Below are 133,097 nucleotides of genomic sequence, written 5' to 3' on the forward strand. Positions count from 1 at the left end.
GTTTGCTAAAAGGACGTGCAACTGTGACACACATAAACTGTGCAGTCACATTTGTTTATTTTGTATTGAGAATAGTTTATTTACACTTTATTACAAGTATTTCAGTTATAACAGAAAAATCATTCTAACAAACACGTATCTATTTGGTTGATCCTGAGGTGAATGCGGTTGTGGAGTGTGCCACATGAGGGCAGTGTAGTGCCAAGGCAGTAGGTCCGCCAGGCGGAAGTAACCTTCTTATGAGCTGTGTTTCAACTTTAACTCACACTATGAAGCGAGGCTGCGTTAAACCAGAACCCGGTGCTTCCCGTCCCATCATTTCTCCTGTTTGATCAGGTGATCTTGCATAAAATGCTTTCAAAATCATATATTGCAAACTTATGTGTGGTTTTATTAAAGTTAAACCATGCTAACAGTATGTTTAGGCTGTGCTTATTCCTAAACAGAGAGGCAAGTCTGTGTAATGGCGGCGCTCCATCCATAATTTAACTCTGATATTAGTAGATTATAAAACGGACGCTGTTATGAAGTTATTAATAGGAAAATGGTTTGGTACCGTTATTAGTTTCGTTTGTACATTTAATATAATTTAGTATTGCTTTGGAAAAATGTAACTAAATAAGTTTTGCGTTGTGTGGAAGGCTACAGATTCATCCAAGTGAAAGCATTATATTCTGGTAATATGTCAGTTACAGCAAAAAAAGTGCATATAGAAATAGATTGGATTTGTTGAGAAGGTAATTATAAAAATAATAGAAAGTTATTATAAACATGGACTTTGTTTTATGTGTAACATGCAAATGGACAGAAATGTGAATTGAAGTGTATTTTTGAATACAAATGTGAAATTAAAGACACTATGAAGCGAGGCAGCATCAAACCAGAACACTCTGCTGTCTTGTCATGTCTCCTATATTCAGGACCATTCTTCTGCTGCAGGTCTCCGTCCCCGTAGACTGGACCCGTAACACAAGACACAATCCGTCAATGCATCCATTATCTCAACCCACTGGTCTTTGCAAGGTCGCGAGAGGTGCTGGTGCTCGTGTTTAGCACTCACTGGGTGAGAGGCAGGGCACACCTTGGACAGGTTGCCAGTCCATTGCAGGGAAACATGGATGCACAGGTCAACAACCAGGCACTCACACTCACACATGCGTAAAGACAGTCTAGAGAAATCAGTTAACCTAACAGCCATGTTTTTTAGACTGTTTTTTGGGAGGGAGCCAGAGTACAAAGAGAGACTGCATGCATGCACAGGGAGAATATGCAAACTGAATTCAGAAATACCCCAGGCCAAAATTATTTAATGCCACAAAAAATACATTTAATCATTTGCTTAGTAATGAAACTGGGAAAATGCTATTGCTTTAAAATTGTTTAGAAAAAGAATAAGTTCTATATCATAATGCAATTTTACAAGGGATCTCTTATCAGTGGGTCCTTGCTGATATGTTTCATTTTGTAACTTTTCATTACTAAATGAACTCCTTGAAGAGAATGTCTGATGATATTAACATTTAATATTTATAAACAATTGACACCAGAATTAGTTTAGCCCATTCGATCTGTAAAATGTGAAGTTTGTGCATGGTCTACTAATTAATATTTTTACATTATAGTAAACAAACTTTGTTATAATACATAGAACAAGATAACATGACCAATTTTACCAGAAGGAGGCGCTAGTTAATCAATTTTCACTCTGTACTGCAGCTTTGAAAAATGCCATGCTGAGATGAGATAACGTTGACTGAAAAAATATATTGCTATGTAGCACAAATAAATGTTACAATAGTTGCTTTTTAGTTACAAGTAACGCAATTTTTTATAATTTTTTTCTGCGATGTCATAAGAATTTTTATAGTCCTCAATACCGGTTAGAGTAATTTTAAGAATAATGTTTCAAGACAATCAGTGTTAATTATGCAAAATAAATAGAAGCATTTTATCTGTGTTACAAGAATGAGATTTGTATTAATTTTGTCCCATTTAACATTTTCACTGATAATGTTCAGGACACTGTTGTCTCTTTTATTTGTTGCTTCTCTTAACAACAAATATCTAGTCCCAACCAGAATTTGAACAGATCAAATTCAATATGCAGTGTTAACACCAGATTAGCTGGGCTAAGAAAACTGCTAATGTTGCAAGTCCAAGTCGAGATGAAATAAAATCTGTCTTCATGTTAATATTCAGAAGGTCACAGATAAACCTGGAACAACATCTGAAGCACTGCAGGTCACTTGTCCCAGTTAAGGTCAGAATTCATGATTCAACAAGAAAAAAGAATCTGAGTTGGAATTGCATCTGGGGAAGAGTTCCAAAAGCATTGCTGCCCCAAAAATGTTTCTTGTAATTTACCTTGCAGACAAGAATGAACTTTTTATATATTGGTTGGAATTTAACCTCCTAAGACATATATCCAACACTTTAAATAGATAATTTCACTGTCTCACTGGATGGGACTAATTAATGGATGTAATTAGCAGCAGGCCATTAGCTGATCTTCAGCACCAACGGACACTGATCAGTATTACATTGATAATCCCATGAGATTCTTTTTTGGGAGTACTTTTTCTCTCGCTAAATGATTTTACAGTAGCTATAAAATGATTTCATTACTTTTACAGGATATATGACTGACCCAAGACCTCAAAGTTGTGCATAAAACCTAAGTAAAAAGTCATTAGGTATTTCCCTCCAACTTTAGTTATCAATGTTATTTTCTGACTTGTGTTCTGTCTTATCTAAAGATCCCCAAAGAGAGCCCAAAAAGGAGCCTTAACTTTTACAAAAAATTTATCCTTTAATTTCTAGGAAAGTAAAACCGTTCACTGCTCATTTTAAACATACTTTGCATCTTTCAGACGGTATTAGGTGCTTCTTATTGAACTCGACCTATTGAACCCTCTTAGGCTTGGTTAGGTGGTACCTTATTAACCCAGAGGAAATTGAGGGAGTGTGTTGTTCATATACATACATAACCATCCATACAAATACTACATTTAAAAGCCTTAAGTCACAATAAAATTAAAAAAAAGCTGTCACAAAGATAAACTGTTAAGACATTAATTTCCCCATTTCCCGCCCTTCCCCCTCCCACCCGTAGCAGCATTATAGAGTCTAATGGCCCGTGGTACAAAGGCGTTCCTGAGCCTCTCGGTTGAACAGCCCACCGACAGGAATCCGTCCGTGAGCGTGCGCTATTCTTCTGGGAGAAAACAGTGCACAAGGGGTGGCTGGTATTGTCCATAACTGCCCTCAGCTTGGACAGCGTCCTCTTTTCTATCACTGTTTCAACAGGCTCCAGGCTCATCCCAAAAATCTTTAATCGGTAGTACTTTTATTATGTTATTCATCTGTCTGGGAAGTATAACAGGTTTTTTTGCATTCTTTGCAAACACATGAGTGGAAATGTTTGATTCCTTGCAAGACTTTAGTCAGTTTAAGCTTATTTGTAATGTACTGTAGCATGCAGATCCTTGTGAAAAGCAGAGAAAACAAATTTATCGAGCAGCTCAATGATAGAAATCCTTTCTTGGCAACAGTTTCCAGCGTGACAGTTAAGTAAATTAATAACTTTACTCACTTGCATATAGTGGCAAGACAATTTTAAGCAAGTTAAAAAGGAATGTGGTTAGCTTGCTTTGACTGCAAAAGTTGATTAATGACGCAGAAAGAAAATATTTTATTATATTTCTCTAATGTGACTGCATGATTCACATAAGGAGCACGTTTTATATATTTGCCTCTTTAATCCACTTATAACTGAAAGAAAAAATGCAATTTATCATAAGCCTGCAGACATGAAAATGTGGGGCTAAAATATAAGTGAGCTCTTGAGACAATAGTGCATGTTGAATGAAGGAAGCCTGTTATAATGTATCTCACTATTAATTCCTACCTGTTCATCTGGCCAACAATCCTGAGGGGTTAGAAGATAATTATACCTTGCTCATGGACAAAATGAAATAGAGCTGGAGATCACACTGGGGCAGAAAAAAAAAATTAGAGAAAGGCATAGAAAGACAAATCTAACCCTTTGGGTATCAGGACAATAATGACTACTGTGGTCATCCTGTGCTAGATATCGTTGTGATATAATGTATTCTACCTGGACATGAACACACTAATCAGACAACGGTCTCATTATCAGTTGATGAGCCTTGTCAGTCTTAACTCTAGAGCTGACCTAGAAAAGAAACTTATGTAGGATATCATTATGACAGAATAAACAATGTTCAGATGTTCAAATTCATTTGCTGTTGCCCATTTCCTGCAGCTAATTGCAATTGGCTTTTTCTGTTCAAATTGAAATAATAATGTGAGCTTGTTTCCATTATGTTTGAATGTGATTTGTGATGCACTTAATGCTCAGTAGGCTTTTAAAAATCAACTTGAGGTGATTCTCAAATATCTTTCTTAATGAAGTCATTGATTGACTTATTTTTAAGGCTCCAGAAAGCTGTTCAGGTTTTAGATTTCATATTTTTCATTTAATTTGATTTATAATCAAAGGGATATTTAGAAATCTACATCTCCTTAAAATGAATCATTGCTTTTTGGAGTTTCTAAATTGATCATTACAAATACTGACGAAACCAAACCAACAAAAAGTAGCTCATAATTTGTAAGTGGAAGCAGTGATGATTGGGTTTTTCAATTTCTTTATTAAAAAAAAATCTAACATTGATCAAACCAATGTAAATCTAGAGGAGCTGCAAACACTGAAGGGAGAATCTGAGGACAACTAAGGACTGTTCACTCTACAAATCTGGCTTGGATATGGATAAGAGGCAACAAGAAAACCATTATTGAAAGGAACACAAAAGAAGTTATCAATTAAACAGAAGTCATATGTCGGACACAGCTAAAACATGGAAGACGGTGCTCTACTCAAATGAGACCAAATTTGAAAGTTTAGCCCTATTAGCCAAATGCTTTGTGTTGCAGAAAACATGCATTGCACGTCACGCAGAAATACATCATCACCAATATGGTGATGGCCACCCAGTGCCACAGTAATCTTATCACAAATTGTGATTGGAATAATCTAATCCCAAATTAACACATGCAAGGGCCAGCAAAACAGTAAATTAAAAAATCCCCAAAATTTGTTGGAGATTACCTCTAAGGACGACTACAACCCTAAAGATGAATTCAAAGTTATAATGGGAAAGCATATTTATGTATTAGAATTGCCCAGTCAAAGACAGCAGTCATGGGGCTGAATGTGGGTGACACAGTTCTTGGTCCACCATATAAAATCCCAAGAAAACAATGAAATACAGTGATTGTGAATGCAACATGAGGAAAGATGTTTAAAGGTTCAATAGTTCTTTGTGAGGTAGGTTCTGTTTTTATGCATAGATAACAGAAACATGAATCAGTTGTTTTATTTAAGACGAAATGCTAACCAAACATTTTTATTTTCCATTGATCATTGGAAATAGTTGATAGAATACATTTTTTATTGCTTAATTTGAAAATTCTGTACTTTGTAGTAATGACATGTAAAAACATGTTTTCTTAAAAATAATAAAGAAAAAAACAAACAGATGACAATTAACTACATATGTGACTTATTCAGGCCTCCAGACAGTTTCCTCAACAAGAAATACAAAAAAACATGGATTGCTACACAATGAATGAGCATCTGCCATGTTGGATATGGGCTTGTTTAATGAACACTGATTGGCGTCCAAAAGCAATTAACATGTTCCCTGAGAGAGAGGAGAGTGTTAACAAAGGACAGGAAAGGAAGAGCTCATTGGCTATTGCCAAGTACACTGACAGAGCCAGCTCTCACCTGAGACCCAGCACAACACCAAGAACAGAAAACTCACAGTTCACACACTTCAGAGATGCAGACAGAGACAGAGAGAAGAAAAGGATGAAACAAAGGGAGCCAAACGCATCCCCAGATGGTAGGGCATACGGTGAGATGTGTGCAAGACAACTCTGGCAAGCTGATGTGACTTGGAGAGAAATGAGGAGACAGGGGAATTTCTGTGGAGGTCTTTGATCACACCACACTCCTCTGTCTCTAATGAAGATATCCTCTGGAAAACAAAAGGTTATGCAAGACACGAATGAGTGCATATAAACTTACATGACATGTATCAAATTTATCTTGGAAATGAACAATAAACGTTACAGCAATGCGTTGTTTACATTGACCTGCAGGGGGCAACGGAAGCAAACACTTCAAGCTCAGTGATTTTTGCTCATTGATATGCAATTACATTTCTATGCAAGCATACATGTCTTAAAGACATATACTTTTATCTCATAAACCTTGATATATGTCTTGCCTTTGGAAAGTGGCTCAATATGTTTTCAGTATTTCTTTGAAGTATCACACCTGTTCCCTAATCTCTCTCAGGGGTATTTTTGCCAGTTGGTTTGGCCTGCTGCTGTGTAAATACAGAAAGTGTATCGATCTGGCTCTGATTGAGACACTGTCTAATGAATAATGCATCGGGTATGCTCATCTGCTGTGCTTGTAGTATGCCCCTGTATGTCTGATTAGGAACAGATCTCAAGACATGAGAAGAGAAGGGTATTTAATCACCTTATCTCCTGTTTTAATCTTACTCCTGCCACATTTTTACAACAGAGGTCAGGTGTGGGAGGATGGCATACATAAGTCATCAATCTAAATTGATCATGTGGGTCAAAAACTATTTATAATATACTTAAACACTGCTTGACAAAGACAAACGCAACATAGGTGCAATCAAAACGTCTTTATAGAGAATAGTGACTGTGTCACCATTGTTTTGCTATTACTTGTGAAAAAGGATGAGTTAACTGAGTGATGCATTTCTAATTTGTCTTAAACTCAGACTTTTAACAGTGATGATTTCAAGAATCATTGCAACCTCACTTTTCTCTCCTTTTTATATCATTCTTCCCTCATACCAACAAAACCTATTAATATTAATGTAAAAGTAGGAGGAAGCTCAGACAAAAGGTCAAGTGGTGTCATGGAGGTTGGGAGGTGTTGTAACCTAAGTCAATTATTGATTAGCTTTGGGTAATGGTATGAATACAGACTTTCCCAGACTGTCTAATTACTTAACTCATGAATAAAATGTAGTGAAGACCTTGCAATTTTGTTTTCTTTTTGTGTGTGTCTTGAATTGATTTCTATTTATGTACATGTTCATGTAATGAACATTACAATTTATGAATTGGAATTTAAATAATTTGTTTTTAAAGAAATGTTGTATGTTAAATACAATATTTTGCCTGAAGCTGGGTTCATGTGCTAGGGACAGGAGGTGGGTTTTTTTAATGCCAAACATTGGATCAAAAATTGGAATCCTGTGGTTTGGATTAGAGAAGAGATAAGAAGGATTGTCATCATTATTCACAGACAATAATTTTAAGCAAGTGGAAAACAACTTTCATGTATGGGATACAAATTGTTACTGGTTTTAGTTATTTATTGTTAAGCACTCATTGTCATGACCAAAATATTTCCATATTCACTGTAAACCACACTGCAGAATGCTTAAATTCTTCAGCTACGCAACCCTCATGTCATCTTACAGTTCAAACACCATTAACGCAGACAGAACACACTGCAGATTAAAAACCTGTCAAACTGTTAACAGCTGTCCTACTGACAAAGGATCACTGTCACCTGTCTTTGTGCTGGATATTATCACTTCCAAAACATCCACAGTCACCAGGATTTGTGTATGCTGCAGCACATCAGACACCAGAGTTGGTCTAACGTTATACCGGAAAAGGGAAGTGTCAGAAAGATAGTCTTGACTGCTGGTCTGGTGAAGAGGAACTGATGCAGTTGATGCACTTTCTGGGGAGGTCTCGGCTGCGTCCGAGCAGACAATCAGGCACAAGCGTTAATGGGACTTTTAAAGAGAAAGGCTTCCAAAGAGTACAGCACACACCAGAGAAGACAGAATTGGTTGAAAATGTAACGGAAGCAGTAAGGCTAAACACAACATCACCTATAGAAGCTGTTGGTTGAATCAGAGGCTCCAGTCACAAGTAACACTGGTGGTCTGTAACAGTAATGCAGCAGATACAACTCTGCAACGATCTCATTGTTGACTATGGGGTTATCAGTCCTCTCTTCACCTCCAGCTGAAATTGAAACAATCCATAAATTGTCTGTTCCATTTGTGGGCAAAAGATGTATTCAAGGACAAGTTGTGCAAAACAGAACGATGCATTGATTGAAGAGAATGTTGACTCATATCGCTCTAATCTATCAGCAAAATATAATTCTTAAAGGATAGATTTTCCTATTAAGATACAGTGGTGTCTTTATTTAATGTGGCTGTTAGATTTCAAATTTTGCTTTGCTCTCGCTACCTTTTCTTTTTATATCAAATGCTATAAGATGGGTGGGCCTGAGACCCATCTGCCCTCTGAGAAAAACATCAAGGTGCAAGATGCCAAACTGGGCAGCTGGGAACATCTTGGAAACCATGCAAAAACATTTAGGAGTCACATAGAAGAACAGTATGTGGACAAACATGTTGGGTAGAGTCCTTGAGGGTGGGCTTGTGTGTTTCTGATGAATTTATAAGACATCTGGCATCCCTGAGCCCACCCTTGTCCTATTTTCCAACACACACCAATGCGCTCACACACATGCACCAAGACCTGAATAATGAGGTGTCATGTCTCTCCCACACCCTGGGACCTCCATTCATGCCTCATCTATTCACGTCAGCATTCAAATCTATCTCTTGTGCTTCGGTTCTCCTGTGTTATGCACTCTTTCTCTTCCCTACATACACACATGCCGACACACACATCACCAGGAAGGTCAGGTCATAGTGATGAGGGATGTGACTTCTATATTGAGAATAATTACAGTTGAGGATTTGCTGCTTGCCAGTTTCTTTAGTATAACCTATTCTTATTGGTCGGGCTGACTTGTCTGGCCTACCAGCTGCCCTGTTTGTCTCGGGTGGTAAAGTGATTATTATGTCTAATGAAGACATTATTTATCATTGGAGATAATTTGACAGCAAAGCTGGCTCTCACTGCTTTACCACAATGGCCTCCATTGTCAAAATGGCAGAATTTCATTTTCTTTTCTTTCCACATTTTCCCACTCTTCTCAAGCTAATTGTTTTCCTCCAATATAATACTGAGCTCTAGAGCATCATTTAAGCAGTTTTTTGCAAGAAGAATTAACTAAGCTATTTTGTAGAAAATAGCTTAGTTTGAAAATGTTTGTACCTTTTAAGCAGTTATAAATATGCACCTGTGTGCCTCATCAAAATAATAAATTGTCTTGAACACCAGGCTATGATTCTTTTCTCACAGCTGCTATCGTTTAAAAATTGAGGCTTTTCCACATCAAAAATGTAAGGAGAAAGCACAAATAAATCAAAACTATTTCAACTCTCAGTCTAAAACAATAGATTATAATTGTCTTCTGAAAAGAAAAAAAAAATTATTTCCTTTGGTACATCAAACCCACTGTGCTTGTCTTTAAAACTAGTCAGCGCTGCTGCAAGGGAGGGCAACAATGTGTGTGTTATGTATCTTTGTAAAATGTTTCATTTTATTCTACAATGCAGATCAGGAGTTTGTATGCACTCATCAGCCACATGTCATTTATTGCAGTAAATGCAATAAATTATATTTATTGCTCTTTATTTCTGGGTGCAATACACTACAGTATATGCATCTGCACAAACTATACTGGATGCATAAATTTGTAATTTACTGTGGACTTTGTCAAATTTACACAAAATGAAAATTCTGCATGCAACCTTAAGTAAATACACACACCCCAATTGATATTTGGACAAAGTCGCGTGGGTTAAACCACAAACACGTTTATGTAGCCTTCAACAATTTTCTAAGATATGTTCTCCAGAGCCTTGCTAATGACCTAATTATTCTATTCAGGTGTGGTGCGGCACAGGCACATCTAAAAGTTGCAGGACAGCGGCCCTTTAGGACTGGAGTTTGACACCCCTGCTCTAAACTGTCAATTTTAAGCAGTGGCTTCTTTCTTTTGGTCAGCACACCCTCAGTCCATTGAGATTTGAAACTTGCTGCACACTGGACAGTGACACTGATGTTCCAGCCAATTTCAGGCCATGGTTGGCTTGATCTTTGCTAACTTTGCTAACTCATTTTTCTTCATGTGATGGTGAAAGTGTTGATCAGATGGTTGAAACCTGAATTTAATTTAGTGTGTTTACAAAAAACATCAAACCTAGGTTTGGAATATGTAAAAACGGAGTAACATCAAGGTATTAAATATACAGAAAATTTGTTAACTATAATTGAGTCAATACAACAAAATCAGACAGTTTAAAAAACTCTCCTCATTACTTCCACAAAGAGTTCTCAAATATCTAGAAAGAATTAGGCGAAAAGCATGTTGATGGTTAGTAGTAGTATTAATCAGGTGCATTATAATTTTGAGTGTTTATGTACATCCTTTATTATATAGGAGTTAAAGAATAATCATAACAATAATCATAATTAAAAGCTTGAATATCTAATTCTTGTTATTAACATTATTTGAAGAGGTAATTTAATCATTCCACGCTTTAAAAAATAAGTTAATAGGAGCTTTGTCCATTCAGACAACTTCTGCCTAACACTATACTGTGTGCCGGTGCAGTTTGTTTTCTTGCAGTGAGAACATCATGGGTTGTAATTCTGGAGTTTGCATGTTCTTCCTTTGCATACATGGGTTTTCTGCAGGTACTCCTAAATTCTCCCACTGTCCAAAAATATGCAAGTTAGGATAATTAGACTCTAATAGAGAGCGTTTGTGTGCAATATTACCTGTTTTGTTTCACATGGGGGTGCCCTGTTATGGACCCTAGACTTGTGCAGGTTCTAGCCCTGCTCACACCAAATGATGACTGTAGACAGGCACCTTCCAGGTCAGTACAGACAATGGACAGATGGGTCATTTTGAATAAGAATTAGTTCTGGTCATGCTCTGACTCTCCTTTGCTTGTGACAGTTTTACAGAACTGTAAGCAAAAGCAAATCTATTTTGGTTTATTTGTATGCATCTGTGCCTCATGGGCGAATACAAGCATGGCAGTAAACGCTAAGCGACTGATTTGATCCACCTCATGTATGTTTTCATCCATATTTTTTGGTTTAGCTGGGGCAATATTGGGTCCCAGACTAAATGATAAGCTAGTGATAAAGAAAGAAAGGAGGCGGGATGAGCAAAAGCAGATCTGAAGTTCAAATAAAGGGAAGCAGTGAGCAATTGCAGCTGTAGGAGGGATAGTAGATTGGATTGGAGCAAGATAATTTATTCTGCCAACATGTAAATAGTGTGAAGTATAATGCCATTAGCTGTGATTATATTAGGCAGCTATTTCAGAGAGACTCTGCACCCAGCTGCTCTCACAGATGTTACAATAGAGGTGAGGAAAGGAGAGGTTTGTGCAACTTCCCAACCGTGAAATCTAGGATTTATCAAAGGCAAATAAACCTCCCTCTGTATGTAAGAGCATGAAAGTTGTTTTTTTCTGTCTCCATGCTCATGCATTTTGATACCAGTATTATTTTCTCCCCAATGGGAACAAGTATGCATATCCTTGATTGCATTGTTTTATTTCTTTGTGGGAATGTGCTCTTCAAACACAGTTTTAATTCTATATTCATTCCATTTTAGTGATATGTATATAAAAAATGTCAAATATGTAAAAAAATATGTACATGACTTTCATAAGCAAAAATTGGAATCATGTTTGAACTTTTTGTGGGACTAATCTGCTATCAAAATTACCAATACACTTAAAAACATACAGACAAGACATAATTGATTACGTGTCTATTTCCACATTGCACTTTGATCAAACATTTTTTGTATCCATTAACAAGTCTCTTGATATTTCTCTTCTCTATTTGGCAGCAAGTAGAAAGCTGTGAGGTGTGTGGGATCATTATGTTTTGGAAATCCAAATAATCCCTAAGTATTAATTGTCTTACCATTGGCTTGAGGTAAATCTGCAGAATGTTGAGATAGACCGACTTTATCACTCTATCCACTTTGTGCAGACCCCAAAGAGCACTGGTAGTAAAACAATTTCACTATAGGATATTGCCACCACTTGCTAAATAATTGGTACAGTGAGTTTCAATATGATGTTAGTCCACCAAAGAGGATTTAAAATGTGGACAGTGCAATTACATTGTTTAAATATAGTGTAGTGTAACATTAAATGTGTATGTAATAATATGTAATCATAACTGTCCAATCATAAAGACTTATTTAAATTAAATCACACAAATAATATATTGTAACCAAATTAGTTTGTAGCCAAAGGGTCATTTTAAGTTAGGTCGCAAAAAATTCTAACGTTTGCTCCCAAACTATGTTTTTATTAAATTGTAAAAAAAAAAAAAAAAAATTGGTGTCTATCAAAACATGAGTTTAAAACATTACAGGCAGACATAGCCAGCAAACCTTCAGAACTCCTCCATCTGTGTGTTCATCCTTCACCACACGTTCCACGTTCTTCCACCACCAACCCCCACCTGACTGGTTCATGTGTTGACGTATCCTTCTTCTCTGTATTGTGATGTTTTTATCTGTGTGTGATTGCTACAGTTCCCCTCAGCCAAAACACGCAGCTCTCTGAAGGCACACACAGCGCCAGCTTTAGCTGCCCTCTGAGGACTTTACGTCAATAAAATATGAGCCTCGGCATGCACACGGTCTAATAAGCGCTCACGCCAGCCTCCGCATCAGCACACACCAAGGCCTGCCTCGGCCTCTGCATTTAAACCGCCGTGAACATCAACACTAAGTGGAAGTTTGCACGCAAACATGGCGGCAAACAGGAGTCGCCTCAGGCGAGCTGCTTTGTCATCCATCAAAGTGCATACCTGTGTCTCTCTGTCCATCTTCGCTGAATCTGATTCGCCTATAGATGATGTTTAAATCATGGGTACTGTTTGTCCTTTCACATCTCAGTCTGACATTTCCAGACATTCCCATTACTCCCAAGTTCAAGCAATGTGAGGTTCAAGCAAGAGTGACGTAAGTAGGGAAGAGAGGGAGCTTTGTCCTTGTGGGAATGTGGATTCAAGTGTAAACTGTTGGTGGAGCACGCTTGTTTGTTGGTGCATTCACTGATGACAACAAGCTTCATGTGAAAGCTGTACAGGCAGATATGTTTCACATGGGAATTTCAGGGAAAGAATCAGCGCACAAGGCGCACATGCCTATCTGGAGATATTTGACAAAAACTTACAACTCTCAATGAGGAGAATTTGCACATAATCCTTCTGAGCAACAAATTGCAAGTAATTAGTCTGAATTTAGCTACACAATTATCGGAAATGTTAAAAAACATGTATAAATTCTTGATTGTTTTTGTGGCTTTTTAAGCACTTTGGAAGTGACAGAAATGCTCAGAAAATATGAAAAGAAATTTTTTCACAGTCTCTGTACAGTTACCAATTCTAAAAAAAATCTGTCTTTTTGCGACACATCATTATCCTCTATGCAAAATCCTTCATAAAAAGTCAACGCAGTGACAAGAATTTTGGTACTTTAGCGGTTTTACAGGGAGTTAAAGTAATATCCCGAAAATACTGCTGCCAGAAAAATGAACATGCCTCTTGAACATTGAAATGAACATTCCTACAACTGTAGGAAATCCCCTCACAGTTGTAGTATATCAGACAGGCTCGACCCAATCACAGTAAGGATATATTTGGTCAGATATAAAGAAAATGCATTGTCATCTTATGTGTGCATTAGATCTGTTAACCGCATGTTATCATGCACAAAGAAACTGACATTGAATTATTGAAGCCCAGAAATGTTTTTACTCTTTCAACTTTAACAATCTGGGACTGCTACCTGCTCTCTCAAACTTTGCCAATTAGTATTGACAAAGAGAATTGGATTTATAATAATGAAGAGTGTTATCACTTTAGATCCAGACCATTGCAGTATTTCATGGTCTGGCTGTCTGGAAATCAAGCATGGATTGAGTTTTATAAGCAGTAATAGCGATGTTGTTTTGTGGTCATTTGCAACACTTAGTAACATGGTGATCTTATTATCTCCTATAGTTGAATATAGTTAGTCTTCACTCATTGACTATTCTTCCTGCTGCTTCTCCCCTTTCCTTTCATCCGTTCTTTTCTTTTTATTGCTCTCTTTCTTCTTTTACTTGTGACCCTCTGTGAATGGGCAGGGGTGCTCATTAATGGCATTCTTTATCATTTAATGAAGCCATCGGATTAAAAATGACGCTTTGACCAGCTGAAGGGAAGAAATAAGAAGTGCTGCGAATACCAGCGTGAGGGGGAATAAACTCATCTACCGATGACTGTAATGAGTAAACAAAATAGTTTGACAATACAACCTATGTTGTGAAATTACCTTATGATATTACATTTGCAATAGAGATTTTGTCAAGTTTCTGTGATGGGAACAAAATGGTATTTAATATAAAATGCGTAATGCTTCAATAATCTACACTGTTCAACATTTGTTTTTATTATAATCTGTTTTGTTTACACTAGGTCTCAGTGGATAAAATAAAGCTTTAGGTAATAATTCTCTAAATGGATTTATTAGGAACTAAACTGGAGTAAGATTCGAATGCAATGTATTTCAGTTCAATGATATAGTTGACAGCAAGCATGTCTTTATATCCATTTATATTGAATGGAGTTTATTTCAAATATCTCTGATTCATTCAGATTAAAATCCAAATAAACGACATTATATTGGAACACATTCAATATGATTTTTTAATGGTAAAACGTTTCATCTGTAAGGAAGCCCAGTCAATAATATGGAGTCATTGACTCTGTCTGTAATTCACTTTGTGAATTACGTTACTGAAATATAATAACTTTTTAATAATATTCTAATGTGTGGGGCAAAGCACGACCCACGTATTGAGGCCTTTGTCCTTGTGGTGGTGGTCGCAGGTTCGATTCCCGGCCTGGCGACATTTGCCGCATATCTTCAGCCTCTCTGACTCCACTGTTTCCTGTCGAACTACTTTCAAATAAAGGCCACTAGAGCCAACAAAACCTTAAAATATATATTCTAATGTGCTGAATATGACTGGAATTTGTCGTTTTGGAAAGTAGGACTGGGTCACAGCTATTTTTTTTAATGGTCAGAAAACAGATAGCACAAGTAACTCTGTGAATGTTAGTCATATGGCTAAACACTGAAGCAAGGAGTATTTCCTGTGAAAAATTAGAGAGAACCTGAGTTTGAAAGCAGCTGTATCACCATCAACAATTTTACAAGCAGCTGAACAGCTAATCACTGAACCGGACATACCTTCTAACAACAGAATAAACAAAGTGAACAACTCAAATGGTTGCAGTATTTGTAAATAATGCAGTGCAGGAGACAATGTCACTTTCCACTATTTGGTAGAACGTGTGTTCCTTTTCTACGGACATTGGTGTTGGTTCAAAAAGCAACTCATATTTCAACAAGTAAAATGTAAGCTTTAAAAAAAATGACACTCTTCCTTCCCCCTCTGTTTGATCTAACATTAGCATTCAGGCCATGCGAGAAAGAGTTCAAAGAGAAGAGAAATTTCAGGCTTTGTCCTGATGTCAGTTCTCGGGGGGATATAAACATCAGTTGAGGTGGTGAAGCTTTTAAGTGTGGATACAGGCTGTGCTATATCTTCCCGACTCCTGCCAACGAGCCTGTACTGTGTGCAGTGTCAACACTGTGATATCTCAGCTCATGGAAAAAAAAAAAAAAAAATAGAGCATCAGCTCTCTCGCTGCTCTGCTTCTCTGGGCTCTTGATTGCGTCTGCTGTGGCTTTATTTTTTTTTTCTATTTGATTTTATGTTTAGCACTTTCTCTCAATCACTTCTTGCTCTCTTGTTGAACTTTCCATCTATCTCATCTATTATTTTGCTTTTTTCTCTGCAACCCCTTCAAACTTCTTGTCGGTGTCTGACTCATTTGACTTTATCATGATGGAGGCACTGCTGGGAGTTTCTTTGTGGCTGGCATTTTTTTCTCTCTATTCTGTGCAAGGAGATGCAAAAGGTGAACACTTGTGCAACACAAATGTTTGTCAGCTAGAAAGAGTGTTGTTGAAACCTTTTGAGGATGATAGTCTGAACAAGGCAGTCAGCTGACAACAGCAGGTGTGTGAACCTGCTGTTGCTACAAAATCAGTGAGTAGCTGAAGGCACTGAAGAAGGGAATTTGTTTCGGAGGAAATTGTTATCCCTGATTACAAAGACATAAAAATAAATAAATAAATAAAAACATGTTTTGTGTAAATTATGAAAAAATCTAAATAAAAAAAACAATAAGCAATATGCAGTTTATATATATATATATATATATATATATCTTTTAAAATGAAATAAAACAGAAAAAAGGAGGGAGTAGGCTGAGCTCTGATTAACTTCTCATGCCGTACTGATGTAATATGCCAGCTACATATCATAACATTGAAAACAGTGTGATCTAATAGATTTCATCTGTCAGCAATGAGAGCTGAACATGTCAACATTTTCTGATCTTTTTGTTCTCCACAGTGTGGCACAGCTACTGAGTCACACATCAAAGGGCCGTGACAGAAAAAAGGCATGAAAGACTTTTAACCTTTTTTAATTTTTTTTTTGCCTATTAATGAGGATATGATATTTCTTTTTGGAAATCTATGGCTCCTGTGACCTACTGACCTTTAGAATGTGGATCTAAACATTTATGTGGAAGATGAAACATTACAACTGACTTTACAACCTTAAACTGAAAAGTATTTTAATGGGATTCAATGTGATACAACAAAACAAAGTAGTGTAATTTTTTCACGTGAAAGTAAAGATGCATGATTTTCAGTATTTTGCAGAATACCTTTTGTTGCAGTTATAGCTATATCTCTTCTGTTGTAAGTGGTTTTCACCCATACGTGGCTCTTTCTACATGTGTTTAGGGACGTTTCCTGCGGGGAAGTGAAGCTTCACACCAGTGTGAAGCATTTCAACAGCTTCTAACAAGTTTTCTTTCAGGATTTCTTTTGATTCACCATACCAAAACATCACTCCAGCATGATATTTCCACTGTGTATCAAGTTTTCTGATGACACCAAACCTTTTGGTCCCAATTAACCAAAGCACAGTCTTTTCTCCTCGCCTGCCACATTAGTTTTGGTGGACAACTATGTCATGGTGGTTGAATAGCCTGAAAAACACTCAATCTCTTGCTGTCCATTCTTTTCATTTTAGGACAAGTTATTGAACAGTACTATAATGAGAAGTTCAAACATTTGGATATTGATTTATGATTCAACCTGCTCTAAACTTCTGCTTGTCTATGTTCCTGAATTTTCTGGTGTGTTTTTCTTTTCTCTCTATGATGCTGTTTTACTTGCTAATGTTCAACTAGGAACATTTGAGGCCTTTCTCAAGATAAAAAGAGTATGCCACACTTTTCAAAGTTAAAAGAACATTTTGATTAGCATGGCGGACATTTACATCTACTTTGTATTCATGTGCTTCATTTTGTTGGTCTATCATATAAAATCCAAATACAAAAATAGTAAACCTTGTGGTTTCACCACAGCAAAATGCAAATAAATACAAAAATGAGGCAAAAGTCTGTGCATTTTTCTTTGTATTTATTTAGAAATATTAGAACTTAGGCAAACAGATTACAAGGCAATTATCATTCCTAAGTTTAATTAAGTGGTATGGTCTTTTAACATAGCCAATTGGTTACGTGCCTGAACCTAACCAAAGTGTTGAGAGATCTTTAAGTCAAATACCAGTAACTCTTGCTTTGTTGTAGGGAAACTGTACATTCAGACTTGCACTGCCTTCTAGTGGCAACCTAAACCAGTGCTATGACCTCACAAATTATGACCTACCTCAGAAAAAGCAGTGTATACTGAATCGCGTACTGAATAGATTTTGTTATAAGCCTCTCTGCATCACCCTTCTATTATATCTGGTCCATGTTTAAATCTTGCTTTTTATGTTGCTCTTCCACATCTGCCATCTCTCACTCGTTTCTGCAGTCTCTTCCCGTTTTACCCCCACCCCCATCCTATAGGGATAGAAACCCAGTAGAATTACCATCTTCTTGATCTATAATTACCACATAACTCTCTCTACCCTTGGCTCTCTTTTTCCTTGCTTACTTGCCAGTTAGTCTTAGATTGTGTGAAAGATGGATACATCCTTATTAAACTTCTTTTAAACTAAAACAACCTTGAGTTTGTGCAAATATGTATGAAAATCAAATCAAATTAAACAGTGTTTGGCATATGGGTTTCAAGCTCTTAATTTGACCTATATATTTGAAGTGCCATCAGGAAGCCATTAAAATTTGCAACGTAATTATTTTTTTTTACCTTTATTAAATGGCTGCAGAAAAAAACAAAAAACGAAATCTGAGCATGAACCTCAAACAAATGCCGCTCTTAAACGGAATACTAATTGCAAATGCAAATGTGCAAATTTAGCTGTCTCAAATGTATTTCCAGTCAGTCGTCTTCTCAGTTTTTGGTTATTAAGCTCTCTTTTATGTATGCTTATTTAATGCTACAGTCATCTAATGCATTTACATAAACTGAAATATTCCACAGTGAAAGCCATAATGATTTGGAATGAGTATGCCTTTTTTGCTTTAAGGGTGAGATGCTAATTTTCATCACTAAAATGTGATATTTAAATTGAAGAGTAACTCACACAGCTGTTAGGTCATCGATAATAGGCCTGTGGCATTTAAGCAGTCTGAAATAAAATTACCGATTAAAATGCTTTTAGTGCTAGGTTGCTATATAATGTGTTAATTAACAAAGATTTTAAATGGGTCAAAAATAAAAAATAACATCCTCTTTCTGTAATTAGTGCCTGAATCTGTCTATTTTAATCATGTGCATGTTTACAACTTTGGATCTTCGGTAGTCTTTGAGGTATAAAAATATTAACTCTGAAAAATAAGTCTTATTCCTTGACATAAAATGATAACCCTTGAGTTATAAAGGCATAAGAAACATAAAAGAAATCATGTTTAGGATGTACTTTACAAAATACGTTCAAATAAAAGATACTTTAAGAATAGAATAGAAGTACTTTATTCATCCCAGCAGGGAATTACTTCGCAGTTACAGCATAGAGACAAGACACAATAACAACTACCACTGAGTAGTAGTTGTAGATAAAATTAAATATAAAATGCTATAAATTGTAAAAATATAAAATGCTGTTATCACCACCTGTAAACCTATAAAATTGGGGTCTCATAACATGACAAGTAAATAGACACCAAGGCATTAAAACTTGGCCTGTGTTATTTTTGCAATGGAAAAAACAATCATTTTGTTTCTTCCCCTTATGCCTTGCAAAGTGTACTTCTTTACTAAATGTATAATCTTTTCTATTAGTGGATGTTAAAAAGAAGGAGCTGCTAGGGTTGGATAAGTTTAACCAAACATTACATCAATTATTACAGAAGAAAGTGCTAGAGGAAGTGACATTGTTCTTCAACATTTAACATTTTCTTTCAGCCTAATCAAACTCCACTGAACCTTTTTCTTAAAATGAAATTGTTGGATGATAAAATTAGCATGTATAATGCTAATCATATTGTACAATTTTCAGCTATTAAATGGCCACTCACTCTCCTACAACTTATTTGATGTTTATCCTCCTAAGGTCCAGAAATTGTTTAGGTGTAGCAACTGAACTTCTTCTCGTAGCCTGCGTTATTGTTTAGCTTTTCCAACATTAGTCTTGATTATGAATTAGTTAGCAGTTAGACATCTCAGTTATCTTCAAGTTGCTGCCTTAATTGCAACGAGCAAAGAAAACAGTAATCAAGATAAAAAAAAAAAGTGTTCTGATTTATATTCTCCATTATTTGTAATTCGTGTAATTTGAACATCTCAGGTGAATGGATACAGATTTGTCTGCCACAATATTTGACTTTACAGCTAAAACAGGGAAAGCTGCGCATGCAGCTTTAATGGGAACGTAACAAAATCAGACATTTGTGTGATGAAATCAATAGAGCAGTATGAAGCAGTGACCCAGAATCCTTGTTCTTTGCATCCACAGCAGATTTGTGGCCGCAGCGACGGACTGGTTTAAACTGTCTCCGTCTTTGATAAAGCGACTGGGTCAGATGTTTAACTACGATGAAATTAATAAGACGAGTAGATGAGGCAGTGAGGGTAAACATAGTTTGTAACCTACACTTCTGTTCTCCTCAGCATCCATTATTTATTGGCCAAGATTATTCTTTCATGAGGCAAGCTAGTTGCACATAATTCATAATGCAGTCTGTGGAAAGTAGGACAGAGTGAGATACAAGCAGTGAGGGGGTAGGGAAAAAGAGGAGGGGGATAGGGATGAGAGGGCTGAGTGAGAAAGAGGGTGACGAACAGGATGAAGACGTAGAGGGTGTCTGGATAAGGAGGTGAGAGCAAAAAAAAAATGAGCAGAGGGAACAGGATTTGGGTGCACAGAAGTAAAACTACACAAAGCGTTGCAGTTAACTGCATAGATGGAACTCAAAAGATAAAATTGTGGATAAAAAAAGAGCAAAACAGTTGGTGAGAAAAGAGAGAGCTTAAGACGAGGCAGGGGGTTGCGTCTAGCTGATTTGACAGACATCTCTATCAGGCGGGGGGGAGGAGCCTGAAGTAAAGTGTGACGTTTATCGCTGGTGCTTCATATTTTACCAAGCAAGTAAAACAAAATTAAAAATAACAAAATTAGCCTGGCTGCTTGATGGGGAAAAAATTGATTTTCCTGCTTCATTTTTTCATCTTAACATGAAGCAAGGAGAAAATATCAGTAACTTTTTCTCCCCCCTCTTAACTATTAAAGCAGCAAAAGCTTCATCCCCCCAAATTTCACTTGAGATTGCAGTGAAAGTTTTACTTATTGCTTAAAAAAATCTTTTGATTTGCTAATTTAGCATTAAATTTCTGCTTAACATTAAACAATTTCCAACCTTGAACTTGTTTTAATAGCCACTTGAACCAGATTAAAAAACTAAATTAATTGAACAAGACATGAGTGCAGCACTCCTGTTTAGCTTAGTTCACCTTTTGTATGTTTTAAGTGGTGATGAGAGCAAAATCAAGAGATTAGAATTCAAACTTCATTCAGCAGCTCTGTGTTTAGAGGAGAGATGGAAGATGGACAGGAAGAAAGAGAGAAAGAGATCATACAGAGTATGCACTTTCTCCCCTGCTTTATATCTCTGGGCCATGTACACAGCAGAAAGTCACGACCCCAAAGTTCACTACATGATCTGAATTACAATGAATTTTTGACTGAGATGGAGCATTTGCGACTGCAAGCATGTATGCGTGTGTGTGTGTGTGTCTTTGAAGGTGGGCAGGATTGCATGTGGTACAGAATTCTTGTGGGAGCTGAGAGCAGAAAAATAGAATGCTGAATGGTGACAATGACACACTGCCCACTTAGACGCACAAACATGTATATGCTGCACGCACATACAGAGGCAAACAAAGGAAGGGGTGAAGGTGTAGGTCGACACGAGGTGACCACAAACAAAGAACATGACTAACCACCTGGACTCCTGTTCTCATATATTCATGTCAGAATATTTAAAGAAAAAACTAAAGGTATCTGAAGAGGTTTAAAACCAGAAGATGGTGGACCACAGGTGGCTAGGGAACAAAGTCGTAAATGAATAATTAAGATCTGAAAATAACTGAGACTCCCTCTAAAAATGCTTTTATTTATGTTTGTCTTTAAAAGTCAAACAACAAATTTACCTTGATGTGCATCAATATGGACATTGGAAACCATCTTAGCGCTACCATGGAGACAAACGTTTACAGTCTTTGTTATCTCTGCTTTTGGGAGTATAGCCAACCAATGCCTTGGAAAATGGATAAATATAAATAATTTTAGTACTAATAATTGACTTAAAGATGAAAAATTCAATCTATATAATTGTAGACTGTAAGAAAACTTGACCTTGAAAAAACAAAATTCTAAACTTGACTTACAAAATCCTAAAATAGTGACACATTTTAGGATTTCATGTTTCGCTACGTTTTTATTTCTATTTTAGTGTTTATACTTTTCTGTTTTAGTGTTTATACTGATTTATTAGTTATTATTTTCTATGTTCCTTAATAGTTCCTTTCCTCAATGTCCCAGTTCTTTGCACTCCCTCAGCTTTTCCTTATCTCGTCATTAACTCACCCAGGTAACAATCCAGTTATTAAGATGGAAAGCGTAAATAGTTTTTAGCTTTCTCAGTCAGTGACAGATTCTGTGTTATCCCCAGCATGTTGCCTTTGTTCCTGAGTTGTCTGTCGTTAAATCTACATTATCCATGCACCTCCCATCCTAATCATTTGTTTTTTGCCCATTACCACCAGAAATCATGACTGTATGTAAATATCTGGTGTTCCCAACTTTGTTCTTTATTCCATCCATATACAGTATTTATTAGCTACAAATCTGCTCGTATGGAGCAAAACTGAGTGTAGATTTGATAGAAGTATGAAGAGCTTAGTGTCTCACTTTCTCTAATAAGAGAGTGAAGCTCTTAGAGAAAAATCGGTGCATTGCTTTCTCACCTTACAGGGAAGGAGAGAGGGAATTCTTCCAGAAAGGCATTAATTCAAGCATATTTACCAAAATCCAGCACAGACACAACACTGAAATGAAAAATAATTCTAATCAGCAAGTCTACTTGACAACTGAATAATTAAAAAAAGAGTCATCTAAGCACATTTTTCAAATTGTAATAACCACTATAAAAGAAACAACAATATTTGTCCTAATATTATAAATGAAAATATTCTATTAGGTCAGTGATAAATCTGGTGTGATAGCTACATAATTTTGAGTATAATGATACTGGCTATTTTTTAAAATTCCAACAAAGATATATTTTCCACTAAAAGCTTAAATGAATCTTGTTCAAGGATTAATAAAAGTAAAACCTTACAGATACTGTACGCTGCAAGACTTACATAATCACTGTTTAATTGACTAGAATGCTGAACATGTAACCTCTAAATTTATATCTGATCTTCGACTGGAAAACCTGACAAGGCGACTCCTATAGTTAGTGTATTATATTAAGTAAATCGGAAAACAAGAACTTTCTCTTAGGTTTTGGATAATTTGCAGACAATGTAACCCAAGGTCATGAGCAAAACTCTGTGTCAGTCTATTCATCTAGTGAAACTTTAGAACAGTGTTTCCTTCCATCCTTTACTTAAAACCCTCAGATTAGCACTTAGCTGAAACTTTAGTAGATCCTTTTGCTACCAAACCCATTTAGAATCAATACCAGTGCACCCTGTCCCCTTAAGAGATCAATAGTGGCATTCAATGAGCATTAAGACGTTGGAAAATAAATTTGTATTCATTTTGTTTTTTGTTTAATCAAAAATTACATAGCAATTAAAAAAGAACTTAAGACTTATTATCCAAAAAGATCCAAACAAACAAAGAAACACATTTATAATTTTCTCATACTTCATCACAAGTTTGACTTGCATGATAATTCTAAATACGACAGTTCATGTCATCCAGCTAGTTCATCTGGTTTCAGTCAGTGTTTTTCTGTTCACCTTTTGGAACCAGTGGGGGCATCCAAAGTATTTGTAATGCGCGAGAGGCTTATCGGCTTTAGCAGGACTGGATAAGAAAGAAGTTAAACTAACTGACTATCATCTGGTCATAAGTTACCTTGAGGTTGCAACCAAGGGTAAAAATTGGGCATGGGGCTCTGAAAACACAGAAGTACATGCATGTTGCTTAAATCCCATCCCAGGAGATTTTTAACTGTTACATCTAAAAAAAGTTTTCAAGCACCTCTAAGATGGTGAAGTAAAACAAATTGTCTGAGAGTTGCAATGAGATACAATTGGCGCAAGTTATAGGTTACATTCTTAAGGCAGAATTCTAATTTAAAAGGGGCTTGTATCTCCGTCATTATATTTCTTGAGTTGTGGTAAATTATTAGCTGTATGTCATGTATTTCAGGTGGGTGCTGGATTGTGCCATGACTGACATGACTGCAGGTATTTTCTAGGTGCAGCCAGCTTTGATCTACATCATTGCTCTGGTGGATAATGTGGTCCTCCAAGCCTCAGCGAGCAGACACCCCACAAGTCAATGTGCACAATGTCAGTTTTCAAGTGTCAACCTATGATCATTAGTTAAATAAGGATGGATTGTAAACACCATTATGGCAGTGACCTCAATGGATCAAGTGAAACGTCTTATGGATCTTTAGGTCTTAAACTACAAAATATGAAAAAAGAATAGATTAAAAGAGAGGAATTCTTGTTCCACATCATTGTTTTGTTTGGACATGATAAAGGGAAATCATCTGGACTGACGTCTAAGAAACGACTCACTGTTTTAGAAGATTTAGGGTTGAAAAAACAACTTGTTTACTAGTTAGTAAGGAATAGCTTTAAATAAAATTTTCAATTTAATATTTTGATGCTAAATTTTCACACAATTTGCACCCAACAGATCAAGCAGTTGACAAGCTTGAGTTTCTTATTTCTCCAGAGTGTTTTTTTTTCTTCTGCTTGCTTTTTTGATTCCTGTGCAGAAGCAGGTTGACTCCCTCTCTCAGGACACTTTATTTAAGATCTCAAAAGATGTCTTCAGGAATGCCTCTCAGTGTGTGTTTGAAGTCGTGTACACTGGAGCTTCACATGTGTACTGAGCATGTGCTAACTTAATGAATGTATGTGTCAAGGCAAAGTAATCACTAAGCGTAATTAGCTGTTTCCTGTCAAGCTGTTTACAATTTGAATCATTGACTCTGAAGTGGCCTTAGGGTTTTTGTATGGAAGAGTTTGTTTGTGTATGGCTTTGTAGCTCCTGGGGGTAAAGTGATATTACACATTTTGTCTGCCTAAGCCCCCTATCATGCAGGGTGAACCTGCATAAATATTTATGCCTGTAAATATTATTTTGTTCACATTACCACTGTCAGAGTCTCACAAGAGTTTGATGAAAGTTGTCACCCATCTACTAGCTGCAAGATTCTTAGTGTATTTCATTCCCTTGACCCGCATCACAAAAACGGCATGTATTTCTGCCACTCTTAGGTTTTTGTGCTCACCCGTGTTGTTAAACACATTTTTTCTAAATTGACATTTTCTTCCTCTCTCCCTTTCCTCCTTGTCAGGATAAAGGGATTACGCAGATGAGAGTTGTTGGAGATATACGGGTCTGTGATTCTCTAGTAATAAGTCAATGAACTCAGCTGGATAGAGCTGCATCACTAGGATAAACAGCAGGCAGCTATCAAATACATGTAAACAAACATTACTGCTGTTACTCTGTGAATCATATGCATACAATTTAAATGCAACAATACCTGCGCATGTTAAGGTAAACACCGTGTAATGGATGAAGATCCTAATAAACGTGCAGAAGCACAATCAACATGCATGCTGTGAAAAAAGAACACTGAAATCATTAAAAAAAAGTACCTACAAAGAACCAACAAAGCTGTCATTGCAGCAAAACTAACTCACTGAGACAACCACCGGGGGTTTGACTCTGCAGATGGGGGTCCGTGCTCTTAATCTTTTCTTTTTTATCTCAACCAGTTCTTTTACCTTTGAAGTATTAATTTCTCTCTCTGCATGTTTCCCACTTGGGCAAGTCGTATGTTGAAAGAGAGGGATACATTCACACTATGAGGGCTGCACAGCTCATGCTGTTTCGTATAAAAGCATTACAATGTTTCCAAATCCAGTTAAAGCTGATTAAGTGTGTGGGCTAAATTTTACTGGTTAATTAACATTAAATGTTACATGTGGTTCTATTGCGATTACAAAGTGAGCAGTCCTCCAAAATATACCTTTTGTATTGTTTATCTGTTTAGTTTCCTACCTATAAATATTATTATATTCAAAAAACAACAAAGTCTGAATTTATCGTTTTCTGTCAAATAAATTTATTGCAATTGGACAGAAAATAAAAAATCGAATCTTGAGAAGGATGGCACGGTGAAACTCCACATGTTCATGCTTCCCTTCATGCCCTGCTATCTCTTTGGAAATATTTTAAATATAATTTTAAAAACTCATGCTACGTTTCATTACTGTGCATCTTCCAAGTTCTTGTGCATTATTGCCAATAAAAACTAACTGTTGTTCCTCGTCTTTTTTTAAAGGAACATTTCACACTGAAAAGAAAAACCATCTTGCTGCTTGTTGTCCCTGATTTAATTTTTGTCCTCCTCTCTTTCCCATCCGTTTTTATTGCCAAGTTATGCTGCCGATTTCCTTACAAAAGACCTCAGATGTAGGTGAATGAGGTTTTCTAAAATGTGCGTCTCTGAATGAAATTAGCAGTTTCAGCATTTCTGGCTACAGCTTCTCCCAGCACATGAACTATAAAAGCCATCAAGTCTTTTTAATGTCTCTTTTTTTATTGCTGTCCTATATGTCTGGCGGCAAGCTGCTCTCCCTGTACTGCTGCAGTGCCACCAGCTGTGCCACTGCTCCCCTGGCACGAAAATGATGAGGCTTGATGAAGTGAGATGGCATTGCAATGTCAGTTTTTTGAGTAAAAAATTACTTTGCATCCCAAGTAGCTGCGCTTAACATAAAATATGAGTAATTTAATATATTATGGCATATGGCACATAGGCAACATGTGAAACATGAAGATAACAGCCATGCTGACTTTTAGAAATCCTTGGCCTGGACAGTGACACTATTTATGGTTGTGAGCGACACTGAATGTGGATTAATTATGCCTTTGAAAAAAAGGACAACATTTTGTTGCTACTTTTTAATCAGTTAGAAATGTTCATTCCCTCTAAAAAAGAAAGAAAGAAAAATAAATAAATAAACTCTTGAGTGCCCCGGTGTTAAATGGTGTATAATGAACAATCCATTGGGCACAACAAGGATATTTCTTCCAGTGATCAATTTTCAGTGAGCCCATCTACAAGCTGTTTTTAGAACGCCTCTACAGTGTCTACCAGCTGGGCCAGCTCCCTGTCCTGGCAGTCGGTATTGTCCTAAACCATCTGTGTCTGAAAGCATCAGGAACTGCAGTAGTACTTTATCTCTCTCTAGTTAAGCTTTATTTTTATTTCTTAAAAGTACAGAATTTATAGATGAAATAATAAGGGATGTAATTTGTTACTTTTTCTCACTATTTTTCCAAAACTGATTGATTATCAGTTTAATATTTTCAGCATTATTTTGTGCAAATTTAAAAAAAGACTGCCATACTTACCTGTGAATGGGGAAAACAAGACTTAATGTGTTATGATGGGCACAGGAAAATATCTCAACAGCAAGGGAAGAGGAAAATCCTGCTGAGGTAGGTGACCCCTGACCCGTTAGTTATTGGCAAGCTTTTGCTTGCCAATAACAATAACAGTATAACATTTCAGTTTTACAAAGTATGGAAAAATGAAAGCCCCTTTGAAAATGACACAAATTCCCAGGATTAACGGCATAATGAGATCCAAGACTGTTTTAAAAATGTCGACAAGATGCTTTTTCCTGTGACATAAACTATATATCTACGTACCTAGCTGCAAAGATTGCAGTTTCTATGAATAAGCTTAAATATCTGAGTATCTTCTCCTTTTTTTTGTTTATATTTATTGGGTGTGTTTATCTTTAAGGAGACAATCTTAGCATCCAATTATTTCAGAAGATTTCATCAGATTCTTCCATCTTTTCATGATTTTCTTTTTGGTCAAGACGTGTCTTAATGACACGTCACTTTATATTGTTTGTAAAATATTATTTCACACACATTACCACTGGGATGTTTGTAACATTACTTTCTTCAGTGTAATGTGAACCATCCAAATATACGAACAGAAAGACCTACCTGGAAAACTCCACAATCTAAATGTCAAGATATTTCCTACATGTGAGTTAAAGCAGGGGGACATCGCAGCTCCAGAGTCTTAAATTTCGCTACTTAAGATGGAAAAAGTACATTTTTATTTTAATCTTTTTAGTGATTTTATTGTAGTTTTCATGTTTTCTATTTTGCATTAGTATCACTATATATGATCCATTTTATGCCCATGCATATGCCACTTATTTTAAAATTGCTCTACTGGGACTCATTCATTTCTATGTGCCCTTTTCAATTATATGGGAGAAGAGTTGCCCGTTTTAGAGATATGCAGAGAAGCTGTAGGTTAATGCTGTCTAGGTAACACATTTTACATGTAAGGGCACTGGCTGCAAACCAAATCTAACTTTTTAACATTTGGGATTCTGCTTTGTTTTCTTTAACAGGAAAATTTAATTATTACATTCACAATTTAAATTTCCACTATGAGGCAGATTTCCAGACCAACTTCACAGCTTTTCTAAGAAGAGCTTATGCATTTTTCTACATCTGCTTTTCTCTCATCACCTTTAAAATAAAATGGCTATATGTGTTTGCATAGTCTCTACTAGATCATCCATTTTGTCATTTTGTGTGTCTAGTACAGAACACTTACAGATTCATAGGATGCGTCTAAAGCACGAAAACTTTAAAAACTAAACATGTCTTTTCATTTTAAACAATACATCACAAATTCCACCACGATATTTCATAATAAACAAAGATGAAAAATTTTATTTGAAAAAAAAGTAATAATTCAAATAAATCTCAGATACAGAAAAAGTCTCTAACTGAATATTTACCTGTTTGAATATATTGTTTCTTCCCTCCTAAACCTTCTCTAGATACGTTTTTATTAGTTTTTTTAAACTGTTTGGATTTTATTACAGTTTCTTTTTTACACAATGTTTGTGGGACACAGATGACCAACATGTATGTACTAAAGGTCTCACGTTTTGAAAATTAAGATGGATTTCTTTATTATTTCCATCATGATCTGATAACTATGCTTGCTGTGACCATTAGGATAGATGATTGGGGATGTTTTGTCTGCTGACTTTTCATTGGGTCTCACGGTTCACTGGTTCAATCAATGCTATTGATAATGTAATGGTGTCATGTAAATTGTCCCTCCTGCAGTGATGTCAGCACACGGAATTGCAGCCAGTTATTACAGGGGTGTGTTATTTATTTTCCTTGATGCTCTAAGAGTCCCAGAGTTGGTTGTTGTTTATGAAAATATAAAGAATGAAGATGGGAGGCAACATTATCAGCATCTTCTTTGTTATCTCTCCATGTGTCAATCACAATGTTCCATCCATTCAGTCCGAGAAGCGTTTTCTATCCTCTGTTTTTTGTAGTTTTTTTTTCTTTGATGAGATGGTGCTTACCATCCGGTGGGTGAGACGATAAAAAATCTATAATTAACAAAAAAAAAATTGGTAGTGCCAGAAGCACAGTGTAGAAGGCCCCAGAGAGAGCAGTTAACAAAAATAAACTCACTCAACGAGCAAAGCATTATTTATTTAAGCTTGCGTTTATTAATCAAAGCATTCAAAAATAATCACTGAAAAATTGCAGAGGCTGATTGCAGAGAAAACAATTTAGTGCTCAGACTATTTCAGGCTATTGTGACTTAGTCACTGAAACTCTCCTGTGAGCCAAGACCTGCTGATATACATTCAGCCTGGAGATAAAATAATTGTGTTAGCAGCAAAGCAAAACCAAAAGGTGTTGGCCTTGTAGTTGTCTATTATGCATGTTATTTGCACAAATTACCTAAAACATGCAAACAAATTAAGTTAAGATGTAAAAACAACTTAATTAAAAAAAGAACACAGACTCTAAAGAAAGTAATGCATTGCATTTATTATGGGTGTAATCAGGTTATGTCCATGGTGTGGAAAAACACGGCCTTCAATTGTTTTCTGCCCCCGGACATTTCTGGGCTTTGTGATACATCAAGCAAAAAACAGTTTATTTCAGGATTCAGTCTAAAAGAGAAAAAAAGCTGAGTGAAACACAAATAAACTGATGAAAAAGTGTAGGATTTTGTGTGGAAAACTGGCAGAGAGAAAAAGAAAGAAAAGCAGGGCAGATTGGAACAACAAGAAGGGATGAGGCTGATTAAAAACATAGGGGGGTGGGTCATGTTTGGAAAAAGTGGAGCCTATCTATGGGAAAAAATGCCAATTTGCTGCAAAAGACCGGGTTCTGTGTTATTTAACTCCAAGACAGCAGCCTTGTTTTTCAGAATAATCAGAATTCTGGAGCGTTCCTCTTCTCCCAGCCCCCCAGGAAGATTTCGGTGTAATCAAATCACAAACACTGTTGCCTGTGAATGTGCATGAATCTCAAAATAAGCTGAGGCATTGTCAGTGCATCCCCAAAATGCCAAAAGTCTGTAAGTTAAAATTTTAACACTGAGGGGAATTCTTCATTGTTTAAACAGTAAAGAGTCTGCAACATCTCTAATAGGATATAGCATGAAAGCATTTGTCGATCCGTTAGTTCAGGGGATTGAATGAAATGTTATTGTTCTTGTTGGATTTTAATGCTGTAGAATGTTATCAGTGTTGTGCAATTTCACCTATTAAAACAACTTGTTCAAAGTTTTGCTCACAGAGATTTATGGCCACAGCAAATTTTTGAGTTCACAAGTTTTTTTATTTGATTGGCTATTTTTGTTTAAAATACAATAAAGAAAACTGTAATATATGATTTGCATTTGTTAACATTGCAACCTTTGTAAGTCTGTGGCACCAACCATCCGAACATGAATGGTGACAATGATAATGTGCAGTGTTTTTTTATTTTTTTTATTTTTTATTTATTTATTTGTTTGTTTTTGCATTGTTGGCAAAGTTGTCAAATTTTAGTCTAAGCTGATCAGATCACACACTGTTGACCTGCCCAGGATGCACCTCACCTCTTGCCCAATTACTACTACAGATAGTCAGTTTCTAATTTTTTTTTTCAACTTTGTGCTTCTCTCTTAGTTAGTTACATATAATTTCAATAAAAGGGGATATGAGTATTTCTCCAAGGTATTTTGAGGGCACTCAAACTTCAAAAATGTCCCTTCCCAAATACTTTCTCTTTTTAAGGTCTTTTGATTTTCTTTTCTAAGCAAATGCATTAAATTGTGAAGAACACATAAAAGCTGTGCTTACACATTATGTATCTGTGATCTTCCACTTTTCTTCCCTGCAGTAAGCACTTAGTATCTATCCTTTACCCCTTACATTTTTATTTTTTTTGTGTGTGTGTGGAGTATTTTTTTTTATATATCCTGAGTTAGGAGATAAAATGTGTGAATCGAGAGCAGCAGGATTTGGAGCAGTATGCAGAGAGGAGCAGCCAAAATAAAGAGAGAATATAAGCGCCACTGCCTGCCAGGCTCACTGAGCTGCTAAGCAGGGCTTAACGATGCCCAAGGGGTTGTGTGTGTGTGTGCGCAGGCACATCAGTGCCACAACGGGTGCTCGTGTGTTTTTTTGTGCCTTCTTGCTTGATAAGCCCAAAACAAGGGCTCCATGTTTTGGGGGTCAAAGAGAGGCCAGCGAATTTGAAAAGCAGAACTTTTTTTTGGGTGCTGGTAACTTGCAAAGAGGTTAATAAGCTGTCAAAGTAAACACAACTTGGTTTCATTTAAGCAGGAAAGAGTAAGGAGGTACTGAATTGTTAATTCTTGCCTTTGTATCAAAATCCCTTTTTTTTTTGGAACTTGAGAATTGTGTTGAAATTTCTGATTTAAAAGCAACCAGTTCTTAAGTTTTTTGCTCCTGACTGGAACCGTTTCACCATTCGACTTTGAGCAGTCATTCTGATTCGTTGTCGTCTATTGCACAAACATTCATCTGGTAAGAGGTGCCTTTGCATGAGCCTGGACCAGTTTCTCACCCACTGTGAGTGCTGCAGTAGACCAGCAGTAGACCTGTCAACGAAAGCAGAGGCGTAGCTGATAAAATTGATGATGGCTTCTCTATATTTAAGTGCTCCAGTAAGCTATGACAGGGAGCCAGCAGGCACAAAAGCTGGGTCCTGGAACTGAAACATCTAAAAAGAACGCTGTCATGATTCATGTCGGCAATTAGAAACACTTTTTCTGATGTCAAAAGCAACAAGTCTAAGTGTCCATTACTGTCTTTGTTCCTACAATGTTAATCAAGACACACAATGCATAATGAGATGTCTGAAAAACCTCCAGTTCTTACATTAGAAATGTAGTCCAGCTATTCTGCTGAATATTTGTGGGTTTGGCTGCTGGTTGTTTTATCCTTTTGTATGGCAAAGTGTTGAAGTTTGTTGTTTTGCTCCATTTGCTCTATGTCATGGAAATGAAATGAAGCTGTGGGCAAGGGGATATTTTGAACCTGCCATGCATCAATTTGTACTTTTCTTTGAGGCATTACATGCCCTGATCTGCTGAAAGGGCAAAGTGGGTTTTTCCAAGGGAAACTGCTCAAATGGGACTTTCAATGTCCAACAGTCTGTCTGTACATTCATTCATTCTGTAGCCACTTATTCATCCAGGGTGCGGGTGAGCTGGTGCCTATCTCTACCTGTCATAGGTCAAAAGGTTGCAAGTCTTGACCATAAAACCATGGTAAAAAGAAACAAAAAAACAGTACAGCCTATTAAGGTTTAACCTGCACAATACTGGCAAAAAATGTTTGCTTGTTTACAATACACACATATAAACTTGTAAGATAACCAAGTCAGTTCATTTTACCTGATTTTATGAATTGGTTATTTTGTTTTTGATTATGTACAGTACAGACCAAAAGTTTGGACACACTTTCTCATTGAATTCAACGAGAAAGTGTGTCCAAACTTTTGGTCTGTACTGTATATGATGCTGACCATCTTCTGGTAAACCTTATGCTTAATGGTTTCCCATTGTAATTGCATGCTGCTAGAATTTGCCAGTTGATTGTCAGTACATAGCCTTTAGCTTGGATGCCCAGGGCCCTCTGAGGGGGTTAATCCTGCTCTGTTTATGCAGACTATGACAGCTCATGACTAAAAGTAATTTTCTAAAATCTGTTGATGGTCCACCACAAGAAAACATGGTTATATAGCAAATAATGTGAAGAGCAGAGGTATTTTCCCTTGGTTAGGGATCAAATTATTTTAATCAACTAACCCAAATCATAACTTGTGCACATTTCAGCCAAGGACTATTCATATTCTTGACAGATTTAGGTTTAATATATATATATTTTTTACCAACATGCGTCTTCGGACCGAAAGTAATAGTAAAGATTTCAGTGACTCAGCCGACAAGCAATTAAAAAAAATTAAAAACAAATTTTAAAAAATCTAAATTATTTGTTTTACACTGTTTTATATATATATTTAGAGATGCCTGCTTTGTTTTCTACTAGAAACAATATTCTTTGTTGAATTAAACTAGTTTTAAAACTAAATCTGCTGGAGGATTAAAAAATGTTAGGCTTAACTGTAAGTGGAAATTGGGTACAATATAAACTGTTCAGGAAATATTGTACAATTAAATCATGTTATACGTGAGATTTGAGCCTTTAACTAATTTTTATCTTCATGATTCATAAAAAAAAAATACTTAGACTACAAAGAAAAATAATACAGGTACAAAATACGTAGGGTAGGGTTATGGGTTAATGGTTAATGGTTTGTGGAATTCACTGTACTGTAGGTAGAGATGGAATAGCAGTGCATCACGTATGAAATGAAAGTAGAAACTAGCACAACGGTGAACAGAACCAAAATCCTTTAGACTGTGTGTGTGGGTGGGACAGCATATTTTCCATAAAACTGACAAGCATAGCAAAACATTTCGCAATAAATCCATCAAAATATTCTTTGAATCTCTTAAACTATATTGTAGATTTTGTGTTTAAAGCTTTGTCCTTGATTCAAATTATTTAAACCATTAAGTCATATTTGAATATACTGTATATGTTTTTAAATAAAATACATTGTAATGAAACATACCTTTGTTTGTGTCTCTGCATATGTGAAACAAGATCTCTTTCAGTTCAAAGACTGACTCAGCTTTGACTTTTTACTCCTACAACCGATGAAGAAATCCTTTCTGTGCCAACAAGGTTCACCCTGAAAAACAGTTCTAGATTTTTGGCATGTGTGAAAGATAAGAGACAGTGGGAGAGAAATGCAAACATGTATGTGTGTGGTGTGTGCTAAACTGACCCCAAACGACCTTGCTTTTCCATTTCCCTCCCCTACTGGTATGAGTGGGCAGAAAGAAAATCACAGCTGACCATTAAGCCCCCAAGGAAGCACCACATCAGATTTCATCAAAATGTTGGTTTTTGGTAAAATACTTTTAGTATGCTGGAATGAAAGGGGGAAAAAATGGCAAAAGACATTTTGTCTGATTGCTAGCCCACATTTACATTTTATTGCCCTTTAATGTAAATAAACAAATAATTAATGAAGTGAAAGAAAAACAATAGTTTAAAAAAACGGTCTGAAAACTGGGGTGTACATTTGTGTGTATTCTCCTGTATTCCAATGTTAATAAATAAAATTCAGTACAGCATCAGGATAACATGTCCACAAGCTTACCAAGGCATCATTGGCATTATTAGCAAACCACATGGGTTATAAAGTAGTGCATACAACTAAAGGGGGGCAAAGTTCAGAACAATACGCCTCGTTTGAGTCATTGAAGAGCACTGCTCAATCCATCAGGTAAAAATAGAAAGAGTATATGGCACAACTGCAAACCTACCATGACATGGCCATCTATCTACACCGGCAGGCGAAGCAAGAAGAGCATTAATCGGAGAAGTAGCTAAGAAATTCACGATGACAATGGCAGAGCTGCAGACATCCATAAGAGAACCTGTCAGAAGGACAGCTATTACTCCACTACAGATCTGCCTTAATAGAAGAAAGGCAAGACAGAAGTCATTCTTAAAATACAGCTATGAAAAGTCCCATAGTTTACTACAAATCATGCAAACATGTCAAAAAGGTCATTTTGTCCAGATGAGACCAAAGTGGCCTGCAAAAAAGAAAATATAATGTGAACACATAATCTGAACACACCTGAACATGGTGGTGGCAGGATCATGATGTGGTGTACTAATACAATTCCTAGTGTTTTAGTGATCATTAACCATTTAAGTCAAATGTTTTTCGCTAAAACTGGATATGATTACAGTGATACTCTTTACTGGCATCTCATTTCATACTTTAAATGCATACTATCAAATGATAACGTAATGTTTCATCCAATATCCTTTATGTCTGAAAAGAACAGATAGTAGAAGAGACAATATGTGTTGTCCTTAACTACTTAACTGTTCATTTTCAGATGACAGTATTTTTGTAGAGGTATAAGGATGACTTTAAACAAGCAGAAATACTCTGAAAAAGAGTAACTATAATAAAGAAGTTTGAGAATTATGAGAGCTCCCAAAATGTTTTTGCAAAACTAACTTGTAAGTTTTTGGTAATAATTCTGCTTGGTGATATCAGTTTGTGTGACTCTACAAGACCCAGTCAGGATATTAATGTTTTGATATAATATTATGTGTTTCTAATTAGTTTCCCAATTTTCTATTTTGACATCCAACAACAGTTTTTGGTGTTTCCAATTTCCTGCCTTCTCTTGCACATAATGAAGACCTAATACAATCAAACCTCATAATTACAGATCAGATAATATTTCAAATAAATCTCACCTCATTTTGTTACCAACACCTTCAAGGACAAGGAGAATTAATTCCCCACACAACAAAAGGAGAAAATGTATCACTGCAATCCGACGGTAACAGTGCTATGGAGGCGTATTTTTTCTTACGCTTTTTTCTTTTATAGAACTAAACTTGCACCTCACTAAGACAACAGTTTCTGGCAAATCAGAACCACCTCCACACCTGCTGTCTGCTCTGATCAGACCCCTACTCATCTACAATATACCACTGCCCTGGTATGACTTATGGTTATGTAGGGACGCTGATACTTTGAGGCAAAATACAAAAGGGGGAGTTGTACTTCTGTTGAGGACTCACATGGGTGACAAAAAAAATCAGGGATATCAGGGATACAGATACATTTTAAGCGAGGTACAAATCAATACATGTATGGACATGTAAGGCGGTGCCTGTGGGAATACACAAGGAGCGTGGGAGGGATTGATGGGGTAAGCTCCAGGAAGATAACCAAAACATATTCAGAAATATGAAATATGCTGTGAAAACAGAATCAAAACAACAGCAGACGCTAAGCAGATGAGGAAACTCGACAACATTTTTACATTTTTACGTTTTGTGTCCGTCACACAAAGTGACACTAAGAAGATGAGATTTCTGATTGAAATGTGAAATACATGTAAAAGTTAAATTCTATAAATAGTTTTCCAAGGCAGTTTAAGTTAGTTTCTGTAGTTTTAATTGATATTTTTTGTACACATGTAGTTTGACTTATTACAAGAATACAGTTTACATATTTCCACTCAGAATAATTCTTCACAGGATGGCAAAACATAAGCAAGGTTGTTTCTTAATCATAACTGCTTCACGTGGACTAATAAACAAAACCATAAATACTTTATGAGACAATGTGATAATTCTATTACCAGTTTCAAGCTGGTAATGCCCTTTATTTAATTCACCATGGCAACTTATACTGTAAGACTCAGCAAATTGTAAAGCTTTTCACCGCTGCTCTTATACACCCAGTCAGAGAGATGGAGTAACCTATATGGAACAAGAAAGTAATGGGCTTAGGACTAAAGTGGAAAGGACTGAGAATCGATGATCATTTGGACAGCAGTCCAGCAGCGGCGGATTTCACCTGTGGGTGGTCTGTGATTGGAGAGACCTTGCGCTTTTACTCCGCCCCCCGGCGCGTTGCCCGCCTTCCCCAAACCAGAGCTCACTCCGCTCCTCATTACCGTCCTCTGGTCGCAGCGGAACATGAGCTCCAATCTGCGCGAGCGGACGTTGAACAATACAAATGGTTTTCTCACGGTTTCCCGTCTGATTCTGACTGAAGCTGCTCTTGCTTAGGGACGACCTGCCACGGTTGCCGGCTTTGAATTTTTTATTTTTGTTCTAATTTTTTTTGTTGTTGTTTTTGGACGCGCCATGCAATCTCGTTGCAGGAGTTGTGGCATTCGGCCGGTGGCATGGACGTGGACTTGGAGTCTGGCAGTGATTGGAGCGTGGTGCATCCCCGCAAATGAAGGTAAAGAGGGGCAGACGCGCTCTGGGGTGACTGACACCAATCCTGAGCGCGCTGCTTAAATCAGGCGTTAATTGGCTCTGAAAAGTCGGATCGGTTAAAGGTTTGCGGTCTCTCTCAAGTTCTCTTAACCACCAGGCTCGTGTGTTGATATGGCTGCTGGACAAAAGAAGGGGGGGGGGTTTCCCGGTGTTATTAAACCAGGTAAATTTATGACAGCTGTTCTTTTAGCCTCTAATGACTGTGTGTTCCGACTCGATAAAAGCAGAAATAAAAAAGGACCTTTGAACAGAACATGTCCCTGTCAGATAACCAGCGTACTTGGACGTGGTAGCAAAGAGACATGAAGCAGCAGAGATGTCTGGATCAGTCCTTAACAATGTCCAAGAACATATAAACTGCTCAGTTTAAGCCGTTGCAACTCTGCCAGTTCGCACATTGTCTATCCAGACTTTACATCATCATGATATCATAAAAAAAGTTTTAAAATGATATTAATTTCCCCGTTCTTTCCCACTTCTTAAATGCCCACTTGAGCTAATTGGGTTACGGTGTGTTACAATAACAGGTCTTACACTGCTAAAGCAAACTGTTAGAATTTACGCCATACATTTATCATAATAATTTATGATTATTATTAATTCAAAATTAATTTTGAATTCAATTAATTCAAAATTAATTGAATTATGTTTAAGTCAATATTTCTCCACAGAAATTGTGTACAATTACAACAAATTTACACATTTTTAATTCCCTTATCTGCCAAATTAGTTAATAAAACAATAAACAAGAATTTGTTGCTGAAGCATGAAACATCTGATCAGATCTCTCGGATCCACTCAAACAAAATGATGAAACTGCACAATAAATATCATCACAATCGCCAGTGCAATTTCTGTGTACCACAATCAAACTCAACTGCATAGACATTACATGTGGTAGACTGTACTGATTTAGGTTGCATGCTATCAAAATCCGCTTCAGATCCATATACCGAACAAGATGCTCAAGAAGAGTGGTGGGATCTTCATGATGATTGTAATAAAAAAAAGAGATTCAATATGTCATAACAATAATGTCACAATTTCAAGTTTTCCACCTTACTAGGTACTATCTAAACTAGAGATTTACCGATCAGAATCTGCACATTTGTATGCCATTGACAGGTCTGACATTGAAGTTGAGTTTGTTTGTTCATTAAATTCTTCAAACCAAAAACTCTCAATACATTTACTCATGCTCAGCATATATGTAGTTTATTATTAATCATATCATGATTAGGAGCATATGCTTCAGGGCAAAAAAAATAAGGATGATCTCATGATGCCTTCACTTTTTGCTGGATTCAAAACATATTTGTTTTTCTCTTTTATATATTAAAGTCCTTTGGTCAGCAGAAGCCTGATCTGAAGATCTCTAACAGAAAGCCTTTTTCCTGACAGTGACAGTTAAAATGTGGCTTTTATTGGCAGCAACTGCCTCGGGGTTAAGAACGTCCTGCAAGCATGCAGGTTTGGCATTAGCATTGAACTAAAGCTGTATATAAACTTACTGCTGCTACAGAAGCGCCTTCTCAACTACAAGTTTTATCAGAGTTCTAAACTTTAGATTAAGTTGATATATTCATTTATTACACCACCAATATACACAATGAACATCTTCAGTTAATTCATGATGGTTAGGTGGGAATTATTGTCAAAATAAATTGGTCATTATGATATAACTGATATTCAATATTGCTTATTATATTTGAAAACTATTCATTTATGTCTTAATAATTTTATGCATTGTTAATTAACATCTTCTGAAAATCCTTTTTTTTAAGTTTAGGAGTTCATTATCCTTAAAAAATGTATTTTGATATTCTCTAACTGCTCCTTTCTACATAAACTGGCCTGGACATTATTTGCATTTGGTGTTACCATCTCTGATATTAACGGGGGCATTATGAACCATTTATGTTTTCCATTCTTTTTAAGTGTCTTTCTGAAAGAAAACCATAAACTGACATTTTCTAAACTTTTATTATTTTGAAGCTAACTTTTATTATTTTGAAGCTTTCTTGTTATAAGGAAACTAAACGTTTTCAGTGTTTTATTAAGTGTTACGTTATGCTATATATTATGAGCAGACGATGGAAATTAACATTGAAAACAAAACGTAAACTTGGTCCATTTAGTAAGTAGACATACATGAACTTTTTAAAAGCAGTCATTGTTTTTTTTTTCTTTTATCAGCCTTGTGATAAGGTAAATGCTGCTAAGCAACCATTTAACTTGCAGACTTCTAAAAAGCTGATGACAAAGCTGATGTTGGGATCTGATTTATATTGTGTAATTTTGTAGCTCAGGAAGTGACCCAGCGCTTGATTCAGCTGTTGAATCGGAAGCTACCAATCACATGCTAACTTCAGTATCAAACAACAACAAGAGTCGTTTGCCAATTAGAGACACAATATTCCAAAATCATGCAATGGAAATGTCATCAGTAAATTCAATACTACTTTGTGATAACATCTTGAAACTGTGGCAAGTTTTTGTCAAAGTTATCATCACCGATAATCTCATAGCAGTACATATAGAAATAATTTGCAAAGTAGGGAAAATGGGGCTATGGTATTGTTTGGAGTCTCTTGTCTGCACAGTGAGCAGCATTTTAATGGCACCATTGTTCGGAGCTGTTGAACAGCGTTACGCTATCCGGGAAATGAGGAACATTTATCAGCCTGCGTATTCTTCCAAATGATGGATTTATTTGGTCAAAGTTTAGTTTGACAAAAGTGACTCCCAATATGTGGTCTTTCAAACAGCTTGGATCGGGGTCTGCGGGGCACCTTTCAGGAGTCCTGCGACATTGTGCTGGCTTAAGTCTTTGTTTCTGGATCCCAAGGGTTGAAATTATTCCACCAGGGGTTCAGGAATTACCTTTTTGTAGTTAAAAGGATGAGTTTGTCACTGTTCTGAATGGTGTAAAAATGGTCTCACCAAAAAAATACATGCACTTTATCCCGTCAGGGGTTTGTTGTTCTCAACAACTCAGAATTTTAGATTAATCAGCATGCAATAGCATAAAGAGACAAAGAGATGCTCTGAAGCAAACTTACATTTGATCCTTTCATCTAGGATTTAGTCAACACTTTGTCCGAATTTATAAACTCTTAATCAATGTTTCTGTCTCATTATTTTTAAAATTGGGTGTCTTATAAGTATTTTTATTCATGAATCAGATATTCAACACAAGTTAAAGATTAATTTGACTGATATTTGCACTGTGATGGATAATCATAGAATTGCATGCATAATTGAAGGGAAGAGCACAGCCCATAATTAAATCAGCCTGCTTTCTCATTTGACTGATTCATTGTAATTGAAGAGGGTTAATAACATTTGAGTAACGTACAATCACAAAATTTATCTTTGTAGAAATCTTAACTTTGGCAACTCTGAGGACTTACTCTTTTGTCTTAACATTAGCATAACTTTATCATCTTATGTGCTACTAGAACTAAGTGAATCCCCTCACAAAGGGAATGTGTCTCATATGCAGATGTTTTTCATCAAGTTAGAATATCATTTAGAAATTTATTTATTTTATAAACATATAGATTCAATCAGCAAATACCTCAGCTCCTCAACTCATCATTGTAAACCTTTTCCTATCACAATTTTTCCTTTCACTCAACTTCCCATTAATATGCTTGCCAGATTCTGACCTTTTGTGGTCAGGCTTCTACATAATGCCATTGACCATGATCACTACAAACCACCTGAGATGAACACTTCAGATAACCTTCTGTGGATAATGAGACTGTGTAACGAGTTTCACTTTTTAGTTTAGATTACTGAAATAAATTAACTTTTCAATTATATTCTGCTTTGCTGAGATGCACCCATGGTCTTTTTGTGTTTGTTGGAAGCCAAAAGAACATCAAATGAGAAGAATAATCTTGATGCTTCTTTTAATGGGAACAGTTTCCTGTAGTGATGAATCCCCCGACGAATCATTACGAGGAAAACTGTACACACTTCTGTGATTAATTTCATCTCCCGAAGCTAATCCATTCTTATTGAAATTGATTAATTTTAGAGGATGTTTGAAAATACAGCCCATTTCCTTTCTAGTTCAGACTGTTAATATTAGAAGCATTAAAAAATATCACTATTGGTTGCATTAGTGAGTCAACATAATTAAGGGGGAAGGGAAAAAATCATCACAACAGGTTTGAGAGATGTTTATATCTGCCTGTCTGCATACAACACAGTAGATGGAGAGTAGACCATTTAGCCGAGAACAATAAAAGCTAGCAGGTAAATGCTACAATCCAAAAGCAGGAGGTAAAGATAGGAAGAAATAGACTTTGGAAAAAATATGTTGGGGGGGGGGGAAATAAATTGTGTGGCTTTATATATATTTCACAAGGAAGAACTTGTTAAAAATCACTTGGGTAAAGTTGCAACTGATCAGAGTATCAAAATTGCTCATATGTTAACTGTATTCTAAGTGAGAATTTTTAACATTCAGAGCAGAAAATCTCACTCTTTGGCATATTTCAAATCTCAATCTTTGAAATAATTTCGCTAACGACTTTAAGTCGCTCCATTCATTCAGTACTGATGCCTTTTAATGACACGTTCTGTAGATGCTTGTCATTTCTGAGCTCCGACTTGTCTGGTTTTATCCTTAGAGAGCGAGAGAGAGAATGAAAGAGGTAACGTATCCCTTATGATCTAGTTCAGTATCACTTATCTGTTCTTTATGGCCTAATTAGGTGTCTAATCGCCTCCTAAGGACATCTTTTATTATTCTCAGCAGAGCTGTGGAGACAGTAAGACGCGGTGAGTGTGTGAGGGGGAAGTGTGCTTTTGTTACAGTGCTAGCTTTGTCCTTGTTTTGTTCTGCACTCCTGTCTGCAGGTGTTTTATGTGTAGCTTTCCTTTTGTTTACTTTTGAGGGTTGGCTGTTCTTTTTGCACAGTGCTTATCACAGCATCTACAACTAAAACAAAACTGCTGTCCAGTTATATACACCTGATGTTCATAAGCTTTGCAAATATTGAATTAATGTTATGAATGTTATGCATTACTTCTACTCTTTAGGGGTTTTAATTTTGGATTTACCTCAGATTCTAGACATTTTTTCCCTAGCAGGTTGGTTGCCTTTGGTTTTTAATTAAGTATCTTTAACTTATAGTTAATGTTTCAACCTTCAGGGCACCGGTTACTAAATACAGATTTTTGTCACTAAACTGACCAAATTCACAGTGGCAGTATGATGCATTTTTATGTCAACTCATGTAAGGAAGTGGCTGTAGCTAACCATTACTTTGAACTAGTACATGTTCTACTGCATCATGTGAATTCACCTGTGAACTTCACCTCAATGCCTACACTTCACAATTTCCACTGTGAATTGTTTGTACATTTAAAAATATGTTTCTTTTTTTCCATTATTAGCTCAAATTCTCCACCTGGAATAATTTCAGTATTTTAGTAAACCTGAACTGTGTTATTCTAAATTTACAGATTCTTTAAAACTGTTTTGTGATTAACCTTTACTTTAATTTGGCATGTAGACCAACTAAAGGGCCAAGTAGCTTGGTGCCCATAAGAGATTCTTCTGGCATCACAACCTTGAGTAAAAACACCACTGTTTCTTAGCATAATTTAGAGCTGAGGAAAATATTAATCGCAAAGGTCTTCTTGAATGCAAAATTTGGAAGACTATAATATTTCATGTGCCTTGCATGTAAACTCTATCCACATCTGATCTACATCTTTGAGACCAAGGTGAATTAACTACCAAAGTGTAGATTATACAGAAAATTGCAGGTTAATCATTATCAATATGATATCCACAAAGTTATCACAATGTCATATTTCTAATGTTGTGCAGGGTTCATCTTTTGGTTTTCAAAAAAAAATAATGTAGAAGTGATCTAAGCACTTTATCTATATTTCTTTACGACAGTTATTAAAATGCTGCTGCTTGAGTTTTATGCTGATTATTACACATACAAGAATGTTTATGACATGTAGTTGAGAACAGCGGAAACTGATGAAAGAGACTGTATCTATGAAAGTTCATCTTAAATTATTTTTTAACATGAAGAAATTTATATTAAAACATATAAAATTTTATTTAGTGTCAACTAAAATAAATTGTTTTAGTTGACACTTAACTTATGCAAACTGGCTGTTTGCACAGAGTATCATCACATTTGGCTTCTTTGTTGTTTATGGAGTTACACTGAAAGCCAATAGCTGGCTAATTATCTGAGCTATTGGCTCGGCATGCTTTACTTTTGGAAAAGCTAAACACTCAAACAACAATAATGGGTGGCGCTGCCTTAATTGTCACAGCATGCTTTTCCAAGCTGAAAAAGCAATCTTTTGCAGCTCAGAGAGTGACATAGTCTTGAATTCAGCTGCTGTGTTGGAAACTGTAAGTGTGCACTTTTTCTTTTAAACAAGAAAAATAAGAGTGATGCTTAAACAGGTAACGGGATCAATGGGAGTGTGGAGCAACTTGGTTCCAGACTGAGACCACTTTTTATATATATAAAAAAGACTTTAAATTGGAGGAGCAGTAGGAGGTGCAATGTCGAGAGATTTTAAATTTGAACCTTTTTAAGACCATGGTATTTACTGAGACTGACAAAAGCATGGAAGCTTCCATGCTTGACTGGGGTCAAGCATGGAAGCTGCTGAACAGATAGCAGTTTTTTTTTATTTAAACAAAAATGTGTTTGCTCAATTTTTTAATTAACAAGCTGTATTTTAGCTGGGATGTCTATATAATCCATTGCTATTATTAATTTTAAGATTGTCATATTGCCAAATATGCATTTATTTAGTGCTCCTATTTGTGCTTTTACAAATACAACATATTCAAATGGCATCCCAATTTCTTTTTTTAGTTTATTAGTATACATCAAGGTAATTGAAAACCTTTTTTTTTTTTTTTTTTTACATCAAAATAGTGTCAGACTTACTTATAATATAGTCTGAAACGTGGATATCTAAATCCCAGCTTAAAGCATTGGGTGTCATATCTGGGGCCCATAATAATAATTGTATTTTCTTCACCAGAAATAGTTACACATTGACACTGAATAGAAAACGTACCACTTTAACGGAAAAAATATCCTGGCAATTCATACCATGGAAACTTGTGTGGTGAGATCTCATTACATCCCTTTAGTTTTGTTTTGAACAATTCATTCAAGGTTTAACCAATATAAGTATTTCAGATTTTTATCAAGAGCAGAGCAGAGATAAACCAAATTCCTTAGAAGAAGAGAAGGGAACAAAAACCCTCAAGCAGATTGAATGGCAACTTCAATGTTATTTCTTTACTTGCTACTGCTGCTAACATGGTAACAAGCATAACTGAGATGGTATTTGCTGCCTTTGTTGTATAAAAATGACAAATTTAGGGTGTCTAAACACCTCAAACCTTAATAGCCTGTTGCTCTGTGGAAGGACCGTTCTGCTTTGCACAATTTGTATACAACTTGCTGGCAGACAATAGTAATTCCTGGCCTCACCACTTCCTGTTTATTGCATTTAAATATATTAATTGCACCATGTCAACAATTAAGTTTTTTGTAGTCATTTTTTTTTGCAATAAATGCTGCTTTTTACATTAATAATTGCAACCCCACTCTTTAAAGTATTACAATCACACTAATGCATATTTAAGTTTCAAACATGACAAAAAGGTTTAGAGGAAAAAAGTCTTTAAACCACTTAAGACAGAGAACCTGGTACATTTTGTTTTTCTTTTCAGTGCATGTCGGTTTTAAGCTGCTTCAATTCATCACATATCTGAGTGTAGATGACAGAACTTTTATGGCTGGATTGCACAAACATTATCATAGAACAGATAAAGCAAACTAAACTTCAGAACATGGGTTGGTTTTATGACTCTACAAGCTGCGGGAACAGAGACAAAGTCTGGAGCCGCCAGAATAGCCATTCATCATCTGTCTGTAATTTATGAGGGACTCGTTAAGCTGCTGCTGAGAGTTTGTCCTGACCCAGTCATCTGGAAAAAAAAGGCTTCAGCTCTTGTCAAAGTCACTTAAGTCTTTACACCTGCCTGTTTCTCCCACAGCCAGTGTGTTTACAGCGAGACCTGTCTGTTCGTTAATGTGCGCTGAGCCATACCCACCAGTCAGCAAAGACAAGTTGCAGCTGGATGACATACTCACTTTGACTTTCGAAGTCTAGCAAAGTGCATTTAAAGCCTCCCACTATGAGGTCATGGTCATCACAGTCAGATGCTATTTTTTGCCAAGACCTTGAGTAATTTTGCTGCAGAAGAAGCATTCAGGCTGTGCAGGTAGACGAGATAAGTGACTATACAGCTGCTACCGGTCAAGTAGTCGCACTTGACAACTTTCATCTGAGAGACTGAGCTAAGAAGGTTTGGTGAAATGTTTGAATTACTGCATTTGCATTAAAATTTGGAGTTTTTAATCAAAGAGGTGGAAGATGTAATGTTGCTCTTCTTGAAAGAATAGCTGCATATTTTTTTTTATTTGCATGTTTTTGCTAAAGCATAGCTTTTCAATCAAAGTTCAATCTATTGTAAAACTTGCATGTAAAACTACCAATGCTTAATGATATTAGAAAAAACATGCGGTTACAATACTATTGATGACAGAATAAGTTGCAGTAATCTATAAGGTCTCCATACCTATTTCTATTTCTGCGTATGATGTCCCAACCTCTTTCTGTGAAATTGTTTTGAAAAAAAGCTGTTGCCTTCAGATAGACTGAACTTACAGAGCATTTTCCCAGTCATCCTGTCCACTTACATTTTTTTAATATTAGGCATATTCATCTATTTACGCTCACACAAACTCATAGATCAAGAGACAACTTGGGGTTAAGAGTCAAAGGGACATTGGCATTGGTGACAGGAGGATACTCGAATTGAACTACAGCCAGCTAGATATATGATCGGCATGCAGATAAATAATGCAGAACTCAAATATAAGAGTCTAACAAGTATGTAAATTCTTTGCAGTTGCTGACACTGATATTGTGATCATAGTTTAATATGGTGTATAGCTTTCAAATCTGCCCTCTACTCAGCGTCTGATTCAGCAGCAGCAGGCCTCAACCTTCATCAACTGAGTTTTTGAAATAAGTTTCCTCCTAGTGGAAAATGTATGTATTTTTTAAAAAACATCCCAACAAAACATTTTATCCTTTAGAACTGATTATAAGTCCATGTCTGCATTGGATAACATGCAAATGTCCCATTTAATGCCAGAGTTTTTAATATAATAACAAAAAACATATATATTTGCAGTTCTTGATGTCTTTGTTTCTTTTCCCCCACATACATTTAAGACTTATGTTTGTGTTATTTTTTTCTCTCTCTTCTTGAACAAAGTGAACCTGCTGGATTCTCGCTCCGTGATGGGAGACCTTGGTTGGGTGGCTTATCCAAAGAATGGGGTGAGTCAAATTACTTCAGAGGCATGAAATACATTTTTCATAAGTCCAATTTTATTCAACTTAATATTTACTGTTCTATCCTTAAATGAAGTGCAGAAGACATAAATTATTTCAGGTTTTCACTAAGCATACCATTATTTCTAAAGAAGCGCATGGGTCCGTATGAAGCTAAAATGTGTTTTGTATTATTTCAGGATATTTATTTAGCAGGTCACTGCTGGTATTCTTCAGCAGTGACCTTCAAGTCATGAGCTCAGTCGTTTATCAGTTTCTGGGTAAGCCAAAGCATACCTAGAAGTACCTACTTCCCATTTCATTATAAATTTTAAATGCTTCATTTGCTTTGTCGAGGTTAAAGGTCATTTAATTTCTGAAAACCCTTACTTCATTATTAGGCTAAATTGAATTCATGAATAAGATATTGAAAGTCACTGTGGAATAGATTATTCTCAAGCCAGAAGTTGAATATCCATCTCCAAGTATTCCCAAAGTGAAGGCCAATTAGAGAATGAGTTACTAGAGTGGTAAAAATGTAATTTCACATTATATTATAATATAGTGTTTTTAAATGAAGAAGTGGTGCTTGGAGAAATATTACCTTCAATATTGACAGGTTGCTTGGAACAGAATTACTCAACCAGAAAATTTTTTTGTAATTCTTTATTTGGTTTAGAGCAATTATTTAGCATTTCCATTTGATACATGTGAAAAATTAGTCACAGTCGTAGCATTTGCTTGTTTAAAGCAGGAGAAACCCACCAGACCAATACTGCTGACCGAGCTGTTTTATCTCCTCTTGATATTCAAATCACGGCTCACTTTGAGGCTGTACACTATGTAAGATGGGAAAGATAATGCTGAAAAAGCAGACATAGGTGCAATCATAATAAGGAAGTGATTATGTTAAGTGTGTGTGTGGGGGGGTGTGCGGGTGTGTGTGTGTGTGTGTCTGTGTGTGTTTCTGACATCCAAGCTACATAAATAACTTGAGGGTAGACAGAGAGGAAATGAGACCCAAGACGTATTGAAATCTCCTAATGAAATTCCCATTATCTCTTCACGTTTATCTGTGTCTTAAGATGAATATTAGGTCGTTGTCTATCTAATTTGTGTTATAAAATGGGTGTGCAAACAAAGTAAAAAAAAAAAAAAAGTTGTCTTTCTGTAAATGTATAAACAATATGGCTTTTATCACCTTCTAAAAATATAAAACATGTTTAAATATGCCTCAAATAACCCAAGACAAATACAAAACATGTCAAGCCTAACAATTATATTATATTATATTTTCTAACATGTCTCACCAACAGAGTAATAATCCCTCTTTGGTGTGTTAAATGGCACATAGTTGGAGTTGGCCACTGCAGTTTATCTTTCGTGTTTGTATCCCATCTGTAGCCCACTCCCCCTCCACAAACAAATGTCCGTATTCACACTTCCAGTCTTGGCTGAAGAAGTTGTCAAAGTGGCACCAAAACTTTTTATCACTTCAATTCTACTTTACAGAGTCTGGCAGCTTTAAACTTGTCCCCTGCTTTGGTATGATCTTATCACCACTGTTATAAAAATACATCTCCATCTGAGCTCTGCACATGGATTGCCATGCAAGGGAATTGCTTGGTTGTCTAACATAAGAGGCTTGCCAAGACCAAAGCAACAACAACAAAAAAATGAATAGAGAAAAGAAATTGTAATTGGAATGGACAAACAACACTATAAAAGCACCTTTTATTGAAGAGTCACATTGGTGACGATATTAGATTAGATTTTTAGCCATGTACTGCTTTTACTGTTTGAACTTTCTCTGATTTATAACCTAGTATGACAATGGGATCAAGTTTACCATCCATAGCCTGAATGTTAAGCAGAAATAATAATTTAAAAAAATTGAAATGATCTTTTCATGATTGTGATCCTTCACAACTCCTTTTGTGGAGAATCTTGTGTCCTTTTTTTCTTTCTTATCATCTTTTTAGCTTTAGACTTAATGTAGTTTCTTCTAAGAAAGTAACACCTTGAATTGTGTTACCTATCATAGATGTTCTGGCTTCAGTTGTAACTATTCATGCATGTTCCAGATAGCCTGTTTTATTTTTGTTTTGTCTTTCCAGAAATTACACTTTACCATTTGTACAGTTGTGCATTGTACACCATAACTGTGCTTAACTCTGGCTTCTTTCTTCAATGTTTGATGTGGCAAATATTCACCATGTTTAACAAGAAAACTGGAAAAAAAATAGTGCAGATTCATATCAGACATTTTCATTTACACTTTATATTTTTACATTTTTATACAGCTTTTGAACTTTAAAAAAAACAATCAGGACGTTTTTTTATTAAACTTTTTATTTATTTTTTTATGATAGACAAAGACTAATAAATCATCACTTCAAGGATCATGGTGGAAATAACGTCCCAAGAGATGTGATATACCAATCTGAGGTCTGATATAAGATGAGCTTAAAGTTGAGAGAATACCATAATAACATGGTATGGAGATTGAGAGCTGCCAGACTGTACGAAAGTGACAGACTGTCATTTGAAGTGTGTGAGCTCAAACTTGGGGCAAGAAAAGCTTTATTTGGCTTCAAGAATTAAAGTTCTGTTTAAAGTAGAGTCTACAATTTGCTGCCATACATCAGTGATGGAAGAGGTGAACTTGTCTATTAGTTTGGTCTCAAAAAGGTTTTAATTCTTTGTTTGAGACAGCATAAAATAAATAGATCTCACAATATAGATTATATTTGCTGTCAGGTTGATTCCCATGTAACCCATCAGTTCAGTAAATCCCCAAACCATTTCACTCTATATCCAAACATCAATAGGTGATGGCTGATGGGTTTGTAAAGGCCCTGCAACAAGGCAGACTCTGAATGTAGTGGTGACAAAAGAAGACTGATGAAATGTGCTTTGTAGGCTTAGTTCATATCAGGTTTGCCATTAAACCTTCACTATAAGAATGGAAAAACATGACGGTTGGCTGACAGATGATGGGAGAGGCCTAGATTGTCTTTTAAGACTAGATTCAAAAACTAAAGTTGTATTCAGATCAGATCTTACCACTAATATTGAGATTAATGCTTGAAAAACAAATCTCTAAAAAATATTCTCTTATGCCACGATGTCACCTAATGAGGCAATCTTTGCACAGATTTGCTTCAGCTAATGTTTAATCTTACTATCACAGAATGAAGAGGCAGTGTTTCACAACTCTGAATGCTGGAAGGCAAAGTTCACAGCCTTTTATTTAACAAGCTTGACAAATGGTTATCCACATTTAATGCACACATTCCACACTATGCATGAAGTATCTAACCAAGCTAGTCTATTTCCTTCTGTGTATCCCTTTGGAGTGTTTCTATGTTCTTTAAGCAACATCTGTACTATCCATCTGATGTCATTGTGAGATAATCGGTGAATCATTTCGCCCTCCTTTGCCCATCAGTTTAGCTGTGCAAGACAGGCAAAAGAGGCAAAATTCATTCTAAATTGATGTAATCTGTGCTTTGCTTGACTGAACATCTAGTCATAAAGGTCTGTTTCATCCAGCGCCTCCACCGATTCAGTGTGCTTAATTGAGCAGAGATGAGGACAGGCAAGCATAAAATATGCTGAGCACACTGTACAAACCAGAAACATGTGCAAAACGTTGGCGAATGTCACTACCACCAGCTGTGTGTCACTGTTGAGAAAGCGAACCCGGTTTTCGACCATCTTAAAAAGGGTGAATAAAAGTTTTTTTTTTTCAGATTTATTTTCCCGGTTATTGTTTTCACTTTCTAAAGATGTAAGGCTATGATAAGCTCACAAGAGATGAAAAACACCATCTGCAGTATTTTAAGCTAATAATTCCCTTTTTCATATATAAAAAAGACAAAGCAAACTCTTAGAAGAAATGTATAGAAGCCAGAAAACAATTCTGCCTAAGTTTAACCACTTTGGATGTTGCAGATTGTATGCTTGTGTAATTGTAAGGTCACAATGCCGAAAAACTACAAAAAATACTTAATTTATATGTGCTTTAACAAATAGAATCACAATTTGATTAAACTAAACTGTTTTACAAATCTCTGGGTTTGATTAAGCTATGTGTTTGGAACAGCACTGTGATGCAGGTTACCACCAACATGGCAATTAGCCTTCATTTTATAAAGTTTTGGTGTAACCATTTGAAATCTGTGGGATTTTATTTTGAAGCCATTTTTTATGTCTGCTTCACAGCGCCCATTCCTTATTGCATATTTGAATGAAATAGCCTCTTATAGTCAATATATAGCTCTACAGTAGTACTTGTTGTGTTGGAAGGCAATATTTACAAATTCTTGCATAAAGTTTATGTCTCATCTGGAACAATTTCTTTTCCCCCCTACTCCCCAAAATGGTCTTTAAATGCTTAGGCAGCAGCTTGTTGTCATCCTGTCAGGTGTATCATCATCTATAAATATAAAAAATAAACACTACTGGTCACCCTGAACCTTTATGAGATAGGCTGCATTTTAATGAGAAATATCATTCTGTTTTTAATTTAAGTGGAGCTCCTGAATGTAATGAGATCTCATTACGTTCTTATATTTTGTTGTCTTGGTGTATTGCAGTAGGTTTGAGGATAAGGTTTAGAGCTACCGGAAATATGTAAAAAAACACACAATGATGTAGAAATGGCAGAGATTGGCAGGATACATAACACAAAGTAGTTAAGGGAAATGTAAAAAAAAAAAATATATATATATATAAGGACTCAAAAAAAGAGCAGAGACTGAAAATGTTGGATGACAAGAAGTCTTAAAAGGGTGGAGGTGAAGGAAACCTTTTGAGTAGTGTTTTTAGGTTAGACCTAAGATCTGATAATTAAAACAGAGAATGCAGGGGACACAAAAGGGAACAGATGACAGACATGACTCAAATTAAAAAAGCAGTGAAATGACACACGAGACGAGGGATGAATGAGATGCGGACGGAAATAGAAAAAGGCGAGGTGAGGTGTTGTCTGCGTAAGGAGCCAAAGGAACAGTTCTATTACAGTGTCACGATGGTCAACGGTAATGGGTGGTAATAATAAGTTGCAGGCGGCTTTATAGAATTAAAGCTGGGAGAGCACTCAGCGCAGCCACACGGGGTCTGCTGATGGAAGTGTTGCACAGCCACACATTTTAAAGTAAGAAAAACTCAACGCACACACTAATGAGGCTCTGCAGGGAAGCCTATAGGGACTGTTGTGTTCGAGGTGTGGAGGGAGAGGGGGGATAGGAGGGAATAAGTACAAAGTACAAAGGAGGCAATTCGGAAGGTTAATGTTATATATTTAGACCCTTTATCACCACTGACAGTTATACTATTGGCTTTTAGAACTTTGTTAAATTGAAGCATAATTTTACCTTTATTACATGCTATAGCAATGCTATGCTATTCCTTCAGATGTAATTAGGTGTAATTTGGAATTTAAAAAAATCACCACATCAAATCCCATAGTTTCTGAGTAACCAAACTTTTATTGACAGTTGCAAATGAAAATCTTTTCACCAAGCCTTCAAAATGTGATGGACTTTTATCAAATGAACTGCTTTGTAAAGGCTTTTTCTTCATCAGCACAAAGTTAACTCCATTGGTGGTCCTGATATTCTATATTAGCTGGTCGTGTCGTGCTGTGTGCAGGTCTTTGTGTGTGTGACATCTGACAACCTTAGCCCCCTATAATATGCAGACTGCTCCTAATGGAGAGCAAGAAAGAGGTGCATTGTTGTGTTTGGCTAAAAGAAAATGAAGTCAGTTTGACCATATTTAATGCAGTTTGTCTTGAATTTAATATGAATAAAAATTTTATGGCTTCCAGTTTTTGTGAAGCACGAATGTTGCTTATTAGGTTTTGTTTGGGGAGTTTATTTACTGTTCATTTCAAGTATGACTGCAGAGTTTTTAGCTATTAAATACGCCCATTGAATAGGTAATTAAATATACGTCTGCATTGCAGGCTGTCTCAAAATGTTTTTTTTAATCAAGCCATTCTCCCTACAAGTCTACATGTGGATCATGGCCTCAGCTTTCAAACCTTTAGAATCCCATTTATGCAAAAAGTAGAACAAATAATGGGATTATTGCATTAATAACAAACTGCAAATTAACATTAACATGGTCTTTAAACAGAGACTGAGTTTTTCTTGTAAAACTAGAAATAATATATTTTGATCTGTTATCTATAGACATTATTTATGTGTACTATGCTTATCTGAATTTGATAGGCATTTTACTTAGTCTCATTCTGCTTTGACAAAAAAGCAACTTTTTTATTTTAAAAGTTGGTTGTGGAAAAGTTTTTGAATAAGATGTATCACACATATTTAATCACATGTTCTTGTGTGGGATATTATTTAATATTATTTGATTCAATTTTGTATTTATTTGTTTTATAGCAGTATTTTACATAAGAGCTGCACTATTTTTTGAACCATATTCCTATCATAAAAGGATTGTTGCTGATGCAGCATAGAATCCAAGCTGCTATTACGACTATTGCTACTTAAATTTACAATAAGGACTGTGATTCCCTTTACCTCTTAGAACTGTAAACACTTATACCGATGCATGGATCTCAGTCAGTTCAGTAATTTATTATTTCCATAAATAATAACCATTTAAAAATATTCCCAGGACATTTTCTTTTATAAATGAGCAACCAGACTATGCTTTTCTTTCTCTGCAAGGCCCAATAAAAATACTTTTCTGTTATATTTTTTTTCTACAATGTTTTTTCTGGTGTTTCCAGCCAGTATGGGGGAAAAGAGACTTATCTAAAAATCTCTGTCATTTCTGAGTTCAACTGCATCTTTTTCTTCTGTTCTTTCAACTTTTCCCTTCAGGGGTTGTCACAGCGAATCATCTGTCTCCATTTAATCCTACCCTCTGTATCCTCTACCCTCACACTAACTAACTTCATGTTCTCTTTCACCACATCTATAAATCTGCTTTTTGATCTTTCTCTCGGACTGAGTTCAACTTTTTTCTGTGTTCATTTACTATACATCTGTCCTCAGTTTGATTTGACAGCAGGCAAACTCCTCATAAACATTCGTAGCTAAAAATCTTAGTCTATCAAGTCAAAATTTCATCATAAAAATGTCAGGGTAGTTAAAATAGGATTTAATTTAATGTCAGAGACAGGTGGAAATGTGCATATACATATTTACATAGGAACCTGGCTCTGCTTGTTTCTCTGTTAGCAATGGAGAAACAAGCAGAAATGATTTGTGATCATTTCTTGATGATCAGAAATCTATCCATCCACAAAATTATCTCACTATTGTGCTAAACTAATTTTGTTTACTGTATTTTTAAACTTTTTTGTATAGCACCATGTTTTTGATTCTCTAATTTCAGTTGTTTCTCCCTCTATTACATTAAGCATAGATACATTTGTGAGACCACAATAATTCTCCTCATAATTTACCTCTGAGACATATGCAGTCATAGGAATAAACTCAGTCAAAATTTTTAGAGTACTAAATATAGTCATTTAAGTCACTCAATAAATTGTTTGTCTATTTTTAAGCAAATATTTGCACTTTAGTTGCCAAATTCCAGCTGTATGATGTGCATGCATCTTATAATCAGAATCTAGACTGAAGATTCTGAAGACTTTCTGTAATGACATTCATGGATATTCATGGATACTGAATCCATTTGGCTCAAGGCAAAAAAATGATAGAAGGTCATCTGTTCAATACCCTGCTGAGATGCCAATAATAACGGGTAGCTCACTAACTGTGTGTATGTGTGTGTGGATTGTGTTTTAAGCTGTGCAAAGCTCAAGGCAGGCTGGTTGATCTGTGTGATCTAACTAGTAAGAGGCTTATGTCTGCAGTGGGACTGACTGGGCTAAAGTCAGGAAGAAACAGGGGGTCGCATACCCGTGCATACAATTTTCTTTTCCCCATCATACTTAAGTAGACCCCCGCCAACTTAATACACTTACTCCTAGTCTAGTTTTGTATTCTGAAGTGGTCCACGTTTGTCTGCTAAACTGTCAAATTTTTTCAATCTCTCAATGATGAAAAAGTTATTTTTCAAGACAGAAATGCTTATGCAGACATTATGAATGCCATCTTGAAAGCGTGTGAATTTAGCAACACAGAAATGTCTAAGTGAATCAATTACCCGGAGAAATGCTTGAGCAGCTGATTAATCGGAACCAGAAAACAAAAGACTCAACCGGTGCAATGCGAGCTCAAAATCAGACAGATGGTGAACAAGACGGAGAGGAAAGACGGAGACAGAAGGTTTCAGATCGGCTACAGCAAGGATTGATTAATATAGGCTATTAAGCTATAACACCAGATCATAGTTTCGTCCCTCTGGCCATATTACAAAGACATGATGAAGTGCCTGTATTAGCCATGGGAGAGTGCTAGTGACGCAGATAATAGCCACATCCCAGGAGACCCTCGGAGGAAATTAATGCTGCTGTCTGATTCACGCTAGTAGGGATGCAGATATACAAGCACACATGAATACTTGCAGAATAATTTGCATATATGCACACACAAGCAGGAATTGACTCTCACTCACTTTTGGAGGAATAATAAATTAAATTACAAGGGCACCTTTTTTATATGTTAGTGTCTTTCCTTCCTCACAGTAAATTCATATATATATTTGAACACAATCCTCTTTTTACTTGAAAAGTAACAGATGGATAGACAGAAAGATATAAAAGGAAAATTTCTGTTGCTGCTTCATATTGATCCATCAAATACCATGTTTCCATTATAGTATATCATCAGGATTGGTATTAAAACTATTTTTACCATTAAGGCTCTAGGAATATAGGTAAATATATTCTGAAATGGTGTTATAGACACTTTTAGTACATATTACTGTACATATCGATTAAATGTGAAGCTCCAACAATCATCACTTATATTTTATTTAAAAAGTGTATAATGTCCACATGATACAAGCAAATACCTCAGAATACGTTGAAATATATTTACAGTATAAATGGGGTGGGGAGGTGCTTTATGTTCACCTTGTGCATACTAATAAAGCTGTTTTTGTGTTGCTCAGACATATTTTTTGGCTTATGTGTAAAACCGCGGAGAGCTTATGCTTATCAATATAACATTCATCAATATAGCACTTGTTTGACTGCAACATATGGTAGCTCCTTTCTACACTGAAGTATTCCAAAACTATTAGCGGAAAAATAAATCCAGCTTCCTTATGTCAGCGTCTTCAAGCATTTACCATCCTGAGGTGAGGGAATCTTGATCCGTGTAGAAGGTCTGCGTTGCATGAGATTATGTAACATTTGTTGCTACACATGTATTCACAGACAATTGAAACAAAACATGTTGCATCTGTGACTGTGTAATCTTTTTATTTTTTCTTTGTGCTGACAATACTAGGACTGGGTGTATTTAAAAGTCACAAGTGTACATTTACTTTCAAAATACCTATAAATTCTGAGCCTGAAATATCAGAAAATCCTGGGGCCGCGTGGCAAAATTTGGTTGACTTCAAGGAATTAATTTTTTTTCCCCCTAATATTCTGCTTTGTTTTGTTTTTATCCTTCAGTGGGAAGAGATCGGGGAAGTAGACGAAGACTATGCCCCCATCCACACCTACCAAGTCTGCCGTGTGATGGAGCAGAACCAGAACAACTGGCTCCACACCAACTGGATCCTGACTGAGGGTGCACAGCGAGTATACATCGAACTCAAGTTTACGCTTAGAGACTGCAACAGCCTGCCTGGTGGGGTCGGGACCTGCAAGGAGACTTTTAACATGTACTACTATGAAACAGATGGCGATGAGGATGACATGGAGGATGGCAGGATGAGGGACGGTGTTGGCATAACTGAAGAGGAAGACAGGGTATTGAAAGAGAGCAGATACATCAAAATTGACACCATAGCAGCTGACGAGAGCTTTACCGAGCTGGACCTGGGGGACCGTGTCATGAAGCTCAACACTGAAGTCCGGGATTTAGGTCCTTTGTCCCGAAAAGGTTTCTATTTGGCCTTTCAGGATTTGGGGGCCTGCATTGCATTAGTATCAGTGCGGGTATTCTACAAACGCTGCCCGTTCTTGGTGAAGAGCCTGGCAGAATTTCCGGACACCATCCCGGCATCGGAGGCATCTCAGCTGGTTGAGGTGGTGGGCCGCTGCGTCAACAACTCGGTCCCCTTATATGAGTCGCCACGGATGCACTGCAGCACAGAAGGAGAATGGCTGGTGCCCATTGGGAAGTGTGTCTGCAAGCCAGGGTTTGAGGAAATCAGTGGTTCTTGTCAAGGTAAAATATGTCAGTTAATTACTAAAATTGTCATTTTGCTCAATAAGGGAATCCTAAAAAAAAATAATTAAAAATGTTGGAGTCACTTTTGAAGATTTTCATGAAATTTTATTTATTTATTTTTTTTTCCATCACTGTTCTGTCTTCCAGTGTTTGTTTTCGTGGCTGTCTCCATCCTGTTTTATTTTAATATCCACTGTCATGTTTATTTTTAGTGCTATGTGCTCAAGCTTGTGCGCAGATCAGCTTGTTCTTTTAGTAAGTGTGTTCTTACGTTATGGATGTGTGCGTGTGAGTGTCTGTGTTTCTCCTTCGCTTAGTGCAGGGCATTCCCTTGAGCCCTGCAGCACTTTGCTGCTCTCATAAAGCTACTGTTCTGCCTTGACTTGTGCCCAAGCATTCCCTGCTCCATCCTTAACTGCCATTTCCATGGGTTTCCCTGGCTGCTGTTATTTATTTTTCTCTATCCATCCTCCGTAGTTGTCTTCTTCTCTTTCTTCGAATTACTCAGTTTTATGGTTTGCAGTCACTCTTCTTATACAACTCATGGAAGGTCTGAATGCCATGGAGAAATTTATATTCCAGAGAAATCTTTTTGCACCAACTAAAAGCTGTGTGAAACATAAATTGCATCGTTTGGTAGTTTTATGTTCACACAAAGTCTTGCTTTTCAAGAACCAGTTTTAAGTGATGACCTAAATAATTGGTTTTGGATCTCTAGCTGGAAAATGCAACTTTTAAAAAGAGGAATATTTTGATTAATACCTGATCAATCACCTCTGCCCCCCAAAGTTATCTGATCTCTTCATCTTTCATTTAGAAATTGCAATGAAAGTAGTATTTGTCAATATGGGTAGCAGCATTTTCTTCAGATTCAATCAGGCAACATTTTCCATGTTTCTTTTTATGGGACATGGAGGTCAGGAGGATTTTGTATTTCCTTGATGTTGCACTATAAAGCAAGATTAACATATACATGTTTCTTTGAGGGGGAAGCTTAACTAACCCAAGCATTGACTGTCATGCTGAAGGTGTTCTCCAAAGCTGGTCAATCCAAACTGTGCATAATGTGCATAAAGAAAATCACAATGAACAAAGACTGATGCGTGTAAAAATAAATACACTTATTCTCTCCGGCTGACAGACTTGCCTAGACAAATAATTCTAAGTCATCACATTCTCTTAACTGGTAGAACATGAACCAACAATTACTGTTTTCAAGACATGATTGATGATGTATTCTATCTCCTTTTTCCCTACATGTTCTCCTCCCCTCTTCCTTTATTTTCATTCCTATCTGCTTCATAATTTAGTTTTTTTCTTTTTAGTTTTTCTACTTGGACCAGTTTATAGACAATAATAATTGTGTATGCCAGACTACCACCATTCCACTAGATTAGTTTGTGTGAACTTAAGTCTGTTTGAAGAGATTTAGAATAAGGCTGTAGCATACAGTAGTACTTTATGGCTTTTATTGAACCCCACAAACATGCACAACTCTTTTTGCTTCATATTTACTAGAGTTGATAGTTACTTACTTGCTTGTAGTTTAATAAAAATGGGTCACAGCTTTATTAGTGCAAATGTTCCTTTTCTTCCAGAAAGACATTTTAGGTTTTCTGTAGATTAAGGGGCACGGATGAGTTAAAGAAGAAAATAATAATCTGTTTCTGCCATCTACGTGTCTGCCATTCGGTCTTTCACGCTTTCCACAGCCTCTCACTTCACTTGTCTTTTCATCCCTCCTTATAAGATCTGTCTCTTTCTCCATTAACAAAGCCATCATTCTACTCTAATCCAAATGCAGAAATACAGTGGTCTGTAAAATAATCGGTATATTTTTATGGAGAGAGTTAGCCACACAATGCTCTGTAAAAGTTGGTTTCTGCAGTTGTCTTTTTTGTTTTTTTAAGCACATTTTAATATCATAAAAAATACTGTACTTTAATTGTGTAATCAACTTATGAAAACAATTGATTATTTTGATTATTTGTGCTGTATAGATCTCTTTTGTTTTTTGTTTTTTTTGCAATTTTCATGCAAAATTCTCAATTAAACAATAAGTTTAAAAAAATCTAATTTCAGCACCACCGAATGGAGTGGGGAAAATTACAATTCAGAAGACAATTGCAATAGTAGCTAACTGGCCTGGATTATCTGTGCAGTCTGCTTGCAATGGCACACCTCTGGAGGTGTTTTCCTAATATGCAAAAACGTCAAAATGGAGGCAATTTTTAAAAAATAAAAGCAGTATATTTAACCACGCGCACACAATGAACACTTCATGCATGTTAGTTTTCAAAAAGTTACATTCTGCTGTGGTTTGTGTCTTACTGGTTGTAAAATGGCCGTACAATACCACCTTTATTCAAAAAGCAACCATGACTGACACAAAGTGCTGCATATAACTGCATACCACTGAGGCTGAAAACAATGAATAAAACACACAGCAAATACTAAAATGAATGTTTAGAATGAAGTCACATTTCTGTCATAACAACTGCTGGCTGAACAGGTGAATAAAACCGTGCCCCCAGTTATCCACTGAATGATGGAATAACGGCACATTAGCTAAGTGAAACGGTGTAAAAAGAGATAAATGATACAATGGATGAATGGAATAGGGCTTTTAAGGAGTGTGCAGGGATTGCAAAATGGCTGGGTTCAGGTTATAAACATTAAATAAAGACTGACCAAATTGTTGGGATGACAGAATAAGGGCTGAATGGGCTGAATGCTTTACTTTGAAGACAAAAAAGGGACAGAAAGGAATCCTGGGATTGGCAGCTTTCTGGTGTTGAAATTCAAGCTGCACTGAATTTCTGTGACAAAAGAGGGAAAAAAAGACTTTGACAATGTGGGCAGTGATGTCTGGGCTAGACAGTACATCATGGTGGGGGAGGGTAGAAAATCTATAGGTTTACTGCTGAAAATGTGGACAACAGTTGGTATTATCAGTAAGCATAGTTATTCAGACTAAAATATAAAAAATCTCACTAATAAAATAATAACCATGGGCAGTTTGTTCAGAGGTGGTCATGAAATGCCTCATGGATGGAGCTGGGCGACCCTCAGCGACACTTTGTTTCACTGCCGGGGCTCCCATGGTGTTCAGCTGTTTGCCTGCCTGTCAGATGTCACTGCAACATATGTCAAACTCTATCTGGTCACGTTGGTGGGGCTGCCATCAGTAACTGTCTCAGCGGAGTGGTAACCCGAGGAAGCGTTCTTGCTTCTATCCACGGGGAATTATAGGAGAGCTAAGAAGCAGTTCACACCAGCAGTGTGAGTTTTGTGGTTGTTGTGGTAACACTGGTGTTACAGTCACTTGCATAACATAGAGACACATTTGTTATATTGACATCTATCATTTCCAAAAGGACTTTTAATGCTTTAGGAATCATTAGTACTCTCCCCCCTCTCCCCACAATTTATTAAACTCCCAAACAACTTAGTGGCATTTGTGGCAAGTGTTTTTTTGTTTTGCTTTTTTTTTTTTTGACATGACTGTAAGTTTGAATTATTATTATTATTTTACTCATATTATTTTGAGTTTTTAACAACCTGAAAGTGTAAAACTGTTTGAAATGAGAATCTTTTAAAAAATTTAATTGAAGGTAGTTTTGAAGCAGAGATGCTGTTATGTTTTTGAACTTTGTGCAGTTTGAAAACTGAGTAACTTATTTTGTATATCAACCTTTTCCTGCTTTGCTCCTGCATTCTAGTCAGTCTTTTCTCAATCCCCACTTCATCATCCCATCATCTGAACCCGGTAATGCTGCCATGACAACTAAAGTGCTTCCTGAGTGCTTGTTGGTTAAACTGACTTCTCCCATTTTGCCCTCTACCCCCAACCTTCAGATCTGCACCCCCTCCCTCCCCCCATAGGGTACTACTGACAACCTTATGTGAAGTAATCCTATTAGGCCTTAATAAACATGACAACATACTGTATGTCAAACTCTATCTGGTCACTTTGGTTACCCTGTTACAAATCTGAAATACGACACCTTCAAACGGAATTTACAACATTGTCAATGTGCTCAAAAAGACATGGCGGCGAGCTCAAAGACAGAGACCCATAAATCTGAAGTTTGTAAATTATTAATAAAATACTTCGGCACAGCCAGTTATTTCCATGAAAGCTTGTTTGCCCCCAGAGTCTCACTCAGTAGCTATGACTGGGTGAACTGGGAAATAGAAATTCATCTAGTGCTTTAAGATCGCATATAGGCTTGATAAAATCCAAAAATATATAATCACACGTTTGTTTTGGTCAAATTGCTGATATCCAATACTCTGTAAACTATTCTTACAACTTCTTTCTTCAGTGTTGTCACATTGCAATCATGTTTTAATGGCATGTTATACATTTGACCAAACAAATGGTATGTAATTTTAAAAGTGTTGGTAGAATTATTTTTTTTTTCCTTTTGTTTGCATATATCTGAACAAATGCACCTAGTGTTTTGTATGGAGTTGATGCCTGCAACAATCATTTGCTGCAAATATAACTCCAAATCTGAGGGTGACTGTCGACCATTTTTACATATCTTCAAATTGAAAGTTTTGTCAATTTTTCTCTGTCAGACTGAATGAAGAGATTTATTGATCAACAGTGTTCATGTCTCAATATTAAAACCTTTAGCAAAAACATAACCCAACTGAAGAAATGCATCACCATCGCAAAATGCTGTCACTATTAAATTTGATTGTCGAGATTGTGTGACGGTTGATGTCTGACCTCGGTTTTCTGCTACAATCTATTGCAACTTAGCGTAAAGTTACATTTTATTGAGAGCACCTTCTTCCACCTATTGTCGCTTACATGACTCTGACTTCAGTTGGAACTACAAACATCTAAACTCTATAAAGTTTAGATGTTTGAAATGTGTGTGACTAATGGTTATCCTGCCGACAGTCTCTCACTTGACCAGTGGGTCTCTACAGGTGCTCCAGAGTTACCATGGACACCTTTATTTATTCTCCGATTCATGCCCTCCTTTCCTGACCTGTGTCGTTAGCTGAACAGGCAGTGTAAGAATTGGTGGAAATAATGCTGCAGATAAAATCAAAGAGCTTAGAGGAAGCAGAGTAAGCGTTAGAAACAGTCATCAGATCCACAACATACTGTTTAGATGAGAATTCAAAGATTTCACAGCTGGATTATCAATGACAATTCGAATATTTCTAACTGTCTGGTGTGTGAGACATGGTAACCTCTGCTGATGGATTTCAAGTAGGATTGAACTGTATTGTGGGAACAAAAAATTGCGATGGTATTATTAAATATTGTGATAAGAGTTTTGGTAATCTGCCTCTAGTGCAGTGTGTGTCCATTCAGCTAATCAAATTTATTAACCCAAGCACTTTAGTGGGATTGCTATTTTCACACTATGAATTTTGCAGCACTAACAGTAGTGAACAGTCCTGATGAAGCTGCAGGAATAACTTCAAAACCTGAATGACCGTTTGATGTTGCATCTTCCTCCTCGGGGCTTACAATGAGTCTCCCATTCACCAACACAAACTGTGACAGCTGTTGGTGAAGTTGCCCATCTGCCATTAGAAGCAACTTTAGATTTATTGCTTTTATCAGGGGAGACTTGGGCTGGTGGAGAGGCCAGGCATTCAGTTGCATTAAGTGCGATCTAAGGGAATAGAGATTCCTGAATTGCCATAATCATTTATTGATGATAATTAATCTTTCAGCTTAGACCTTAATAAAGCTATTAAATTGTTTTAAATTCAAAAACTATTAAGAACTTGACCTCCTCCTTTGCATAATGTCTGATTGTGAGAATAAATGAGTGCTGAACAATGTCCTGCTGTGTTATTCCACGGGCAGGAAATCCCCATTGACTTGATTGTGTATTATTATTGTATTATCATCCGTCTTTGTTAGTGTTCACACAGTGACATGCACAAATATGTGCATGCATTGACAAAAACACACGGACACATGCAGGGGCCTGCACCTAAATAGAAAATGACAACAATAATACATAAAGTTATGAAACCCTCATGCATGCACAACCTCAAAAAAGTCCAGCACACACTTTGCTTATGTTTCTTAGACCAGTAGTTTACTGTTGAACAAACACGGGAAGAGGATATTTACCGTTTCTTCTGCTGGTTTATTATTTCACAATCCTATCGGCTAACAATATAAGCATCACAGTGAAACACAGCCTTGCTATTTTTTGTTTCTTTTGTTGAAGTTTACTTTCACATCAATCTACATGATCAGAAATGAAGGTTGTGATTAGTTGTAATGTGCAGTGAATGCAATTTAAGCCATTTCATTTTAGTCTCATCTATATCAATCACTTTTATTTGACTTTAGGACTGGTTCATACCCAAAATATAAAGTGCCTTGCAAACATATTCATAATCAGTTTTTAGCATTTGTCGTGGTATAAACAAACTGTAGATTATTGGGACTTTAGATGAGCAAACACAAAGTATTGCAAAATCAAGCAACACAATATGTGATACGCATAAAATCTTAAAAGAAATTGAAGTTTGCATTTGTATGGTGACAAAAACGGATAATATATTTTGAAATTGCTGTACTTTCACAACTTATGCTTTGGATATTAATGCACTAGATAAATATTGCAAGGTGAAAATGTCTAGATGTACTCTGAAGTTGAATTATTAACTTGCTACCCTTCCTTGAGTCACATCCTTGAGATAAGTTCTATAGAGTTTAAGTGGCTCCACTTAAACCAGCTTTGCTGCATTCATATTGCAATGCGCAGAGTACTAAGCCAATATTTGCATCCTCAGCGTGCCAATGCTGAGACAAATGATTTTAAATCCAATGTTGATGCACGGTAGGTGGTCTTTACATCTACCTTTTAATTTTCACACTCCACTGCTCAGCCTTAATATGTCTTTCTGACTCAGCCCTAATAGCTTCCTTCCTAATCCCTTCAAATGACAGCCTGGCAAATAAATCAACATGTTTAGTGTGAAATGTTTCCAATTAAACAGGACGTTTGTTAAGAAGCATTCACGGACACCGCTGGATCCCTAATTGTCTGGGATGCCAGTGCGTGATGCATATTAATTACGTATTAACCTCTCATTCTCAAATGGTACACATACACACACACGCATACATACTTAAATCCTTACAGACGCATTAGTGTGTATTGCATATTAATTACCCATTAGCCTTTGCACCATGCATTAAGAGCTGCGTGGCATTAGAAAGACAGCCTGCCCAAGGGCAACATGCAGACACTCACACACACACACACCCACACACGCACACACGTTACTACTATAAACTGTCTTCACAGGTTGCATTCACAATGAGGAGTGAGTCATTTCAGGAATCCATCCATGACCATAACAAACTACACCACAGGAAGTGTGTCTGTGTTTTCAGGTATAAATATAAATTAATTTATGTGATTTTAACGTAGTCAAATGATTTAAGATGCCCATTCTAATCTAATAATATGTTTAACACAATTTATTTGAACAGGAAATAGTCTTAAGTAAATAAATTGTATAGCGAAATAAGTAAGTATTCTTAGCAAAGGAGGTGGCATTAATGCTTGAAGTTATGCCTTTAATGTATCTTTTGTGGTAGTCGCACCCCCTTATGGGCTCAATGGTCCGAGTATGGAATGTAGTGATTGTAGATGGACTGTGCACTAGTGCACTAGACTAAACTGAGCTCAGAGTTTATGTTTGGGACTGCAGTGACTAGTAAAGGATTCATTTCTTTTAAGATAATCTCTATGTGATTTAGTCATGTTCCTTATGCTTTTCCATCATATCAATTGATCTGACAAAATCAGGGTCTGAAGTCGACTCATCAATATTAATATTGGCCCCATTCTTGACTTGTTGTTTCCAGCACATCCGAGAAAAAGACTAGTAACAAGATAGTCGATTCTGTGTAAAACCAAGGCTTAAAATATGGGCTTGACATGAAGACCTACCTCAAGAACTGCAATACAACTGTAAGCTTTTTAAAATAGTACACATTGTGGGATGTATATAATGTTGGGTGAAAATCAGGTTTTCCCAAATGAACAAAAAGTATTTTTCTGTCCTGAAAAAAACAGAAGTACCAACTTGTTTATGGTAATTGCTTGATATTGGAGTCCTACTACTCTAAAATGTTCATGAACATCTTAAAGTTATTTTGAAATACATATGACTTTATGAAATAGCAAGTTCAAATTGAATTTAACAGTCACTACAACATTCATTCAGTTGTTCTAGTTTTATCATCAATGTCCATCAAGGTTTGTTGGGTTTGCCAAATATCAAGCAATTTTTCCTATGAAAGCCTTGTTCTCCTGTGTAGGCGTGTGTGTGTGTGTGTGTGTGTGTGTGTGTGTGTGTGTGCGTGTGTGTGTGTGTTGGAGAGAGATTTCGAGGTGAGACTCAGAGTGATCCAGGGCAGAGGGAGAATTTTTCAAGAGTAATGTTCCATGACAACAGACCAAGGTTCCGTCAAGGTGAATCAGAGGCATTGCTGCCTAACGACTTACACACACACACACACACACACGAACGCGCCCACACCCACAATCCCACCTTTCCGCCATTGTCTCCTTTTTTTTCCTTCTTTTGTGTCCCTCCTGTCTCATTCTTATAAACCTGGCCTCTATCTCTTCCTGTCCTATTTCACTTTTAACATTGTGTTTTTCCTCTCCTTGTCTTTATTTTGCTATCTTCAAACCAGACATTAAATTATGTAGGTGCTGTCTGCTTCAAAACAGCTATTCAAAACCAACATTGGTCAAACAAGCTTTTAATTCTGTGGACAAAGAAAGAAAACGCATAGCTCTTCAACCACTTACTTTCAACTCTGATACTTACTACAATGCTATAGAAAATATATGTCAAAACATACAGATTTCTTCAACTTTTAGCTTTTGTGTTTAATTCAAATGTCTCAATAAGCAATGGTGGACTTCAGACAAAAATATTTAGACCAAATACCAAATGTATATATTTTTAATAACTTCATTTGCTACGAGTTAAAAAAGCTATCCAAACAGCCTCAACAATGACTCAATTGAGTCATTGACTCAATTGATTTGGCTTGGTTAAACCAAGCCAAATCAATTCCGATTAAATTTACTTTCAGTTAGACCTGTAAAACAATGCAAAAATACTAAAAGATATCAAATGTTAAGGCTTGATCTAAAGTTTAAGATTAGGATTAGCAACAAAGTCATTGACATCTTACAGTACGGACCAGTTACAAAGTCATGTAAAACATTTTAGATTCCAGTGAACTACAGTGAGAGCCAGTTTAAGTCACAGTTTATGAATGTTTTAAAAACAGATTTTGAAGTTAATAATCTATTGCCTTACAATATGAATGACTTAAATTAGCAAATTGTGTAACACTTTGTCTAGCTTTCATTTCTAAACTACAAAATATCTGTGGACAACCTTTTCCTGTGTAGTTGTTTTTTTTTTTTTTTTTTACGTCTGTCTGGGTAAGCCTCCTATATCAGGAAGAAGCTAAAAAGTCAGTGATTGATGGACCTGAGGTTGAAGCCATGGCAACAGATTGTTGATGTTATTCCTGGGCGTTGTAATTCTAACTGCATAGTCCTCCTGTCTATCTGCCCCACTTAGATCAGCCATTGGGTGTGTGTGTTTTTTTAAGAAGAGCAGTATGCTGTTTCTTTGCTTGTTGTTTATGTTTGTTCTGTATGTGCTTCACTCAGGGACCCATAATTGTGCAGCAGATGTAAGTGCAAACAATTTGACAGGTGCAACTTGTATATCGCTGAACTGAAGCCTTTGAAATAGGCTGGAAAAAAAACAACTGTAAGGGAAATGCCTTACTTTTTGATGAAGACAATATAACAGGAATAGTGTGACAAGACTGTGTGGGTTCACTAAAACAATAATCCCAAGAGAAACATGAGAAGAAATCTCACTTCAAAAGAAACAGAGGTAGAAGTGAGACAAATCCTTGTTTCCTTTTCAGACTCTACCCTTGTTATCTCTAATGAAAAAAAAAAAACAACTTAAAATTCCAACTAAAAAACTTAAGGGGTAAAAACAGACTCTTTTACATTTGTACTCTTCTTTTAATCTTACGTCTCTCCCTGAGCCTGCCTACTTTTTACTGTTTTGAAGTCTCTTCCTCATCTCATTTTTCCTTCACTGAACTTCTCATGTAAAACTCTTTCTGTCTTTCAGTGTGCAAAATGGGGTTTTACCGCTCACAGCTGGAGACTTCAGACTGCAGTAAATGTCCACCCCACAGTGTGGCCAGACAGATGGGGGCCATGGCCTGTAGCTGTGAAGATGGATATTATAAGATCGACTCTGACCCTCCAAGCATGGCCTGCACACGTAAGGGCTTAACACCTATTTTGTTTTCACAAATTTACTTGTGATGTGGGACACTATGTATGGACTGCTATCAGATGTTCTTAAAATAACATGAAGCGGAAATACTACGATTTCACACTATTTAATGCAGACAAACATTTTTTGACAAATACACCATCTGCAAGATTGACCAAAAATGTTGACACTCCTGAGAATGTTATCTAAACCAGCTGACTAGCAGTGATCTGCCCCAGGTTAAGGTAACTTCAGATGGAGAAAACATTGATCAATCGCGCATCTTGCTTTTTGTGCACCTTGAAAGATTCAAATAGACTATCCATATGTAGTTCAGTTTCATTTGGAAAAGTCTTGTCAGTTTTAAATAACTATCCTCTTTAATTCTTAGCATACAATATATTGATTGTACGTTTGATACTCTTTCCTGCAGTCTTTAGTTAATAAGATGGCTAACTCATGATAGCCATCTGATAGATAACTAATTGTTTTTTGTGATGATGTATTTAAATTGTTTTTTAGGCCCTCCCTCTGCACCACGGAATGCAATTTCCAACGTCAATGAAACCAGTGTCTTTTTGGAGTGGTCCATTCCAGTGGAGACGGGTGGCAGGAAAGACATCCGCTACAACATCCTGTGCAGACGTGTTTTACCAGACGGCAGAGGACTGGAGGAGTGCGGCCCCAACGTGCGGTTTCTGCCACGCAGACTTGGCCTCTCGAACACCTCAGTGATGGTGGCTGACCTCCAGTCGCACACCAACTACAGCTTCCTGTTGGAGGCCATCAATGGGGTGTCTGAGCTTGCCAAAGACCATGCAAAGCAGTATGTGACACTTAATGTGACAACCAATCAGGCAGGTATGTTGCATCTCATTTCTGTTGTGATTACTGAGCATTGTCAGACTTTACATGTGCAGTTTACGTTCCAGTACGTCTGGTACAATCGCCTTTTTTATACACATATTGTCATTGAGAGAACATTAGCCATGATAAAACCTTTTTCCTGTAGAATAGAATATTATTACTTGCTGCCAACCATTTTTTAAATCTTCTGTCTAATCAGCCAACGCAGATTAGCATGTCTGCTTCCAGGAACAAATAGCCGAGTGTGAAAACAAAGACTCCAGATGATCAAATTATCACAGTATTTGTCCAACAGATCTGTCGCTGTATTAATTTTCACTTATGTACTGTTCCTGTTAACAACAACAACAACAAAAAAAAAATCCCTTGCTGTCCGATATGTCATCAAAAAAGCAGCTTGGTCCCTTCATTTCGGGGAGAAACATTCCATAAACAAGATTCACAGAAATCTGTGGCATAATGAATGTTCCTGATTTGCAAGCTGTTGTGTGTATGGGTTCTGTGTGCGGTAGCAGGTGTTATGCTGCTTTCATGCCAGCAGTGAGAAGTCATTGTGATAAAGCAGTTTGTTAACTGTAGGAAAAGAAATACTTTAGGCACACACTCCTGACCAAATGTCTAGTAAAGTGGCTAAATCCAATAGACCACCCTGATGTTGGACAATGGAGAGAAGCATTACGTTGATGTGACATTTGCTTACACACCCACCTACACTACACTTGTTTTGCTTGGTGTCAGTTAGCATTGCCAAAATTAATTATATTTAAGTGCAAGAATAATGAGACAGAATTTATTTTTTTAATGCCTTTGAACAATGTAGAGAACCTTAGAGAATGATTTTTTTGGATTTTGTAAGCTTCTGATTTAAAGTTAATTCAGAACATTACACTTGTAGGTGTATTTAGGTGAAAACTGTAAACTTGCTTCCTTGTGTGACACCAAGACATCAGGAGAATGGCAGAGAGGGTCAAATAGTGGAATAAAAGCCATTTTTACAAAAACAAAAAAGAAAAAAAACCATCTGACTATAGTTTTTAGTTGACTGATAAAAGTATAGTCAGACTTAGTTAGAACCAAAGATTTGTTTGGCCCTAATGACTGATTTTGTATTTAAATGAAAAAGGATGAGGCTTCCCACCCTTTCAACACTACCCCAACTTTAAAGCACAGTGGTGGCAGTATCATATACTTCCTAAAATAAATGGCATTAAGAGGAAAGAACCAAAATCTTTACCCAAACCATAACTTTAAATAAAATAAAAAAATATATGAGGAAATGTCATAAATGTCTGAATTTGAGAAAGGTTGCAAAAACTTTCTATCTTTATCACATTGCATCTCTCATTGCTTTGACATTTAGCAAACATGAGTTATTTTTTGTTCATTCTCGCAGGCCCAGGAAGTTTAGTGTGATTTAATGTCAGACTCAGCAAAAACATGTCGGTTTTTTCCTGTGCATATAAATGTATGTTTATATTGTGTCATAGTTGCTTTAGGGCTCCTTTTTGAAATGGAAAAACAGAGCTCATATTTGCTTTGGTAACACATTATCATATTTATAGGAGGTATGCACTTGTGTAGCTTTTATTTGCTTATAATGATCTGGTTAGCTCACATCATAATGAAATGAGAGAGACACGAGATTACAGTTCTCCTCCCCTAGGCTTCCATCTGGAGGAAAAGTGAAAAAAATAAAAAAAACTGTGTTGAAAGATAGGGTTTGCTGCGTTTTGCTGAACAGATGGCATGCTGGGATTCAAAGAACAGTAGGTAGTATTACTAGCAACCTCAGTAGGAGTCGTAGTGGTTGAAAAGGGGCAGATCGCAGATATGGTATGTGTTGAAGGCGGATGCCTGCAGATAGAGACGGAGGCAGATGGCTGTCTAACAGTCAAGGCTGCTGACAGTCCTCTAAATGTCTTGTCACTACGGCTGTCAGCGAACTGAGTGGATTACACTGGGCTATAAAACTCAATTTCAGGTTATTGAACTTGTAGCTGGATTAGCCAGTCACACAACCAAATGGAGATTTGGGATTAAGTTAGATTACACTCAGGAGACACAGACAGATAAATTGTGCTGCTCTTTGGTAATGGGTAGGTTAGGCTTGAGTTGCGGTTAGTAACCTGATATGGCGCTGAACTGTTTTTAAATTATGAGCTATTAAAATCAGAGCAATTGCGTTTAAAACAGTTAGATTGTTTAAATGAACTTGAGAAAAGCCCTGGATATGCGTCATGTACCAGACTTTGTATCTTTTTACCAGTTTTTTCCTTAAAAAAGTGCAACAAAGTTCACAGTTTTATGGTCAGTTTTGATCCAGATAGGAGAATTTAACAGAAGGATGAAAAAGAGCACATATTTTTGTTTAGGACTTGACCGACCAATCACTGATCGAAGTTGATGATCAGCAACTAAATTGACCATAAAAGAAAAAGTCAGGTTTATTTGTATAGCACATTTCAGCAGCACAACATTTCAAAGTGCTTTACAACATAAAAACATCACAGAGGCACCAATTGTGAAACAAGCGATAATCATTACATTTCCTCAAATGCTACCTTCAAAATTTTTCAACAGACCAAATTTGGTCAATAGACTAACAAACTTGGAGCAACAACAAATTTGGTCAATAGACCAAATTTGTTGTTGCTCCAAGTTTGTTAGTAGTTGTATAGAAAATGAAAAGGTTACAACGTTATCAAAGTACATACCTTAATTTTCATTGAATACATATATTATTAACCATATGCATTACACGTGTTCAATATTGCAAGTAAGTTTTTAAGTTGCACCAAATATTTTTGCAACAAATAAAACAGTACTATCTACATGTTGGGGGCAGGGCGGCAGTGTGCTAACTACACCAAAGGGAGATGAGAGCAGAAGAAATAAAATATTGAGATAGTCTGAGTCCTTTTTCTAAACTGGACTTTCATATTTTTGTCGAAGCGCAAAAAACAGTCAGGATCAGTAAAGTGAACAGATTCTCACTTTGGGATCAATAACACAAGGTAATCCCCTCAAGTCAGTTTTAATCAAAACAAATCATGCTGTGTGAGCTGGAAAATAAAATTGTCTGCACAGCCAGCTGTGAGGCAAGTGCTTGTAGTAAAAAAGTGCAATAATCAGCTATATTCACTAATGCTACGACCGGTTCCTGCTATCTTTTTTCCTCATTATATTACCTGAAGGACTGTATTGGAAGTGTACATTATCTTCTTGGTATAAAACGTGTCACTTGCTGTAGTGTTGACACTACTTGAACTTGACAAGCATTTTGGCATTCTTACAGGGGAAAATAAAAAGTTCCACACAGTCTTTAACTCGCCATCCTAACTGTAGAACATGGTGGGAGTGGCTTCATGCTGTGGGAAGGTGTTTTTTATTAGCATAAAAAAAATCAATCTGGCCAAAAGACTACAAAAAGTGAGGTTTTTTTGGAGGTCCACCAAACAGCGGGACAAGAACGACTTAAGTGTCGGAGTTACAATGAAATGGTTTAGTTCAGAATATTTATGAGATTTTTTTTATTATTTGCAAATAGTAGTGGCCACAAATTTCAGTTCTAAGTATCCAAAGCTGGTAGAGACACACTTCTGAAGACTGGGCAGACAGAGGAGGAGGACGGTGATCGTTTTTCAGAATTGCATTTGTAAAAAATTATATAGTAAAAATTTGTAATAATTATTTTCGTTTCAAAATTCAGCCCTTCTTTTTGTGGATGAATCAGATAAAATCCCCCAAAAATGAGGTTCAGTTGGTAGATGCAGTTTGACTCTTCAACGGCATCAAAAGCCACGCAGCACCATCAGATAGAGAAACATTGATTACTGCTGTCATTTTGATGCCACTAAAATCCGTCCTATTAAATATAACATTACACCTCTAGCGATGTTTGTAATGAGAGGTTTAACTGCCTCTGATCTACCAGCCTTTGACTCAAAAGTAATTACCTTGTGAGGACCTTGATCACTGAGCACACGGCAAATTTTTTATTTTCAGTCTGTGTGCTTGTGCTTGTTGTGCTTTGGTGGTGGTAGAAAGCAAGTCAGACAGAATTCCTGAGGGACATGGGAGCGAGAAACACTGACTGCTGGGAAGACTTGGAGGACCTGCTGTTTGATGTGTGCACAGTGTCACATGTGATAAGAAAACCATGAAATAGCCGATTTCACAGCATCTCTGAAGTCTTGCTGCATAATAAAGTGTCGTCGCGAGGAGGTGATTGAGGAATGTGAAAAGTTGGGGAGGGAAGAGAGAGACATGACTAGGTAGAGGCAAAGGGAACAAATTGGAGAATTGATGTGGAGGACTTTGATAGAAGGAAAGGTCACAAAACAAAGAACAAATAAGAAAAAAGCATCTTCTTGCTTTTGGAATGTGCTTTAGAAACATCTTGTTCTTTAGTATTAAACTTGGATTTATTTTGTATCCAATTTTTAAATAAAACAAATATTACTTGGTTGTGGAAGTTCCTGTGGTTTTGGTAATTTCAGTAATTATTTATGTAAACATCAAAATGGATAATTGATGCATTTTTTTAATTTCAATACATGTCTTTCACACCTTATTTTGTTTGTTTCAAAAATTTGTGAAAACCTACATATTTTGGTACTGTGCTATTTTCCTGTGAGAGTCTCATACCAGCCCATCTGTATTTTGCACTCTGGTAATAATATGCCAAAGTGAGTAGATCCCTGCTGGCCCATTAAAAAAAATCTCCACGTGAGCAAAACCTGCTGTTGTAATCCAAATTTATGGCCCAAAACTGGCTTTGGAATGTAAGTGAAATAATTTTAAATATCACATAGCCTCTTCAAAATTGTGTTATCTCTCACAACCCACAGTTGTAATTATTCTGAATTATGTGAGATAATTACGCAAAAAAAATCCTTCTAAATTGCTGGCTTTATTTTGGGTTATTCATGTAATGTTCATAAATGTAGGGCCATTGTGTAAAAATGTACATGTGCTTGTACACGAGTTAAGCTGTTGCTGGCTATCCATCAAATAAATTGTGATGCATTGCCTCTGCTTGTTGACAGTGCATTTCCTCCTGCTGTAGCTGTGTGTTCGTTGTTGGCTTCCATACAGAATGGGAAGAGGGATTGCTGGAATCCAGTGTATTGGATGGGAGACTGTACAAAATCAAAACATGAGTCAGAGGGCAAAGAGAAAGTAGCAACTAATTTTTGTTAGTAGATAAAGTTGCTGCAGCCTGTGTGAGTCTTTTCTTAAGAAAAGAAAAAGTTGACAACAAAGTTAAGCCTTTCAGATGAGCAATATTCTTATTTTGGCCTTGGTTGCAGTTTCAATACTGCCTCCTTTCTTTGACTTTAGTGAGCTGGCAGAGAAAAATAAATGATTGAAACCAGATATATACTGTACATACACTGTTTAAAAAGACAAAACCTTTCTTTTGCCACTGACATTTAATTAGAAAGTTATTTCTCTATGCTAAATGCAATTGTACCTTCAAATTCACATTCATTTCACATTACTGCCTTTAAACAATTTGGAAAGGCAAAATCTGAGTAAAATGTTTGCAAATCTGAAACATATAAATATGTACAGATCTTATTTATTTTTAAATGCAAATGGAGCATGACAAAAATTATGATTTTGTGTAGGATGTCATTAGCAACTGTAAAATGCAGTGCGTGAGCCAGACTGCTGGGAGCCTCTTGCAATCCAGGCTTTGTTGCGAGCAACACTGAATGCCACATGTGTTCCTCTCCTGTGTCTGCTACCTAAATCGCCTGATGGCAGAGGTGTGTGTAATGTTCTGTGCACTGCTTTACCCATGCAAAGTTGTCTCACAGCATTGCTCTGTGCGATAACAATGTTAAGGGGGTCTTCCTATCATTTTGGAACGCAGGTACAAGTGAATGTCGAAGAAATAATTAGATTTTTAGTGGTGACACAATGTCTACCACTGCTTTACTTAGTTTGTATGCAAAGCCAGAGCCAGAAATGCAGGGATTTCAGGATCCCTCTCCAGTTCTGAAGTATGTGGGTGGCAGCATCATGTTTTTTTTTACTTCACAAACCAAGTGGCATCATGATAAAAGATAGTAGCCACATCTGAATTGAAGCTTGGGAACTAAGGGGTGACCTTAAGAACACTGAATTTAAGAAGTCTAAATTGTTTACAAAATGGTTCAAAAGAGAAATATCTTTTAAGAATGGTCAATACAAAGCCTTGATCTCAATCCTTTACACTATTTGTGGACTCTAAACGTGTGCAAGCACTAATGATGGAGAAGCTTGTGGAAAAATACCCAAAACATTTGGTCAAAGCCATAAAGTTTAAAATACTACATAGTACTACTACATAAATACTACATAATCTACTACATAGATAATTCTACCAAACCAAAGAAAATCGGGGTAAACGTATCAATTTGAAGAATGTATGAACATATTTTTGTCATTATTCTGGCAATAAGTAGTTTAAGAAGAAATTGACAAGACTAACTGGTCTTAAAATGGGAAATGTGGTCATATTTGATCTTATTGTGGTAAAAAATGTTTTATAGTTTAAGTAAATATCATTTTTCATCTGTGTATAACTACAGATATAAAAACATGATGTCTTCACTTTTGAGATAACATTGCAGACAAAACATAAAGCAGTAGCTGGAGGATATAAGCGAGTATTTTATTGATATTTTATATGTTTAATTTAAAAAAAAAATGTCTACCATGTAAAGCTTCCCCTAAGAACTCCAACATGCATTTAATTGACACACACATTAAATGGTGGCTATGTAGCTGCTATACTGCTGTAGATGATCACCAATGAGAAGGCAGGGATAAGGTTAAATCATGATTTCTAATAAAGGCTTCTCCCATCCTCCTCTCTGATTTATTGTGCCCCTATCTTTCTGACATTCTCCAAGAATCATTAAAAAATAATAAACCAGTTAGTCTAAGGCCCGCATTGATTTTTGCGATGATGCAGACAGATAGAAGTCTGACAGGGTTATGTTCGGCAATGTAATAATGTGCTTATCCGGAGAAGGCCATGTACTCTTCCTCTGAAGTGGTTTCTTGCTTGCCTCTAACATTTCTCTTTAAGAAAAAATATTTATTATCACCACGAGTCTTAGGACAAAGAGAAAATTAGCATTATGGCTGCTAATACTAGCAGCTTCAGGTTCACGCCAGTCGCTGAAGCACGTTCGTGTTCTGCATTACTGTTCTGAAGTTGCTCATTAGCAGGTTTAACAGGGAGTGGAAGTGTTTAAGCGAAGACGCTTCTTCACGCTGTCTTCTCTGCTGCTAAAATAAATGTGTTGCTTGGGCCCTGCCAACACTTTTTCAGCAGGTCTCCTTCTCATCTTCTCACTAATATTTTGTTTCTCAGTATTTTTTTTTCACTTCCCTCAATATCATTTTCAAAACTGTCCAAATCTTCTGTCGCGTGTTACTCTTCTGCAATTCCTACTAAAAACCTATTTTAAATTACTGTATAGATGTAACGATCAGAGCTTTGGTGAATGTGATTTCTGACTAGCATATTTGTAAAACTCTGACCTGCCATTACTGATTTTAGCTGTTTTTAATTTTAAAACTTTATGGATATATTAAAAATTAATTTATCCTAGTAATAAAAAGGGTTGAGTAACGACTTCCACAACCAGTTGTCTTGTCAGAATGACCAGTAGCCTGTAAATAAGAGGTGTTGACTTAGTGGAAAAGATTGGATTCAGCTTAAAATCAATTGATTCTGATCTTTGGTCTATTCTGCATGCATATCTAAAGTACTTTACAGTTTAAGCAAATTAATTTAGCTAATGTTTAAATTTGGACACACCAATGTGAAAATCTGGGCCAATTTTAGATATCAATTTTGCTGTAGATACCAATATTTACCTGTATTATATATCTTTCCTTCCCCTTGTGACACTATGAAATAATTACTGCTTAATCACTGCCACATGGTCAAACAAAATGCTCATTGCCAACCCCCTTTCCACTCTCACTCTTTCAAAACATGTACACAAACTGCAACAAGATGGAGGTAAACATATTTTTGTTGCTAAATTCAGAGCTGCTAAATCTGAAGTATAAATTGCTGACTCAAATGAAGAGGGCACATCAACCTTCAGAACGTGATGTTTACAAAAACAGACTGGATCAACTTTGATGTCTTCTAGCGTCAAACGAAAAATTTGCCTACAGTTGCAATGTGTGTACATGAAAGACTAAGAGAAGTAACAAACAACTCAACAAAAGAGCAGTTAAGGAATATACTTGGTTGATAACATTTGATGATTGAATCCTTTTTCAGTACCAAGGATTGCTGCACAATTAACTCCCTGCTATTATGAGCACAATGCATCATAAAGATTATTGCTCTAAATGTATGCATGTTTTCTGTTTTCCTGTATTTTGCTCTAGAATATTTCCACAGAGTTGGCACACTGCTCACTTGCCACAGCAAACTATAATAGTAGCTGGTTTCCGAAACGAGCTTTAGCCAAATGTATAAACTTGAGTTAATCTGGTAAATTTGATACATCTGTTTATATGCAATTTGAGATTTCCTTGTATAATGTTTTGTCTTGGTGTAAAACATTTCTTTTTCCAGCAAACACAAACTCCCCAGCATAAAAGCAACCAAAAATATGACTTAAAGTTGCAAATGTCTGGCGTCTGCTTCAAGCATTATGCAAGTATTTGATCAAATACTCCAAGATTTTATCTATTCTGCAATAAATGCAGTAATGGATATGCCCCTTGGAGCAATTAATGTGGCATACTGAAAAACATATTTCGTCATTTTTTAAAAATCTGTCCATACTGCAGGATGATATGGCTCAGCAGTAGAGGGGCACAACGTATGCTCAGCCTACACTCTTTGAAGTAGATGTTGCAGGTTCAATTCCCAGCCTGGTTATGTTACTGCACGTCGTCCCCTTTTCTCTTTGCACTGCTTCCTAGCCAGCTACTATTGACTAGAGGCAACCGCTGCCAAAACCTTAAGAAAATACATCTTTAATTCTGCTAGAATCACCAGTAATCAGTTAGAAAACTTTTTTTTCTGGTTTTATAAATCCAAATGTAAACTCCTTTTAGTCCTGAATAAAGGATTTTACATTTGATTATTTATTATAATCAAATGTAATCAATTATGACAGCACTGAACATTGGATCCATTTTTGCAGGATTTAAACTTTTTGGTGTAGTGTTGATCATGATGCTTCTGGGAAAATAATCCTTCTGACATCACTGAATCCCTGCCTTTATTCCATTTAAGCAGTGAAAGTGTGTGTGTGTGCGTGTGTGTGATGTGGTCTCTAGTTTCAGGCTTTTAAGATGTTGCAGATAGCACTTCTGTGCAACCATCCACTCAGGATTTAGTTACTGTGTTTGTAGCAATGATTTATTCCCTGTGGAGTTCTGCTGAGGCTATTGAAACCCAAACGCTGTTTAGCATTTGTGCAGAAGACAGGCATTGCACGCGCACGGGAACATGCACATACACTCACACTCATACGCCACCAAGATGTTGCCTGGGGGAGCATTTTGCCTGGTTAAAAGCTCTTTATGTGTCAGAAACTCTCCAACTGTCCCTCTGAGAGACGGCCGAACAGCTTAGGTTACAACTGGATGGCTCTAAGATTGATAGAAACTCGCAAACTTGGCTTACTTTGCCTCAAAATCGAAACAATACCTGTACTCAAAAGCAATAATTGAAAGTGAAATGATAAAAGAACCGTTTTTGTATTTTTTTTTTTTGTTTTGTTTAAGTTTCCGTCTTGAAAGTTTGACAGCATCCAATAAAGGGGTTGCCAGGTTTTGTAGCTTCAGGAGACGGTCCCACCTAGACGTGAGCAGGCGCCGAATTGACTTTCTGGCCTCATCAAAATGCACCTGCTCCATTTCAAGATATAAAGGGTGTATATAATTAGATACAGGTGCATCCAGCTTGTAAACATCCTTAAGCAGTAAATCTGCTTTCAGAATCAATATCTCTTGTTAAATTAGAACTCAGTGGACCGAGGAGGAAAACCTCAAACAATTCTGGATTCCAGGAGACTTTTTGGTAAGAAACCTGAAGGAAAAACATAAGGCAGTATCCTCCCATTTTAAGAAGTAGTGAAATTCTATTTAAGGTCTTGGCAACTTTGCTCAGTTCTTGTTTTTTAAATTTATGGAGGCTTGAGTTGTTTTCAGTTATGTCAAGCCAGGCCACGAAACGATCATTTTTTGCATTGCCTGACAGAAACAATGAAAGGCAATATAATATTTGTGAACTGTTGTAATATAGCGTAACAGTATATTTCTGTGTTTGCAGCACCGTCCCCGGTAAGTGTAGTGAGAAAAGGCCATACAGGAAAGAGCAGCATCGCCCTTTCATGGGCAGAACCTGACCGTCCCAACGGCATCATCCTCGAGTATGAGATCAAATATTTTGAAAAGGTAAGGGTGAACAATTTATTTATTCCTTGACTCCTCTTTTCTGAGATTGAAAACTTTTATGAGAGTGGAAGAGTTTTGGGTTAGTGTTTAGTTTAGTGATGTATGTTGCATAAATATGTCAATCATGTCACTGAGATCATTGCAAAGTACAAATATAAGTTTGCTGGTGTTGTGAAATGTGTTTTATTCTTAGAAATGGCTGCATTTTTCTATTTCATACCTTTCTCTTAATATTCTCTGAATATTTCTGACTGAATGTGAATTCCTTATTTAAAAACAGGATTTCCAAGCATTTCCATGAAAATGGACTTCAGAAACTGGCTTTTAGAACAGCAAAATATGTTTGCTACAATAACAGTTTATATCAAAACATATGGCCATTATCATGCCATATGTTAATCAATACAGTAGCTTAGTACGAAGGTTTTCTTGACTAGTTTGACGTTTTTGATGATGCATATTTTTTTTCCACTGGATTAAGGTCAGCACAGCAATTCGATGCTTTCATCCGTATCACTGTTTCTCTTGTGCCCTTCCTCTTTTCCCTCTGCCTGGTTCTAATGTCTTCTTTTATGGAAGGTCAGACTAAAGGTTCACATGAGAACACAGTGCAGTTTGTGGTCAGTGGTCGGCTAATGGCCTCAGGCTTAATGGAAGGAGCATTTAGTTGTGTTTAAACCTGATGTGGTTTCAGCTTGAAACTGATGCTTGCACACAGGGATTAAAACACATTTGCCATACACACGCACCCACATGCCCACACACATCACAGGTGGCCTAAGTACATACATTCTCAAAAATCTGATTGGAAAAACAAATGCTTGTAAATGAATGTCATACTGCCCACCATACTGAGAGATTAAAAGCTAATGAGGTGGATTTAATGTCTTTTCTCTGCCTCTGCTACAGGAGCAGGACTCAAGTTATACCATAATAAAATCAAAAGAAACAGAAATGGTGGTGGAAGGCCTGAGACCTTCGTCAGTCTACATCTTTCAGGTAAAAGATGCCTTCAAATAATAAAAAAAGACAATTAGTAAGGTAATTGGTATTATTACCACGTGAACTTCTCTGCATTTTGTCATGTTAAGACCACAAGCTTAAACGTACTTTATGCACATAAATACATTAAAATTTTAGCCCATTTCCTCCTGAGAAAAGTAGCTCAATTTGATTTAGGTCTGGACTTCAACAGGACCATTCTCACACATTATTACACTTGGAATTTTGCCTGCAGATTGTAAAATTTAGTTTTTAGTCTACTTTGATAAGAACTTTTTTACTGTGTATCTTGTCTGTATTACACAATAGAAGTGACTGAATGCATTTTTCTCATTCCTGAAAGGACAGATTTTCAGATATGACTATGAAGAGTTGTCCATTCAACTGATGTTTGCACCTGAGCTATAAATCTCTTAAATAAAATCCAGTTAAAATACATTAAAGTTTGTGGTTCTAATTTTAGAGTTTTTAAAGTAAAAATTATATGATTAGTTTTGCAAAGCAATGCAATAACAAAACAGATGTTGTTATAGGGATAGATTGCAAAAAGTAGCACCTGATTTAAATCGCTTACACAGGATCAAATTCAAAATAAGTAAGGCAAACATGAATATGGAAATGTTTACAATGATGCAAATGATTCTTGATGATGCATCGCAGGTACGAGCCAGGACCTCAGCAGGCTATGGTGCATTTAGCCGACGTTTTGAATTCCAGACGAGCCCTTACCGTGAGTACATCAGAGATGGGAGGGCGACAATGCAATCAACAATAGGTGCCAGGTGCAGCTTTGTGTGCTTGCTGTGTGTGTCTAATCTCACATCTTTTTCTTTTGGCAGTAACTGCCACCAGCGAGCGTGCTCAGGCTTCGATAATAGCGGTGGCCATCACGTTGGCGCTGGTTCTGCTGGCGGTTGTTGCTGGATTCTTGCTCAGCGGACGGTGAGGCATAAATAAATATGAAGGAAAAGAAATGAAGCATTTAAAGTTTGGATGGTGGGGGGTTAGACATTAATTAGCATTTGCAATAATATATAATAAACATGCCCAACAATGCTATTTTAACTTACAGCATTATGCACACTGGCATTGTTTGATTGTAGTTTTATTTTGTGTGGTCGTAGCTGTTTGGAAAAACCCATCTCTATGTTGGTTCATGTTGTGTAGTCTTTATAGCATTTGTCTAGGGACAACAGTTCAACAATGTCTGTAGTAAGGTTTTTTTTGTTTGTTGTTTTTTTTTTACTCTCATGAGGTAGTCAGGTGGGCAAAGGCCAGCCACTGATCTTTTTTTGCAGATGTAATGACACTCTTTGCTTTCTTTTGATGGTGCAACTCCTTCACCACAATAAGTGCAGACATGCTGAATGCTTCAGTATCAGACGGAAAGTTTCTTAGGAAGAGTTCTATTTTGGTGATTACCAAAATGATATATTTGTGTTGTCTTAGAATGGGGGGAAAAAATAGTTAAATTGATCACTGCTAGCAGTTATGAGGACAGAACCTATAGAGGATTGTAAATATAACTTTTGGGACTGGAGTTGATCGAAGGAGTACTGCCTTCTAAAAATGGCTACTTAAAAAGAAATGGAGATGAGAGATGGATCAATGTTGCCTGATACTACAAATGCATAAAGTCTATGAAAATCTGAGGAAACTATAATTTTAAAGCTGTTATGACTACATAATCAATCACATAGTCTCACACTAAAAGTTCATTTTAATTCATATATTTAATGGTGGGGAGTTGGGAGAGTGAGGAGATGATGTTTTTACCAAAAACAAGATTGGTAACTTTGTGTTATTAAGTTAAAAAGAACTCACTTTTTAACTTAAACACCTTTAATTGAATCATCGTTATGATGGTCAAAGAAAAAGTATAATTTTGTGCCTCGTGGACTATTGATGTGTTAATTTGGTCATGTATTTTGGTTACTTGCTCTATTAAAAACATACATTTTAATAGAAATAAGTTTACCATATTTTTGCTTAAAATGTCATTGTATTTCTAATATCTTCTTACCTTCTCTTAAGCTTCCCTGAACATTTGTAAGAAAATTAAGCTCACAGCATCAAAGACCCTAAACCACACAGAAAAGTGGGAGTGAGTTTCTTTCCCACATGTTATTTCTATGTCTTATGCCAAATGCCCCTGGAGCATTTGCTTCAAGTTAGTCTCATCTAACCAAAGCTCACAGTTCTAGTTTAAGTCCCAGTAGAGATTCACAAACTGAACACATTTGCCTCGGTGATGGTTGGACAGAAAAGGCTGTTTTCCCGCATCAGCATATAGATAACATCAAATAAGGTTTGTAATAAAATATTCCTAGAAACTCTGATCAACTACAAATCATCGAATGTAAATTATAGAAATGCTTAAGTTACATTTATCTTTAATAATGATTTAAGATGCAAATAATTATTCTGCCTGATTTAATCTAAACACATTTTTTTAGCCTGGATGTTTTTTTGCACTAAATAAAAGTACACAAATTACGAGATGTATTTTTCAGCATTTTTTGCTGTTAGAATATGCTCCTGCCATAAAATATGAATTTATGCAGACGGTTTATTTTTTTACATCTTCTTTTTACAAATCTTAACAAAAGAGTGGAAAGCACTATATGTATGTACTTGGAAGGCTGCCCAGGCATTAAAGGTGCTCACACCTCTTTGCTCAACCTCCTAATAGAGCACTCTCCATCAGACACTGCAGACAGCCCTTCTTCAGTACACCCTGCAGTCTTTTCTTGCCTGGCTGACCAACACATTTGGACATTATTCCAATGTGTGTGCGTGTGCTTGTGTGTCATTGTGCTCAATTGTATTTAAGTACCAAAAAAATAGTTAATCAGCTTCATCCAAAACAGTTGGTTGACTTTTTTTTAACGCATACGAGGCTGTTATTCAATCAACTCTGCAAATACACAAGAGACATGCCTGTTTATTTTACTTATTTATCTCTATTGACATGTGCAGTGTTTGTGTTTGCTTGTAGGATCACATTAAAAACCCATCACCCCGTTTAATCTGGGATATCTGTGATTATCTCTGATGCCATTTGTCTAAATATCAACATACGGGAGCCGTCTAAGCACAAACACGCGCGGATGTAAACATGGAGGCAGCATACAAATTAATTCAGGCTTTGGCAGTTAAGGTTAAGACGACCCTTCTCACATGAACACTACAGGACAAGAGTAAGTGGTTACAAAAAAATGTACTGCTGGCCCACTTGATTCGTTTTTTTTAACATATGACCTTTTGTTAGAAAGTAATAGGTCTTTTTCAAGTGAACAAAAAAGTCAGTGTTGGTTTTGTTGAGGGAAGCTTTTTTTGGACAGCTGTATTATAGAAAAACTGCACGCTTATGTTTGTGTTCAAACTGCTGTGCTTTTCAGCATTTTCAGCAATAATCTTGAGCAGCTTGAAATGTGGGTTAGATTTATAACTGAAAATATAGAAAGGATTTTCTGCTTTTCTGTGTTCACTTGGGACTCAGTCATTGGCTATAATATCTGAATTCAACTCCTGGGTTTTATACTTTATCCTTTTATATCTCTGAGTATTTTCTGGTTTCTACAATGGAAATGTGTGTGTGGGGGGGCATGCGCGCATATGTGTGTGTGTGTGTGTGTATATATATATATATATATATATATATATTACAAATCATGCACATTAAAATGAAATAAAATTCAATGAATTACTGCCTTATAAATAACAGAAGTATTTCTTTAAAAAAATTTCTGACAAGTTTGTATCAATGTTGTCTTTCATTCATTAGGCGATGTGGCTACAGCAAAGCAAAGCAGGATCCTGAAGAGGAAAAGATGCATTTTCACAATGGTCACAGTAAGTCTTAATCAGCCTGAAATGTAGGGTACACCAATAATATCAGTGTATGCACAAATCCAAGTTCATCTGAGGTTTGCACCGCTAAACATGTTTAGCGGCAGGGTCAGACAGTGGTCATGTCTCTGTTTATCTCGGTAAGCCCGAATGTCTGCTAGCAGTGCATATGTCACTGCTGTGTGCCAAGAGCTATTTTCTGAATGACATCCATGTTAGTAGAGGACACATAATGCTCTGAAGCATTATAGGTTGTGGCAGCTTAATGTATTTGTCCATATTTTTGGCGTTGTACCCTGCTATCCATCTGTCAATTCCTGAACCAGCTGTAATGGATATAACAGCTACAACAGAGAACATAAAGGAACCAGTATAGGATGCAGTCAAACCAGTTCTCAACATAGCTTGGCATAGATCTGTCTGCAGTTTGTCAAAGGCTCAGAATAGGATTCAAATTATTTTTTGTTTTGTTTTGTTTTGATGAGGTTCTCTAATTGGGGAAATGTAATGAAGAACTGTTGGTGAATATGCATAGGGTATTGTTAAGATTTTACATTCAGCAAAATAATCACCAAATCTGCAAAAGAGTAAAATTATGAAATTGACTGAGACTTTTCCTATGTTAATTACTTAATCAGTATGCATTTCCCTCTTTATGAAATTGGAATTACCAGTCATCTTCAAGTAGACTTTTGTTGACATTAGTTGCAAGAAAGTAAAGAGAAATCTAAATGCTCAAAGAGCTTTTCTAGCTAAAGCCCTTTTCAGAGTTTCAGAGTTTCCTTAACGTACAAAGCACTAAGTTTGTAAATCATTTCTGATAATATCAACTGCTTGAGGCAAAATCAAAGTGTTTTTAAAAAGAAAGAAGTAATATGGCGAGCACCATTTTATTGCTTTTTGTTTACACAGCCTTAGTTTTGGTTTACGTGTTTTGTTCACAGTACGTGTTTTATACAGAAAGTTCATTGGGGGCGCACAGCTTCAAAGCTCAATTTCCCATTTAAATATTCATCAGCTTCCTGGTACACAACTGCCCAATATAAACATAACTGGAGTTTCAAGGTTTCTAAAGTAACATTTACATAAAATCCTATGATGTTTTTGAGACTGGAGTTGTTTCAAGGCGGCCCCTTTTGGTCTTGCCCACTCAGGCAAGATTCTTGCTTCAGCATCCATCACTTGGAATTTACTGTATGAAAGATTTCTACTGCTCAAAATCTAGTAAATGATTTTGAGGTTTTAGCAGAACTTTACTATAAAAGTCCTGAATACTTTGTGAACAGATGTTGGAAAGCATCCGCCACAGTCATCTGATAAAAGATCTGTTGTAGTCATGAATTATATAAAGAGCTTAGCTCAAGTCCTATATGTAAATGGTAATTGTTTAAATATCTATAAAAAAAAGAGAAGGTGGCAACATTTCGAAATATGTCAGATGCATTTTCACTGGATGACCCAGAGTGCAAATCAGAAATTGTGCTGTGTTTTTTTTCTGCAGTAAAATTCCCTGGTGTCCGTACTTACATTGACCCCCTCACTTATGAGGACCCCAACCAGGCAGTGCATGAGTTTGCACAGGAAATTGACGTCTCATGCATCTCTATTGAAAGGATCATCGGTGCTGGTGAGTAAAATCAGCGTGCCTGTCTCAGTCTGTTCATACCTTGAAGATGAATGGGTTCTTATTCAGAGAAGGAAGCTGATCTAGGTATAAAAATGAATAGATTGCTTTATTTATATATTCTGAGTCACTAAATTCACTAGAGTGCTTAAAGTTGTAAGGAATGAAAAAAGCAAGTCTTATTTCCCTTGATGGATTGACCTAAACTTTTATACACCATGTTTTCATCTGTCTCATAAATCTGTATGTTGCATTTGCAGTCAGATTTACCCAATATTGATGGATCATTTAACACAACAAAGCAGCTCCTCTGGATGGCTGCAACATATATCAGAATCTAAAAGAATTTATTCCGAATTGCTGTTACTTTTAAAATAAGAACAATAGATTGGCACTTCTAATTAGCTTTCATATATTAATATTATACCAGTTTCAGACATAGGTCAAGTATTGCACCTATTTATGGATTTATTTAAACTTTTTTCTTATTTTTCCATTTTCAAACAAGAAGATCATTTTTGAGGCCAACAAGGATGTCTCTTCTTTTGCTGCAGGGGAGTTTGGTGAGGTGTGCAGCGGACCCCTGAGGCTGCCTGGCAAAAGAGAGATCCAGGTTGCCATTAAGACTTTGAAAGCAGGCTACACGGAGCAACAGAGGCGGGACTTTCTGTGGGAGGCATCGATCATGGGCCAGTTTAACCATCCAAACATCATCCGCCTGGAGGGAGTCGTCACCAAGAGTAAGTCACCTGAATGATTTCCAAAGCTGTTTTTTTAATCCCACCCTGAACTTGTGTAATTCCCACGTTGCAGTGCCAAAAAGACAAACAGAAGAAAAGGTATTATTGAAGACTAGAAGTTTTCAATTACTCCTGAGACTTTCTTGTTGGTTATGAAGCCTCCACTCATGTTTGGAGTTTCTGTCAGCCATCAGAGTGAACATTATTTTTAATTGATTAGCTGCTGCGGCTTTATGATGTGTATTATCAAAATTATGAGCAATTTTGATAAGAGTTGCTATTAATGAAAAATAATTCCTAACTGTTAAACATGTTTTTGTCAGTATACTATTTTATTTTATGTTAGAGCATTTATATTTTGTCCTCACACCTTTATATATTACATAATATTTCTTAGTAAAATGTGTTTTTCATACCTTTCAGGCAAGCCTGTGATGATCATCACTGAATATATGGAGAATGGATCACTGGATACCTTTCTAAAGGTAGGTGTGAGAAAAGATCAGAATTCACAAAAGGCAGGTTCATGGGGAATTGATGGTGAATAAAAAAACAAGAGTGAAGAGAGCTGATTCGGATAATAATTGGAGTCATAAGTACCTTGTTACTCACAGTAGAACAATGTGTACACACACTAGTCTGTTTCATGTGTTAAAAAACCTATTTTTATGGCTCAATGATTCATAGGTGAGAGTAAAGTGGTTCAACAAAAAAGCAATAGTTTTTCAAAACTACTTTAGAAAAGAAAATAAAAAATAAACTACCTTCAGTAAGCCTATCAAAAAAACTGATCAAGACCATGACATCACAAACTCGTTATTTGTGTAGGTGTCTATATTTTTTAAGAATCTGGCAGTTGAATGAGAGTCGAGCTCTAAAACATACTGAACTGTAATTTTGAACAGCGTGTCGTTTTGAAAAAGAGTTGAAGCATCAGATTTAGACCATGGATTAATGGGGAAAATGTTTGTTTGGGATTTGAAAAAAAAAAAAAAACAATCACAGAAAATCATCTTATTTTGATATGCCAAGCAAGTTTGTCAACCACTGAAGCTAAATCAACCACTATTATTTTTCACATTTTAACAGAAGTGAATAGGTGGTTTATATAATTGTTTATATAGATTATTTTTTGCTTAAAACAAATCATTCAAACATATAGCAATGATGGACTTTATAAAGAAAATGCACTCACTAAGTGTTGGTTCAAGAGATGATCTCTCTCCAGTATTTATCAGTTATTGAGAAAATTATTCCAACACTCTTATTTTGATATATACTAAGTGTAATCAATATTGATGTTTTTGTCTTTATGTATTTTTCAATAGCAGTCCCATTTCTCTACTGAAGGAACAGTTGAGAAATCTTGATATAACATCCAGTGATATTAAATATTCCAAGAAGGCATGGAGGGAATGTGCTTCGAATACATTTTCAACACAGTCTACCTATTTTATCATCATATCTCACCTTAAATGTGTCACAGATCACTTTACCAGAAAATTTGAAAGTCATCTGAGCACTCAACTCCAGAATAGTATCTGGGCTGTGAAGACTAGACTTTACTGAGAGCAGAAAATGAACTGTAATTAAGAAGCAGGCCAGCAAATCTCTGAATGCAATGAGCCGTCTCCAGTCTATTCAGTGATTACAATACCAAAATTCTCAGGTGGCACGGAGGACTAAATTCTGCCTGAAAAGGGTATATTTCTGAGGTGGGTGGCTAATAGAGCAGTGTGCAAAATGAGGTCATGTGATTTTGGTGATATTAGCGCCTTGAAGTGTAGTTGTGCTGCAATGGCAAAGCAGATCAGAGCCAAACATGATGATCTTAGTGTGACTGTATGGAAAAGCTGGATGCTGCGAGGTAATATTCAGAGACAGAGCTGTGGTCAGTGGAAACTGCTGACATGACTGAATGGTGTGCCTTTGGCTATAAACTTTTATGGCTAAAGGAAAGCCTGGGATATTGGGAACCAGCAGTTGAAGGGCCACAGAAAACCCTGTGAAGTAATTACATGGATGGCTGGTGTACAGAGGTTGGTGTAAATGACACAGTCAGGAGAAAACCAGTGACTGGGCCCAGTTCTGGATTAGTTGTCAGAGCTATGGACAATACATTGTACCCCTGATAACTCACATCTTTGGCTTAACCTCTCATTTCACATGTAAGTGGGATGTTATGCTGTGGATGGATGGAAAAAGTTGTATTACTAAGGAAAACTCAAGTTGGAAACCGTCTTGGGAAAATGGAGTGTTGTGGTTCAGCTGCAAGCCTGCTGTGGAAACATGGAGATTGGATGAGAGGAAGGTTGGAGAGTTTACATTTGGATTGGAAGGAGCTGAAGCTTAAACTAACAGTGAAAGCTGTCATTGGGTTGAGTAAACCAAAGCTCCTTTTCAGGCACTTGCTGCTTTCCATTAATCTGGCAGGAACTCAAAGTGTCAGCTTTGTCTGAATGAGCGTCCCGGTGCTTTTCCGAAGCAATCGGCAATGACAGTCCTGGGTCAGATCTAGTTTAGCACATTATCAGCCTCTGAGTACCCACATGACACCTTGCAAACTTCCCAACTTCATAGGTTTCACTATGACAAAAGTAGAACCACCGATTTAGTTCCTGACAGCATTCTGCATTATTGATAGTGCAATAAAGCCCTAATGAGTTGGAAACCACGAGGAGTCCCATATCACACCACCTGCTTGAGCGGTATAAACATGTTAAAGGTGCTATTTTTACCCTGCGTCTCTCTCCCTTTATTTTGTCTAACACAACAACTGTTTGCTGGTTTGGCTGGCATAAAGAGTTTTTGCGATGTGGCTTACTGTTGTGAGAAAACTGTGGTACCCGAAGGGCTTAATAGAGTTGTAGACTGTGCTGCGGCTCAACCTCACACACATTTATGACGGTTTTGACAGTGTTCCCAGGTGAAGTGAAAATAAGTTATTTCTTCTTGGGCTAAATACAAATACAGTGCAATAAATCCCTTTTTACGGAACCACAAAAGTAAGTCATACATATAGGCGACAGCTTAGGTAAAATTACATTGTAGGAGCTCAGTGTAGCACTGATGAGCTAAACTATTTCCGTTTGCTTGAATACATAAGTCTCAAATTAGTCTGGAGGATTGCTTCTTTACCTCGGCTGAATTAACATGGCAGTTAAAAGAAGATGAGAAAATGACTGTATTTTCCTAGAATTAATATTTATGTTAGAAAAAGGTTAATCAAATATTAACCATTTAACCAACGGCTGTAATTAATTATTTAACTTCTAGACGACTCATCAATGCATTGGTTATAATATCTAACATCGTAATTAAGCTTAAACTGTTGAAGCTGATTAGGAAACTAAAAGCAGCCAAAAAGCTGTCAGTTTCACTGCATTGAAAAGGAAACTCGTTTTAAGGCCCATATCTGAGTTTTGGTCCAATTTTTTTTTTTATATCAAAGAAGCAAGAGCCAAACTGGGGATAAAAAGCAACAAAAATCAATGAAAGCCAAAAGTCTAGAACCCATCCAGATAATCGGTCAGCTTTTGGTAACTGACTACCACCAATTGCATCTAGTAAAGGAAATCTTTCTTTTGCTCCAAAAGGTGCTGCTGTTCATCTCTGTCAGTGAAAGTTGAATTCATCCTGGAACAGGCAGCTGCTTGGTCAGTTGGTCACAATATGCGATAGCCTAAGTCTTCTCAGACCTAGGCTATCATATATTGAGATTCCTTATTTTGGATTTGGAACCAGCTTACTGTCTTGTTTGATAATGTTAGAAATTAGAAAACCTATGTCAGTAGGGCAACACATGTAGCACTTAAATCTCCTTTTAATAGGTGTGTCTACGTAGAAGGGCAGATTTTCAATGACACAAGTCTGTACATTCACAGAGAACTACCTTTGGCAAATTGCTGATAAAGCTAAACCCCTTTCAAGTGTTCTTTTGTTTTATTTAATTAAGATACCATGATGGATGTGTATTTGTGCATTTCTGTTGATTTAATAGTTTTCTGAAGCATTTATGTTATACATCTCATATTTAAACTGACCTTACTTGAGACAAATGTAAGTTTCTTATGAAGGATGGAAAAAGCTGCCACAAATTTGAACAAATGCACAGAGGTCAATGTGCATTTCAGTAGTAGTAGTCCTGAATGCTTCCTTACAAAAATTGAGTTGTACAGGTTAAAGCTGGGTATGCAGCTTTGTTATTGATTCTATACTGTCGGTTAATTAGCTTTGTGGTTAGGGCAGCCTGGGAAAAAAAAGAAGAAAAAAAAAGCAGTGTATCTTTCAGTAGCATTGCCATCTTTGCTGTCTTTCCTTGTGTTTTTGTTTTATGGATTCACTTCTACAAACTGCGGACCTTTGGACTTAGAGAACAAAAGACATGTAATTAGATTCAACCAGATTTCTTCAAGAGAGTTTCATCACAAAGCCGTGGAGATAAACCATACTAAGAATTCTTTGATTGAAAAACAAGAACATCATAGAAACTTTTGATTTCTTCTCATTTATCCTCTGTATTTTAACATTATATGAAATCATTTTGATGTATTTAATAGTTTTATTGGTATGTATAATACTATGGGATCTAGATGTCATCAAGTTTATGCCTGCTTGTGTCCTGAATTTTTGTTCACCCTAGAAAAACGATGGTCAGTTCACGGTTATCCAGCTGGTTGGTATGCTGCGGGGCATTGCATCCGGCATGAGGTAAACATTGTTTTGACACAAACACATCTTGAGTGAACTTGCTAACCATACACAATGCTTATTTTTTATTCTAACCATTGTGTTGATCATTTCAGATACCTGTCAGACATGGGTTATGTCCATCGGGATCTGGCAGCGCGTAACATCCTTGTCAATAGCAACCTTGTGTGCAAAGTGTCTGATTTTGGTCTTTCCCGAGTCCTGGAAGATGATGCAGAGGCAGCATACACTACACGGGTAAGGCTTAACCCTCTATTTTGTGTTTATTAGTTATTAATATTGTTAAATTATACATTTTACATAATATGACTTACAGTAGGTCATCTACAAATTCCAGTTGTGATTAAAGATGTCGGTATTGGAGCAGATGCTTTCTTTGGTCTGCATCTTCTCACACACTGTTTAAGTTGGTGATAAACTTGGTGGTTCTTGAGTTGTTTTTGAATAATTTTACTCTTTTTTTTAATCTGTAAATCAAGAAGTTTGAATCCTTGCATAATGTGGTATCGGACACAACTAATGTCTAAAAATCAATAAGCACACATTGGAGCTGGTTTTGTAGCCAAGGAAGCAGGAATAAACCTTCACTCCAACCATTTTTAAAATCTGTCCACAATGTTTTAAAGCCCATTATGTGCCAAGAACGTGTATGTCTAATTTAGTAAATATGTGGATTTGTGAAAAAAAGAAAAATTCACAGTAAATTCAAACTTGTGCAGGCAGTTGTTTTTTTAAATCACTGAAGATTTATGTCATAACTTCCCCCTACCGTGGAAAGAGAAAAGTCCAAATGAATCATACATTTTGTGTGCATCTCTAGTGTGTCAAACTTTGGAATAAATAAGAAACTCAGACACAACACAGCTAAAATATGCATGTGTATATTCATGCACTCACACAGCTGACAGCAGCCGGCTTTAAATTGAGCTGTACATCCTCGGCTGAGTGTCGTCTTGCTAGCCAGAGACAGGCGGCTTCCTGCAAGTGGAGGACCAATTAGTCCTCGATTCGGGCTCCACAACACTCAATTAGCACCAAGTCTTTCTGCCTTGGCGCCAAATATCCTGTCACTCACTTCTCACTGCCAGGCCTCATCCTTTCTCGGTCTCTTTCTATTGCTATCAAGCTCCTGGTTCCCCGACAAGTGTGAATAACATGATTCACATCCTTGAAATAATCAGACCCCAAGATATCCTGCTGCTGTATTCATCAATACTGCATCAAGTTAATTTCACTACTCATCAGCTGAAAACACATTTTTCCTGTGGAACTCAGCAGTGTTCCTGTGAACCCTATTTTTTTATCTTTACTAGGGAAGCATTATAATGAAGATGAGGGAACATGAGTAGAGCAATCTCAGGCCCCCGACAGTTTGGATCAGGAATTCATGCATGTGGGGGAAAGTTGTCACTGCAATGGTGTTCCTAAATCTGTATTCATTGGCATAGGAAGTTTCTCAATTACAGTTTGTTCTTGGTTGCCGTCTGAAAGCAACAAAATATTTTCTTTTTTTCAGTCTGCAGCTGTACTTATCAAATGATTATTTGGGACCACAGAGTATGAAATGGATTTATCTAACATTAAGAAATGATTGAAAACAGCTATAAAGCAACAGATGATAGAATGAGATTACATGGTCTAATCTGTGCTTCTTTTAAGCAGAGCTTGTACTATGTACCGTGTATTGACAACACCAGCTTCTTCTGCTGCAAATGGCAATCACAGGATTAAAACGTACAATTTATGCAGTGTATTAAACTGCATAACAATTCACATTTGCCTTTTGTTTTATTAGAACTAGGGAACTCAGTGTTTTTCATTTGCACAAGTGACCAACTTAAAATAAAAAAGTAAAAATCTAAAAAGTATACCTTTTTATTAAGATTAAGAAACACAACAGACAGGTCAGGTTGCCCATAAAGTTAAAACTGCCAACAAAGACATGGCTGCACAAGATGAGGAAAACATGTAATAGTGATACTATTGTTAAAAAAATAGTGATGGTGAATGAACGAATGGCTATTCTTTGTTTTTGTAATACCAATGTACGATATGTTCACCACTTGGCATGAGCTTCAGCATTCGAACCAATAAAAATATTTCAAGTGTGGGATTTAAGGGCAGTTGGAGTCCATCCAGCTAGCTAAATATATTATCAACATGCCAACTGTCAATGACCGACATTTGAAATATAGTAGCGTATGTTGGGTCTAAACAGAACTTTGCAATGGTGTTAGAGGTGGGCAGATCAATCCAAAATATTGATAATATTGATACCAAGTCAGTATCAGTATCGGATTGATGTCAACATGGTAAGGTTGATACTTTGTGTGCTTGGTATCAAAATGAAATTTCGTTAATTTTTTGTAATGTGGTTTCTCAACTCTACTTTAATAAAATGCAAGCCATGTAGGGAATGGAGCAAATATTTTTAAGAAGTTGCTTCGGTCAGATGATATTAAAATGTAACTTTTTATGTATCTTCAAACAAAACACAACAACCTGAACACACCTCCCCCAAAGTGATGCCTGGGGTGGTGGTTCACCTGTCAGGAGGAAGGCTATAAAAGCGGAATCCCTGACTATCTCTCTTCTTACTGCTGTTTACTCCAATATCACCCGTGGTGTTAAGTAGGTCAGTGTGCTGCATAGAGCTGCACTTACAGCCACTATTTTCAGCTGAATCTGCTTGCGACATTTTCTACTCAGTACTTTAGCACAGTTTTCTTTTTTTTTTTTAACATTGGCAGGTGGTATTAATAAATGCTGGGATAAACTGCTATTTGCAGCACCTAGGATAGCGATGAGAAATCAGCCAGTTGGGACTGCAAGGCATTTACAAACACCTCATGTTTCTTAACTGGCTAATTACTGGAACTGATTTGGTGATGAGCCCTACTTTGCATTCACATTTTTTCTGTTCTGCTCTAGTCTGTTTTTTTGTCCTTTATTGTATCATGTTCATAAATTCTTCGTAAGACATCTGCATACGGTTGTTTCAGTGTAAAACAATTGGGTCTCTAAATCCACAGAGATATCTAAATCATTATTAAATAATATCTCCTTTTGTTGCAGGGAGGGAAGATTCCTATTCGCTGGACAGCTCCTGAGGCGATTGCATACAGGAAGTTCACCTCCGCTAGTGACGTGTGGAGTTATGGGATTGTCATGTGGGAGGTTATGTCATATGGAGAGAGGCCCTACTGGGATATGTCCAATCAAGACGTACGTTTTGTGAAAAATAACTGTCTTATGGATGCACATTTTAGGCTTGTAACAACAATAGAGTATATGCTTGGATATGTCTATGTAGTGTTACCTCTTAGACACCACATATGTACTCACTCCCCAGCCACCCACTCATTTACACGGGCAACATATGTGCACACAGCCCCTTAGTGACCTTTCTAGACTCCTCCCTACTTTTGGGTATTAGGCTGTCTATCTCAAAGACTAGAGAAGGGTAGGAGAGGAGGGAAGATGAGGATGAGTGGGAAGGAGAGGAAAAGACGTTTGATGTTTAATTGAAAGCGTTATGCAGGATTTTCTCTGATCTGCACAAGAAAGTGTAGGCTCGAATGTTCGTTCTCTAAGCTGTCTCCTTCTGTTTCCCATTCTCTCCCTCTCCCTTTCAGTTTCCCGTCCTCTCTTGTCTCTCTAAAATGCAGTTTTTGTCTCTGTTCTTTTCTTTTGCCTTTCGTCCACTCTCTCCTTCTTCCTCCCTCCTCGGTCTCTGATCTTTGCACCCTGCTAGTGTGAAGTGCAGTCGTTCTCCCTCTCAGCCAGCAGTGATGTCTGATGCGGTGCTTTTTTCTTGCACTTTAGTTGAAGTGTATGCATGCACTTCAACGCATCTGTGTGTATTGGAGTGTTATCGTACGAGTCTTTTGTGGGAATTTAACCAAAGTAAAGGCTGTCATGAACTCAACAAATCAATTCCCTGCAGCGTCTTGCACTGGTGGATCTCCGCTGAAAACTCCTGCCTACTCTCCACTGCAGGCTCCAACGGAAGGAGATGGAGTTTATTTATTATTCATTCAACTCTTGTTTCCCTTTAAGTAAAAAATAAATAAATATTTAGTACTGCATCTTCTTAGTTGCAAAAATGAGTAACTGGGCTATGCGGCACTTGGAATAAACAAGTAATTCAATGTTCTGTTGCTCTATCCTCAATGGGAGCTGGTTGCTGCTTCATGGAGTTTAAAGTAAGGTCAGATAAAGAGCACAGAGACATCCTTGGAGCAAGTATTAAGATATAAGATGTTGCGGGGTGGAAGTCTATTTCAAAATAACATTGCCCTGCTGAAGTGTGTCACAGTCTTGCTGTGGAAAAGCTAGTACTTGTTGAGTGCTACGTCATGCTTTGCTCTTGATATTTATGCCTCAAAATAAAGAGGTGTGGACAATTTTGAATGCATAGCCTTTGCGAGTATAAATGCCCACATGCCTAGATGAGATGCATCTGCCATAATCTCATTAACTGTAATAGTATAGTGACCTGAGCTGTATATTGTAATTATAAATAAATTCATCAGTAAATTTCAGAAAAATCCTTATGATTGTCGTAAGGTATTACACATCTTCTAAGCATCTAAGATAATTTAAATGGACCACTATCAGTGTCTAGAATGAAAGACCCTAATAAAGAGAAACTGTATTGGCCTCTGCAGCTCTCGGTCTGTCTGTTGACGGGAAACTGAGGCATGTAATACTGATGAAATGTAGTGTGATATTTCACTGAACCTCAAAGCAAACATATCTTCAAGCATTTGAATGCCATTGATTGTGTTAATTTTAAGTATGTAACTTAAAATACTTGATCCTAGAACACAACCAATATTTTGTGGCTTGGATTGATATAAAATCTTGTTTGTAGAAAGTTGCCCTCATGTGTCTCTGTCTCTTTGATTTACCGGCAGGTTATAAAAGCAGTAGAAGAGAGCTACAGGTTGCCTGGCCCGATGGACTGCCCCGAGGCCCTGTACCACCTGATGATGGACTGCTGGCAGCGGGAACGCAGCAGTCGGCCTAAGTTTGATGAAATAGTTTGTCTACTTGACAAGTTTATTCGCAACCCATGTTCATTAAAAAAGTTGGTCAATTCCTCACACAGGTATGGCAGGACAGTCTACACCACAAATTATATTAGACAAAAACTGCTAATTAAATCAGCTTTGACATTTTGTACACTTCGGTAGAAACATTAGAAAAGTCTATTAAAAAGCATTACTTCAATTTAATGTTTAGAATTTCCCATTATCTATGTATAATTCATCTCTGTATAATGGCATAAAGTTGCTTATGAATGCCATGCAGACACCAAATGGCCTTTTTTTTCTTTGTAAAGATTTACAGTGAACTTCTACATGCATACAAATTGAAGCATGCTTAATAAATTAAGTTAGCACCATGTCTAATATACAATGACATGTGACAGCTGTCAAGATTAAAGGCCTGCCTATAAGCCCAGACCTTTTTCCACAGCAGACTCCCGTTCCTTCTGTAGCATGGAAAATGTTGTTACCTACTGTGAATGTTTCATTTGATAGCATGGGGAGCTCTATTTGTCACCACCAAGAGTGAGCTGAATGATAAAGACTTTTGAGGGGGAAAGCATTTGCAGCTTTGTGTGGTGGTGCATAGCTTGCATTATCTGTGAAGCCTCACAGGTAACTCTTGGGACTGATGGGTTGAGCTGTGGGCTATAAAATCAGTGTGTGTGTGTGTGTGTGTGTGTGTGTGTGCGTGTGTGTGTGTGTGTGTGTGCGTGTACATGTCTGTACACATCTAGGTCTTACAATTTATAATAATATTATGAAATGCATCCTTTTGTCTACTTGAACCACATGTGCTTAAAATTATTTGAAGAATTTCTCTTTGTTTCACAGTAATCGGTTTTGAGGAGGCCGTGCACTGATTCTCTGCAGAAATGTCGTTTGTAGTGGATAAATTATGTTTCTGGAATTGTTTTCTTATAATCTCCGTCCATGTGCTAGGGTTTCCAACTTGTTAGTGGAGCATGCCAGTGTAGAGGGAGACTGCAGTACTCGAAGCAAGACTATAGGAGAGTGGCTCGACTCCATCAAGATGGGCCGGTACACAGAGCTCTTCATGGAGGGTGGCTACTCTTCACTCGAAACAGTTGCTCAAATGACATCAGAGTAAGACCACTGGCATATTGAAAGGCACTGTAATGTTTTTTTTCTTCTTCTTTTTTTCGTTTTGGATAATATAAATAAGATATATTTTAATTAAAAAATCGATGACTCATGGTTTAAAGTTTTATGTCATCAGATAACATTGTAAATACCATTCCAACGTTTGCTCACTGTGTTTCAGAGATCTCCGGAGAGTAGGAGTAAACCTGGCTGGACACCAGAAAAAAATTATCACAAGTATTCAGGAGATGAGAGTCCATATGAACAGCACCAACTCTACTGTAAACATCTGATGCATATGTACAGGCATGCACACAAATCAGACATCCATATGCGCACATGAGTTAAAATCGATATTTTGGACCTAGCATGAAATCAAAGAACTGTTGGACCTAGAATGGCTTAGCACTTTGTGGAGATAAGGAAACCCTATGTTCTATGGATCTACACTTGATGAGCTGCAATTTGGTGAGTTTTGTGTGTGGAGCTCGTGGAGATATAATACACTGCAGAGCTAAAACCAAACTGAACTGGACTGAACGGTGCTATGCGAAGGACTAAGGAAGGCAAACAAAGCTGGGTCTATGGGATGTTTTTCATTTGACTTTTCCCAATTTTCTGGAATTTCCAGATTCTTACATGATTTGCACTGTTTGGATTCTCAGATCAAACTAGAAACAGAGATTTGGCCCCTTTTTGGCTGTATCACATTGGAGTTTTCATAAAGTGGGCTCAAAATGGAACTTTTTTAATCTGTCTCAGGTGAGACGAGCCCACCTGATCGGAACAGAACTTATTCACTAGCCATAGCTTTGGACGTACACTACCTTTTACAAGTCACTGAGTTGAAAAGAAAATCTCCGGCAGGGCACAAATGATGGACCAAGAGCATAATTATTACAAGTGTGAGCTGTTGGTTTAGCATATTGATAAAATTGTTTGTTTTTGTTGTTTTTCTGTCTCTGGGAGGTCTTAATGCCACAAAACTTCACCAACAGTCTTGCTGCATAACTAATTTACTTTTAAATGTGATTCTCCAGCGTAAAACAAGTCATGAAAGAAATGGTCATGGAATAAAGACCATACACTTTAGGTTAAAGCTGATGTAAGGCAACAAATGAGCCTTCTTTGGTTATTTGGGAATGTTCTTTTGCCTGAATGTGAACATTGGTAGAATATGGCAATAATCTATCTAGTCTTTAAACCCAGCTACTGAATAATGCCAGAGATTGTAAAACATTTAGATGACAAGCCTGAAAGTCTTTAAAGACTTAAAATTCCCTTTTAAAATCCTTCATTTATTCAAATCCAGAAAATTATTCTAAACTTCAGTTGGTTTATTTCAAAAATCAGATACTTGACAGATGCATGTTTTAATAAAATATTAGAGATTTTGCAAGCCCTTGCCGTAACAGCATACATGATTTGCATATTTTCAACCCATGCTGGAACATTTCACATGTAAGCAAGAACCTTTGCTTATTCTTTAATTGTTTGCTTAGAAGTATTCAGAATTAACAGACAAATCTCTCTGCCAGTGAAACTCAACTGGAGTGATTTATCATTCTTTTTAGGAGTTTCATGGAAAGTTGAGAAAATCTTCATGGAAATATTGAATACTTTGTGTTGGCCCTGCCTGTCATAATCTGAGTGACTTTTTCCCCATCTGATGAATCTAATGGGATCGTTTAATGGTGTTCTGGTTTGAAACCTTTACAGGATCCCAAAGCAGCTTTCTCTGGTCGGGAGTACATTTAGCGGTATTTACCAAGCCTTCACTTAGAAACCGTAACCTTCAGGTACCACAGAAAACCCTCGGTAATCTGTTTAGTTCACCGCGCCGCAGAGTATCTCTTCCACGCTTGTGTGCCACACCGCAATAAACCTCACTCTAACAGGACTGCTGTAAAAAAAAAAAAAAAAAGAAGGCAATATTGATAAACTTGATAATCATTTATTTATTTGTACTTGTTTAAAAAAATGGTGTGGACAGTTTTGTTATTGTGCTTTCTCATGGACTACTGAGCAGCTCCCTACATGTCTTTTCATGTAAATAATGTACTATACATTTAAAGCAGGGAGCATTGTTCCTTTGTTTACCGTCATGTGGACAACTTGACATTATACATCTCAGAGTAGGTCAGTGGTGACTGATACTATGAAGCTGAAATTCTGCTTGAATGTCCTGGTGGGGGCTAACGGCACATTTATCTCCTACCGGCCATTTTAAAAGGGATGTGCAGAAAGAGCAGATTTATCCTTCTTTTTGTTTGCTTGTTTTTGGTGTTTGCATTTTGTTTAAAGTTCCAGTGAAAAGCAGAGGAATACATTACACGAACCATATTTTTGCTTCCCCTATTTTATGGTTTAAAAGTAAATGATGTCAGTAATTAGTCAAGTCTGTGCTTTACTTAAACTTCAGTATAGCATAATTTCATTGTGAATTATTACTAAATCTTGACCCCTCTGACTGCAGTATCCACAACAATGAGAAGTATTCACACTAGATCTATGTTTGCAGATGACTTGCTTCTATATGTCTTTGTCCATTTAATGTAAAGCTTTGGCATAAAGTTGGGAATGAATATTTCTTTCTGTTTAGAGATGGTTTTACTTGACCATATGAAAGCACATTACAAGAATATAAGGTTTTAAAGGGTTGTTCCACTTTTTTGAAGAGCATGTTTAGCTTTTAAACACATAAATCCGTGCTTACAGATCAATAGTTCAAGTGTTGATTGTGGAAAATGGATAACTTACTGCTGTAAAGTATCAGTTGATTGAATGTAAGATGGGGTTTTTTCACATTTGAAGTTCTCCAAGGGTTGATTGTGTCTCTAAGAGTAAAAATGGTCCAACTGAACGTTTTCTTCCAGGAAGCATAGCATCTGCATAGTCTCTTTAGTCTTCTCATTAGTTGTGTAGCTTTTGTCTTGTAGATTCAAAGTCTTTTAATTTTACTATAATTTTTCAAGCTATTATTTTGTAACATTTTTAAACTTTTTTTTTTTATATATAAAGGCAGCAGTTAAAAAATTATTTTAAGAGAATACAAGAAATGCAGTAAACACTTGTAGACTACTGTGGCTATGCAGATTCAACAGGAGTGTTGAATAACTTAAATCAAATTGTAATGTTTTCAGCTGTTGTACAACCTCTCTTTCTGGCTTAATGATAAACTTAAATTCCACGCGTGGTGCATGAACAACTGGTGAGTAATACAGCCATATAAGTGCCTCGCATCTTCTAAGCACTGTTGTTTCCTCTCCTGTCAAAATATTTTGTCCTAACTGTGCCCCAACTTTGTACAATATTCATTTTTTTGCCAACAATGTCTACAGGCAATAAGAAGAATGTCAGACAAGGTGTATGTTGGAACTAATTTAATTTGCACTTTATGGGAAATTATTTTTTTCTTTGACTGCAATGTCTATACATGACTTAACTTTTAGTTATTAAATATTTACTTTGTAATCCATTTCCTGATGATGATGATGATGATATCACTTCATACTGTCAATGCTTCCCTGGACATAAAAGTTGACAGCTAAGCACAAAGAGTTGGTAATATTTTTCAAAGAAATTAAAGCTATGGAACTGTTGATATATAGAGCACCATTTTCTTGTGTATGACACATCACACCTTCAAGATTCAAGCACAAGGTTTTACAAAAACCTGTTTGGACAGTATGTGGATCATGACTTTTTATAAAAGATCATTACCACAAGTTCTTGATGTCAACAAACTTCTTCCAGACATTAAATCTCACCATTGTAGAATTATTATAATTATTTCACCCACATAAAGTGAAGAAAGTGTGAAATTGGGCATAACTACATTGTTAAGATGATGGTCTGCAAATATTTTGTTTGTATTTTCTCTCTGCAGTGTGCTGTTGTAGTTCTACATTTTCTGGGAGACAACAAAATCCATGAATTGCTGAAGAATTAGGCAGTAGTCAGCTAACATCAAAGTATGAAGCCTAAATTTGGAGCCAAATTTAAATTTCAAAAGGTAATTTTAGTCAAAATAGGAGATTCTTTTTAATATACAAATATGGTTTTGGTGCTCTTTTTCTTAAAATAAAATCCATGAATGCAAATGCAAGGTGTGGAAAAAATTGTGGTGGTAGTGCAGAAGCAATAATAATGATCAATATCAAGACAAATGTGTATACAGAGACACACGGGAAACAACAAGATCACACTTGCATCTGAAAAGTTCTTTTCTTTAAACATCCTGAACAAAACATCTGAAAACCTATCTATTAAACAAAACGTTTACCCCAGGGAACAGGGTTGTTATTGTAATAACACACACATTTTTTCTGTTTTAAAATCTGATTTCCTCAGACCTCCAATTTATGACATTTCTTTGAGCAAGATATTTACATTAAGATAGTGAATGAAGTTAAAGGCTGAAACTTACTTCCATTTGCAAGGATGTTTGAAATAAACTGGAACTTGATTGATCTTTCCAGTGGCCAATTTTTATCACCCCAAATGCTAATGAGGTGGGTGGCTATTATAGTAGTTTATGCCATGTAAAGACACAATGTGGATGAACAAAAAACACTTATTGTGGGCTGAAAGGCAAACAGTTTCTTTTTCTCTTTTTGTTTTTTTTGGAAAGGTAACATTTAATTTCCAAGTCTGCAAATAAAAGATTTTGTGCTAGAGGCCCTCCCACTTTGCTTATTGCTCTCAGGAAGTGGAAAGTGGGAATGTTCTGTGTGGTCAATGGGGGAATAATGTGCAGCTTTCTATCAAAATGTACAAAAAACAGGTTTGCGCTGATGTTTTTGCAGATCATCAGTTATTATCAGTAACTCACGCATTATGGTTTTGAACAACTGAATAACTGTTGTTTCATTGAAAGCACAGTAAAAAAAAAAAATTGGCTATTGATGTGCTATTGGTTTGTCTTGGAAATTGTATTGTGTATTATGTTTGTGTTGATGTTTTTGTAGTGTCCTATCAAATTCTATATTTTTGCAATAAAACTTGGAAAAAATAAACCTTATGTAATGTAACCATCTATGTCTAAACCTGCACCACCTTTGTTTGTCAATGGGTGTTTTTATTGTTGCTTAGGATAAGTATCAATCTCAGTAATTGATGTCACCACATTTGACAATTTGTCAGTTGTCTTTGAAAGCATCATCTCTGTTGACTCACTTAGCCAGAAAAATAATAAAACCCTTTTTAAGGACAGCTCAGTTAAAACATTTACTTAAGCTTACTGTTCCACTTCCACTGTATACATTACTATTATTTAGTAAATGAGTCGGTAGGTATTGTAAAATTTGATTTATCATCGACGTCATTGTCCCCACTAAGGTTAAGATCATCCACTGATAAGTTAAAAAAAAAAAAGGCAAGAAATTACACTCCAAGTTCTCTCCGATATCCATAAAGAGACTTCGCACATTTAACTTGCAACTAAGTCATGCGAGCAAATCATTTTCTAAAATCTTTAGCAAAACCATCAACAAAGCTTATGCCTCGTTTGCCATGGTTGACAGAATAACAAACCTTTCTGTGACTATCTGAGCTGAATTCTGGTGTGTAGGTTCCTGTAGTTCTTGGAAGATTATTCACATTTCACTGATAGAGGTATAGTCAATCAACATCACTCCACATAGAAACAAGAAAGATATTTGCCTAAACAGAACAACACCAAGCATAACAATGGTCTCTTTGAGATGGGAAGCTAATATCTACTAACATGGTGTTCTGTCTCTCTGGTTTGACCTTTTTCAATTAGTCATTTTTTCAGAGTTGTAATCAGTTAAAATTCAATTGAAATTTTTTACATAGCACCAGTTCACAACAAATGTAATTTTGAGACTCTTACAAAAAGAAATGTAATCACATACATTGGAGTTGATCCTAATTATCAAATGAAATCAAGGACTTGTATCAGAATAGTTGTTGGCATTCACCATTCCTTCTACTTCTGGTGAAGGAACTATTGCCAATTATTACTTTGTACAACAACACTTTTAAAATTCTAAGTAAACCCTTTAACTCAGATTATCAAAAGGCTGCCAACATTTCTGAATCCAATAAATGCCAAGACACATGTTGTAAAAAATGAGATGGAGCAAATAGTTTTACTCACCAGGCAATTTCTTTGTGCATTTCTAATATTTACACTGCTTCATACGTAGACAACCAAAAGTTACCAGTTAATTTTCTGTGTTGGCCAAAGATACTTAAGGTCATTACAATTTTAAATTAATGTATCTGATTGCAATAGCTGTGTAAGTATTTACTGAACATCACTCTTATTGAAATGATCCCAATGTAGTCGAGATTGACGTTGAAAAATTGGTGTAAGATTACAGAACCCAAAGTGCTTGGAAAAAAGACAACTTAAAATGTTTCCAAGCAATGCAATTAGACATGGTTTGTTGGTTGTTTAGACACCATCTGTCAGGATAACAAGGGAGCCACTTCCAATGTTTCCCCCCCTCTTCTGCTTATTGGAAGGTTGGGTAACAAAGGGATGGAGAATGAATAAATGAATGTAAAATTTCTGATTTAGAGAGAAAAAATGAACACTCCCCGATATATTGTCAGTTGATGTTTTTTATCGTTCTTTTTGTCTTTAATGTAGCCTCCACATTGGTAGCGGTGCAGCATGCAGAAAGCAGGGAATAGATGGTTCATTGTTAGGTCACAGTGATAAGGAGTTGAGGAGTTCTATGAAATGCAGTAAGTTTTTAAATCTGATGATGCAAGTCTTGGTAATGTCTGCTGGATGCAGTGAAAATAACTGCTGATGTCAGCAACAATAAAGAGGCGATGTTATCCCTTTCTCATGTAACAGCCGGCAATGTGACAGCTTCTGCAACAATAAACATTTAACAATGGCTGATTTTTGTGAGCTTCAACGTTTAATGAAAAATTCATTTTAGTTGGAATGTTTCTTTTAGATTTATCTACAAAACTGCAATTAAGATATTTATCCTTGTACTAACTGTTTGTTGTAATCTCTGTTAGTACATTTAATTTAATTTCAGTCATTTAACACTGGCTTTATAAATGTATCTTTGATGTTTGCAGTCGCCTTGAAAAACGTGTGAAGGTGACATTCAAGCCCAGCCAGTGCCACAGCAGTTAATATGCAAATATCAGCCCCACATTGTTGTGTACGTGTGCAAATCTATGTACGTGTGATATGTCAAATCAAACCACGCTGATCTCTGGGGGAATCCACTGCCTGCCTGGCTTAAGGTTATTATTACACCCAGACACAAAAAGTGTCAGAAAGTGTGAAATTAGCCATCGCATCAGCATGGCTATTACCAAAACCTCTGTATCAGCGGCTCGAGGAAAGACCTGCAAGGGGTGTGTATGTGAAGGTTGGGATTGCATTGGGGCCAAATTCCCACTGGTGCTGACTTGTATTGTTTTCAGATGGACAGACAGGTTTGTGACTGCACTGGCCTCAGTCTCTAAGCTTCTCTAAGCTTCCATGTCTTCCTGTTTGTTCATCCCACTCTGTTCTAACCAGCTAACTGGTCTGGTGTTGTACGCATATCTGCATGACATTTAGTGTGACTTTATTAGGACCTACTGGCTTTCTCTCTGATTTCCTTTACATTTTGCTGAAGGCTGTCATAGTGTCTGACTAAAGTCAGGTGTCCCAGGGCACAGTAAAGTAATTTTCTCTTGAAAAGGTGTCAGTGGTCGAAGTGTCCCCTGGGTCATTTGGAAATCATTGCAGAGGTGCCTCTTTAATCATCGTGGATGACCTTCAGTAGAACCTTAACTGTCACTTTAGGTGGGGTTGTCTGGTTGTCTGTGAATATATGAGATAAAATGGCCCCCTTCCCTTCAGGTTAATTCGCACAACTCGTTGTATAAAATCATGCTGGATGTACTTCTATGTCCCTGCTTGATTTATTGCTGCCAATTATAACTTTACTGCCCTTTTTATTGTGTGATTATAGAAGTTGGAGACAAAAAACACCACCAATAGTGAAGACTTGAAAGAGGTGGGGTCTATTATATAAAGGCTTGCTAGAATGTTTTTTGACTGAAATCAAATGTTCTGTGACTGAAACAAAATAAAAAGTAAGCATGTTATTCATTAGTTCAAAGGTTCTGGTTTTCAGCTGAAACTAAACAAAAAAAAAAAAAAAGCCTCATCTGGTCTTCACAATTTTGAATCAAATCACTTTACAGAAATTGAGCCAAAAAATAAAAGATTTTTGGCTGCAGCTTCATTCCACATTTTGTATATCTCTTGCTGCTCTGTAAACTGACATTTGTGTGATCACTGTCCAGATTTATTACCTGTCTTCAGGTACACTTCAGTTTTGGTAAATCTGCCTAGGGTGACCGTTAATAAATCATGCCATTCTGGTGTTGCTTGTTGATCTCCAGATTATGTTGATGTATTTTTAACGTGTATTGTGGCAGCAGCACAAACTAAGATGTAGCTGGTGGAAATGGAAGCTAAACAACTAGGTATTCACAGATATTGGTGAACAATCTGGCAATCCTTCAGAGACCTGCTGGACCTCCTGTGTAGTGTTGTGGTGTGCTAATGAGATTTAGGTCAAGAATTGCATGAACTACCCTACAGCACAGTATTCACTGCACTGCTGCACATCATTCGCACTACTAAACAAAGGACTCCAAATTATTGGCACAATGGCCTTGTTTCTATTTTCACACTAATAGGCAACAATGATAGCTTTTCTATAGTAGCATGGAAAGCAAACTGCCAAAATGTCTGCTTTTATAAAGGAAATCTTCATGATGATCAGTTGGAGCAATTACTTCCAACACTTGTTTTTGTCATATGGCTGAATTAGAAGCAATAATGTTGCTCCTAATAGTTGATGAAACGTTCACAGTTCATTATTTTTCTAACGTATTTAGCAAAGCCTTTAATTGTTTAAGGTCAAAACATGAAAACTGTCCAAAAAAATCAGATTCAAATTCCTCTCATTAAGAAGGTGAAGAAGTCTTGGAATTACCAACAGTGATGCATATACTGTGTGTGTAAGAGGACTTTTCTACCCCTCTCCTAAATTATGTTTTTGTTACATCTGCTTCCTAGCCGGTAGGTTGTCAAAATGTAACTTTTCCAAATCACTCTCCATGCAGATGGGAGCCCAAGGTGTATAGACAGATAAAGCTGCTCCCCTCTGCATCGTAACCACACTCAACAGCTATTAAGCTGTTACTGGAGGTCTGACCTGGACCAAATAAGCTGCTGGTAAATAGCCTTATCCATTCAGCTGCTGATCCGAGAAGCCTGCCATGAGAGGGCTGTGTGATGTCAAGTGGCTGGCAAGGACTCGCATTTTAGATGCGCGCAGACACACACACACAACCTCACCAGGGTAGCCGTCTGGCAGGTCTTTGTGTAGCACCGGCGATAACTCCACACACACATGCAGACACACAGTTTTTTTTTTCTCTCTTGCCCTAGGTATCTGTCTCCTTCGTACAAAGGCATCCAAGGGGACATATTTGTCACCTACCCAGATGTTTTTTCCAAGGTTCTTTATTCCAGGCAGTCAATCATATGAGCAGAAATGCTACTTAATGTGAAATCCCTTTGGTGTAATGTCTGTGTGTGTGTGTGGGGGGCGTAAGTGTTCCATCATGTGTATGGGCATCCATGCGTGTGGAAGGTCATTCAAGGTGATATGAAACCACTGTCAACCTAAGACACAGGAAGGTAATACTAATAACCGTTATAATATTTTTGCACACACTGCACTCACACTGCAATTGCTGTTCTAATAACATCTGTCACTTTGACACAAATTGATTTGAAGACACCGCCCTCCTCCCTAACACCCCATGGGTCATTTGTTCATCTAGGAAATTTTGACCTATAATTATACTGAAGGAGTATTTGACTTCCAAGCTTGACAAAGCAACTTTATTGGAAATGTCAACATTTTATTTATTAAGAAAGGAGTTCCACTGGGGAAATATTGTATTTTAAGCCTTGTCGTTGTCTTTTCTAAAAATAAAAAAGTATTTGGTGTCCGAATTCTAAAACTAACTAAAAAACATGCTAAGATGATGGTTTCTGATGACAAAAATAGTCATTTACTGTTTTAGAAAAATAATAAAAAGGCACTTTCCATCTATAGTCTCAACTGTTATTTAGCCTAAAGCTGTTTATCTTTCTATATATCAGCCAAGAACAGTGGTGTCTCAACTTTTTGACTCATGGGCTGAAATCATCACGTCAAGTAACAAGGGACTGGTTCACCTTCTGTTTTTAAAATCTAAAATTTCAAGCTGCTGACAAGCTTTTTGCTAGCCTAGCCTACGCAATTCCTTTCAGTTCTCATCTTCATCTGGGATTTCTTTCATTGAGCTTGATTTCTCTGGTAGAATTTCAGCTGGGCCAATCAGCAAACGGAGAAGTTGTAAACCATGATGATTATTTTCTGTGCTCTTTTAGTATTATAGTCTGCTTGTAGTTTGGCAACAGCAGCGGAGGAAGTAAATTGAGGTATTCAGTCTGTGTTGGCCATGCTTCCAAAGATTTCATTAAACATCAACAGCCATCTGGTTTGGCTTGGCATTTCTCTCTTCACAGTGGGGGATGGTTGTTTACAGTGGAAGCTTCATAGCGTCAAACTGGATAAACATTTAGCAATTTGGTAAAAATGTAAACCTTAAACAGGATCTATACCTCTAGCAAACAATTGTTTTTTCAATACTAAACACATGTGTCTAACAAGGGGCTTCAAGTTTGTTTCCCCCACAGATTTTTCTACCAGTTGCACCAAAGCGAGGTAAATGCAGCAGCACTGATTTACAACACCTGGTGCCATAGAGTTTTTCTACATGTCCAAAAAAACCATTTGTGGCAGCCTGGTTTACCATGGGGTTATTATTTATTAAAAGCTCTGCAAACCATTGAAATACAGTTCAATTCAATTTATTTATGTAACTAATTCACAACAAATGTCACCTCAAGGCACTTCAAAAATAAAATAAATTCAATTCAATGACACATACTTTCCAACTGATCACAGTTATCACAAAGTACAGTAAGCCTAGTTACTTATTCAAAGTAGATTACTTTAACACCTCATCTAAAAATGCTAAACAGATATTATTGTCTTAGTCTCAAACTGAAAGGATAATCCCATAACAACATAACATAGCATTCCTTCCTCCTTTCATGTAAATTTGAAAATGTTTTATTATTATAAGTACTTTTTGAAATATTTACATTCAAAATGGCATGAAAAAAATATGCATCATTGCTTTGAATAATCCAAGAAGAAACAAGAGCAAGAAAAGTCATTACATAAATCTGATTTAAAATGTCTGGTTAGAGAAGTGCAGAAATAAAAATGAGTTGCGAAAAGCCAAACTTAAAAGAGGTTTTGAAGATTTTTCTGAGAAGCTTCACTTTGACTAAGTACCCATTCATCTGGAGCTTTGTTGCCCCTTCAACCTTGCTGTGATGAAGAGGTGCTGCCTGCCCAATGAACTGTCTTGTCTGATAATTATTTTGACATTACCTGCTGTGAGCTAGAAGGGAATTATCCTCCACAGCGTCTGCTTGCAATGCATTCTCCATAATCAGTCTTGCCATGCATGGATACATTTGTGGATGCTCAGAGTTTGAGTACAATATGTGACTATTTTCACTGGGAAAGTGAAAACTACACCTGCTGATTTTACTTTCAGTTGTCATAAAAGTGTAAAGTAATAAATCTGACTAAATTCAAACCGACATCAGGGTATTAGTTTCTGCTGCTTTACGTGCTAAATTGACATGATCATGACATGAAGTTGTAAATGTGGAATTAGAATTTTTTTTTTCCCTGTTGCAGTTTTCTCTGCTCTTATCATTTGCCATATATTAATGTACACACATATATTCACGTTTGTCATACAGTAGCCTTAAACTTTACTATGTTTTTATTGGGATTTTATGTGACAGTTTAATGCACAGTTTAATAACGTAAAGAGAAAAATGTTACATTCATATCCATCCATCTGTTCAGTTATCTTCTGCTAAATGCAGGGTCGAGTTGCTGAGGCAGCGGCCTACGCAGAGGTTCCTTTGTTTACCCGCTTGGTAAACAATCATGAAGTAACATGGAGAAGCTACACAGATCCACAGCTTGAATAGATCTGTGGGGAGATCTATTCAGGGAACGAATTCCCTGAAAAGTCGCAAGCCATGTAAATGCCTGTTTTCACTATTACCTACTTAGACTCATATCGACTCATATCTACAAACTAAACCTGCTGATTTTACTTTCAGGGGAAAGTTATAGGGAATTGTCACTATAAATTGTTATGTACTACCGGCCCCTTTTTCAGTATCTACTTTGCTGAAGTTCTAAGCGTGCCGAGATCAGCTAAAAACGCTAAGTCGACCATTCACTAATTGGCTAGAGGTGGAGTCAGTTGTGTCACAAAAATCACTCCCCCACAAGATTCAGTTCTGCTTTTTTGATTTTTTTTAACTTACTACTGAGTGTACATGGCATTTTAAGAAACATGTTAAAGCTGAAAGCCTTGTGGCCTATTGACGAAGTGCAGATATTTTTGTTTTTGCTGTGTTGTATTGTGCTTTTGTCTCTCACAGATCATTTTTGTTTTGTATATTTGTCACTCTTTGTTTGACGAAATATAAATGAAGGTGGTTATGTAGTTGAAAAAGTTATTTAGTTTATATCAAGAATTGAATTAGTTTGGTGGTTTAGTTTCCTAACTGCTTCTACACCAGGCGCATCTGGAGATGGATAAAGCTGCAGTGACTGCTTGAAGGAAAGATTACAACGGGGGAGCTTCCAATGGGACTGCCTAGCAGTACCCTAAGCCATCCTTTCATCTCCAAGAGCTACCTCAGCAACAGCTTCAGCTTCCAACTCCTGGTGTGTTTGAGGGCTCCTGTCCACGGTTTGCACAGCAGGCAATAATGTTTGACTTTAATATATCTGTTTTGAACATTTAAGCGCTCTGTTAAATTTAAACTTCGAATGAATGTTTATAGTAAAAAACCTGAACCCCGAACCAACCGGTTTCATCAGGGGTTCAAGAAAAACAAGGCAATAAAACATGTTGAAGTGTTTACTCGTCCTCCGTCAAAGAGGGTAGGAGAGGAATGATGCCTATCTATTGCAGTGGTTTCACTACAGTGTGATTTAAGGCTTGGAGGAACAAAGATTGCTACGCTACTGCTTGTGTACATGAAGGAACAGAGCCTCTTCTGTAAAAATTCCTTTACAATTTAATTAGTTAATCTATTGATGCAGAGACTGATAAGTTCACAAATTTGCTGAGTTAATTCAGTTCCTTTTAGCCTAAATTAGCACAATTTCATTTAGTGGAGACTAATTAGGATTATTACTGCTCAATAACAGCAGCTGATCGTAATTTAGTTAGATTGAAACCCAATCGAAGGGTAACTGAATGTTTCCAGCAGTAGGGAGAAGTGGATTTCTTCAATCAGAACAGAACATTAAGCTACTTTATTTCAATAATGTTGTGAAGTTGCGGTTTTCTGTGGCCTGACTGTGAGAATATCCTGAAGTCTGTAAAAAAACAAAACAAAATAGCAACCCATCTGTCTTAATATTCTCCATGCTCAGCATAGACAGAGTAATGACTGCAATGCATCATCTGGATAATTCATTTCAATGGAAGCATGCAGTGAATGTGAAGGACTTAGGTTTGACTTGTACTCTCATCTTGATCCCAGCTACATTTTTGGCAAAGTTAAGAATTCAACTACATTTAAATGCAATGTAAAAGGTGTACTCATAGAAATGTTCACATTTATTTGCAGGAGTGCAACGTCAGATTGAAACTTTTTGATAAATCCAATGCTTTTTTTTTTTTTTTTAAATCAGTCATGCTAAAAGTTTAATTACAGATTTTGTTTATGTCTGTGCGTCTGTGTGCGTGGGGGTATGTCTGTGTGTGTTAAAAATATGTTTAAAATGTCTTCAGTGATACAACAAATATCTAGCAATTATGAAACTCTGAAGCATTTCCTAAAAGTACATGAAACATACCTGTAAGTTGTACTTCACCTATGTCCAACATTTTCATGTTCTTTCTTAGATCAATGCAATATGGTTTGTCTTTTGAACGTTTTTAGACTGCTACTGCAGATATAACATTGCCAATTTTATAACACAACACTTTTACATAGATCTTTCTGCTTTGGATATATATTTTTTCCTTAAGAAACAAATTTGTCTGATAAAATGTGCTTTTTGTATTAAACAAGGTCATCTTTGATTAAAAAAATAGTTTGATGCTCTGAAACATTTGTGAAGGCAAATAGCAAAAACAGCAAAACTGGTGGACTAGATTTTTCACCAGTACTATATGTTGCTTGTACATAATAATACCTAGACCGAATATGATTAGAAATTTCAGACAATAGATCTAGGTCTGACCTTCATTTCAACATCCTGGTGCTGTCTAATAAGTCATTATTAAGTCATGTTTCCAAAATGGTTATTGATTTTTTTTTCTCCCTACAGAGACAGCTAGGTGCCAAGAGCCATATGAAAATACAAGCTATGAGTGAAGATTCAATAAGGACCCCCCTTTAGACAATTACCATTCTCAACTGAAGAGGACTCGCTTTGATCATCACGTACATTTCTATTTGTGATCACACAAAACAGCCCCACAGGTGTTTGCTTCATATTTTGTTCTCACTGGTGGCAGGATAATTGGCTGTTTAAATGAATTTGAATGGACATATTTATGGGGCTGGAAAAAGAAAAGGTAATGCATTTATATCTTTAAAGCTTTTTCAGAAGATTATGATTCAGCAGAAACTGCATTTTAAATTGCTTGACCTCATTTGGTGCAAGGACTACTCTTGTTTAATGCTGTAAGATTTTACTGCACTGAAAATTCAAATGCAGTTTAGGAAAACACCTGTCTATCAGCATGTGTATTTGAATTCATTAAGCTTTGTGTCAGAGTTTCTTAAAATGTTTGTCATAACACATTCAGGTCCATCATTGCATCTAAATGAAACAGAATCGGAAAGAGGATAGAATCTTGTGCGTGCACGCACACACACACACACACACACACACACACACACACACACACACACACAGAGAGAGCACGGTACGTCTGTGATAGCTTCTATTATCTGGGTCTCCCTCCTGGCTGCACATCAAACATGGATGAGCTCCAACCATAAAAGGCTGCATTTTCCTTTGATTTAAACAAGGAATAAAAATTGGAAAGGTGAAAAGTCCAAACCATGCATATTTTATCGGCTCACTGACACCAAAGGCAAGACGGAACAAATTTTAACATACGAACACAACCCAAAATAGACCATGGTGGAGCCGAACGGAGAAGATGCTGCACCAAATTCCCTTATCTTGTTTGTCAGAGACTTTTTAATTTCCATCTATGTTGATAAAAATCAGTCTGTAATTATGAATAGAAAAGTAAAATTGAGCAGTAAAAATTGAGCAGTATATATTTTATGTTCTTGGTATGTACTTGTTTTTATTAAACAAAAACCTAAAAAATCAACATTTTCCTGCAACTAATCCTTCATATGTTGGACGTTTCTGCACACTAAAGTGATGGAGTGAACAGATACTGCCTTAAGATCAATAAGTCAGGCCCCTGGGCCATGTTTGTCTTATTTCTTGATAAAAGATAGCAGTGATTGCATCTGGATTCTGGCAAAGCGAGGCTTTGTCTCAGTGCCTCCATAGTCCGCTCATATCGCGGCAAAGGCTGGGGGCTGTGTAGCAGCTGTGTGTGTTCATAGTGTTATCATTTTTGCCCAATTTATTGGCACTGGGATCTTGTGCAAAGAACATTAAGTACTGCCGAGTAAGTTGACATTCCTCATCTTTTGAGTGGCTGGATTTATGGGTAAGAACATAAAGTATTGCCTGTCTCCATATTTGAATTTGTGAAAGTTCATTTTTGGCCTTTGCCTAATATCAGCTGTGGCAGCATTAGCTCTAAGTTCTTTTTGTAGTTTGTCACGAGTCATGGAAACACATCAAAGTTGTGGTGGAATGTCAAAAGGCATGATGGTGGCTGCATCGTGCCATGGGAATGCCTTTCTTCATCCAGGCATGGAAGTAGTGAGGGAACCATTGTTATTATAGGTAAGTGCAATTATGCGTTAGCTACATCGATATCTTCTTTTTTGCGTTGAGGGTCCAAGAAGGGTTTCTTTTAATAATGGCTTTTTTTTCCCCTCTCTAGCATAAAGGCAAGATGTGTAGAGTTCACAGTTAATTTTTGTTGTGTTAATAGATGCTTCCTACCAGGTTTTGGATCAATGCAGCTTCTCCACACATATCATGTCTAGCAGTTTTGACATACACATGTTGCCTTGCACTGGATGTTATTTAGGAGTGTCCGAGGGAAAGGTGGTAAATGCATACCATCATTGTCTTATCTTTTTCTTTCCCTTTACAATTAAGGTCCACTTTGAGTTGGTCTGACATCAAGTCCTATTAAAAGTAGTTGTATTGTGATACCTTGTGAAAAAGCTCTAGGGATGTATTTTTCCAAGTACACAAATTATTATAACCCTTATCCTTAAAACATTAGCCCTTCTAAACCCGAATCCAGAATAAGTTTGTTGCCACACCTCACCTTGAATGTTATTAGATTATCTTTAGTCCTATCTACTGTAGCTCCCATCATCACTACATAAAAACCCCTGTTTTCTGTAAATCAATCTTCTCCCCTAACCTCAACCAGTTTCTTTTTATAAATGACTTCATATGTAAACCCAACCCATTCCCACTTTCAGTTCCTCCCCCTCATGGTTCCTTCCTGTCCCCTCTTGTTCCCACTCCCCTTTTTCTCCATCAGCCATCCGGTCTGAATAATGCAGTGGCTGTCTAGCGCCACAACCATTGTCCCTACTTCACTGTTAATGTTGTGTCCTTGTCACAGTTATTGGGTCACTATCATCCATCAGAGCTAATCATTGTCATACAGACGTGGAAAAACAAAACATATCCCAGAGAACAAAGGAACTTGCATGGAGAGAACAAAGGCGACCAGGGACCAAAGAGCCATGATGTGGTTTATGACAGTCCTGTTAAATCAAATGAAGAACTTTGAACAGGCAAACACAAAAGGAACCTCATTTCATTACTGAAACAGACACCGCATGCATAAAGTAAAATTCAAGTTATAATATGATTATGATCTCTGGTTTTTGACCACTTAACCAGAAACAAGGAATCTAAACTCTATTTAAAGCAAACGTATTCTTACGCTGTAATAAATGATGACAGTTGGAGGAATCTCCGTTGCTGAGAATGGACTTTTGCCAACACCTGCATATTGCCTTAAGGTTCAGCTGTTACATTAGGTTATCTAAATATTCAAACAACTTTAACTCAATTTAAACAGGTTTTACTCTCAAATGTGACCACAGTCTTATTATAAAACATTGACCGTTTTCCTGTGGTTATACTATTGGTATTGGATTGAATCTATCTATCAGTTATTCACTATGCCTGCTTATGCTTTTTTATTCATTGGGAGAAAATACAACAAAACCTCCAGCTGTTCTTTCCACTTTAGAAGTTCTAAAACATCATTAACTCAAATTAATTTCAGAAATCGATTTTTTTTTTTTTTTGCATTGTGCTAAGCAAAAAACTAAAAATAGGCATCTCTATTTATTTTCTTCCTTCCTACCAAAAATGTGCCAAACTACAACTTGTGTGTACTATAAACTATTTCAGTAATCAAATTTGTGATTGTATTCAAATTAAGATTTAGTTGTTGGACTTTTAGTTAGTACATCTGATTTTATGGTTTCAGTTTTACCTTATTAAAAAGCTTACTCTGATAAGGATCTGTTGTCTCTTAGACCTCCAAATTGACACCATCCAGTAAAAGGGTTCAGAAGAATTCTTGACTTGTACTGGAGCTAAAGAGTCAAGGCTACTATGGATTAGTTTAAAGAAGCCCATTGAGACATGAAAGCTAGTTGATAGCTGATGTGGGAGTATCAAACACGTCCTCTTAGAGACCCCGGGCTTTGGAGTGTTGGCCTTGTGCTTGTGTTATCCAGCACGCAACTTGAGTGAGTGTCTGAGTGCTTCAAATTAATCAATAGAGATAAGAGCTGACTGTTTTTTTTTTTGTTGCCTATTCAATTATACTCCATTAAACAAACATGATCGCGCCATGATCTCAGTTAGACTGTCGTCCGTCAGAGATACGCACATACTTATGCAGAGAAAGAGCACAGAGCTACTTTTATTTTAACAAAGAAAAAAAACCCACTGGAGGTCAACTAAGAAGAGCAAACACAAATAGATTAGTAAAAGGAGTGGAGATCTTTAATTGACCCTTTTTAACAATGTTTGAGTAGCAGGTACAATGAAGGGCAGAAAGCATTTTGAGAAAATTAAAGAAGATGGACTTATTAGATTTTTTTTCCCCCTGCAAATAATCAGTTGTATTGTCATCGTCTTGGAAAAAGAAAGCTTGACAGCCACTGACCTCAACACTTTCAACAGTTTGTCAGTTACAGCCCCAAAAAGCATGATCAGCTCGTTGTTACATTGCAATAAACATGTCTTTTTTTCTGGCAGTATGTTTATGACCATGATTGTCTGAAGTAAAAATGTTTGCCATTTTTTAAACTTTATCTCTCTTAATAATGGTGATTTTCTGCATTTAGCTAATGTAGAAAAGAGCAACATCTAGGAATAAGTTATAGCGTCACACCAAAAAAGAAAAGATAGTACTTTGAGTTTATCTTCACACCTAAAGCTTAATGTTAAGGAATTGTATCAAAGAGAGCATCTTAAGGTCACCAAGTCTATTTAACATCCACTTATTTTAAGAGTGTTAAACTTATCCAGGATGGATAATAATAGTGGAGAGATAGTGTAACATTTATGGTAGTATTGTCCCTATAGGAACTGTTAAAAAAACTATGGAATCATAAGTATTTTCCTGTCTTAAACAAATATATGTGATAAGTATAACTCTGCCAACTATAGTCTCCTTTGTGTTATTACCTGCCACATTATGCCATGTTCACTCATATACAAAAACACACAGAGACAAACTCATGGAGTGAAAACAATAGCAGTCACACTGTTTGGTGCTGGTGAGAAGCCATTTGGAGACTGCAGCTTGGAAAGAGCAGAGTTGCTGCTGTCAGCGTCTGACAGACAGCTGTGAGAAGTCTGTGAGTGTGTCTGCTGGTGTCTGATTAGTGCCTCTTGTCCATCTCTCTCTTTCTCCAGCTTCCTCTCTGGCGTGATTATATAACGGCAGTTCTGGTCTCTGTTTATAAATGTGTGTGCGCGTGCATGTACGGGGTGTTCATGTAGGAAGCAAGTTTGTGTATTGTCTGCCTCGACGCGTCTGACCCAGAAATGCCCAACAGTCTCTCATGGCTTCATTAGGACACATCCAAGAGTTCAGAATCCATAACCTTCAAATTATCACCCTGCTGCCTTCTACTTACTGTCTTTTTCCAGGTTTTCAACTTTCTATCTTTAGCTTCTTGACAATTTTACTTGGTTTGCCTGTGAAAAAAAGTCTTACCTACATTCATTTCCACATTTCGATTAAGTATATTATGAAAACAACATTTTTGAGAAGATTTAATTATAGATACGGCACCCTTTACAATTACTCAAAAAAGATGTTCAATGAGCCTTAAAATTAGTGTATTTTTTTTCACAATCACACACTGAGAATAAGAAAAAGAAGTAATACATTTTTTTCAAAGAATCACTTCTCTAATAATTTTATTAAAATAAATGTAATTAAAGCCTTTTATATAATCTATACTTTACTGTTTCAAGTTTATCCAAGTGTTTACCTTTTATTAGATGCAAATGACTTCCTGTTTCTCTTGTCTAAAACATGAAAACAGAAGCATCAGGTGAATATTTATATGTACTGTCTGACTTCATTGTGGAGTTTGTGATTCCACAGTTTGTTTACTAACCTCAGGTCAGTAAGTGATGCAATTCTGATCCAGTTTGTTGCAACTGGAAACCAATGTACGTGGAGATTGAAACATTTCACCTTCAAGACTCTTCATCCAAATTTCAGCTAGAATCTTAACAAATGCTCCTAAATGAATCAACGGGCAGCTCAAATGTGTTAATTTGTTTTATTATTATTGACTCTGTGGCATCCATGCAACATTTTGATTCACATCAATGTTCTTGATGTCTCCTATCTTATTCCTGAAGTCTCTTTTCATTCTGTTATTCCAGCTGACGGTGAGCAGGACTTCTGGTCGTGGAACTGTACTCTAACTGTACACTTACACACCTTGACTGCTTTGTGACTTTGTGAAAGGAACGACTGTTATCAGTTAAAGGTCTCGCACTGAGGTCCACTACAGTATTTTAATACTTCTCACCCTTCTCACCTCCTCCTCTGTTTTTCTCCTTTTTTTCATCCCTTGCCGAGTCCCGTCTCATCACCTCGCGTTCTCTTCCTCTCTTACCTCTCCTCTGCCCCTCTCTCATCTTTCTACCCCCTGCTGCATCCTCTCTCCATCACTTCCTCTCTTACCCTCCTCCCCACATGTCTGTCTGTTTGAAACTGGAGCAACGTCTTAATCGAGGCTCCGAGACGTGACGGGAATTCCTAAGCAGCTCCGGCTCTGCAGTACAGACACACACACACGTGCACGCCCACACACACGCAAGCAGAATCCAACACGTTCTGCTTTGCAGCCAATTAACAGCGCGATCCAGCACCAAAGGAATAACTGCATGTTGATGAGCTGGAGCCCCCAATGTGTGTGTGTGCGTGTGTATTTATGTTGAGCTGGTGGCCGTCAAAAACACTTACACAGATAGAAGGATATCTCTTTTATGTGTTCAAGGGAAAGAGGGAGATTATGGTGCATTAAAAACCTTCTCCACATGGGACAACCTAAGACAGGAACAAGGAAGTGCCTGAGATTCTCTTTGTGTGTATGTGTGTTTGATGCTGTCCTGGCATTTTCAGGATTGTGGGTGTGTGTGTGTGTGTGCGTGCATACAAGCTGCATTAGGAGAACAATGCAGATGATTTACTTGGAGCTGAGCCCTGCCGTCTCCTCCTCATCCTCCTCCTCATCCGTCCTCTATTTTTGTTACCTTTCATTCTTCTGCTCCTCCTCCCTCCCAACTTCTACCCAGCCTCTACTTCGTGGAGTTCATCCAAAGGTGAACGCCTGGCACAGAAAAAGTATCTTTCCCCCCTTCCAAAAACTCGCATATTCTCTTTGTGTCAAAAATATTGACATCAGCCTTGACACAATATCCCAGAGCAGCGAAGCACAGTGCTTGCCAGGTTTCATCATCCCTCTGTATGTTCTTCAGAGATAGAATATGTTGAAACGAAGGCTGTGGGTTTTTAAAGCTCGCTGATTTCTTTGCCCCACTTCTCTGCACAATCCCCCACATCTGTTCTTGTTACATTAATGTGGGTAGGTAAGAGGTTTTACACTGTTAATACCAAGTGAAGAGTGTAATCATTCAGAAAAAAAATAGGTCATTTAAGTATTAATTGAGAAATATCAAAACTGATGAATCCCTGTTATCCTTTTAGCACCAGTCAGCTTTTTTTGATTAGGTCTTTTTAATAACCAATCTTCCCATGTTTGCAACATTACAAAAGAAAAGGAATTAATGTATGCCCAAGATTTAGGTTCGCAATAACTACTGGAAATTAGTGGAGAATGAAGGGTCAGTGAATGTTTCCAATGCTCGGTTGACATCTAGTTGGAAAATCCTGCACTTCCCTAAAAGACCAAGGATTAGAAAGGTTTCACACCAAATTGTTTGGGAGGAAAAGGCTGTCATCTAGTGGAAATATGTGCTAACTACAATGTTGGAACATCTAAATATCATCTAAATACAAAATATTTAGATGTTGCCTTTGTTGACGTTACACAATCATAGAAATATAGAAATTATTTAGAACCCCCAAGGCAAGTCTCAATGTTTATAATCTCTTAAATTTTTCACATATACATTTCATCACTCAATATTTAATAACTTGTGTTAGGATTAGGGTGCATTTTTTGTTTATTATCATTACCTTTAAGAGGCTTAGGAATACATGTGAAGAATACTTGCATATTTGAATATCTTTTTATAAGCTTTTGGGGAGATAATGTGTAAAAGACTCTGATTTCATAATCTTGTACCTTGACTTTTTTTTTCTTAATTTAAGGGATGAACAAAGTTTAAAAATGTTCTTATTTTCTTTTAATTTAATATTACATTTTGTTTACATTGAAAACATAGTTAATAAATTTCATATTTAATTCAACATTTTAAACATGACGTTTAATCTTGTGCGTTACATTTTAACTGTTTTGTCTTCTATTTCAAATTCTTCTAAAAATATTTGAGTTTCACATTATAACAGAAAAAATTTAATAAAGACAAATGACTCAATATGTGTACTTGTACAGCTTATATTCCTGTAGTGTCAGCAACCACAGCAACCAAGAACAGTAAAATCTACATTTATAATGTATATATATATATATAATCAATTGGCACATCAACATGTATGTGAGTCCATGTTTTCAGGTTTGTTCTATGATCCGTTCTGTGTTTCTGCTCTGCTGTCTTCTGCCTGTGAACACACACTCTGCTGTGGTTCCTCCTCTGAGCTCCTCTTGATAGTCAGCTCTCTCTCCGTCCCCTCAATACAAGGAACTTTGGCTGCCTGGATGTGGAGCTTTCCATCTGGAGAAAGATGGCAGCTGACGTCTTCATGGTTCACCCCTTCAGGCAGATCAAACTCCTGTCTGAACTCCTGCAGGCTGTAAGAATAGGAGCCTTTCCCATCCTCTTGTTTCTTCTCTCTCTTCCCGCTGACTCTCAGCTTCCTGCCCACCTGCCGGACTGACAGATCTTCTGGAGAAAAGCCCTGAGTGTCCAGGGTTAGGCCAAAGTGCTCCCCCTCTTTGTCCAGCTGGTAGGAGACTGGCTGCAGAGCCACGCTGTTCCTGAAAGGCTCTGTGTCCTCCAGGATCTGGCGTTGAAGGTTGTCCATCAGCTGCAGACTGCTGCGCAGCTCCTGTAGGTCTCTCTGCATGACATGCTGCTGGTAGAACAGAGGTCTGATCTCTGGCCACAGACTGCGTACAGGCCAGGAGAAGTCCATGAATGGACTGAGGGCAGATGGAAATCCATGAGAGCACAGCATCTTTCTTCTGTTTAGTCTTGAGTCTTCTTGTTATTCAGGCGTCTTTTCACTCCTGTGTTTCTTGTGTATGTTTCTGTCAGTCAGTGGGGCTGTCCCAGCTTTATATTCTAGCAGGAGGCGCTCCAGAGGCTTCCGGAAGTTTCTGGTAATTACTACAGAATTCCACTGGGTGGAGCTGTTTCACATGATCTATTGCGTCTGTAACATTTCTGGTCATAATTACAGTACCATTTGTGTCTGAGACGTGTTTATTTTTGTTTATTCTTAAGCTATAACGTCAAGTAAAATTAAGGGCTTTTTACATCTTTATGTAAAATTTATTTTTGCTAAGTTTTTATAGTAGTTATGTTATTGTTTACAGTAAATTGCTGTTGTTACTTTTTCAACCACTAACATTTAGTGACAAAAAAAAAAAAAAACACGGATAATTTTCTCAGTTATAAACATGCTAACATTTATATTTGATGGAGAGTTCTGGAGATAAATCTTAGTTAAAGATTTTTGTTTCATATCTGAATAATTGATTCAGTAATAAAAAACATGTTTATTATGTTGCCAAAAGAAAGTATATACATAATTTAATATATTATGTTTATACATAATATAAACATATATAATCATTGAAAGCATTTATTTAAGCTAATTTTTACAGGCTTTTTAAGAATCTACTTTATTTCCTATCAAGAGAGAATTCATCATTTTCTGGAACTTTCTGTTTCTCATCAACGATTTCCACTGGGAGGAGCTTCTTTAAATGATCATCTGGACATTTTTCTCAAAAACGTAAGTTATAGTCAAATAAACATGCATTTTTCCTCACCTAAAACTTCAGAGCATTTTATATTCTAAATTATGTTTGGTTTCAGACACTTAAGGAAACCCTACTTATTCCATCAGAATAACATAAAAATGTTTTATTGTATAATTTACTTAACATAAATGTCACTATTTATTGGAATGTTGGATGATAAATTCACTGAATATTTTAGTTTTTAAATCAAAGTAAGCTAAAGTCATGGACAAAGGAAACATCTAAGCCACCTATGAAACATAAAAGAAAGATCACCACATTATGTTTCTATCTATAAATTGTCAAAATGATTGTTAAAACAGCAGTCCATCATTTTTTTTAAGTATGACTTACTTGCTTTATGTCCAGTTTGTAACAATTACATCATTTGATTAGTATTTTTCATCATATGTGATATATATTTAGCTCACAATGTCATTAAAAGATTATTCCCTATGAATCACAATGCAAATATATTCTGGGCTTTTCTTTAGCTCATTTATTCAGCACACTTCTTGTACTGTATGTGGTGTTATTCTCTCCATAGAATATACCACTGATGATATTGTTCAATCTGCTCTGTTTATGAAAAACAAGAAAGGAAAATGGAGTCAGTATTTCCATCCACATAAACAAAGAAATGCATAAGTGCTACAAAACACAGTTGGATGTTTCCCAAAATGATTTGACAATAAACAGAGCTGTTAGCACACTTTATTTATAGGTTTTAGATGAATACTAAGCCATAATAGTAAGCAAACCTTCTGAAATGTTTTTAACTAGTTTGTGTTCAAAACTTTGATGGACAATTGTCTTACAATATTTATTTCAAAAAATTGGCCCAGAACTCAAGTTTACTTCAGTAAATAGGAATTTATCAAGATTACTTCCTTATGTACTCTTAATAATTTGAGATTTTTACATTCAAAGTGTAGTGTCCACCCCAATTTTACTACTACATAAGCATGCGTGTGTGTGTGTGTGTGTGTGTGTGTAGGTGTGTGTGTGTGTGTGTGTGTGTGTGTGTGTGTGTGTGTGTGTGTGTGTGTGTGTGTGTGTGTGTGTGTGTGTGTGTGTGTGTGTGTGTGTGTGTGTGTGTGTAGGTGTGTGGGCGTGTGTGTAGGTGTGTGGGCGTGTGTGTGTGTGTGTGTGTGTCCCTGCGTTGCTGCAAACTAATGATAATCATTACTGGTGAGCACAGATAATCTCTTAATGGTGGCAATGTAAACCATGCCCAACTGGGAAAAGAAAACAGTCAGAGCAGGAGGCATGTTCATACTAAAACAGAACACCAAAGATATAGGTATTTTGCATTTCTGTATCTATTTTTATATTGAGATGTCAAACATTTCTTTTCATTTTTCAGCAAATTTCATGTATTAAATGTTTCTTTAAGACAAAGTTGACTTGTTGACATTTACTTTTACTTGATTCAAGATTAAGTTAACATTAACTATTTTGTTTACATGCTTGAAGTTTTAGTATATTTTCAAGAAAAACACATCTTATCATAAATATCAATATAGTAGACGACAAATGGAAAAGAAGACCATTAACCACTTTTTGAAAAGATGTTTATATAAACCCTTTTACTGTACAAAAAAGCAGAATACACTCTTAATTGATAGAATGACAAATTGAAATTGACACATCAACATGTTTGTGAGTCCATGTTTTCATTTTTGTTCTATGATCTGTTCTGTGTTTCTGCTCTGCTGTCTTCTGCCTGTGAACACACACTCTGCTGTGGTTCCTCCTCTGAGCTCCTCTTGATAGTCAGTTTTCTCTCCGTCCCCTCGAAACAAGGAACTTTGGCTGCCTGGATGTGGAGCTTTCCATCTGGAGAAAGATGGCAGCTGACGTCTTCATGGTTCACCCCTTCAGGCAGATCAAACTCTTGTCTGAACTCCTGCAGGCTGTAAGAGTAGAAGCCTTTCCCGTCTTCTTGTTTCTTCTCCGTCTTCCCGCTGACTCTCAGTTTCCTGCCCACCTGCTGGACTGACAGATCTTCTGGAGAAAAGCCCTGAGTGTCCAGGGTTAGGCCAAAGTGCTCTCCCTCTTTGTCCAGCTGGTAGGAGACTGGCTGCAGAGCCACGCTGTTCCTGAAAGGCTCTGTGTCCTCCAGGATCTGGCGTTGAAGTTTGTCCATCATCTGCAGACTGCTGCGCAGCTCCTGTAGGTCTCTCTGCATGACATGCTGCTGGTAGAACAGAGGTCTGACCTCTGGCCACAGACTGCGTACAGGCCAGGAGAAGTCCATGAATGGACTGAGGGCAGACGGGAATCCATGAGAGCACAGCATCTTTCTTCTGTTTAGTCTTGAGTCTTCTTGTTATTCAGGCGTCTTTTCACTCCTGTGTTTCTAGTGTATCTTTCTGTCAGTCAGTGGGGCTGTCCCAGCTTTAGATTCTAGCAGGAGGCGCTTCAGGAAGTTTCTGGTAATTACTACAGAATTCCACTGGGTGGAGCTAATTCGCCTAATTTTTCACCTCTCAGTTCTGTTGCTTTATGCAGCGATAATCTCTTTAATCGTGTTTACTTTAGTAAGCTTGGAGCAATAACAAAAGTTCCACAACACTTGAAACCATTAATGAAGTACCAGTTCAATGATTATTACAAATATGAAAGCATAGTTTTGGTAGAAAAAATTCCTGAATATAAACATATTGTGCTGTACCATAATATATTCAGCAAATGATTCTTTTAACAGTTTCCTTTTAAATTTTATTCTGTAGTTTTTATGGTCCTGCACAGAAAGAAAGAAGTTCTTTTGGGTGCTGAATTACCTATACATATATTTGTATCTTGGCTTTTCTTTAACATTAAATCACAACAAAACATAAATTAATCTATAAAATATATAGTTCAATATCTCCATTACTTTTTATAAGTTTAATATTGATTCTCATGCAAGCATGCAGTACTTTTCGTTGTTGTATGAATTAACCTCAAACCAACATTTTTTTAAAAAACATCAAATGTTTTATATGCCATACAAATAAAATCATTTTTTGTCATTGACTGAAAACTTACTAAACATGATTATGTAAGTGATTGTTGAAAGTAGCCGTAGGAGAAACACATGATACATTAGGTGAATTAGCTCCACCCAGTGGAGGTCTGTAGTAATTACCAGAAACTTCCTGAAGTCTCTGGAGCGCCTCCTGCTAGAATATAAAGCTGGGACAGCCCCGCTGACTGACAGAAAGATACACTAGAAACACAGGAGTGAAAAGACGCCTGAATAACAAGAAGACTCAAGACTAAACAGAAGAAAGATGCTGTGCTCTCATGGATTCCCGTCTGCCCTCAGTCCATTCATGGACTTCTCCTGGCCTGTACGCAGTCTGTGGCCAGAGGTCAGACCTCTGTTCTACCAGCAGCATGTCATGCAGAGAGACCTACAGGAGCTGCGCAGCAGTATGCAGATGATGGACAAACTTCAGCGCCAGATCCTGGAGGACACAGAGCCTTTCAGGAACAGCGTGGCTCTGCAGCCAGTCTCCTACCAGCTGGACAAAGAGGGAGAGCACTTTGGCCTAACCCTGGACACTCAGGGCTTTTCTCCAGAAGATCTGTCAGTCCGGCAGGTGGGCAGGAAGCTGAGAGTCAGCGGGAAGACGGAGAAGAAACAAGAGGATGGGAAAGGCTCCTACTCTTACAGCCTGCAGGAGTTCAGACAGGAGTTTGATCTGCCTGAAGGGGTGAACCATGAAGACGTCAGCTGCCATCTTTCTCCAGATGGAAAACTCCACATCCAGGCAGCCAAAATTCCTTGTATCGAGGGGACGGAGAGAGAGCTGACTATCAAGAGGAGCTCAGAGGAGGAACCACAGCAGAGTGTTTGTTCACAGTCAGAAGACAGCAGAGCAGAAACACAGAACGGATCATAGAACAAACCTGAAAACATGGACTCACATACATGTTGATGTGCCAATGGGATGATTTTAGATTTCATTGATAATACTCTTGTGTGGATTAATGTTGTTTTGGTACATTACTGTATTTGTTAACAGAAACATTTGGAAAATTAAAGAATAATAAACAGTTAGTGGTTCTGTTGGTGTACTTTGTCTTAGTATATCGTAACAGAAATGACATTCCATCATGTAGAAAATAAATGTACCAATAAATAAAACGTTTTCTCAATGTTTGGGGAAACACTTTTGAAAATAAAATTGTATTATTGTTAAGTCCTTTGTGTGCATTTTTCATCTACACACTGGGAATATTATCTTCAATTAAAATGTTTTTTTACAAACTAAAATGTGCAGCTCAGTAATAAAATAGCAGAACAAACTACATATAAAGTGAACATAGGCCGAAATCAAAAATTGTTTTCTATGTTTAAAATATCATTGATTGAAATGAACAACATCTGTAGAATCATTACATCTGAAATGTAAAAATGTACACTTAAAATACTTGCATAATTCTATTAATTGGTTAAAGTAAAAATATTAATAATTAAATAAAACAAAAAGACAAGTACTTCTAAAACAATAAAATCTTATTTCTTGCTACATTAAAGAACATTAATAAACACCAGGCATGCTTTCATGCAATAATATTTTTTGAGAATTCTCTGTTATAAATTATTTAATAAACTGGTTGTGTATATTTGTTATAAATCTGTAAAAGATTTCTTAAAAATGGAAAAGAAATATATTAAACTAATTAATTATGATGACTAATGCAATATTTTCACTTAAAGATGTTAGGCATGATTATACCTAATAACATCAGGTATAATAACATCATTTTAAGCATGAAAGATATTCTTTATTTGTTTAATAAAACCTTGTTCCCTATATTTTTTTTAGTATGGCAATAAATAAGATACCAGTTGAGCAGTACTTGTCTTTATGTTGTGTTTTTATTCTTCTTTTCAATATCTTAAACAATCAATAGAGTTTTGTTCATATTTCATGCATATATTTTTACATTTTCATGTAATTTCACAGATAATGTTTGTTTCAGTTATATTTAAAATTTTGAAGACAATATTTGATTATTCCTTATTTTATATTTAGAAATACCTGGTATTTTACTGGTGCCCATTTTTAAAGTAGCTAAATTTTCAAAATGTAAAACGTTGATTTTTATTTAATGTAAAGTTCTCAGATTGTAAATTAAAACATGCACACTCATTTGTCAACAAATTTCAAATTTTATTTTCAAGTGTATGCCAAACAACAGCGAAAAGATGCTTCCATTTATTGATACAATTATTTTCTACATGTTTCATGTTATTTTCTAATGTTGTGTTCTTATGTATTCTCATAAAGGCTAAATATTGAAAACAACAGGAGAACCACTAACTGTTAACTAATTTTTAATTTTACAAATGTTTCTTTGTACAAACCCAATAACCTAAAAACTGAACACGACCATCACCAAAGAAATCTAAAATCATCCCATTGGCACATCAACATGTTTGTGAGTTCATGTTTTCAGGTTTGTTCTATGATCCGTTCTGTGTTTCTGCTCTGCTGTCTTCTGCCTGTGAACACACACTCTGCTGTGGTTCCTCCTCTGAGCTCCTCTTGATAGTCAGCTCTCTCTCCGTCCCCTCGATACAAGGAACTTTGGCTGCCTGGATGTGGAGCTTTCCATCTGGAGAAAGATGGCAGCTGACGTCTTCATGGTTCACCCCTTCAGGCAGATCAAACTCTTGTCTGAACTCCTGCAGGCTGTAAGAGTAGAAGCCTGTCCCGTCTTCTTGTTTCTTCTCTGTCTTCCCGCTGACTCTCAGTTTCCTGCCCACCTGCCGGACTGACAGATCTTCTGGAGAAAAGCCCTGAGTGTCCAGGGTTAGGCCAAAGTGCTCCCCCTCCCTCTTTGTGCAGCTGGTAGGAGACTGGCTGCAGAGCCACGCTGTTCCTGAAAGGCTCTGTGTCCTCCAGGATCTGGCGTTGAAGTTTGTCCATCAGCTGCAGACTGCTGCGCAGCTCCTGTAGGTCTCTCTGCATGACATGCTGCTGGTAGAACAGAGGTCTGACCTCTGGCCACAGACTGCGTACAGGCCAGGAGAAGTCCATGAATGGACTGAGGGCAGACGGGAATCCATGAGAGCACAGCATCTTTCTTCTGTTTAGTCTTGAGTCTTCTTGTTATTCAGGCGTCTCTTCACTCCTGTGTTTCTTGTGTATCTTTCTGTCAGTCAGTGGGGCTGTCCCAGCTTTATATTCTAGCAGGAGGCGCTCCAGAGACTTCAGGAAGTTTCTGGTAATTACTACAGAATTCCACTTGGGGGAGCTCTTTCACATAATCTGTCTTGTCTGTGAAGTCTCTGTTCACAGTAATAAAGTGTCTCACATATATCTCTTCTTAAAATACATCACTATTAATATGAACTACCTCTTTAGTTTATTCTGAAAAAAATGTTTTTGGTCATTTTTTCCAGCAGTTGTTCTAAAACATAATGTTAGTTACATCAATTATTTTCTTAACAGGAGGCACTACCAGATTCCCCAGTAATTTTCCTGTAATAACCACAGAGCTAAACTTGGTGGAGCAGTTCCAGATGAGATAATTTTCCTTTTTCATTTTGTGCTTCTTGATATAATTTAAATGTGTATAATAGTTTTTGTATAATAGGCACATAAGACTTTTTTCGTGATCATTAACTGTTTCATATGCCAAGTTGTGCTTATTTTCAAAATCTATATTTCATTAAAAATTTTGTTCTTTTATAAATTGTTTTTGAAGTCGAAAGTCTATTTTCCACAACACTGTTAATCTTTGGGGGTTGACATTTAATTAAATAAGTACAACTTATTAAACATTAGATGTCTTTCTATTTTTCTAATTTTTTGCTTATACAATTTCATGATCATTGATCTCCTTCATTTTAATCTAGTTAAATATAATTATTTCAAAATGTTTCAGTTATCAGTTATAGCCAAAAACCTAAATTTACCAATGATTAACCAACATCAAGCCTAACATCCGTTCCCATAACTTTTCCCATTCCATAATCAATTTTTTATAATGATATAAATATAACTTTGTCACAAAATCTACAGAAAGCGGGACAGCTTATTAAATTTCCCAAATATCTATTATATAACTGTTTTAGTATTGTCAAAGTAGTGTAATTATTACCACTTGTTTATGTTTTTCTATATTAAGTTGAAGGACCACTTATAGTGCAGGTAAAAAGCAAAGAATGTAGCTTTGGGATAATGACAAACATGTAGTTTCATTGTCATTATTTCCTTTATATACTTCTCAGATATTCCATAAACATATATGGAAAGCTCAAGCTGTATTACATTTTTATTTACGTAATATTCCTCTGGGGCTGACCAGACCTTTGTTGCCTTGCAGTAACAAATGTCCTGAGTGTTTATTTCACAATGGTATGAATGTTCTCCCTATGCATGCTTGGATATTCCTCCAAGCGTCCAAGTACATGACTGCAAGGTCAATTGGTCTCTTTTTTTTATCATTTGGCACAAATGTGTGTGCAAGTATTGCTGTATTGTCACCGTTATAAAGGACGGAATTCAAATTGTAATATCATATTTTTTCGATAGGTGTTAATGATACTGTAGAAAGTGAAAGATATATCATCATTGCTGTGTTTTCAATAATTTTTATTTATTTATTTATTTATTTATTTTTTTGCCAGGCTTTAATGAGAGCACAATTCAAACTCCATATTAGATTTAGGTGTGTATTACCTCTAACAGCATCTAGATGTTCAACTGCGAAAAAGAAAATACATTTCAGATGATACAAATAATTAAGACTGCCCTAAATGTGTTCAAAGCTTCTTGCTTCTCGATGTTTTCTCCTAAGTGGTAATCAGCTTAGTAATGGTTCTCCTGTGGTCATCAGATGGACTTATATCTTGTGAGTGCATTACTCCAAACCCATTGTCTGCATATTAGTACATCGATCAATAGCTATGGCTAGACTAGTATGGTATTTAGTATCACAGACACAAGATGAGAGAGAGAATAGTGTGGCTATGCAAGGGAAAGAATTGTATAGCTCTGAACAATGTCTTATTCTAGTTATGAAAATGTACACAAAAAAATATTTTCATATTTGCACTTTTGTAGGGTCTGAGAAAGTGCAACAACATAACATGACCACCATTTTAAAATTACAATATAAGAAACAATTTATTGAAAATATTTAGTGTCTCAAGATAAAATCAAACCATTCCATTGCAACTTGTGCATACAACACACAATTTCTCCTTTGCTAGTCTTTCCCCCCCTTATCACCTACTTATCTACCTACTGTCTGCTGTCTGCACTGACAGAATCAAATCTTGTTATTTTTTCTCCTTATAAAGCGTCAACTGTCCTTCACTAGGGGTCTTTGCGTAAATCATTACACACTGAATTGAAATAACCCACATCATGGTACTGCCTCCACCTGGTTAAGAGATTTGAAAGCTTTGCCTTGACTCCTCCAAACCTTCTTCTTGTCATTATCATTAAAAACAAAACAAAACAAAAAAAAATCAATCAAGTTGCTTTCAGCATCCTCTTAGTCCATGGTGTGATAGCCTTGAGACTTAATCGTACCTTGTTGTCCTTGAACAAACTATCCAACTCCCTCTATGCTTATGTTAACCATTTAAAGGTTTCAAAGGTATTTGAAACGTGGACACAAATGGATGTTCAATAGTACAAGGATTCCAAAGATTAAACCTCCCAAAGAACCGCCTAAAGGCCCCATATCAACACAACTAAAGATTTGTGGACTATGCACCAGATCAAACTCAGGAATCTATAACCTCTTCTAATTCTGACACCAGTGGCCGTATCGTGGTTTGATGACAACATCATGTGTATTGATGACCACTCACTGAGAAATATTTCAACAAACATTCACATTGAAGATTAAAAATAATATATAATAAATACAAATTTGTGAACACAATTCTTGTATTTGGATCTTATTGAACTTACTAAATATGTTGACAGTGCAAAACAAAAATGAGTGATTGTGATGCATTATCAATGGCTCAAAATTAACAAGGACAGCACACAAACTTTCCATTAGCAATGTATATTAAACAATTTTATTTGCACATAAAGCATACTTCAGTTTGTCCATTTACAAATCTTTATCTTTCTAAAATATTGGAGAAATGTTTTTAGATAAAATAGGGCACATTGGTACAAGCAATGACAAAAACAAGAGTTTGAGGTGTGTTATTGCTCTGTAAAGTTCCTGTAATAAAGTACCTTCTGAGGTAGATCAGTCTCCTCCTGGGAGTTACGTAATTCTCCACAGGAAAGGTTGATTAAAGGTGACCTTACCATGCACTGCCTCCTGGCCACAGTATGTAATTATTTTTCAAATTAGTGTAGTGGCCGCAGTCGTCTGGTACTTACTAAATCTTATTTGCTTTGCAAATGAGACTCAGCATTGAGCAGGCAGGTTCTGGAGTTGTTTCCATAGGGTCAGCATTTCCTTTGGATTCCGTCTGTGAACAAGTAGAACAGACCTGTATGCACACGGATTGTTTCTGTCTGTAGCGGGGAGATCAAATGTTAAGAAACCCGGGTGGTGGACTGGAGAAAGCCCGAGTCTGTTTAGGCACATCCCAAGGTAGACATCATCAATAGGGAAAAGACGAACCCTTTCAGACACCTCCTGTAAACGTAAGGCGAGTGAGCCTGAATACACCACCCCTCCTCCACCAGCGTAAGGTGGGTACACACCTTTGTAAAAACTTTCCGGTATGTAGTATTTCATGGATGGCTCACGGTTCGGCATTGCATTGCTGATCACATCGCCGACAAACAAATTCATGTCTGTTTCATTAGTATAGGTTCTCCAAAGCTTGTGCTCCTCCATTTTTTTATGCAGGTAACTCAGAAGGGCATCTGTCCGAACAAAAACATCGTCATCGCCTTTGAAGACAAAAGCGGCGGTAGAGCAGTACTGCTTGAACCATCTCCACAGCAGCAGGTCCTTCAAGGTCAAATTGAAGAACGTATCCCTGAAATCCCACTGCAGAATATCTCCGTACTTCTCGTTCTCAAGTTCCAGAAGGTTCTTCAGGTCTGGGTAAGGACCTGTACTCGAGTCCTGCCTTCCGAGCAGGAAAACCGTGCGCACTAATCCCCCTTTTGTATTGAACTCCCCCTTCACCAGACCCCTGTGTCCCCATGTTTCACGTATGGCCTGTCGGTTTTCAAAGTTCCCCACTTGTGATTTGATAGCGATGAGGAGCATTGGAGACCCCACCCCAGTGGTATCTTTGTTCCTCTGACACATACGTGGCTGGTTGATAAGAAGAGGGTACTTCCTGCAGTGCATTGACTTGATAAATGCTCTAATTTGCTCTGGCATGCTGTTGAAGTCATTCACGCTAGGAACTGAACACTTCTGTGACATGCAGTCTGATAAACAATTATCCTCAATTTCAGTGAAAGGCTGACCTTTTGGGCTTCTCTGCATCCCAGTTAGGTTTCCTCTTAATATTGGATTGTGCTGACGGTCCCAGCTGTGCTGCAACTGGTTCCACAGTGCACTGTCCTCCAGGCGAAGGTTCCAGAAAGGACCAAGTGGGTGTGAGGCCAGGGTGGAAGAATTGGCTGAAATCCCTGGAGCAATGTAGTGAATGATTACTTTTGGAGGAGCGTAAGAAATGGTGACAAATATGGTCACCATGATGTAAATCACAAGGTGTCCAGTCATCATACATGGCAGCAAGCACATGCATAGTAGTCTCCCGTTGCATTTGCAGCATTTTCCCATTGTTGCAAGTCAAAAACCTGCACAAAAAGCATAGTTTTATATGAATATATAAATAATCAAAACAGATAACGTTATAACATTATATCCGCTCTCTCTTAACAGGAAACACAACAGTGGGATAAATCTGATTTTGCAAATCCCCTTTAACGCTCTGGAGTTTCTGTTCCCTTGGTGACCGTCCAGTGGGGGTTATTATCTGTTCTTGTTGACACTCTGAACCTCATCGAGTACAGCTGAATACCTGAGCCCCTGAAGAAAATATTACATAACAGGCAGCCCCTTTGTCTTTCATTTGATATAAATATTCCTCTCTACACTTGCTTTGTCAAGTATTGTCCCTATCCTCATACGTATTACTTACCACTGGTTTAAATCTCACTGGATCAGCTGGAAAAGAAAGAAAAAAAAGCCAAGTCTCCACTCTTCTGATGTGGTTATGAGTCGGTCACTTCAGGGGACACCTGTTGAAAATCCTTTATACCACAACAGTACATCCTCTAACTGTACATCTATCAAGTGCTCCTCTGGTGCTGTGCCAAGAGCAGCTGAGCAACGCGTCCCATATGAGGCAGCTTGTGCACAACGAGCATGCGTCTCTACGACTCCTCATTAGATAATGAGGAGAAAACACCCACAAGGAGGGCGTATTATCTTTAGTGAACACTGACTAATGTTACTCTGTGATTTCTCAGAAGCAGATTTGATTTGCATCCATGCTCTATAGGCAAATATTCTCATGGTACAAACCAAATGTGCAACCAAAATGAAATTAACCGTGTAATGGTTCTGTTGTGAGTGATTTGTCAAGGCATATTTAACTGAGGCTACAGAAGCTTATATGAAAACACAGTGACTTGCAAAATTATCCATGTCTCTGGGATATTTCCACAATATTTTACAATCAGAAACTTCAAAGTTTTTCTATATATTTTTTTCAAAATAAAAAATAGTGTGGGATGTTTTCGTAATCATGGTTACATGCTTTGAAGAACCACCTTTAAAAGCAATTAAAGTTGTAAGCTGGCTTTGTATATCTGAAACTCAAATATATAATCTAAACCTAATCTCAATGAGGTTGGATGGATGTGTTAGTGAACATCAGTTTTGCTAGACTTCCTTCTGGATTATGATTTGGAAACTCACTCAGTGATTAAAAACAGATGAACATGTATTAAGCTTCTTCCATCTTATCATTCCTGCTGACCTCTGTACATTATGGTTGCTTGGGTCTCCTCTAGCATGATTTGCTGCATCAATGCTGCAGTGGTTAGAGAAGCTCAGTTTCTAAACCCATTTTCCATGGGGTTTAGGCCAATCTACTTTGACGGTCCATCAAGTAAACGGATCATTAATATAGTTATTGGCATTATTACCAGAGTGAGGAGCTGTCAAGATAAAATCAGCATCTCTGAAAAGCTTGTCAGTAGAGAGAAGCATGAATTGCTCCAAAATTTACTGGCAATCCATGCACTGACTTTAAAATACATTGGCCTACTTTAATCTTAAAAGACAACTTTGGACCTCTCTTAAGCTCTAATTATATTTTGCTTGTACACATTTTTATACCACCGTTTTTCCTTCCACTAAACTTTTCGATGATGGCATTTAAACTGCACCCACTCAACAACATGCGTTTGTCACAATGACCTTGTGTGGTCATGGTGGTTCACCCTTTTTGTGAAAGGTGCTAGTGTCTGTCTGCTGGACAGATGTCAAGTCATCTTCACCAGACTTTGACTTTGACTTTTATGGACTGTAATACGGACATAAGATACAATTTAGGTATTAAAAATAAGCAAATGTGTTATGAAATGTCTATTTTTTTTTTGAGAAACTGAATCTTAGCT

The 133,097-nt window shown here is 36.8% G+C and overlaps 5 protein-coding genes and 1 pseudogene across 5 annotated transcripts; 2 read left to right on the forward strand and 4 right to left on the reverse strand.

Moving 5' to 3' along the window:
* The first annotated feature begins 36,769 nt into the window (after window positions 1-36,769).
* On the forward strand, window positions 36,770-100,144 carry epha5 (EPH receptor A5). The gene is made up of 19 exons (XM_014470581.2): window positions 36,770-37,055; window positions 46,458-46,522; window positions 56,091-56,811; window positions 67,006-67,161; window positions 67,678-68,016; window positions 78,332-78,456; window positions 79,366-79,455; window positions 80,119-80,188; window positions 80,298-80,400; window positions 83,246-83,313; window positions 84,812-84,937; window positions 85,489-85,674; window positions 86,098-86,159; window positions 90,317-90,384; window positions 90,480-90,621; window positions 93,460-93,609; window positions 95,304-95,497; window positions 96,381-96,545; window positions 96,724-100,144. The coding sequence occupies exons 1-19, from the start codon at window positions 36,956-36,958 to the stop codon at window positions 96,833-96,835; spliced, it is 3,042 nt and encodes a 1,013-aa protein (XP_014326067.1). The 5' UTR covers window positions 36,770-36,955; the 3' UTR covers window positions 96,836-100,144.
* An 18,665-nt stretch (window positions 100,145-118,809) lies between these two features.
* LOC102225689 lies at window positions 118,810-126,656 on the reverse strand (annotated as a pseudogene).
* On the reverse strand, window positions 119,092-119,818 carry LOC102221741 (heat shock protein 30-like). Its single transcript, XM_005803953.2, has one exon. The coding sequence runs from the start codon at window positions 119,724-119,726 to the stop codon at window positions 119,112-119,114; it is 615 nt and encodes a 204-aa protein (XP_005804010.1). The 5' UTR covers window positions 119,727-119,818; the 3' UTR covers window positions 119,092-119,111.
* LOC111609415 (heat shock protein 30-like) lies at window positions 122,030-122,910 on the reverse strand. Its single transcript, XM_023337815.1, has one exon. The coding sequence runs from the start codon at window positions 122,816-122,818 to the stop codon at window positions 122,204-122,206; it is 615 nt and encodes a 204-aa protein (XP_023193583.1). The 5' UTR covers window positions 122,819-122,910; the 3' UTR covers window positions 122,030-122,203.
* On the forward strand, window positions 123,721-124,674 carry LOC102225424 (heat shock protein 30-like). Its single transcript, XM_005817403.2, has one exon. It carries the CDS (start codon window positions 123,795-123,797, stop codon window positions 124,407-124,409), a length of 615 nt encoding a protein of 204 aa, XP_005817460.1. The 5' UTR covers window positions 123,721-123,794; the 3' UTR covers window positions 124,410-124,674.
* A 2,983-nt stretch (window positions 126,657-129,639) lies between the features above and the next one.
* LOC102221480 (N-acetyllactosaminide beta-1,3-N-acetylglucosaminyltransferase 2-like) lies at window positions 129,640-131,734 on the reverse strand. Its single transcript, XM_005803952.3, has 2 exons — window positions 131,612-131,734; window positions 129,640-131,267 (listed from the first exon to the last, which is right to left on the reverse strand). The coding sequence occupies exon 2, from the start codon at window positions 131,248-131,250 to the stop codon at window positions 129,907-129,909; it is 1,344 nt and encodes a 447-aa protein (XP_005804009.2). The 5' UTR covers window positions 131,251-131,267; window positions 131,612-131,734; the 3' UTR covers window positions 129,640-129,906.
* Between the last annotated feature and the right edge of the window lie 1,363 nt (window positions 131,735-133,097).

This window comes from Xiphophorus maculatus, chromosome 8, assembly GCF_002775205.1.
Source record: "Xiphophorus maculatus strain JP 163 A chromosome 8, X_maculatus-5.0-male, whole genome shotgun sequence".
In the NCBI taxonomy this organism is placed as follows: Eukaryota; Metazoa; Chordata; class Actinopteri; order Cyprinodontiformes; family Poeciliidae; genus Xiphophorus; species Xiphophorus maculatus.

Coding starts and splice junctions, on each gene's coding strand:
- epha5 (XM_014470581.2), top strand. CDS start 36,956: ATGCAATCTCGTTGCAGGAGTTGTGGCATTCGGCCGGTGGCATGGACG. Junction 67,162..67,677: donor TCCAAGCATGGCCTGCACAC/GTAAGGGCTTAA, acceptor ATTGTTTTTTAG/GCCCTCCCTCTGCACCACGG. Junction 84,938..85,488: donor TGAAAGGATCATCGGTGCTG/GTGAGTAAAATC, acceptor CTTTTGCTGCAG/GGGAGTTTGGTGAGGTGTGC.
- LOC102221741 (XM_005803953.2), bottom strand. CDS start 119,726: ATGCTGTGCTCTCATGGATTTCCATCTGCCCTCAGTCCATTCATGGAC.
- LOC111609415 (XM_023337815.1), bottom strand. CDS start 122,818: ATGCTGTGCTCTCATGGATTCCCGTCTGCCCTCAGTCCATTCATGGAC.
- LOC102225424 (XM_005817403.2), top strand. CDS start 123,795: ATGCTGTGCTCTCATGGATTCCCGTCTGCCCTCAGTCCATTCATGGAC.
- LOC102221480 (XM_005803952.3), bottom strand. CDS start 131,250: ATGGGAAAATGCTGCAAATGCAACGGGAGACTACTATGCATGTGCTTG.